The sequence below is a fragment of the Mytilus edulis genome, chromosome 8 (genome assembly GCF_963676685.1).
Source record: "Mytilus edulis chromosome 8, xbMytEdul2.2, whole genome shotgun sequence".
Classification (NCBI taxonomy): Eukaryota; Metazoa; Mollusca; class Bivalvia; order Mytilida; family Mytilidae; genus Mytilus; species Mytilus edulis.
In genome coordinates, this window is record NC_092351.1 from 82,731,484 (window position 1) to 82,861,291 (window position 129,808).

The following is a 129,808-nucleotide window of genomic DNA, read 5'->3' on the forward strand; positions in this document are numbered from 1 at the left end:
TTCAGTAACCGGTGTTGATTTTACAGGAGCTTTGTACACAACAGGAAAACACAACAAATTAAACAAAACATATATGTGTTTATTTACTTTCTCTGCTACACAAGCTATACACTTGGAGATAGTCACAGATTTAACCGAGGAGTCCTTGCATTTAAAAGAATTGTCGCCAGGAGATCTATACCTAGAATTATGTTGTCTGATAATGCAAAAGATTACAAGATCAACCCAAGACAACCAGATACAATAAAAACTTTCCTATCAAGGAACTGAGGGGAAATTCATACCCAACAGACCACCATGGTTTGGAGGCTTCTGGGAACGCCTTATTGGATTCACGAAAAAGTCAATTAAAGTATTTCTAGGAAAGTCATGTGTCACTAAGGAAATGTTGAATAGAATTGTAATAGAAATCGAGGTAACCCTTAACCATCGTCCGACAACATCAGTTTCTACTGATATCAAAGATCCCGAACCGCTGACGCCGATCAGAACAGAATACTGACAGTGTTACATCCGAAGATTTGCGTGAAACTGAATGAACATTTACAGAGACAAATCAAACTAATCAACCACTTTCGATCAAGATGGAATATCTGACGTCACTCCGTGAATTCCACCGTACATCTGGAAGAAATGAACAAACAATACAAATAGGTGACATTGTACAAGAACACAATACTACAAATCGTCTAATGTGGAAAGCAGCTGTACAACATTTAGTTCGTTGAAAAGATGGACTCATTCGATCCGCTGTTATCAAGACCGACACAGGAATTACCAACCGTCCAAATGTGCATCTCTATCCGTTGTAAATACGCAGTACAAATGATGACAGTAAATGCACTTTTCTGCACAGGAGAAATTAGTTTATGTATAGACTGTTCCATAATATACGGTTATTAGATAGACTTGTAAAAGTGTTAAATTATTCAAACGTGAACAGTGACAAAATTGATAACATTAAATTTGAATTAAAGAATTTTTCATATTATATTTCTCATTTGAGTAAATTATCCTTTTTTGCGGCCTGAGAATGTACAGAATTGCGCTAATATTAACTGACCTTTTAGCGGCACGACCGCTATCTTTGTGACGTCGCGTTCTATTTTGATTGAATATAAACTTATAATGGCAGACGTAGTTCTATCTTTAACGCCTTAGTTAAGCTAACGATCAAAATACACAACGCATCGCAATAATCTAAAGACCATATCACGTTTCTCTGGGAATGCTTGTATACCACGAATTTGTCTTAAGAAAATTCAATCAATATGATACATACGTGGTTTTACTCAGACATGTTCATTCAAGCAGATTTAAAAAAAAGATAATAAATGCATCCAGATAAAAAAAAATGAAATGATTAGTTTAAACATATTTTATTTGCTGAATTAAAGCAAAATGGATTAGACACAAGTAAATCACACTTTGAAGTCTTCTCCATAATACAATATAAAGTTACAATAATAATATAATATAATGGACATGCATATAAAACAAACAATTTATGCAATATAATACTAGCTTTGATAGGTGAACAAAGAGGATAGAAAGTAAAAAGAGAAAAAGAAAGTTTGAAAAGTCGTATAATTTTGTGACGATGACTTGTGAATTGATGACAATGATGACGTTCCGTGTCAGTAATAATAACGCTCTATCAAGGCATAAGAAATCTGTTTGACCTTTTTATGAAATTTTGAACATGTTTGAAAATTTGAATATTTTGTTCGTTCGAAAGTTCCAAGTGTCCGCAAATTAATAGTTTTGTATCTAAAACTAAGTTTTCAGATAGCCAGTTAAGGTTATGGAATAAGGTTTTTCTACATAATGTGTATTTTGGGCAAACGAAGAAGTAATGGTAGACATCCTCAATATCGGACCCACAATGGCAAGAAGGCTCATCTATAATATTAGCTCTAAATAGGTCATTGTTTAAGAATGAAGCGGAACATCGCAATTGCGTTAAGATTATATTTAATTTCCTTGGGCCGTACAAATAAAACGTTTCAATTTTACATAATAGACTATCGTTTTTTAATTCTTTCTTAAATTTAGAAATAGAGTCGACACTGCGAATTTTTGGATCAAGTTTATTCCATTCACGTCATTATAGGGAATAAACGATTCAGTAGTAAGGGAAAGTCTACAAAATGGAACAATAATATCATGACCATTTCGCAACGGGTAGTTGGTTGTACTTTGTACACAAGGAGGTACAAGATTATATAAATATTCTGGTGCATGCTTTTGGTTCATGTTATAAAACATCTGTAATTTTCTTCTCCTTCTTCTTTCAAAAAGAGATTCCCAGCCAACCTCAGAATATAAAGTTTCAGTTTTTGTAAATATTGGTAGGCCTGTTACTATTCTTGCGGCCTCTGATTGCAAATTTTCTAATTTATGTGAGTAGCCTATTCCACAATTATCCCACACTTCCGTGGCATATTCAAAAATGGGTCGAATAAAAACTAAGTATAGTTTTTCTAAATTATTTCGAGATAATCGGTATTTAAGTTTACGTAGAACATTTAAGTGTTTCTTTACACTTGTAATTATACTTTCAATATGATTGTTCCATTTTGCGTCACTACTGAAATTAACTCCCAGGTGCTTATGAGATGTACTTAAAGGTATATTTTTACCATTTAAGGAAAAGCTAAAGTCTGGAGTCTCAATATTTGGAAATATCATAATTTCGGTTTTATCTGGGTTAAATGACATAAGCCATTTAGAAGACCAAACATCCAGCTCTTTCAAGTCGCGATCGATAACAGATTTAATCTGTTCTCCGTCGTTATCAGAATAATTGAATGATGTGTCGTCAGCAAATAGCCGACACAGTGAAGTAAGCTTATCAGCAATATCATTAATATATAAGACAAAGAGAAGAGGGCCCAGAACTGATCCCTGGGGAACACCAGCTGAGACATTACAGAAGGAAGAAGACGAGTTATTTAATACTACTCTCTGTTTTCTGTCGTGTAGATAATTCTGAAACCAATTCAATACGTTTCCGTCAACACCATACGCTTTCATTTTACATATAAGACCCCTATGCCAAACTTTGTCGAAAGCTTTAGAGAAGTCACAGAATTCAAAACAGTTTATATCTTTTTTTTTCCAAGGAGTTTAATATGCAATTATATATTTCTAGGAGTTGATGAACAGTTGAATTTTTAGGGAGAAATCCTGATTGATACTCATAAATTAATTTATTAGCTTTTAAATGATTGTATAAGTGCTTAAACACAACTCTTTCCATAACTTTTCCTACACAACTAATTAAGGATATCGGTCTATAATTTGATGGCAGAGATGAGTCTCCCTTTTTGAAAATGGGTATCAGATTTGCTATCTTCCATCTAGTTGGGTATATCCCCTCTCTTAAGGACTTATTAAATATAATATGGAGCGGAACTGCTACCTTTTCAGGACACATCTTTAGCATCTTATGACTGATCACATCAGGACCAGATGCTTTGTTTGGATCTAATATCTGAATAATATCTATTATTTCTTTTATATTTACTTGGATGTCTGAAAACTTACTATTAGTTTTTGTATCAAATTCGGGCAAATCAACATGATCTTCATCTAGCTTTGAAATCATACTAAAATATTTGTTTAACAAATTACATTTCTCCTCATCTTCATATACAGTATCATTCAGTTCATTATCATTTATAATATTTTGGAGAGGGGGTATGGTTTCTGAACCTTTTTTGGATTTAATTAACGTTTTCATTAATTTCCAATACGTTTTTGAGTTTGAGGGTTGTTTCGATATTAGACAGTCCAAATTTGTTTCAAAATTTTCTTTGGCGATTTTTTTCATATTATTTTGCTTTATTTCCCTGTTTTTTGTACTTCATAATATTATTTTCACAATTATATTTAATCGCTTTTTTTCTTAATCTATCTCGAATTCGAATTTCACGTCTTATGTCATTATTGAACCAGTGTTTGTCATTATGTCGTACAGTTACTATTTTAGTAGGAATGCATTTTTTAGCTATTTTCAAAAATTCTATTGTAAAACATTCACACATCTCATTAGTGGTTTTACTTTCGGGAAGCATAGTATTCCAGTCTATTTCGTCTAATTTCTCAGCAAATTTGGATTTATCAGCCCGATCGTATAGCCATATTTCTCTTTTAAAAGATTTAAAGTCGGACATTGGACATTCGAGAAATGAAATAGGTGCATCATGATCACTAATTGCAGATGGAGTTTTTAGAACATCTGAAAAGGAACATGACATAGATTCACTAATAATAATCGGATCTAGCAGAGTGCTACTATGGTCCGTTACTCTAGAAGGTAATTCAATAACGTTGGTTAAATTGAACAAATTTAATGTGTCAATCAGTTTGTTATTATGCGTAGTAAGTAAGTCAGAGTTCAAATCGCCCGTTATTACCATTCTCTCATTGACCTGCAAACCCATCCCAATTGCATGATTTAATCGTGTCCAGTAGTTATTAACTGAATTAGGCGATCGATAAGTGTGACACAATAAGAAGCTTTGACCTTTAACATGGATATTGACAAAAAGGGATTCGTCTTCTTTCGTTTCGAGTGCATTTATTCCGATACCATCTTTGACATAAATGAGTAAACCACCACCAAAGCTGTTTCTATCTTTTCGGACTATATTTGAAGAGAAGGAATCAAGTTTTATATCGTCATCTGCAATGTTGGGATCTAAGTGTGTTTCCGATAACGTAATAATATCAAATTCATCACAAAAATTATTTAGAAATTTTAGTTTATTTCTCACGGATCTTATGTTGAGACTACAAATGGATATAAAATGTTCTTGTGGTTGTGTTTCATTCACCGACGGTGCGTTCGATTCATTACGAAAACTTGGGCCTGGGTTTGTTTCAACATTTCCGATAATAAGGAGAAAATGAAGTACGTACAACAGAAAAATAATGTTTGATCTTGGATTAATTGTTTGTAAAACAGAGAGATTGAAGACGAGGAGACTGCAACGTAAGTTGATTATAAATATGTCTAGATAGGAAGCTATGTGTAAATTAGATGAAGGTCCCCATTGTTTTTTTCTGTTATTAAATATACCTATAGCAGCCCTGTAATCCTGGACGCAGTTATCCATTACATGAATAAACTGTTACAGGAATTAGGAGAGGACTGCTGTAGGAGAACATTACAAAACTGACACACATATCATCATCATCATCATCATCATCATCATTACCTTCATCATCACAGAAAAATAAAAAAAAGTAAGAACAAGAAAAGTTGAAAAATGTAAAAGGCCGAAAAATAAGCCTCGCAAATATGGAAGTCATGAAAAAAATGGGAGAATGAAAATAGGATATTGTAATACTGAAGAAGTTATGTATTATATTTAGAAAAAAAAATTTTGTATAATAAAGAAATAAAGAAAAAATTAAATGGAACTGTATTTGATAGTTACGTAAGAAACTAAAGTATGATTGCCAATGAGTCAACTATTAGCCAGTGACCAATAAACATGGCTGTAAGTAGGTTGGTAGCTTTAAGTTTGTTTTTTTCTATCCTGGTTAAACAAAAGAAATTGTTGTTATTGTTATTTGTGTTATGACTATTATCCCAAAGTTCCAAAAATGCTATTTGCGAATAAAAACTTATATAGACGGGCTATAAACATTTGATAACAAATAATGATATAATACACAATAGGTTAGAACATCAACATACAATTTACAGACAGGCAAAAATCCCGTTTAATTTATAGTTGTTTCAAAAGGCTTATCTAACTATAGAACAATGAATTGTAATGCTTGAAAGACTAATAAGTGAAATATTGGATTACCCCATTTCTCGACATATTTGACTTTAAAGTTCTTGGGGTTTTTTTTGTTTTGTTTTTTTTAAATATTCACAAGCAATGTAACAAATATATACTTATTCTTATCAAATAATTAATATTTTTATATTAGGGTATTACGTTAGCTTAAGAGGTCAACTGTATGGAGTTCGGTTATATTTTGTTTGTGAGTGAACTACATGTAATTCGTGAATCTCAAGGCAATGTATAACGGTTTAAAATGGGAAATTGCTCGAGCTTAACCACAATTATCTATTGTTGACACCTGTGGTCAGCAGACTGGTTAGAGTATGTACTCATAGATAAACATAAAATGTACGGCAAACGGAAATGTTCAATCGATTTGGTTCTTGTACGAATGCTTTATTTTTTTTATTTTTTTTTTAAATGGGCTATAATTATTTTTTTTTAAAGAATCACCGTAAGTCTCTGTCAGGTTAACGCATGCAATACAATTAACAAAATTGTTCAATATTTAGCTGCACCTAATAAACATCATATATACATACACACAAACATAACATACAATTGTTAATATGAAATAGCGTGGTGAAGGTCAAAATAAGTGTAATAAAAGGTAACAAATAGGGCTACGTTTTTAGAGACACTTTTGGTTTTGTTTTTTTGTTCTGTCTAACCAAAGAAAAAAAAATCCAAAAAAAATCCAAAAAAAAAAAACACAAAAAAACAAAACAAAAAACAAACCCAGATTGGAACACAAGCACTGGACTATCGAGAAAAACAGACAACAAATATGTATCGAAAATATACACATGTATATATTAAGTTGGAATGTGTGTTATTAAACTAACAGTACTAGCTACTGTTTTTTTTTGGGGTTTTTTTTTTTTTTTAAATTGAATCTACTTAAGTGTTTTTCAAGTTTAAAAATAAGAATGACTGAAAACGATATGTTCAGTCCAAAAGAAACCATTGCTATTTTTATATTTATATGTAGCAACATTCCAGCAGCGTCTGATTATGGAGTATATATCTCTCCTTTGATACGATAGTCCAGTGCTTGTGATTCAGTGAATGCTGTTTACTAGGATTATATACTACCAATAGTTCCATATGTTGAAGTTGCAATCATTCTTTCTTAAATTTTAAGGGCACCATCCAGATTTGGTTGACCGTTATGGGATATCTGTTTTACAACGGATATGTTCAAACTGTCGTTACTACAATCTCTTCACCTTTCCCCGAATATGACCTACGGAATAAGACTAAGCACTTTCATAAGCAACACAATGGCTGTCACATGTGGATCAGGATATGCTGCCTCTTCGTAAACCCTAGAAACCACCCCTAATTGTGTGGGATTCCTGAACAATCTTAAACGTTTAGGTTGTATTTATGATGTGGTGTCTGTAAGTTGGTCATTTCATTTTTTAGCCATGGCGTTTTCAGTTAATTTTCTACCTATGGGTTTGATATCAGTGGTATCTTTCGCCTCTCATTCAGAGACTAGACGTGTGATAGTTTTCGTCTCGTGTCTTTTATTCTATTGACGTGAGCAGACGGCAACTGTATAGGACCAGATATTCGTTTGATTAACTTGTTGGTTGTTTGCTTACCGTCAAATGACACACATATAATTCATGCTTTTGACTAAAATAAATTAACAATTATACAAAATGTAGGTATTCTAATCGAGTATTAACCGGTATATTAGTTAGATAGAGACAGGAATGTTATCGTGCAATATGCTGCATGCTGACCCATCAAAGAGATGCTAAAAAAACACTGAGATATTGATTATTACAGGAGGCTTTGAAATTTATATTTTAATGTCTTCCTGATTGACTGCGTAGGTATACATCACTAGAGCTCAATCATACACCCAACTTTACCACGAGTTGTAATTACTACCATGACATGATATTTCTATGTAACCATATATCTTTACCACAGTCGAGCTTTTGGAAAAATAGAAGGAGAACCACCCTTAAGCTACGAACTTTCTCTTGACATTGTTTCATTAAAAAAGAGGGACGAAAGATACCATAGTCACGAACGTTAAACAGCATTCTCTAAATAATTGAGTTAAGTAACATCATCATGTGCTTGTCGTGAGATTTAACAAGAACTACTTCAAATTTAAATGACAACTTAATAGTTAAAGTGGATTTCTGATTGTTCGGTTATAATTTTAACCCGTAACATGATTAATTTGATGTAAATCACTTCATAAGTCTAGCTATAACGTCATGAATGATATTTGTTTTCCGTTTACTACGTCGAAATTAAGAGATGTACTCAAACTTTGTAACTGACCTGCTTAATCATAATTGACTACAAGTGATAAAAATATCACATGTTTAAGCAGTTTCAACGTATAAGACCTGTTTCCATCCACAATCAAGATTCATTTTAGCATTATGGCTTTCAAGATGCTGCAAGGATGTGCTATTTTAGTATTTACTATTTCACTGAATGGACACGTGTTTGCAAACACGTGTGAAGATGAAAAATGTACGACTGCGATTGACATACCTTTAATCACAAAATTAAACGCACCGTTGAAAGCGGAGTTAGACATTTCAATTTTAACAGAGCAACTGAAGGAACTGATAACACACGAAGTGAAACAGGCTGTTTCTGTAGCAATGAAGGACCTCGCTGAAGGTATTGTGGATAAGAAAACTCAATCTGCTCTGGAAAACTTACAACTTGTTAATAATCAAACGATATCAACTTTCCTGGAGGAAATGAAAGGTAATTTAAATTAGATAAATTGACGTTTCAGTCTTATTAGTTTTTATTGTTGTTTTGTTTATTCTGTATCTTTTAACTCTTGTTTATAGAGTTTAATTTCAAATACGCTAACAAATATGCAGTCAGTTTGAAAGGTAGTATAGCTTAAATTGCTCGTAAAAATTCATTGTAGAAGATACGAATACCATGTTGATAACTATCCTGTATCAATTTCTCAAATAATAAATGATGGTCTTCAAATGGAGATTCTGGGTAATGATGTTGTTAATCATCTAAATTATTGCATTGACTTTGTTTATTCTAACCTTTACTGATTAGTGTGATTTGAACTAATATGTCTGTATTTGGCTCACACATTATTGTCAATTAATACTTATGCCACACGTACAATAGTAGAGGGGCATTATGTTTTATGGTCTTTGGGTCCGTTCGTCCGTCTGTTCGTTTGTCCGTTCGGTCGTGCGTTCGTCCGTCCGTTCCTTCGTCCCACTTTAAGTCACAGTTTTTGGTCAATGTAGTTTTTGATTAAATTGAAGTCCAATAAACTTAAACCTTATTACACATGTTCCGTATGATATGCCAAAGAAGACTTTTGACCCCAAAAGTGCAAGTGGGGCATCCGTGTACTGAGGACACATTCTTGTTTTCATTTATATTATACCGTTGATTGTCCCGTTTAAATGGTTTGACACTTTGTCTAATATCATTTGGAAGCCCTTTATAGCTTGTTCGGTGAAAGCCAATGCTTCTTGTTAGATACTGTACCTTGACCTATAGTGGTTTAGTTTTAGAAAATGTGGCTTGGATGGGATATTATTATATATATTAGGTAGCAATATATTAATATTAAACCTTCCATTTCTACCAAAGTCAATGTCTATTCCAATTATTGAATATGCTATTTGTTTCCTAAATTGTTTAATTACGATAACACTTGTTTATTATCTTCTGCGATTTATATTTTTTGAATTATTTTTGTTCGTGTACAATGGTTGTACAATGTTGCAATGGTACGTTAAACTTAATTGTGGAACGTTCCATTTGTGTCTTTGTTATACGGTCGTCTTAGACGAGACATATATACAATATTATACAATATTAGGGCAATGTCTGAAAAATATCAACTTTTTTGTATGACGCTGAGAAACTGGGGAAGGGCGAGGTTCTACCGAGACATTCCCCAATTTTCGCCGATTACAAAAAAGTTGATATTTTTCTGACATTAACCTGATATTGTTTTTATACTGTATACTGCAACTTAAATAAATAAATTCATAGCTACAAAATGCATTTCAATTGTAACACAAATTTCAAACTTATTTTCATCCCTTAATGAACCCCTGGCTGTAAAAAAAGTGTTCCATGATGAAATTGACATTGCACAAAATATAGCTGTGTTACTATGTTTCGGAATAAACACAGGTAGTTGCAGTATAAAGCATGCTATACTGTGGTCCGTCCGTCTAAACGTATACACTTCGTGCGTTTACTATAGCAACGATTTACTATAACCTTAGCATGTTTTGATTTTCTGACAATTTACAAAATTGTTCAAATCAGTTAAAACATGAAACATTTATATTTTGAGTAACCTGTTATTTGTCGTGCCAGCGTTATTTTCATAACACCGATACTTGACTCCAGCAAACAGTATGTATTTTGTCAATGTTATCTATACACGACAAAATCATCGAAAAACAGTCATCGGTCATAATTATAAACCAACTGTTTACAAAACTTTGAATTTTTGATATACGAAGGATTTTGTACCTCAAAAACAGATTACCTTAGCTGCATTTGGCAAAACTTTAAGGAATGTTTGGTCCTCAATGCTCTTCAACTTCGTACTTTATTTGGCCCCTGTAACCTCTTTTTATTCGAGTTTCACTTATAAGTCTTTTATAGACAAAAAACGCGTCTGACGTAAATACAAAATTTTAACCTATGAGGTGTTTATTTAATCCCGCTCCCCAATCGGACCTATTGTCAGCCGAATTTAACTTGTTTAGTTGCTGTCACTTGACCTAGTCCTTCCGCAATGTAGGTAAACTATTAAAAAAAGGCAGTGATATGCAAAAACTTATTGTTATGTAACCCACTCAATTTCAGATGTAACTGTCCGAAAAAGGGATTTAAGTACAGTGGTGGAAAAGCTGGAGGGAGATATTAAACAAATGAAGGAACAACAAAAACTCGCAGAATTAAAATTGTCCGGTCTTAAATCCGATGTCACTAGAAGCACTGAAAGAGGTTCGTATTTTTAAAGCTTGAGTCATCCTATACAGAAATGGCGAGTTTTGAAATGGCAAAATGTAATTGACTTAACTTGTTTGAAATATAATATGTTTAGGGAAATAAAAAAATACAATAACAGAGCTTATGTAAACAATGGAAACATTATTAACTTTTAAATAACTTGCTATTAACTAAATATTTTGTTAAATTAAAAGGCTCACATGGCATATTTCAACGAAATATAAATTGATAATTAAACAGACTAGGAACCAACCTTTTAAATTACGACTTAGATAAGGCAGCACAAAGAAAATGATTTCGATACTTAAAAGAATTCTATTGAGCTGATATGTGTTAATTACTTTTTAACACTTGAGATAACAAGTACACTAAGTAAGATTCATTGCACAGGTTAATTATCTAAGTCAACGGCAAAATATTACATTTTGAACAACGTTACCATAACGTAAATATAAAAGCATTAACTAGCACTGTCTAACAAAACTTGACAATCATACATGTAATATCATTATTTTCAAGAAAAGACTGGGAAATATTCGCATCATTTTAAATAAAGTTTAACAGAAATGCCTGGGAAATATTCTTGTCAAGTTCATATTAACATTTTGCGATCTTTTTTTTACAGCACAACATATTTACATTTAAAATTTTGACCAAGTGTAGATATTTGCTTTGAATATACATTTGTTAAGGTAATGGAACGAACTAAGGCATTGAGAACAGTAAAACCATTGAAACATCAAAAACAAATACACTAGATTAATGAAAGCTAACGCATACACCACAAGAACCGACACATAGATGCAATGAGAGGTTGTAGCGGGGGGTCAGTTCCGAGATACATACACGCCATTAAATACGCTGGTGATAAAAAATAAAATAAAATGAGTTCAGAAATAAATTAAATCAAATTATAGAAAAGATAATTATATGAACTGTTCGTAATAGAGACAGAACTTCAACAACAACATGAAGGCCACATTTTGATCTGGAGTAAAAAAAAAATACGTCCGAGCAAAATATATGCATTTTTAAACGGACCATACAACCTTAAAATTCCTACTCTTTCAACAACGAGCAACTAGCATAACGTTAAGAAAGCTATTAAATCTCCCCCTACGTCATAAACACACAACAGCCGGATTAATGTACAAAATCTGAAAGTCTGAATCAGAATCAACATTGTATGTCGGAGTAAAATGACATTTCTTTCTACATGGTAGCACTCTGATTTTTTAAAATATGACATAAAAATTCATATTCAGACTATGTGACAATGTAGTACAAAACAGCACCTAATAAATTCGTATCGAAATTTAAATCTTCAGGTTCTGATTTTCCAAAATGTTTAAATAGGCAATTGTCAATACCAAATAACCATCATGCCTATTTATCTTAATTTTATTTGAAAAGTCCGTAATCATGGTAATCATCTCTACGAACACAATTTTAGCGAAAAAACAGGTTTGTTTGATTTTAACAGTATTTATTTCATTTTTTCAGTTGCCATTACAGCTTTTGTATCAACCTATTTAAGCGTGTCTATTGGAAGTGTTGTGAAGTTTTCGGATGTTAAATTCAGTGAAGGAATGGGTGATTTATCAACCTTTAAAAGCACAGGGAAGTTTAAATGCGAAAGAAGTGGTTTGTACATTTTATCTGTAACACTCGAGTTTGATGTTAATGGAAGTGAATTTTATATTAACGTCAATGGTAAAGTATTCACAAAGAATTATAAAAAACAACAGAGCGGTTGGTGGCATTCCTCTTCAGCAGTTATAGCGATTGAACTAAACACGAATGATACTGTGTGGGTACAGGTTGGTGTTAAGGCTACTCATGTACGTGATGGTTTACATTCACGTTTCACAATTATCAAAATACACTAAACTGGAAAGTTGATATAGAATATCAATGTTTCCTGCTGAAATTGTTTTAAGTAATTGTTTCGTTAATTGGTCTTTCCTTTGAAAATGTAACTAATTTGAATACCATATGCACAAATTTAAAATAGATTTGATAAATAAATTCTGCCAAAAAAATATTTAACAAAATGACAAAGATTATATTAAGTACACAATAGCTTTTGTAAAAACGTGTAACTGAATTTTATATCAGTGTACATGTTGTATATTGTCCAGTTGTAATTATATCTTTCTTAATGACGATAACAGATCATTGATAGTCTTTGTTTGTTTTATTGACATTTGTAATTAGACGTCTTAATGACGATAACATATCATTGATTGTCTTTGTTTGTTTTATTGATATTTGTAATTAGACGTCTTAATGTCGATAACAGATCATTGATTGATTTTGTTTGTTTTATTGATATTTGTAATTAGACGTCTTACTGTCGATAACAGATCATTGATTGTCTTTGTTTGTTTTATTTATATTTGTAATTAGACGTCTTAATAACGATAACAGATCATTGATTGTTTTTGTTTGTTTTATTGATATTTGTAATTAGACGTCTTAATGTCGATAACAGATCATTGATTGATTTTGTTTGTTTTATTGATATTTGTAATAAGACGTCTTAATGTCGATAACAGATCATTGATTGTTTTTGTTTGTTTTATTGATATTTGTAATAAGACGTTTTAATGTCGATAACAGATCATTGATTGTCTTTGTTTGTTTTATTTATATTTGTAATAAGACGTCTCCATGTCGATGACTGATCATTGCTTGTCTTTGTTTGTTTAATTGATATTTGTAATTAGACGCAATTCTAAGCTTATTAAACTTCTTTGAATAAAAAAAAATAAACATTATGTTAAGACAATAATATGTTTTATGTTTTATGTAAATACAGTTATATGTAATTGTTAACTAGTTATACTCTAAAAGTTAAGTCATAATTTTTTTTATTAATCCATATGAATTCGGATATATAAATAAGAAGACTAAGTCTTTCTGTTAGAAAAAAAGGGTTTCAGATTTGAAGTGATTAAATATTACAACAAAAATTTCAGGTTATGTTTTCATCCTCCGAATGTCTACAGAAATGGCATGTAAAGAGAGATTTTTTTTTCTAATATGATACATGTACATGCCATGTTTCCAAATATCGTTAATATACCAGGAAAAATGAGGAAGAGACCCAGTACAAATATTTGAGGTACACCAGCTCTGATACCTGTTTCAGATGAACAAAACTCAGAGCAAATTCCTGTCAACTGTCACCTCGTAGGTAAATGCCTATCAAGTCATTTAAATCATTTTGAATAAAAAAAACCTTTCATCATCAATTTATTAATTGATAAAATATATAGGATTTCAATTCATATTTTATGTGTGTATTTCTATGTTGTTATGTTACTGTTCTTTTTCGGGTAAGGGTAAAGGTTGGTACAAAATAAAACGTTAAAACCCGCTGCATTTGTTTACCAACGGTACAAACCTGATATTCAGTGGTTGCGTTTGTTGGTGTCGTTCACAAGTGTTTTCGTTTCCCGTATTTTTTTATATAGATTAGATTGTTGTTTTTCCTATTTGAGTGCTTTTATACTAGCATTTATTTTTGGCTATTTATAGCTTTCTATTTGGTGTAAGGCAAGGCTCCGTGTTGAATAGATATAAGCAGATGTGCTATGAGTTCCAATGAGACAACTCTCCATACAAGTCACAATTTGTAAAAGTAAACATTTTTTTGGTCAAAGAACGGACAATTGTATGGCTTTTTCAAAAGAAAGCTACAAAAATATAAAAGAATGATTTAGTTAAACCTACATGCTACTTTTGGTATTTTGAACTACTTCACTACTCCAATTTTGGTTGTGAAACCTTGTTAAAGTCCTTTTATATTTTCAGGATGACCTAATTGACAAACACATTCGGTCAGAACGGTTAACCCGCTGCTTCATGTAGCATGTATAGTGAGTGTCACGCTCTCTGCACGTTTAAGATTTCATCCAACATATTTAGAACATATGACTTATATATTACAGGTCAAAATTTCTATCCCTTTCCAACATAGCCCATATCTCAAGTGGGAACCAAAATTAGCTTCCTTCATCCTGGTCGATGTTTGCCACTGGGGCCAAAGCAAACAACAAACAATCCAGAATTTCTATTATGTACACATTATGTATTATGTACACAGCGAATATAAAACACATTGCAGTTTGTGCGTCACGAGTTCGTTCGTACAACAATAGTGTCATCGATCACATAACCTTCTGGATTTACTCATGTTTGGATGTATGAAAGGGAACATAAGTCTGTTACGTTTTCATTAATGCCCTCGTCACACTGTCTCGATTTTTACGCCGATGGCAACACGATTATGGAAATTTTCAAAATTGGGACTGATCGTATCAAGATCGGGCTATTCGTAATGGCATCTTTAACCATCGTAGAATTATCGGCCACTTTTTCTAGCATTCGGGGACAACTTCGGGAAGGGTTCTAAATTTTTAAACATGTTAAAAAATCCCCGAAGGTGCGTCCGATATGGAGTTCGTATCACCATCCTCACCATCGTAAAGTCTCCGGGAATGCATCTTTGAACATCGTATTGCATTCGTGTTTCCATCGTTTCCATAGGGCATTTTTGACATTTCGATGTCTATACGAATGAATCAAGAAGCTATCCGAAGGTCTTACGATGGCAACAAGACTTCGTGAAGAACTCGAAATCCCGTCGTGTTGCCATCGAAAAAAAGTACGAAGGCGACAAGATGGAACTACGACGTCAATAAATCCAGCGAATTTAAAATGTAAGTTAATTTTCGCGCTAAAATACATTTAAAGTGCCATGCGCGAAATGCACTGGTCAGTCTAATACGACAGTTAAGAAAGACTTTCACAAAACATGGAGCTCATATCATATGATTCTATGAGAACAAGAAAGGCGACAGCTTTGTTTCTAGTTTTCATTATAAAATTGAGAATGGAAATGGGGAATGTGTCAAAGAGACAACAACCCGCCCAAATAAAAAAACAACAGCAGAGGGTCACCAACAGGTCTTCAATGTAGCGAGAAATTCCCGCACCCGGAGGCGTCCTTCAGCTGGCCCCTAAACAAATATATACTAGTCCAGTGATAATGAACGCCATACTAATTTCCAAATTGTACACAAGAAACTAAAATTAAAATAATACAAGACTCACAAAGGCCAGAGGCTCCTGACTTGGGACAGGCGCAAAAATGCGGCGGTGTTAAACATGTTTGTGAGATCTCAACCCTCCCCTATACCTCTATTCAATGTAGTAAAGTAAACGCATAACAATACGCACATTAAAATTCAGTTCAAGAGAAATCCGAGTCTGATGTCAGAAGATGTAACCAAAGAAAATAAACAAAATGACAATAATACATAAATAACAACAGACTACTAGCAGTTAACTGACATGCCAGCTCCAGACTTCAACTAAACTGACTGAAAGATTATGATTTCATCATATGAACATCAGGCACAATCCTTCCCGTTAGGGGTTTAGTATCATACCATCATAACATATATGAGAAGAACATAACCCGTGTCATGCCAACAACTGTTTTTAGAATAAATGTGTTTAGTTCCGATGCAAAGACCTTATCAATGACTCAATATTAACGCCAAAATATGCAATCTTTAATGACTTGACAACAGTATCGTAATTATATCCCTTCTTAATAAGTCTATTCAAAGGTTTTATAAGTTTCTGAGGTGAATACTGACACCTTTGTGCTTTATAAAGAATATTACCATAAAAAATTGGATGTGAAATACCTGAACGTATTAAAAGTCTGCATGTTGAGCTATATTTACGAATAATGTCTTTATACCGATGATAAAATTTAGTAAATGTTTTGACTAGTTTGTGATATCGAAAACCCTGGTGTAATAATTTTTCAGTAATACATAAATTTCTCTCGTTAAAATCTAAAACATTGTTACATACACGAGCGAATCGTACAAGTTGAGATATATAAACACCGTAAGATGGTGACAAAGGAACGTCACCATCTAAAAACGGATAATTAACGATAGGAAATGAAAAATCATCCCTTTTATCATAAATTTTAGTATTCAGCTTTCCATTAGTGATATAGATATCAAGATCGAGAAAAGGGCAGTGGTCATTGTTAGTATTAGCTTTATTTAAAGTAAGTTCAACAGGATAAATTTCATTAATATACATACTGAAGTCGTCATTATTGAGAGCCAAAATATCATCCAAATATCTAAAAGTATTATTAAATTTGTTTATCAGATGTTGTTTCGATGGGTCTTTGCTTATTTTTGTCATAAATTGTAACTCATAACAATACAAAAACAGGTCCGCAATAAGTGGTGCACAGTTAGTCCCCATTGGAATTCCGATAATCTGACGATATACGGAATCCCCAAAGCGAACAAAAATGTTATCTAGTAAAAATTCAAGGGCATATATAGTATCAAAGCATGTCCAATTAACATAGTTTTTTTGTTTATTGCTACTAAAAAATGACCTAAAAGAGTTTGAACATATATATTCACATTCTGATTTTTTGAATGCCCATTTAATTAGGTGTGTGAATTTTTTCTTAATGAGAATGTGAGGCAATGTGGTATACAGGGTAGAAAAATCAAAACTTTGAACAGATTCAAAATCACCAATATAAGCATGCAATTTATCAAGTACTTCCAACGAGTTCTTGACACTCCAAACGTAATTTATTCCACTATTTTCGAAGGCCTTATTTGAACAATTTATTATCAGGTTTTTAATTGTACCAAGTGTGCTGGTAAGAAGAATAGACAATTTAGTAGTTGAACAATGGCTTGAAGACGAAATAAATCTATATTTGTAAGGGGTTTTGTGTAGCTTCGGAAGCCAATACATAGTTGGGACTTTCATTGTATTTGGCTCTGCTTGTAAAGCGGTGCCTAAAAGTTTATGTTTGTTACAGATTTCGTTTTCTGAAAATGGAGTCAGTTGGAATGTTGGTGAATTGGTGATTTCCTTTTTCAGAACCTCAATGTAAAATTTACGTCAAACAATAATAATATTATTAGCAGCTTTATCTGCCGGGACAAAAACAAATTCCTTGGCTAGTTCTTTTAGTTTATGTTTGATACGAGAAATAGGTTTATTGTTGTAAGGGTTTATAGTAAAATGTTCTTTAAAATGTTGAATACGTATATCAACTATCTTCATTACTGAATTAAAAAAAGAGTCCAAAGATTTGTTGTCAGCTTTTTCCCGTTTTATCCATTTCATACAGTAAGTATGGAGTGAGTCGTGGATGATATTACGACACTCATTCCAATTAATAATTGACGGGGGACGATATTTAGGTCCTTTACTGCGGAATGATTTTAACTCTCGGTCTTGAACGATGTTAAGATCTCCTGTTATAACATGGGAAATGGGTCCATAAATGTATTCGGAATTACTGCAATTACATGAAGTAGGTGTATTTTCACTGATATTAATATCTTTACACAATTGACTTTAATTAAACACAAATTTCCGGGTAGATTTCTTGTAAATATAACAAATAAGAGGTAGCTCAGTATTGTCAAAATATCCAGGAATTTGTTCTTTAACAGAATGGTCGTTAAATATACCGGCAATATTTACAAAATCAAAGCCTTTATTGACATACTTAATTTTAATAAAATGTTTTTTATGATCTTCAGGGCGATCAATTTTGGGAAATAATTTAGAATAACAATATGCCATAATAATTTGAACAATTTCATACTTAGGACTGCTATATAAATCATTATGTTTGATTATGTTTCTTTTGTCAATGTATTTGCCATAACCAAAATTGGTTTTTGTATGTTTTGCAAATAAAGAATTTATATATTTATTCAAATGGAACAAGAAGAGCAGATATCACAGGCTCAGGATTTAATTTTACAAGTAAAATATTATTTTTTGTCGATTTTTCATATCAGGTAACATAATGAAAAACATAAACGCGCCTCGTACACCAACACTGCAGGTACACGTATATCATGTATATAGGGAAACCAAATTTTTCTTCATTATTCTGATTTTTTATTTATCATCTGAGTTGTTGTCACACGAATGTTTACTCCATAACCATTTTGATTTCTATATGTCATATTTTACCGCATTTGTTGCTTTCCCCACATCCTTCCTTTTGTCTATATTATTATGATATTCTCCTGGAAAGAGCTCTTTTTGAATAAAACTTTAAAGGGATCAACGAACCCATTACCTTACCTTTAAGATAGATCAGTAAACATGGGCATAATTATGGGTGATTATTCAACCTAGTGCATACATTTTACAGTTCAAACAAGGCAATGCCGAGCGTGGCATCCCTCGTATGTAACATATTGGGGACAAATATGGACACTATATTTCTATATGATCCATGCAGAAAATGGTAAATTGAATATTCATATTTGATACATAAACTATGGCTAACCGATTCCGAACTTTCCACTTCTTTATCTATTTTTCTTTTGGTCTTGTACTTTCCTGCTCGACTCATAACCTCCCTTTCCCCCTTCCTCTCCCAACTGCCACCAAAATCAGGGAGGGGGAGACTCTCCCTGATTTTGGTGGCATTATATGCAGAGACTCAGAGTCAAGTTTTACCCTTCAAGCCCACGGTATTCCGTCTTATGATTAAACCAGAAATGAAATGTACAATGATATTCATATTCAATATTGATCAAACAATTTAAAACGCGTGATGCCTTCGGCATATAATTGAAATGCACCGTAAGCTGTACACGACGTCTTTTACTTAATTAGACATCGTATGGCCATCGCGCCATCATCGTAATCCATCGTGTAGCCTTGGTAATCCATCGTGTAGCCTTCGTGATCCATCGTGTAAGCTTCAGCTGAGATATGAAGCTTAAATACCCGTCTTCGGTTAACCTTCGTATGTCCATCTTTTGCTATCGTATACAATCTCGGCACCATCGTATAGACTGCCTTAAACATCGTACTTGCTTCGGTCACTTTTTGGTATTTTAACGAGATCGGGACCAACTTCGTACGAACTTATAATTTTCGCCTTCGGGTGTCCATCGTATATAAAAATCGGGACAGTGTGACGCGAGCATAAAGATGTGTTTATCAGATGATTTTCTTCCTAAATAATGACACAATTTTAATTCTGACGGAATCCGATATTTAATTGTGACAGATATTGCATTAATATTGAATGAAGTAAAATGGGAAGGAGATATAACTCTCATATAAAGCAGAAAAAAAGTTTTTAGAAAACTCATAAAAAGCAGAAAAAAGTTCAAAAGAACAGTTGCAATAATTAAAAATGAAAAGTGTCTCACCAAGGAACAGCAGTTTCTTTAATGATTTGATTTGCACAGAAGAAAGGACAAAACGCTAATAGATCGCACTAGTGGAAGGTAGGTTTTCACTGATGATAAAAAAATTATCATAAGATACCAAACGCATTTGCCTTTTTAATCCATTAGTATTTTTACAAGACATTTAAAAAGCGAGTTGGTGACACCTACTACAAAACACAGTTTTGCACAGATATATCCACGAGCACTTTATAGTATAGGTAATTTTTTTTATTGATATAGAAATCGGATGCAGTTCCAATCCGGCAATATATTTAATGAACAAAAATTGACTTAACTAAATGATCGTCGTCTTCTAGTTAATGTATGCAATGCGTCTTCAATCTTTTCAATATGAACGATCGCATGTGTTTAAAATCTTTTTTGAAAAGTTATAAAATTATCTTTCTCATTAATGCGCTTTTTATGTTTTAATGTAAAGTATCTTCTTTAAATTAATGTTATGAAAACAGTCATTGCTATATTAAGGCTGTTTCTTAATCATATATCAGTGTTTCGGTACTGACATGGTGGTAGTATACTTTTACAAATTATCCAAAAGGTTTAGAAACTAATATCCCGATGGGGGAAAAGACTATTGGTTTTTGAACAAAAAAGAGATAAACCATGTTTTGATACTTTGGACATAATAGGTGTGTTAAGGTGGTATGGGAGTCTAAAATAAAAATGATAGAATTTGTTCATACTTTGCCAAAACGTTGTATCTATTGATACATTTTGAAAAATATAATAAAAATGAAAGGGCACCGCGCATTTTCTCAAGCTACAGGACGGAACAAAATGACACATTTTGTATGGATTATACAGGAAAAAACACCATTTTGTGATTAGAAACTAAACAAAATGATAGAATTGTTAAATACTTCAGGAAAAGATAGCTTTCAGACACTGCTTTGAGAATATCAAAAGAAAAGATAGGGTCACCGTACGTTTTTTCCGGCTAAAATACAAAATAGGAAAATTTCATACAGAATCCTTCAGAAAATGCACTTTTTTAGAGTTACCTCCCCTTAAAATGCCAATTTTAAAAAAAGATAAAAACAACCAAAAATAATTAACATTTGCAAAAAATATCAATATTTAGAAGTTATATTCTTATAAATTGGTTCTTTTAAATGAAAAAGTACATTAAACATCTGCATTCCTGCATCACATTTTGCTAACTTGATGGATAATCTGGACCTTTGATTCTCTGTTTTTTACAATCCAAGATGGAGGAAGACACCCATACCACCTTAAGCAATTTCAAATCGTGATCACCTATTTTACAGAAGTGTGTAAGGCACTTTAGAATTGAAAATTATATTCAAATATCGCACAAGTCACTATAATCGTTCTTATTGCTCAGGCACGAATACGGTTTATTCTACATAAGATATTACTTTCTTTTACAAAAATAATATACATACAAGAGAAAATAACGGAACTGGAAAACGCAGATAAGATAAATTGCCGCTGTAGGAGAACAATCGGATATATATGATTAGATCAATATAGACTTTAATATGTGGAATATAAAAAGCTCTGTAACGTTGAGGTTTAACAGCTGTGGTTTTATTCACAAAATGTTTCCTCTCTTAACAATGTGGTATTCCTCTTTTCCAACACACCACACATGAAACCCAACCGAGATGGGATAATGTTACATTTTTACCTATGCAATATAAGAAAGGAGTACATAAATTATATAAAAAGGATTGGTTAGCAAAGGGGTAGCAGAACCGCCAGTGGCACCCCTAATCAATCAAATATTGAAGTGACCACGTACAATTTACCATATTTTCTTGATTTGTCATTATTAAAATGATTAAGGTGGTATCAAACAACTTGACTAAAATGAGCTCGACTCGTTTAATTTTGGCAAAATATTAACTTTTGACCCTTTGACAAAAATATAGAAAGTAAAAAAACTTAAATCACACACTTTGTCGGGAAAAATTCATAGACCATATAGCAATTTGTCCAACAACAACTTTTATCATTGAGACGCTAACTATTTACCTAACAATAGAACGTAATTAAAACGTTCACCTCATCATTACAGAGTTATGTCACTGTAGTATTATGTACCACCTTAAAATGATAGACATAATGTGATATTCATAAAAACAATCAGATGCAAGATGTCCTTCTTAATGCGAAAGCTATAACATGATCGAAAACTTCAATACTGGCAAGCAATAGAAAGCAGACCACAAGCAACAGCGATGAAATTCCATCGTATTCAAAGAATCTAATTCTCCATTTGCGATCACAAGGTTGCTTTGTAACATACACATAAGTATTCATGCATAAATTAAAACTTGAGTGTGTAGTCATAAAAGATTGCTTTAATTGAAACCTTCAGCAGTTTTAAAACATTACATGTTGTTAGATAACATTTAGGTAAAGTAATAAAAACTCTTGACTTAGAGAACTCTGGGAAAAGTCGTGAATCAATCAATGTGCTTTAGGAAATCGACATGATATTGTTTAAAAATCCGGTAAAAATGTATTTCAATTATAATTAGTTTGAATTAAATAGTTTGCTAATTTTTTTCTTGATTTCTCAATTACAATATAATCAAAATGAAATATTCAAACGAGTTCAATTATTGTTTACACCTACACACTATGAAACACAACCTCAACAAATAATTCATAGGTATACATGTAAATAGTTCGTGTGAAAGTAAGTATAGATACGTTTAAGGGGAAATGCAGTTATCACTTAACTGAGTAAAAAAAAATATCGAAATAACAATATCGAAATCCACAGTAAATTCAAAAAGATGGAAAGTCCATAAAACCTCCAAAAAAAAACCAACGCTAGACTGTTTCAACCAATGGAACGACTGAACATCCCACTGCAATGTTCTTATGAGTGCCAATGAGGGGTCTATCCGTCAAAGTCACAATGTATTAAAAGTGTAAAAACAATTACAGGTCACAGTACGACTCCAAGAGGGAACCTTGGTTCTCACCGAACAGCAAGGTGTAAAAGTCTTACAATGATAATTCAAACAAGAAACTCAACGGTCTAACCTATATCAAAAGAAGAAATAAGAAACATGTATCAAACAGACAACAGGTCCTTTACTTAGGACAGGTGTATGCAAATGCAGCAGGCCTAAGAAATATCTTGTTAAGAGTAAGGAAATATTTTTACAAAATAGATAAATTCATTCTCCAAAATACCAGTGCAGAAGAGAAAAATGTATGTCATACTAACATGACTAAGTACTTCTCAAATGAGGCACTTATAAAAAAAGGTAGTTAGACGGTATTTAACAATTAAAACAGATATATCTTACCTAGAAACAGTCATTTATTGAAGAAAATAATACATTAAACCTAGTTTAACACGCTCAAAAAAGAGTAAGAACTCTGAAAAGTCACAATAGAAACAAGCAATAAAGGCTGAAAAACTTCGAGAAACAAAAACCTTAAACATGTGAAATTATGATAACATTGACGGTACAACCTTTACAAAACTATGACAATGTAAATGAGAAACAAAAAGTAGTTGACACAATCTAAAGGGTCATTCAAACTCATATATCAAAGACATACAGACGATCATTGCATAAAATGAAAATAATGACGATAAGACTGACAATAGCAAAACATCATATTGAAAGCTAAAGACTAAACTTCAGAAACGCTCCGACATCCAAGGGGGAGCTGACGTGGTACGAAATGATGATTATTACCCATTAAACAACAGCTTCATACCCGTCGTGATATTCGTATGGGGAATTGGTTATGAATACGACATTTATATTATATCCGTTGTTATCAGTTACACAAAAAAAATTAATAATGATCAACCACAGTGTGAGGTCTTCTGTATGTAGAGGATTACACTTATCTACACTTATCTACTGGTAGCCCTTTAGAAGGTATTAAGTAAAAACATTTAAAAATAAACATGATGAAAAGGTTAAAACTTTTTAATATTACTTTTATAAATGTTTTATTTCTTAAATGCCTTTACAGCAATCACACTTCACAATAGGTCTTAAATAAGAGCATACGTTGTATACCGCTCTTCAATAGCCATAAATCGATTTAACTTAAACAAATCCGGGTCATAAACTAAAACCGAAGGAAACACATCAACTATAAGAGAAAAACAACAAAACAACAGAAAAACTGAACTGCTACAAAAACAAACGACAACATTCATAGAAACGGACTATATTTGATAACAACTGTCATATTCCTTAAGTCTGTGCGAAAACAATTGTCATTTTTCCCATAAATCATAATGATACTATACTTTTGTGTACGCAGATTTGAAGTACTAAGCAGTAAAGACATAGACTAAACAGAACGTATATGACTGCAAAGATTTTCTGAACAGTTCAAATACACTACTGACTTACATATTGATTGATCAGTCTTTTGAAGGTGGTTCCAACCAAGACGGCTGTTTCAGATCAAAATTGGTTTACGTTATTGATAATGCGTATTTTGAGGTTTTTCTTGTCGTTCACTGAATCTACATGATCTAGGGGCGTCAAGATTAATAAACGAAAGACCGACCGTAATTGATAATATGAGTAAGTATTTTTTCTTGTGGGATATCGATTTTCGTGGTTTTCTTGGATTGTTTTATCGACGAATGTCCAATGAAAAATATAACAACTGTTGTCTAAATCAAGACATACAAGGAAAGATCCCTATATGGGAATACATGAATACGTGTATTGTTGATTTAAGGTAGCACGATACAAATATTTTTTTACATTCAATCTGCAACTTCTAAAATGCTGTTACTTTCCTAAAACTGCATATAAATTAATAAAAGAGGTATATATAGATAGATAAAAGATTACACTTTTGAAGGAATGCAATATTTTTGTTATGCTATCATTATGTAATCAATCATTATGCAATTTATAGCAAAATCATGGTCAGTTCACTTGAATGAATTTAGCTCTTTTATCTTTATAGCTAGGTGTAAATTTGATCTTTACATTCTATTCAAATTCTGAGACATCCTTTTGTAGAAAATGGCTCAAGGGACAACAAATAATGAAATCAACCCTATCGGGGGATCCACAAAGAAGATAATTTCAGTTAAAAGTGGAAATTTATTGTAAATTTCGTTATAAATAATTACTTAATTTTTGTATACTTTTAACATTAACATTCCATAGATACAACTTTTATAAATTTTTAAGCATTATAAAGAAAGTTACAGCATTTTAAAACTGGGGAATTGGAGGTATGGAATCTTAGTAGCGTGCTACCTTAATCTAAAAACTACATCAAATATGAACAAAAACACTACATGACCTTTATTTAAAACTTCAGAGAGGATTTTACCCATTTAATCCGTAAAGAAACCTGAATATTCTGACTTTTGAACCATTTAATTTTAACAAAAATTAGAGTTTCGATGAATGAAAGTCAGATTTCTGGTGTTGATATGCAGGATAATATATTGAAGTGCTAAACTTCTCATAAGAAGAAAAAAATCATTTTGAGCTTGCTGAATTAATTTCTTTGGAATAACATTAATTTATACAATTTGTATTACATGTGTAAGACTTTTTTATGTAACCGTTTTACTTGTGACGTGTTTATGACCCAAAATAACACCTATTAGGATCGTTTATCTGTTGATCTCACTGTTCATTTCACGTTTGCAACATTTTAAATGATTTTGCAATATCCTTCAATCGAGACAATTTATAAGCATAACTTATATCTGAAAGCATTGTTTGTATTATATATTTAATGAATGTTCTCATAAATGAAAGAGGAACAAGTAAATGAGAACGAATACTTTATTTTTCAATGTTCTACAATTCATTATAAAACAAAAGTTTATTATTTCCAAGAACATCGTGTCTGATGACTTCAAAGTCTTTACTCGATTTTTTTCTTTCGAAAATCAAATGCCACGAATTTTAGAACCCACGAACATATAGCTTTTACTCAAAGCAAGTATGCACATATAGCTTTTCCTCAAACCACGCACGAACATATACCATTTTACCTTTTGTTCAAATCACGAATGATAACTTGTGCCCACAAACAAAAGTTGTTTCATAGTTGTACACAAAACACAACAAAGAACACTTAAGACTGAGCAACACAAACTCCACCAAAAAAGGGTGATCTCAGGTGCTCCGGAAGGGTAAGCAGATCCTGCTCCACATGTGACACCCGTCGTGTTACTCGAGTTATTTCAAACCCAGAAATTTTCAAATGACTTGAAGGTTAAATAAACTTGTTTTCATTGTAATGAAGGAAAATATTACCTTGCACACGTAATTTTGTATGCCTTTACATAATTATATTTCAATCAAATTGGATATCGTCTAGGCTGTTTCTTCAAAAGAATGACTTTCGTTCTGAGAGAGAAAAAAACCTCTATTGAGGTGTATAAGATTACAATATGTAACATAAATATCATTGAACAAGCATTAACAGCTAATGAAATTTTAGAAAAAAAAACAAGTACAATATCTGTCATGATATCACTTATTTTAGCAAAATGGCATGACAATGTTATACATTTGTTTGTAATACAAAAATGAGCTTATAATGGAAAGGAATTGAACTAAACCATCACAAGAAAAAGATATGAATAAATAAAGTCAACAGTAGTATACCGCTGTATACATAATTTCATTTTCGTGTACATCCGACTTATGAACAATTACAGTATAGTTGATGACTTCAAAACAATTAAGATATATATGATGAAAAACAAAACGTGTAAAAGGTAATAGACGCCTGAAGCACAAACTGTTGCAATCTTTGAAAACGAAAATCAATTTTCTCCAGATTACTTTACTTTGTCAGCAGTCGACACAAACAAAAACTTGGACAAATATTATTACAAATGTGACCAATCGTATAGATGGACCAGAACAAACAAAAAACAAAAAATACTGCAAAAGTTGGCATAAAAAACAAATGATATGTAAAATAATCCATGATTTGAATCTTGCAAAAGGTATATAATTAAATTGCATTGCAGAATACTGTTTAGCCTAAACAATTCGCCTTCATTGATGACTTATCTATCACATGTATCAATTGACAATGTACACTTGTCATATTAGCAGAGGAAAACACTATTAATCATTTAATGAAAGTGTATTCAGGAATTCAAGATAACAAGCATGTTATGTACCTGTGTAAAATATAAGGCATTTATGATAAAGTAATACAAACAATACGTGTTTCAAACTAATATTATTAATCCGTATATTTTAACTAATTTGATTCGTTCAGGGATAGTCACATGTTAAACTATATTTTCTATGTTTAAAAACCGATATACTTTGAATTTCATGATATTGTTAAAAGGTTTTAAAAACGATATCTATGATCGATTACTTGAAGAAAAAATATCTTCAAATACATAAGATAACACAAACATAAAAGTACATAAAATAACAACTAATATGTTGTTATTGTCTAGGAGACAATATGATATCTATAAAACTCCAAGAAAATCAAATGACGTTTCTGATATAAATATAGTCGGAAATTAATGATATAACAATTATCGCGTATTAATGAGGTCAGTACAGGACATATCGACCCGAAGAAGTATATCCACCTCGGAGTTGTTTTGTTAAATATGTTCTTAAAATACAACATTCTTCCTCAGTCAATATACTTTTTTCAGGTCAATATATCCTTGTATCGACCTCATGCAAAGGCTATAATTGTATAATGTTTGCAGAATCAATCCTAATTTTTTTATGATCAATAACAAACAGAAAGTAAAAAAAAGGTATTAAAGTTATAACAACGCCATCTATTATATTGTTATTTCCTGATAGGTTTAGATAACTAGTTTTTTTTCTGTTTTTATCTTTATCGATGTATCTCTAATTGTATATGCCATGTGGCAGGCTGAAGTAGATAAAACTAGTTTGGCATATATAATGTTGTATTTTTTTTTACATATTTAACAAAACATATGTACTTAACAATAATTCGATACTTGCACGTACATCGTAGTGCCGAAATGTCACTTGACGTCAGTATGGTATAACACAAACATATGGTAAACCGTATATCTATAAAGAATGTATTTGAAGATATAAGTTATATAATATGTTCTCCGATGTTGAAGAAAATGTTTACCTTATTCTTCTAATCTTTACAATCAAATCCTAGACCAAGCATATGTTTTTCTCCTAATTATTATTAGAAGTGTGTTCTTTTGATGTTAATGTTTATGAAGTTCTTTGTCTGGCGTGCAAAAGATTTAGTCTGGTATCTGAGATGTGTTTTTAATGCTTGTTTCATAATTATTACTTCACATAATAGATAAAGTATGCTGTGTTAACTGCAAACATACACAGGTGTTCAAATTGGTTTGAATAATACAGACAAACTGGTGCCATATTTTAGAATAATTGCGTTCTGCTACATCAGTTAATAAACTTCAAGATATAAAACCTAGATATTCTCGCGAAAAAACGTTATTTCAATATGGTATTCAGGATGTTACACCGATGGGCTATTATTCTTTTTACAATTTCACTAAAATATAACGTGCTGGCGGATTCTTGTGGAAACAATAACTGTAAAGCTGCGATTGACATACCATTAATAACAAAGTTAAATGCACCATTGAAAGCAGAACTGGACATTTCCGGTTTGACAACACAACTGAAGGAGCTGATAGGAAAAGAAGTTAAAGAAGCTGTTTCCGTTGCAATGAAGGATTTTGCTGAAAAAATTGTGGATGAAAAAGCTAAGTCTACCCTAGAAAACATACAAACGTTCAACAATCTGACAATTTCAACTTTTCGACAGGAAATGAAAGGTAAGAGGAACACATTAAATTGTTGTCGTCTTCTTATTTTAATCCTTTTGTTGCATCGGTTTTATTGATGTCAGTGGTATTTCTCTGCACTTTATTTATCTATTTGCACTTTATTTTCTGTATATCTCTGTATTTCAGTATGTGTCTGTATCAAGTCAAGTGTGTCATGTTTTTATTGTCTTTTGTTATATCTTAATGTTTTTGTCAGTTGAGTAGTTAGGTGTTGATCGCAGACCTTTGAAAGTGTCTCACAATTTGTGTTGAGTTGAGACCAATGAGAGCTTGACATACTAGACTGATAAATGACTGTGTAATGTAATCTCTAAATTTGTTGTCATTTGATAAGGTCATGCATCATATCTCAGGTTATATATCTATACAATAACGGAACTTTTATTAATTATATTGATAAAAGATATAAATGCTTATATCAATTGCTCTAGTATTTATTTCAATCCCATTGTCTGATTCTTGAAATTATCGAATGTCACTGGAAATTTAAAAGAACATGTACTAGCATATCATACAATTAAAAACTACACACAGTTAAATACTAGATGGAATATAAGGCATTAAATGGGATGTTTTTAAATAGGGCTGGAAGAGGAAAGTGGGAAAAAATTGTCCCAAAAATGGGATTTGAAAAAGATGCATGTATGTGCCAGTCCCTTCATTTAAGTAAACAGAAAACCTCATATTAACTTTAGATATTATTTGTTTTCGAATACGACATCTGTCTATGGTCATGCAGCTATTAAATTTTTAAAAACGAGTCGAATCACAATAACTACATATGCTGACCTCTTCAAAACGAAATGTTCCGGACTTATGTTTATATTTACAGATATTGAATCAATTGTAAAGTTAGTTTTTAAGGTATACGAGTTTATATTAAGTATGTATATGAGAAAGTTGCTGCATAAGCTCCAAATATTACAAACAAATAATTACATCAGATGCATTTTTCATTATAATACGTTATTCTGCACATCACGTGTTATTCCTTAAGCAATTGCATTACCCAATAAAACTTATCATTCATGATAACACGAGGTCCCATAATAAAGTGCCCATCAAATGAACACATTGATAAAATTCGTGTTTTCATGATCCTAGCTTAAAGAAATGTAACTATAAGAATTGAATGCTTCTTTTTGTAACTTCATATAGGTGCTCACATTTTTAGAATGAAACGCTTGTGCGCTGCATACAAAAGGTACTTCGGTCAACCTTTTTACATCCCAAAGAAATTACAAAAAGAAGCATTCAATTCTTAAAAAAAAACGAAAACTAAAATGTACTTGAAGTGAAATTTATTAGATCAGCGATTTTTAATCAGGTACTAAATAATAAAAATAAAAACGGAGGGTTTCATTTAATGATTATTTAGACTGTAATATATGCTGTGCATTGTTGTTTGTCTGCACGTCTTTTTTATGTCTTTGACCGTTTTTGTTTTGCATCTCCTTCATAATATTTTAATTCTAAATTAACCCTATTTATTTCAGATGAATTAACAAAGAAGGCTAAACAACTAACTGAACTCGAATTAAAAGTTGAAAGGAATAATGAATCCCACAATACAAAACATAACATGTCTGCCAACGAGATCCGTTCTGTGACTGTAGTGAGCAATACACTTGATGCAAAGATTGCACAAATGAAGGAAAACCAAATCAAAACAGATTTAAAACTGTCATCTATTGAATCTGAAGTCACTAAAAACAGTGCGAAAGGTTAGTTTGTTTGTTTTTTTCTCTCTGTTTCTATTTATACTTCAATAAACAATAATGGAAAACGCAGACCATTTTGGTGATATGATGTTATTTGAAATTCAGTATCTGATCGTCTGCTAGACGAAGGTTTGCACATCAAATGTTGTAATAAAAAGCAATACAGAAAGAGTCATGGTAAAAAAGGAGTAATCCTACATGTAATTTTCTGAATCCTTCAAGTTATACTCATTTCTTCTTTTCATTTAATACAAACATGAAGGTAGATCACAATTTTCTCTTTATAATTTTTAGATTTTTATACAATTAAAACATCGTCGAAATTTCTTTAATATTGTATTGATTTTTTTTAGTGTTAAAATACTATCTGCAATATGAACAAGACAATTACACAGCTTTTTTTTATTTTATTTTTTGGGTAAATCCGACACAAACAAATAAATGATTTTGTCGATCAGTTAAGGACAGTTTGTTTTAGTCTGATAAAACATAATTAGCGCTAATTATTTGTATCATGTATTACAACAAATATGTAAGTGATGATCTTTGCGTAATTAAAATCTTAACTGTGAGGATTAATTATTTTCAAAAATAATTATGTTCGAAGACAATGAAATAATGATAAAATGGTTTGTATAGTGGTCTTTTTACAGATAAAATATTTATTTAGTAATGTAATTTCTTTGAGACAACTTGATTCTAACATTATGTATGTAATGGACTAACAAGTCATCAGAATCGCGTGATTTCGTTCTTTGCTAGACATGATACTTTGAATATTGAACTTGAGTTTTGAGACATCCTAAATTTTAAAAGACAAAACGTTTCAACAAATTCTTCTCATAATATCTGTATTTGCATATTAACATTGAACTCGGTCGTAAATTTTAATAAGGTGTAAAGATCCGGAGGGATGACAATATCAAATCGATGTTGTCAGTATAAACACTGCAGTACTTAACAAAAATAAGACAGTTGACAAAAAATTTAAATTTCGATTTCGAAAATTGAAATTTGATGAAAAATATAACTTATTTCAAAAGGTTAAGATATGAAAATAAGTAAAAATATAGATTTGGCTTCGTTGTTTTCGGTGATATCGTGACCACATTGTCCCATGAATATGTATCGAACCAACTGCCCGTTCTTATAATTGTTCCATAATTATGCATGATAACTCTGTATAACATTATGATGTTTATTTTCTAATTTGAGTGGTTGTCAGGAATATAACAGTTCTTGTCTATTCGTTTTTGATGCGTTTTGTTTTTTTGATTTTGCCATGTGATTATTGACTTTCCGAATCAATTTTCCTCTAAGTTCAGTATTTTTGTGATTTTACTTTTTGTCATATCTTTTATGTCGGTATAAGTATTGCATCATCTTACTTGTTTGCATCTGATGGACAGTTGCTTCAATTCACTATCATGCAGTATATTATTCTTGTTACATCTCTAAATGTCTTTATTGAGTTGAGGTTAATAAACTAAACCTAACTATTGGTTGTTGTAGTTTAAATTTGCTTTGCTGGAAATTGTCACTTTCTATTTATTTTAAGAAGGAGAACAAAATTAAAAACTTTATACATTTAGTAGGACCTGTAATTGTGATTGACCAAGAAATGACACTGGAAATAAGGGTACATAAAGGCAACAGTAGTATACCGATGTTCAAAACTCATAAATCGATAGACAAAAACAAATCCGGGTCATAAACCAAAACCGAGGGAAACGCATTAAATACAAGAAAATGACGACACAACATTAAAATGTAACACACACAGAAACGAACTAAGCATTAGACAAAGTCCGATGTGAATATCAAATATAACCTCAAAACTAAATACATGAATTTGGGATAGAAAAGTACCGTGACACATATGATATACTGAATCGATATCGAAAGCTGAAACAAACGATTCGAGAAAAACTAATTTTATTTAAAGAAAACTGAAGCCTATAAACAGTTGGATTATAAAGTGTCGATATCAAATCGATGTTGTTTATATAAAGACTGCAGAACTTTAAAAAAAAAATAGCTATTTTCATGTTTCAACCGGACATTAAAGGTAAAACATATTCAGGATCATTCGACAACAAATTAAACACAAAAACAAATATAAAATTATCCAAACGACTTATGTTAATAAGTGATAATATATTTTTCTTGTTCTAAATTCATTTTTTTCTTTCAAGTTTATTTGACATCTATATAATCTCTTCTTTAAAGAGTAACAATATACCAATAGTAGAATGAAAACCAAGAGTCCAAAATAGTCGATAAAGCTAATGCAAACCAAAACGACGAAAGCAGATAACAGTCCCCAAAAAACGCTACACAGAAAAAAAACAGTAGCACCATACATTCAGGTGCTGCAGAAGGATCGAGCTACACACGCTAAACATCTACACGATGTGTTACTTATAAATCTGTTGTTGTTGTAGATTTGTATTTTTTTTTTATGATCGTCATATATCACCTTGTTTATGTTTGGAGAATTATGTGTTAGCTGTAAACCTGCGATCCGTTTTCCCAGACTTTTTTATGTTCAGTCTATATGTTTAATCTTGATAATTTGCCCTCTATTTGTCTCCCACTAAATTTTGTATGTGGTTATATAATTGAGGTTTATGCTGCATTCGGGTTATTTAGTGCACAATTATCATCACATGACTTATACTACGACATAATTGTAATTATTGATATGTATATATTATAATTTCGTTTCATTTGAGTCTTTATCCAGAATGTGTTATTGTGAAACATTTAATTAAAATTACAAAAACTTATTTCCTATTGATTAAATTGTGATGTGTATTTCAGTTGCGATAACAGCTAATTATCCAAGATATGAAAGTGTCAGTAGTGGTTCCGTCTTAAAGTTTGACAATGTAATATTCAGCGTTGGAATCAACAACCTATCCACTTTTAAAAGCACTGGAAAGTTTGTATGCGAACAGAATGGATTATATATAATGTCAGTGTCGATTATGTCAAATACGTATGGTGCAAGGTTTTACATTTACCTAAATGGAAACAGCATATCACAAACATACATATCCGATCAGAATAAAAGTTGGTGGCACACTGGAACAATTGTTATATCTAGACAACTCCAAATCAATGACATGTTGTGGGTACAAACGAATAGCATATTGGTACACAACACCTATTCACAATTAACTATCATGAAAGTGAAATAACAAGAATATTAATATTGTTTTACATTTGATTGACGTTTATATTATACTTGATTATAAGGTGTATGTAGTTATGTACTTAATACCAGTATATTGCATATAAACCTGATTTTAATAAATTAATTATTGATTGGTAACAAATAACAACATTACAATAAACAGGTTTTATAAAATCTGAAATGATCCATTGGTTGATTGCAATGGTAATGTAGAGTGGGCACGGCCCATATTGGCATCAAAACGTTAAATTTTTGTGTCTATTTTTATCCCTTATTGTCGTGAAGTTTACTGTGGATTCATTTATTTTCGTGGGTATCAATTTTCGTGGATTGATGAAAACTTGCTTTTTCGTGGATATTATTACGGACTAAGTCTTATATACTGAGTAAACAAACGTGAATTTTCTTATCAGTTGTTACCTTGATATTGGTTCAATGTCAAGACAACAGAGACGGAGAAGGAAGTTATTCGTTAAAATGAAAGTAAAAAAGTTACTCACTCATAGATGTAGTAGAACTGAAAATATCTTGTTACATTGAAAATTATATAAAGACAATTAAAACATCGTTATTGTCAAAACCTACCATATATAATATACCTGTAATCTTTACCTTGCAATGATTTGTCATAAATCTAATGTAAATTTGCAGAATTTAAAAAAAAGTAAATATCAATTGATAATTTTTTACTTCGGATTTTCTAAATGGAACGTTCAGTGGTGAAGTGAAGAAGTTGCCTCTTGAATATCTCTCGGATATATGAGGATAAAACGAAACGGCTGTAAATATTGACTATGCTATATTTAACTGTTGGTCCATTCTGGTTTTATCAGGCTTTCAACGTTGTTATTTTTTGGATTATCAAATACTTTTATCTCGAGCATCACTGTTTATGTAGACAAATTAGCTGTCGAACGGCTCACTAAGTGCAGTAACGTTTGCACATTTTTTTTTTTGGTCCCAAAACAAGGTAACCGTATTTGATATAACACATTCTAGTAGTAATATGTAAGAAAAAACAAAATCCCAATTATTCGCATACAAAGCGGTATTTACATTATGTGTTCATAGTTCAACGCTAAAATTAGAAGGTGAACTAGCTAGATAATACAACGATACAGAAATGACTTATATATTGTTTTTCATATTGACCAGTCCAAACCCAGATTTTGTATAATCCACTTTCAATAGTGAAGGGACATTAAATTGATGAACTGTGCGTTTTTTGTGTCCGTCTTTTTGACTTTCTCGTATGAGGTTAAGGAAGTGATAGTCTCGAAAATTGATAGAATTGAGAATGGAAATGGGGAATATGTCAAAGAGACAACAACCCGACCAAAAAAAAACAGACAACTGCTGAGGGACACCAATGGGTCACCAACGCAGCGAGAAAATATCGCCCCCAGATGGGGTCCTCAGCTGGTCCCTAAATACAATTGTATAGTAATTCAGTGAAAATGGACACTTAACTCCAAAACATATAAATCATAATTTAAGCTACTAAATGAGTTCGTTATGATGTGAAAATCATATATTTCATGCAAAATTAAGATTTTGACCCCATTTTACTGCAGCTGAACATTAGTATAATAAGGGAAGTAACCAGAACACTCTCAGTTTGAAGTTCTTTTTAAAAGTAAATAACCAAGAAGATATGGCCAAATCAACTTGAAATTTACTATACATTTTCATTGTGATGTAAACATTGTAAATAAATGCCAATTATAGTTTTGATCTGAATTTTATGATTTGTTGAATAAAGAAAATAAGACTGCAAAGGAGCCATAGTGTCGTACGGAACCATATCCTTGTTTTTCTTCTACTGTCAAAGCATGAATAAAATGTTAAATATAATTAACATATCACAAAACTCAGTTCTTACCGGAATCTTTATATGTTCTGCACGAAAACAACGATTTTTTGAAGCCCGTCAGTAGTTATATATGCACAAAATTATCGAATTTTAGTAAAATTCAAAACATGGTGCCGTAAAATGTGATAAAACAAAACGCTAGACAGTAACAAACAACGGAAAGTGAAAAACAAACGTACATTTGCCGGTTTTATCAAGTCATATCTACTTGTTGAAGTGTCAAACATAGGTTGAGCCCACGACGGGTGCTTCATGTGAAGTAGATTTTTCTTACCCTCTTAGAGTACCTGAGATTGACTTCATTTTTTGTGGGGATCGTAGGGATCAGTCTTTATTTTTCTATGTTTTAGTTTGTATACAGTTGTTCGTCTTTTAGTCTTTTTCGTTTGTTGCTATTTCATTGTCAGTTAATGTTCGACTTGTGATATTTTTCAACTCTACAAAATACAACGTGTATGATTCCGTCACATGTTCATTGGCCTCTTTTAAATTTGTGCTTCTCCATCTGATGTTGTTGATTGTTTTTATGTTGAATTTAGGTCTGTATGGTTGCTGTCTCATAAATATTTCCCTCTAGATCTGGTAACTTATGATTATTCTTTTCCCTCCTTTGGTAGACATACTATTAACCCTTGCTTTATTGAGAATTTTCCTTTTTCAATACTCCCATTCAGGCAAGTGAAAATTTTATGTCATTCCAGAATTTTATAGAATTCTGCAGTAAAATCATCTATGCCTGGTGACATTAAATTTTTCATATTTTTTAGGGCAATACTGCATTCCTGTAAGGTAATTTGACCCTCAAAGGAATTTATCTTTTCTATGCCAGGTTTATTTAAGAAGGGATTATTTACATTGATGAATGTGGCATTCTTCTCATCCCTTTTGTTAGAACTTTTGTACAAAGTTTCTTAAAGTTATGTTTGTTCTCTAAGTATAGCGTTTGGATCTTGAATAACTTGATTAACTTCCAAAAGTACTTATTAATTTGAAACAACTGATTTAAAAAAAAATGGCTTGATTAATGTCCCTCAAAAAAGTTCATACATTTAGAAATGGCATCTTATTTCTTACAAAAGGTATGAAAAAAGAATTGTAGAAAAAAATATATAATATAATGTATAACATTATGTCTAGAAAGTTAGTAAAATAGTTATTTTCACTGCATGCATAAAACCAAAGGATTCTGAACATCTAACATAAAGTCAAAAGGAAGAATCGCACTCATTGAATTATCATTGATATAGTTATATTTATAAATTAACTGTTTACAAACTATTGAATTTTTAAAATACTAAGGCTTTTATACCTCAGGCATAGATAACCTTAGCTGTATTTGGCAAAACTTTCAGGAATTTTGGTCTGCAATGCTCTTCAACTTCGTACTTTATTTGACTTTTTAACCTTTTTGGATTCGAGCGTCACTGATGAGTCTTTTGTAGACGAAATGCGCATCTGGCGTATATACAAAATTTAGTCCTGGTATCTATGATGAGTTAATTATATGTATCATTTTCTTTAAATTGCAATTTTTAACTATCAATAAAAAGGACACCCAACATGGGAACTTGACACGTAACATGGGAACACAACAAACGACACATGATCACGTATTTGAAACCGAGATAATGAGTATCATCCGAGATCACAGATTATTATCAGATATCAGGGATGAATTTATTTTCTATGTGTCCCTTTATAGGTTGCATTTCTGTAAATATTGACAATGCAATTTCCCATAGGAACTCCTTTAACGGCTAAAACTGTACCACTTTTACTATGAAGTTTTGAAAAATATCTTATCCTAGAATTGAAAGTTCATATGCACCACAATTTTTTTCAAAGGTCAAAATATAGGGCTGTGCGGCATATTTTCAACGTTTATATGCCCTGAACTTCTCAGAGTTTAAACTTACACTAATTTTCTTAACTACCCCTACCTCGAATGAAAGGTTACCACAGATTTCAATGTAAACAATATGCACGTGTTTATTTACTGGTAACATTCCCAAGTTCTGTCTCTGCGATATGGAACACAGAGAGCATAACTGGGAACCAGTATGTAAACAAAATGAATTTTCTATGAATATTCAATTACTCCCCAAAAGAGGCGTGTTTTGAGAAACAGCTGTATTTACAAAGTGCAACCTATAGCTTCCGTACTAATGTCATTTATTTTGTATATATTATAAAAAGATATCTCTATTTCTTTTAAACAAAAGTACAATAAAAAAAAAAGCCTTTTTAAGAGATTGAGGACTTTGGCAAAACTAAAGTCTATGATAACAAACAAATCATTTTCAATACCATATTATTGGGGTTTTTTTTCCCTTTTTTCAGTATTAACTGAAACGTCGATTCGGTTTATCTTACTATTTTTGGGAATTTTAGAATCTTTGGAAAGAAAATGTCGGCTTATTTATGATAACAATGTAGTATCAATAATTGATATGAAAAAAGAATATATATATACAATGTACATGTCCATTTTTCCATATCTTACTTATTAATATATTGAATTTATTTTGCGGTTGATACTCGGATACATTCTAGAGATAACTACTTTATTTTACTATCTTGATTAAACCCCCCAGGGAATTCAATAACACTTGGACAGAAAACAACATCTTCAAAAGACTATTTACAAAGCAAATGTTTGACAAGTATTATTTCTCCAATTGTCTATGTTTTACTCTGCTTTAAGTGAACAACTGTCATACAAGTGGGATTTATATCTAGCTATTAAATTAGGTAAAACTAATCATTTCATGGGAAAATACCTTTACCAATTTAATAATTGTTTTTCATTCGTACGTTTGATTTAGTCTATTTTTTAATTGAATTCTCCTTTTTTAATTTACAGTTTTCCTTAACTTTATTGGCTATATCTTATAGCTTAAACTCATAATGATAAAGCATCACTTTTACAAACTTATTTATGAGAAATTTATAGTTTTTCAACCTTCTGATCATACCCGACTATACCCGATGTTTGAATGATGTTTATCTATCTTTTAGCCAGTACAGTGTTATACTGTCTTAATCATAATTTTTATCTATATTTGAAAGCAAAAGATAACCTATTGAAATGATTTACATGTGATGTTTACACACGATTTATCGTCATATGAAACAAAACTCGGTTAGAGCAACAATGTTTTTCCTTATTGTTATATTAGCATGATTAGGGCCTTGCATTAATGGGTTTCTCTTCGATAATCAGCAATCTGGAAACGGTCAACATATCGCAAATGCTCAGTTCTTGACAACTTCGGAGTTTAATGAGGAAATCAAATTGCGAGATCAAGCTACAGAGCGTCTTCGACAAGACACATCATTTTGGCAACATGAGATCAATAAAAATCTTGTCTTACTTACATCACAGCTGCAGCAGAAATTTGATACCCTTGAACAGATCCTTACACCAGACCAATCGCTTCACGAGATTAAAAACGACTTAAATCTTTGAAAGAAAGGTATAGCTCGCTTGAGCAGAATTACAATAAGCTTCAACAGGAAAATAATGCGCTTCAACAAAACTACGTTATAGTGGTAAATGATTTAACGTCGATTAGAAATAGAACAAAACACCATTTGAACACGTTGAAGAAAAATATATAAAGCAAGAAGCTGTAAACAGTATGACTCGCGTTCAATTATGCGTTCAGGGCGAAGAATTAATAGCAATTAAAAATAAAAGTCGAAACTTGGAGAGGGAAATGACTGTTATGACACAGCTTGAAAATATAAAACCAACTCAAGAAATTAGCGCTTTACAACATACCGTACAATCTTTAACTTCAGAAACAAATTCACTTAAGATGAAAGAACACGCACGCAGTCAAGATGTTCTGGCTTTGATTAACATGGCTGTTGATACCAAGAGATCTTTGAGTGAAGTTGGAAGTGTTATTGACCGTCGTATTTATGAACTTGAACACAATCAGAGTGTTGTTATTACCAAAATGTTGGATAATATTGAAAGCTACCAGATCCGTCAAAACAATACACTGGGTGATATAAAAAATAGCATATTAGAAACTAGAAAGATTGCAAATGAGACATATCGTAATTTGCAGAACAGAATAAACACAAATGAAGAGGAGAAAGGTAATAAGTTTATGTTGTACTTTTTTCTAGGGGTTTATATTTTAAGAAACGGAAATTTCGTTAACAAATCATGTGAATTGCAACGTTTTCCACATGATCAAGATGGAATAAAACACATGATAAATGCTTTACTGCATTTGTATATCAAATAATCATTAGTCTTCCCCTATCAAGGGATACAATTTTTAATAATATGGCTAATGATCATCATATTTCAAATTATATTTATTTCAGTTGCCATGACAGCATTCCTTCCTTCAGATGTACGTTTAATTGCTGGAAGCCTGGTACTATTTAGCAATCTAAAGTTCAGTGTCGGAATGGGTAACATGACCGACTTTGAGAGGAATCGGAAGTTCATATGTCAAAAGGAGGGTTTATACATAATTTCCGTTACGATCTTGACGGTAACCAATGCTGGAGAATTTTACTTGTATGTGAACGGAAGTATTTTCGCAACGTCATATCAATATCAATCCAACGCATGGTGGAGTTCCTCATCAATAATCATTTCATTAGAACTTCAAGTAAATTATAGCGTGTGGATACAAACGACTGGCATCCAAGTCCGCGGTGGACCCTATTCACATTTGACTATCGTAAAAATAAAATAATTTTGAATTTAAAAGAGCGACGAAAGATACCAAAGGGACAGTCAAACTCATAAATCTAAAACAAACTGACAACGCCATGGCTAAAAATGAAAAAGACAAACAGAAAAACAATAGTACACATGACACAACATAGAAAACTAAAGAATAAACAACACGAACCCCACCAAAAACTAGGGGTGATCTCAGGTGCTCCGGAAGGGTAAGCAGATCCTGCTCCACATGCGGCACCCGTCGTGTTGCTTATGTGATAACAAATCCGGTAAATAGTCTAATTCGGTAGGTCACATTCAGGAAAGGGAAGGTGATTGTAGTTACGACGTAAGGAACATATCCGATATCATTTGTGATACGGTTATTCCATAACGGCCAACCAACTCGTGATGGCGTCCGTAAAATTTACGAAGGGATGATTTCAACTTCACCATTTGGAACTCTTGGTTTAATAGCTTCCTTGTGAGCAGCAACCCTCTATCATATAGTGTATAGATTTTATACATTTTCAATAGAAAATTTTGAAAATATTAGAGCCAAGTTAGAGTTTTTACATGTAAATAGAAATGAGATGAGATGGTATCATTGCCAATTAGATAACTATCCATCAGATTTGGAATAAGTTCAAAGAAGCAGTTATAAGTAAACAGGAAGAACGGACAATACATTATTTTTCTAAAATGCATTAAGGAAACTTGAATACTCTCACACTTGTATTGAAATAAACTGTTTAGTCAGTTTTTGGATATCTTACAATACTGTATGGATTTTGTAGCTTTTAGGAATACGTGATAATTTTCAAATAAATGTCCTTTGGTACACAAACAAACACCGATAAGGATTAAGTATAAACGCTTGTCTGTTTTGTAGTTCTGCTTAAGCGGGTCAATGATTGCCCAAAAAGTGGCGACTGATACCAGAGGGACATTCAGGCTCATAGATGAAAAACAAACTGAAAACGCCATGGCTAAAAAAGAAAATGACAAACAGACAAATAATAGTACACATGACACTACATAGAAAACTAAAAGACTAAGCAACACGAACCCAACCAAAAACTACGGTGATCTCAGGTGCTCCGAAAGGGTAGTCAGAACCTGGTCCACATGTTGCATCCGTCGTGTTGCTCATATTATTACAAACCCGGAAAATAGTCTTATTTGGTTAGTCGTGTTCGTGAAAAGGAAACGGAATTATAGTTTCGTCATAAGGAACATATCCGATATCATCTGTGACCCCCTCTTCTGTGAAACGTATGTTCCATAACGTTAAACGAACTCGTTATGGCGTCCGCAAAATTTCAGAAGGGATAATTTCAACTTCACCATTTAGAACCCTTAGTTTAAAGCTTTTTTTGTGAACTGCAACCGTCTATCAGGGAAATCATGATAGGAAATACTAGCCCGGGAATATCGTATCACTTTGGAGATATATACTTCGGATGCAGGCGCTGCTGGAATTTTGCTACATAGAAATGGATATTTAACAATTTGAAAGCTTAAATCATCTTTCTGGTCGTAAAGTTATGTTTTCAACCGACCTTCATTGTCAATTTCTAGATGTAATCAAGATATGAGACAGACTTAACTGTATCAGTTGTGTCCTTTTTATCTCAAGTTCAATTGGATTGATGCGTTAAATACAAGTCTGGCGCATATACTAAATGTGATTCTTGGTATCCATGACGAGTTAAATCTACATCATTAACATAGTCCCCTATTTTATTTAATAAGTCTCCCAAACAAAGTTTGGAGACTTATTGTTTTTGCTCAGTTCTTATTATTTTTGTTATTCTTTTTTTTTTTTTTTTTTTTTTTTCTTCCGCCACTTTCCAAAAATGAACTTGTCCGCAGCGTTTCTCCAAAACCACTTGTCAGATTTACTAAGGGTTTCATAAACTGTTAGACTAATATGTCTAGGTGAGCCATCAATCGTTCGTTTGTGCATAGGGGTCAATTAAGGGGTATTTTGGTGGGGGCAAAAGAAGGGAGTGGTTTACTATAGAACCCTATGGGATTTTATTTTCGAAAATGTTCAAATGAATATAACTTGAAAACTTTAAGTGATACACACACACAGATGTCAGAAATGATCATAGGACAATAAAACAAATCACATAAGATAAAGGGGGAATCCCTGGGGGGTCATCCCTACCCCCTTAAATTTGAGAATATGCTATTATCTTGTAAACGGTCCTATTCCCAACCCCTAAACCATATATATTCTTGAATGGGGCGATAAAACAAATTTTAATGATATAAAAGGGAAGTCCCTTGGGGTCACCCCACCCCGTTCAATTTGAGAATGTTCTATTATCTTGTAAACGCTCCAGATCCCTACCCCTAAACCAAATATATTCTCGTAGGGGACAATAAAACAAATCGAATGAAATGTAAGGGGAGTCCCTTGGGGTCACCCCACCCCATTCAATATGAAAATGTGCTATTATCTTGTAAACGGTTCAGATCCCAACCCCTAAACTATATATACTCTTGTATGGGACAATTAAACAAATCAAAGGGAAGTCCCTAGGGGGTCATCCCATCCCTCTTGTTTGAAAACTTGTAAACGGTCCATATCCTCACCCCTAAACCATATATATTCTTGTATGGGACAATTTAACAAATCAAATGAATATGGGACCATAGGAATGTGAGTTATGGAAGCTTTGTATGGGAGACTTCGTAACAGCAGCCTGTTACAATTACTTCTTGTTATTATTTAGTTAGAGAACGTTATCCATATAGCGTAAAGTAAAGTTAAGGATATTGCTTACTTCGTGTCTTTCTTCCTAAGAAGTCTTTGTTTGAATCAGAGCGATTCGTTACAAAGTATGATTTATCCCGCTCTAAGACAATATACTTGTATCTACATTCGCCATTATTTTTGATGAAACAAAGCAATATCATCTCTTTTAGTTTTTCTGTAAGTTTGGAATAGGGTATAATTGTGTAAAGTGTAGGAAAGTCAGATGTTTTAAAACTATTGCAAGACGAAATAGTCTTACAATGTATGTACTCTCAAGATCATTGGAATTTTCAAGCATTCAGAGGGCTTAGCACAGGCTGTTTCTTAAGATTGTGTGTTAACAGTACCGTTATCTCATTGATAAATTGGGAAAATAGGAGACCATATTTGCACATGTATAAAACTGGCAAAAAAGGTGAATAACTATGATTTGTACAATGGTTGACTGATTGTAGTTGGCACAATTTTATCTTTCTTTACTGGTAAACTCAACTCATCATAGGCATCATTCAACGTAGACATAAATTTAACAGGTGAATATCTTATATTCAAGAATTCATAATAAATTTCTAAACTAATACAATCCCTTAATATATCCATCAATGAAAGTTTCGGATTGTCTAATGCCATGATGTTTAAAAGTGTGTTTGACACAACAATCTTTGCCGCGATAGTAGCCCAACAAGTTTGTACACTCTGTACTCCGTTCGAGTTTTTATAGGGAAAACAGAAAATGGCATCATTAAATTTCGCATAAGTGGTTTAACTACAATGCTGTGTAGTATGCGAACATAAGTATCAAAAATACGCGTTCAAATTTGAAGATATATAATATATTGTCTCGTGTAGAAAGAGTGCAACGCATTCTACAGTTAAAAACCCTTGCAACCTCTCTTTGAAGGTATTAGTAGCTTTTCGCAAGGATTTATGTCTGACTCTCCACCAACTTACTATTATTTTTAAGTGACATTAAAAATTTCCTTTCTTGGTCAACAACTTTAGATGGCTTCCTAGTTCAAAATCAGCCAAATTGAATGAAGCAATACAACAACCGAAATACCATTAAAACTTCTGAGTGAGCACAATCAATTAGAAGGTACCAGTCTTGTATAACTACTCCAGTTTCCGTTGAATGTCAAAACATGGAGGGAAACAAAATAGTGCATTTTTTCTGATTTTTTTTCTGAAGTCATTTTTTTCTGTTTGATTATAGGTTTATGCTGAATTGAAACATATATACACATTGAAAAAAGTATTGCAACACCAAATTGAAATTGAAATTAAAAAAAACACTCTTTATTTTTTGGGGATATAATTTGTTAAAATAGAACAAGTTAAACATTATTTAAATATCACCTGAGTTTAATCAATAAATATCGACTCGATAAGTTCTTATCTACACATGCAGCTACTGTACCCGTAAACTGCAAAACAAATGTTTTCATTTTCATTGTTTCCAACACTTTAAACAACCAAGTTTATAACGTTATGTGATTGACACCTTGTAATGGGTCCTCCACAATTCTTAACTGAAGCAAAATGGCAGATTATCAGCATGAGAGAAGCAGGAGTGTCGCTGTGACAACCGTACGTATTGTTGGTCATCACCATTCCACTATTAGTCGTTTTGAGAATAAAAATCAGGCAATAAACGATGTTAAAGACCTTCCGAGATCAAGAAGACCCCTATACCATCTGCTAGGTAAAATCAAGTATAATGAAGGTTGGTCAGAAGGAAACCCTTTGCATACAATACAATCCTAAAACGAAAGTGGTGAGCATACAGGAGACTTTTAACAAGAACTGTTCGAGATCAACCCATCACTACTGGTTATCGTGTGATAAGACCATTTCACGGACCTTTGCTTACGAACAGACACACAATTGTCTGTATCCAATTTAGTGCAGAGCTTGCTAAAATTGAAAATAAGCATCGTGGAGGAAGATCCATTGTTCCAATGGAATTCGGCTCATCTTTCTTGGCCCAATCATAGCCCGACTTTGAACCATATCGAGCATATATGGGACACTATTGAACGTAAAGTTCGCGAAATGACACCCCAGTTCAAATACGTCATGAAATAAACAATGTCCTTCATCAGAAATGGTTGCTGCTACCTTAGCAACAAATTAGTCGATTTATGGCAGGAATCAGAAGACGTTAAAAGGCGGTTATCCGTTTGAATGGAGGCTGCGCACAAAGTACTAATTCTTTGGCGTATAATGATCAACCATGATGTCAACAATCATCTTAAGATTAATTTTGAAATGTCTGACATTGTAAAGTTCCACTATAGTAAAAGTTGTAAAATGCATTTTTTTTTGTACAAAAAAAACTTCATTTTGTTATTAAAATTGTGGTTAGATAAATATTATTTTTTCAAACATTTTTTGTTCGTTTTAAGGCCAATGTTAGCATAAACTATGTTTTTATATTATTTTACAAATATTTTATCATATTCCATCCAAAATAATAGGCTGATTTTTCAAGTTTTAAAAAATCAAGGGGTTGCAATACTATTTTCCATTTGTATATATACAGTCCGCCAAAAGTTAAGCACCACCGAAATATAACTGACAATATTTTTTTAACTATTGCAAAAAAAATATTAATGTTTGGTGTTATGAATTACCTTTAACATACACTAAAAAAATTCATTACGACCAAAAAGATTGCACTCCGATAAAGCAGTCAACCAACCTTTTATCAAAGGTAATATGTGCGTTTATAAATACACTGTTTCTCCAGGTGGTCGTGTAAGTGTTCGTACATTGGTCCGTCGACTTTATAGAGGCAAACGAAGAGCACGTCGTGGTGTATAGAGACCTGTACCTTCAAGCAGGCACTCTACCGTCAGGTTTAAATGGGATAATGAACATCTATGCTTGAACATAAGAACCTGACAAAACACTCATTGGTCAGATGGGAGTCAGTTTCCTTTACTGCCAGAAGACGCCATAATACGAATTTCGCAGGGGAAAAAAACCAAAAACAACACTTGCACAAGGACTGCATGCATTGCTGGTTGTGTTCCAGTACGGGGTTCCTTCTTATACCGTTATAAGCTGGGTATGCATATTCTGCAGGGTAACATAAACGGACAGACATACAGAGATTCGGTGCCTTAACATATTGTAGTCCGTCATTTTAGTAATCCTCCACTTGGGTCAACATTGTCAAGACACTTGTACCTGAATGACAACGCTATACCACGCAGGGCAAGAATTTTAACCGAGTCCAAAGAGCAACCAGCCATTTACACTAATGTTTGGCCTTCCTTGACTCCATGCATGAACCCTATCAAACATGTCTGAGATGCCATTGTCGGAAATCTCAATCGCAGAGATTCACCTTTACAAAAGTTTGTCGATTTAAAAGTGGCATTTGTTGTTTAATGCAACAGATTTCCTCAACTAAAGTTTTGAAGGCTTGTACCGAGAAAGATAGGTCGTGTTATGAAACTGTACCGGAAATGAGGTTGTTACACATGCTATTGGCTCAAATATTGACATTAAATTTGCCAAACATACCAAAGATTATGTGTAGAAAATTTTAATGGTATTGGGTGATTAATTGTTGTAAAAAAATAAAATCACAGTGAAACTTAAATTCCATTTCTTAATTGTGTAATTTACACTATTTCTATGAACAAAAAACCTATATGCATAGAACCTTCATAAGTGACCAAAATTATATTTGTGGTTTGTTTATGGTATACATTAGCAAAATTGCTATATGATTGTTTTCTATTTTTCGAGGAACAATTGATTTTTTAAATTTGAAAAAAAATCGATGCAATAAAAGTAGGTAGTGCTTAACTTTTGGCGGACTGTATATATAGACTTTTAAAAAAGTCTTGCATCTGTTGGGGTGTATCAATCCAGGAAAGTGGAAGGATATCATATTTACTGGAAGTGGTGCGGCCTAGTAAAAATAGCAAACAGAAAGTAGAAAAAAACATTTTTTGGCTTCAGGTTTACGTAACTTTTTATTCTTCGTGGCATGACCCACTTTTTTTTCGATTAAATCAAAATTTCACTTTAGTACATATATGATAGGAACATGAAATTTCTCTATGTAGCATTTTTCAAAAATTAGCTGTTTTGCATGTAAGCCTATGGAGCAGTCAATTACAAGACTGCAACCTAGAAAAAACAATTTGAAGGAATATTTTGAACTTTGGATAGATGAATTGAAATATAACTGAATTACCGATATTACCATCGTTATTTGTCAATTGGTGTTTTTTCCATAAATATTCATAATTTAATTCACTCTCTGATATCTAGTTTTATGAACACAAGGTAACTTGGAATATCACTATGTGTAATCGAAAACTTATTGAAACAGCATTTACACATAGTATTTAAAGTTGGCAAAAGTGGTTCGACACTATGGTAACGTACCCTTAAACTTAAAAAATAATAAAAACATAATAAAGAGAAACATAATGTAATACAAATCATAATAAAAGATACACATTTTTTATATAGTATACAGTTATATGAATAAAAAAATGAAAAACTCTTGTCTGAATTCAGAAATTTACTTGTAAGTTCTGAATGTTTGTGTAAATTACGTTATAAAATTGTGGAGATTTACAAATTTCTTAATTTTGCCCAAATAGAAAGTAATCTCCACCAGCCGATAGAAGCTCAATTGATACAGGATAATAATCTTTCTAAATTCTTTTTTTTTGCTCCTTTAAACGGGAACGTAGATGAGTTATTTTTGTGTTGATGCCACAAACACCCCACTAGCTCGATGTGAATATGGCCTAATGCAGTGATTAATGTAAAGTGATAACGTACTCGTTCTAATTCTATTTTTGAAACAAGTCACAACTTTTAGGAATTATGGTCCTCAATGCTCTTCAACTTCGTACTTTATTTAGCCTTTTAAATTTTTGGGGATTCGAGCGTCACTGATGAGTCTTTTGTAGACGAAACGCGCGTCTGGCGTATATACTAAATTTTGTCCTGGTATCTATGATGAGTTTATTCACAAAAGTATGATACACAGAATCTTGAAAATAAGACGACTTTATATGGTCTTTATAAATTAAACTAACAACATTTTAATAGTATATTTAAGCCTTCGGTTATTGTCTACTCTTTGTTGGGTTGTTGTCTCTTTGAAACATTCCCCATTTCCATTGTTAATTTTATTAAGTCATTTAATTTAAAAGTTTACAGTTGTAAGTTCCTTTTAAGTAAATCTTTGATGTTCACATTTTTGTTAATGGTAAATGATAAGGTTTTGAATAAAACAAATACAGTGGATGAGACATTTTTGTTTGGCAGGAACCAAGTGAACATGGCCTGTATAAATCAACAAAGTGGTATAAGATTTAACAATGAATATGAATACAATTATACATATAATGGTACAATAAGGGTCTGACTATTATCTTTTTAATCTCACCGAATAAACTTAATATTTATATTATAATCACTGCCATATATGATTATCTAAATATAGACATTGACATTTTACTGATTAACGTATAGTCACAAGTTGAGACAGTTATATCAGTGCAACATAGAAAGATACATGAAACATACCAAAAACATACAATCCTATATTGTGTTTTAAGACAGAACATTGGTTAGGAAGAAGGTTAGTCTTTGTAAACATCTAACCACGCCACATTTTTCATGTGCCTATCCCAAAACTGAACCGTGTAATTTATTTGTTTTCACTCGTTCCTTCTGCTATACTTGTATTTCGTGTATTGTGTTGACTTAAATCAGGGTGATTCTCTTATGAGAAATGTTCCCTATGTTCACATTTATACCAATAACTTGATCAGTATGATGTTTGCTTAATCATTTGGAACTCACGCTCTCATTTTTAACGGGGTGCAAGTTGCTCAGTCTTTGGTTTTCTTTGTTGTGGGTTTTACCTTTTGTTCGTCTTTTGATCTCTCTAGTTTTCAGTCATTGCGTTGTCGTCGAATTATGAGTTTTGCATTTCTATTTGGTATCGTCCGCCTATCTTTGACATATTAAATCTTCTAATGCGATATATATTGCAAATTGTTAAAGGTCACATGTTGATTTTTTGGATGCTAACTTGTTTTCCCTCGGTGTAAGGATTATAACTATGTTATTGTTTATAAACTATTTTAGGGTGTACAAATTGATGTAAATATATTATAGAAATTTAAAATAGTCGAAGAAAAACTCAGAGAGCCTCGCAATTCAGTTTTTTATTAAGGTAATATAAATACATGTTATATAATTTCCGACAATGAACTAGCAATCCATTTGTTTACAGTATGTGTTGATTTTGTCATCGATAATTCACATTGGACTATGGTATCTCTGTATGATATTACTTATATATCGATATGTTTATTTAATATAAATAGACCTTTGTACAGTTGATAAGCAGATGATTTATTTAGTTGTTCATTAACCAGTAAAGATGTGGTTGTTACTGTTACTAGCTGTTTCCGTTGTTCATGGATTTCTGCTTGATTCACCAAAGCCCGGAACTGGACAAACTGGAACAGCCAAGCAGTACCTGACAGTGTCAGAATTTTACGATGAAAAAAAGTTGCTTCAACAAGAAACGGAACAGAACTTACAAAAATATGTACAGCTTCGTCATGATATGGACAAAAGCCTTGCTCTTTTAACATCACAATTACAACTAAGATTCGAAGCTCTTGAACGTAGTCTACGAGAAGACGGACAATTAAATGAAACAAAACAGGATCTTATTCTCTTGGAACAAAAGTATACAGCACTCGAGCAGAATAACATTGCATTACTGACCAGTTTCGAACAATTAAAGCGTGAAAAAAGTTTGCTTCAAGACAAATATAACTCAGTCGATAAGGAGTTAATTGTTTTAAAAAACAAAACACGAGCATACGAAGGACTAGCTAAAAACATTGATTCGCACTGTCACATGAACACTGCAAAGTTAGAAATATTGAAGAATACTACTGACCAATGAAGTAAAAATATGACTGACTTGAAACATCTACAAAACATTAGGCCGTTGCTTGACATGTCATCTCTACAAAAGTCTGTGCAATCATTAGCCACTACAACCCATTTTCTAAGCATGAAAGAGCAAGCTCGGAGTCAGGATTTTCTTGCCTTGTATAATATGACAGTGGATTTAAAAGGCAAATCGACTGACCTTGAAAACAATATGAATAGAAGATTTATTGAACTTATGAATAATCAATCGAATATATTATCCTCTTTTGAAAGCAATATACTCTCTCAATTGAATACCATTCAGACCACGGTTTACATGAAATTTTCTAGTATTGGAACAATGATTGGTGACATCAAAATGCAGGGAAACGAGTCTTTTCATTTGCTACAGCAACAGATCGAAAGTAATGCTGAACAAGGTGAGTTGATTAAAAGTCACTACTTTGAATAATGGTATTTCTCGGCACGTGACATTACATTATACATTATAATTATTTGTTTGCATGTTTTGATTATCCTCACGTTCGTATGTGAAGTTTTCATTCAGAGAAATAAGGGGAATATACATGATATACTTATGAAAATTAGAATATGTACGGAATCTTTGTTACATGAGCAACACGACGGATGCCACATGTGGAGCGCGATCTGCTTATCTTTCCTGAGCACACGTAGTGTTTGGTAGGGATCGTGTTGTTAAGTCTTAAGTTTTCTTTGTTGTGTCTTGTTTACTGCAATTGTCTTTTTTTCTTTTTTCGCCATGGCGTTGTCAGTTTATTTTCGATCTACGAGTTCGAATGTCCCTCTAGTATCTTTTGCTCTTTTTTGTAAATGTTATCACAGTTAGATAAAACCAGCAATCTTTCAATTCTATGTTATCTGTAAACCAAAATGATTTATATCATTATTTGTCAAAATAACAGCAACAAATGTTGAAACTTTATATGTAATCTACAATCCGGTTGTTCACCTTTATACCTTTTGAAGAATGTAATTCCTTATTTTCACATGACAGGGATCACTGCGCTACGGCGTAGAAATCCATATTTTACCCATATTTTGAAGCTTGTAAAATCAAAAGTTGGTAATTATTAATATGTGGCCGGGTTAATACAATTTTTGCATGTTGTGTCACTTTACGTTATATTCATGACTGAAAAAGTGTGTTATTTCTATGTTGTAACTTCAGTTTACAAACTTTAATAATAAACTATCGGTACTAGACATAAAATACATATTCCTTGTTATTTTCATAAAAGGCAAGAGCATTTTCAAATTATTTCAAAAATGCCTTTTGCAAAAAATAAATACGGTCTGTTTAGGTTTCTATAATTACTGAGTATTTATTTCTTCAACATGTTCAAGATGAAGTCAAAGTTTAGTCACTGTCATATTCACAACAACACAAAATGTGGAAATTTTTTTAAAGATTTTTACCGCTGGACAAAAATTCAAGATAAGTGACAGTCAAATGGGAAATGGAATGCGGAAAGGGATGTTTCTGAGATGAAACTTGAATGACTGGCGATCCACATTACGTCCAACTGCTTTGTTAGATCTTTTATTCATAATGTTTCACACTGAAAGATACAGCATAATTTTGGTCCACCCGTCTTTTTTTTTGGACTATCGGCTATATTATATGTTGTTCATATCTCAGACATGGTATATACAGTGACATTCCCGGCTTAGAGTTTATATCTCCTGAGCCAAAGGCGAACGGAATATAACCCTTTAACCGTGAATGTCACAGTATTGCCATGTCTAAGACCTGCATTTCGCATATATTACGGATTACCCATGTCTTACTTGTTTTTACAGTGCAGATAGACCTATTTGCATTACACAATGCAGCATATATATTCATTACATGTTTATTGTTTCTTAATATTTTTAGAAATCCATTTAAATGCACCTTTGTTATCTTGAGATTTTTTTCCGTTAAGAAAATGTTTTCAATAAAGTTTATAAATTTCATGTTTTTGTTTGTATGACCGGTGAGTGTATTTTACAACACATATATTGAAAACCCCAACCTGTTGAAACATGAAGTTGATGTGAAACTAATTTTTCGTGTATGTAATAATTTGTAACAACACTTTTAACATTGGGTTTAAGAATTTAAAGTATAATTTGCGTTATTTTTTATTAAAAATGTATTATTGAATGCACGTCATTATTTTTCCTCATTCATCCTCTGACATTTCTTAGTTTTCTATACAGCTTTAGCTTTAGTATGTCAAATACTAATCAGTGTTGTGATGAAGTTTTTGAGGTTCCAACAATTAGGGATAAAACGTCATAAATACCCTGGCATGGCAGTTTCCTGAATTTATACTGTTATCTCTGCGTTGGTATCCAATCACAAGTTATGTACGCATATGATAAATCATTAAATATATTTCAGTTGTGATGACAGCCTCTTATCCAAGAAGTGAAGTAGTAAGCAGTGGTTCTGTCTTGAAGTTTGTTGTTGATCAATCCAGCGTTGGAATAAGCAACTTGTCGACCTTAAAAAACACTGGAAAGTTTGTATGCGAGAAAAGTGGAATATATATGGTTTCAGTGTCGATTATGTCCTATACTAGTGGTGCTAGGTTCTACATATATCTTAATGGAAAGGTCATATCATCAACGTACATTGGCGCTCACAGCGCGGGTTGGTGGCACACTGGCACCGTTGTTATAGCTAGACAACTCCAAATCGATGACAGCTTGTGGGTACAAACGAGTGTTTTACAGATCAACAATGGACTTGACTCAAGTTTTACAATTGTAAAAGTAAAATGACATAGTTTAAACATGATTTTGTATTTGTTTGACGTTTACACTACATGTTAAAGTGATGATTTAATAACTGCAAAACCAATATAATTCATCACAAATTGCCTGTATAAAAAGAATTAATATAAGTCAAGTGACATCGGAATAAACAGTATATATCTATATGTATATATGTAATTGTTTTAGATATCTGTATTACATTTAAGGTCTGGACATTGGAAAAGGTATATTTGTATGTCCCAAATATAAACAGATAATTGGCAGAGAGAAATCAAGTTTAACGAAGGCCAAGTTTCAAATTCAAGACAGTTATCTCCATTCTAATCACACTTTTCAAGATTAGAACGGCCCACTCCCTGTTGACGAGACGTCATATGATCGTAGAAAAATTAACTATTTCATTCTGAATATGATTGTTAGCAAATCATACATTAAATTTGAACTTTGATTATTTGATTTGGAATAAAAAAGATATCAGATGTGTAATGTACATTGTATATTAATGTTATGTAAATGATACTTTACATAGTTATTAATAAGATTGATAAGATAACAACTCGGATAATGATATATATAGTTTTGATCCCTAACATCACTGAAGAGACATTTATTGTCGAAATCCGGATCTTGTGTACAAACAAAATAATGACACCTCGTGTTTGTGGCATAACATCTTGGCCACAAATTTATTGTTTTCTGTTTAGTATTAAATTCATATTAAGATCCATTTTGTTACATCTTGTGATCAATTTTATTCGGCAATCGCCAATGGTAATCAACAGGGTTAATGAACATCAGTTGTTCGACCTGTAAGTCAAATGCGTTTTGTTTAAATATACTTTTTCACTATTTTGTTCTTTTGGAAAATGTTGTTTGGGCTGTATTTAGACACTTCTACAACGAAATTTGATTTACATGCACACGTATAAAAATTGCAGTTTTTATCCAACGCAATCATAGGTTTGAACGTAGTTTTCAATTTAGATTTGTATATATATATATATACAACTCGTCTAAACATCAACCCAACAATGTTAGATCTGTAAATTTGCTTTCGCAAATTTTTTTGTTCTTCCCTCGCCGGGATTCGAACCCCTGCCACTGAGATATCGTGACACCAAATCGCCTGCACTATAGCCGTCCCGCTAGACCACACGACCACCTGGGCTTCACAAAAATAAAGCTTTCGGTGGTCGTGTGTTACCTTTCCTCGTCAGTTTTAATCTAGCGTCGTACTACAGTACATGGTATATAAGGCATGGAGATTTTATTGTTACAGATTAGCTCAATTATCTATAGTAAAGGATCCTACAAATAAATGCAAGATACTGTCACAGAAAATAATTATATTTATAAGTACGTCTGAGTCAGTGACAACTCTACAACAGATTTATTCATCGGATCACCAGCAATGATGGTGATACATGGCTGTGTACATTATGTATATACAACTCGTCTAAACATCAACCCAACAATGATGGATCTGTAAATTTGCTTTCGCAAATTTTTTTTGTTCTTCCCTCGCCGGTATTCGAACCCATGCTACTGAGATATCGTGACACCAAATCGACCACACGACCACCTGGGCTTCAGAAAAATAAAGCTTTCGGTGGCCGTGTTTTACCTTTCCTCGTCAGTTTTAATCTAGCGTCGTACTACAGTACATGCTATATAAGGCATGGAGATTTTATTGTTACAGATCAGCTCAATTATCTATAGTAAAGGATCCTAAAAATAAATACAAGATACAGTCACAGAAAATAATTATATTTATAAGTACGTCTGAGTCAGTGACAACTCTACAACAGATTTATCCATCGGATCACCAGCAATGATGGTGATACATGGCTGTGTACATTATGTATATACAACTCGTCTAAACATCAACCCATCAATGTTGACATGAATATAAATAATGTGGTCATTTTGTTTTATAAATTTCCTGTTTACAAAAGTTTAATTTTTTCGAAAAACTAAGGATTTTCTTATTCCAGGCATAGATTTCCTTAGCCGTATTTGGCACAACTTTTTGGAATTTTGGATCCTCAATGCTCTTCAACTTTGTAATTGTTTAGCATATAAATATTTTGATATGAGCGTCGCTGATGAGTCTTATGTAGACGAAACGCGCGTCTGGCGTACTAAATTATAATCCTGGTACATTTGATAACTAATTAGATCTGTTTTTAGTGTGGATAAAAAGACAACAAAATAATTAAGTCAGGAAATGAATTAAGAAATGCATGAAAGATGAATTGTAGCTGTAAGTATTTGCTATTTTTATTTTCAGTAGGAGACTATAATATTAAAACTTGCAAAACTAATTCATTCACAACAATCGAAAGAACCTTGAACATGTATGTTTGTACATACATTGGACAGGGGCAGTGGGGTCATCATTTGAAAGTGGTGAGTCTGTTGTTGAAGGTATTAGACATGATATCTTCTTCAGATCTTTATTGAATTGAGAACAAACTTTAAAAATTTTCATAATAAAAAAAAACCAACTAGTACATGTACAACAAAATTATAAGCAAAAGTAATTATTAAAGATAAGTAATTTGAAACTCCAACTCTTCTTGAACCCCCCTATAAAGCCCCTCAAAATTAAAAAATAAGTGCTGATCTGTCAGAACCCTCGTTACACTTTGTGTTTCATTAAAATATTCTCATCCCAATAAGCATGATATATTTGCTGCTGAAGTAAAACACTATGCACAAGTTTATCAGCAGCATAATATCATTAAATATAAAATATTCTGTATAATCATAATAAAATCACTGCGATATAGCATTTTTGAACTTAAATGCAGCATAAAGCAAATAACAATTAATCAATACATATTCTAATGCAACAACGTTTGTAACGTTCATTTTGATTGGATAACGTCACTTTCTTACATGGCATCAATTGACAATTGATGCTATGGGACGTACGCGCAAGCGCAGACGGCATATGACAGATTTTAAATACATGTTTTAACGTTATTTTCTGTCAGTTTCATTAGAATGGAGATAACAATATTGTATTTTAAGCTCCGACGGCATCAATTACTAACGCGTCGCCAGTAAACTTGATTTGCGACCATCAAATCCCCAATTGATGCCGTCGGAGCTTAAAATACAATACAGTTATCTCCTAAATAAAAAGTTTGAAAATATATTAAAACCACTTATGTATTTAATTTATATAGATTGTATTTTAAGTCAAACATCATGCACATATTTATGTCAATTATAACATTTATTTATTTTTTAATTCATTACATTTGCACTCTTACATTTTCTACCCTTGTTGTAAAATCTTTGGTTTTTTTTAAATTGCAAAATATTTATTTTTCCTTTTCAGATTTTCGCCACAGATGCATTGTACCATGAATGTTGATTTTGCTATAATGTTTACAGAACACCTATATATATATATGTCTGATGTTGAACAGTATATAAACAAATTAATGCATATCTCACAGTAAGTATTTGTTAAATGTTTTTTACTAGAAAATTCAGAATTCGGATAATAAATATTTGAAGTTGTCGTATGAGTGCCAATGAAACAACCAGTGGCTGATCCAGAAATTTTCATAAGTGGGGGCCCACTAACTGACCAAAGAGGGGCCCGCTCCAGTCATGCTTCAGTGATTCCCTATATAAGCAACCAATTTTTTTCCCAAAAAGGGCATCCCCCCTAAATCCACCTCGAACAACTCTTCATCCAAGTAACAATTTATGAAAGTAAACCATTATAGGTCAAGGTACAGCCTTTACCACGGCACCTTGGCTCATATCAAATAGCAAGCTGTAAAGGGCCCCAAAAATTACTAGAGTAAAACCATTAAATGGGAAAACCAACTGTCTTATCTATATAAAACCAGAAACACATATATGCACTACATAAACAGACCACAGATTAACCTTGTATAACACAACAAATAAATAAATTGGTTTTAAATAGATATATCTCTGTGATGCTTGATCAGATTATTGAATATAAGATCTGTTCTAATCTTTATGCAACCGCAAAAATTTATTGCAGTCAAATATTGGTATCACGTTGTTGTCATTCTTGTTGGAAGACTCTTTGTTTTCAGATAATAACCATAGTTTTAGTAAATGAATCTCTATGAATTTTAAACTCAAGATTGTGGGGTTATGGACCCAACAGTTTAGGAATTAAGTGCCTATAAAGGTGTCCAAGTAAGCATTTTCTAGTTCCCAGACAATAACTTGTATGTAAGTGTATGGATCTTTCTGAAATTATAACACAAGGTTCCATACCAAAATAAATGGGCAGGATTAATTTCAGGGGTTATGTGACTTATGTCCATAACTGTAAAGGAATTAAGAACTAAAAGGTAGAAACATAAGGGTTCTTGGTTAAATGTCAATTTTGACAATTTAAAAGCAGCTTAAGGGAGGTAATCCAAATATATTGGGGAAATTCAAACATAATATATAGGGGCCAAAATGTGTATAGATTGCTTATTTCTTTGCCAATTTCAATGATGTCTTATTCTTGAATTCTTTGCATTCTTAATTATGCTGAATGTAACTGTGAACAAAAGTTTTTGGATTTAGAGCCCCCTTTTAAAATTGGTCCACATGAGGTCTGAAGGATAAAAAAAATAAACTTTGTTTAATCTAAACAAAAATTGAATTATCCAGGTTCTTTGATATGTCTATTCTTACCATGTATTTAGATTTTTAATTTTGGGTCCCATTTTCAAATTGGTCTACATTAAGGTCCAAAGGGTCCCAAATATAACTTAGTTTGATTTTAACCAACAATTAATTCTTAGGATTAATTGATAAGCTGAATCTAAACAGGAATTTAGTTTTTTTTTTTTTGCCCAGTTTTCAAGTCGGTCCAAATGGAGCAAAATCAAACTTTGTTTGATTTCAACAAAAGTTGAACATATGGGGATCTTTGATATGCTTAATCTAACCATGTATTTTATAGATTTTAGATTTTTTGGGCCTATTATCAAGTTGGACCGCAGTGAGGTGAAAAGGATCCCAAATAAAACTGTGTTTGATTTCATCAAAAATAGAATTATTGGGGTTCTTCGATATGCTATCTGTGCTAGATTTTGAGTTTCTGGTCCCATTTTCTAATTAGTCTACATTACTAAAGTTCCAAAGGGTCTAAAATTAAATCTTGGTGTTTTTTGATATGCTGAATCTTAACATCTATTTAGATTTTTGATTATGGGCCCAGTTTTCAAGTTTTCCAAATTGGGGTCCAAAATTTAACTTGGGTTGATTTCAACAAAATTTGAATATTAGGGGTTCTTTGGTATACTTAATCTTACCATGTATTTAGATTTTTGATTTTTTTTTGCCCAGTTAAATATCAAACAGGTCCACATTGAGGTCAAAAGGGTCCAATATTAAACTTTGTTTGATTTCATCAAAAATGTTATTCTTGTTATTCTTTAATATTCTGAATCAATCCATGGCCATGTATTTAGATTTTGGATGATGGACCATAATATGTAAAACAAATATTTTGTAGTTCATCAGACCACATTATCAGACTATATTTATTCTGTGTCAGAAACCTTTACTGTGTCAACTGTTTGATCACAATCCATATTCAGAGCTGTATCAAGCTTGAATGTTGTGTTCATACTTGCCCAAACTGTTCAGAATTTGACCTCTGCTGTCGTATAAAGCTGTGCCCTTTGAAGCATCTGGTTTAATTAGTTTGTTATTTTTTTCAAATTGTTGTACATTAAGATTCAAAGGCTCCAAAATAACACTAAGCTTGATTTTTTGGTTCTTTTTTAAATTGGTCTACATTAAGGTCCAAAGGGTCCAAAATTTCACTATAGTTTGATTTTTGTTCTTTAGGTCCAATTTCACAGTGTTAATTTTTTTTTTTTTTTTTCATTCCAGTATTTTTACAAGATGACAAAGTCTATCAATTGCTGTCTTTGTAAGAAAAGATGCCAGCTAAATAACAGAAGACGCTGCTTCAGTGGTGTATTGAAGACATTCCTTACAGAAAAATTGCAGAGATGTGTCAAAGATACAGACAGGTTATGTGCATCTTGTACCGCAAAACTTTATAAACAAGTAAAAAACTGCAATAAAACAATTAGATCTCGCTCCATTGAGACAAACAATTCTTTGGAAAACAATGTGGAACATATTCTTGGAGCATGTGCAGCTAATGTTTTCACATCACCAAAGTCAATAAGGCTAGAAATTAAATCTGCACCAAAAACACACAGGTACTGCATTGTATGTAAGAAAGAAGGAAACACTAGGCATCGTCTGGTAACAATAACATCAGAAGCCAGAACTCAATCATTTATTGAAAAAGGAATTTTCATTAACCAAAAAAGTCGATGTTGTAAAATACATATGGAAAGCAGGTTTTTTAAAATACAAGCATTAGATGTTCTACAGTCATCAAAACAACATGAGTACTTCTCTCGTACTGACATAACAGGTCTCTTAAATGATTTAAGAACAATAATGAAAATGACATCTTCACGTTTAAATTTTGATATACCTGCACTTATGACGGAAGAAAATTATAATGACTTAACAGGACTGAGTAAGGAGCAGTTTTGTGATTTACTCGGATACATGTCAACTGTTAGGAGTTCTGGAGTAAGGTCAGTAAGGACTTGTCTGGGAGTATTTCTTACCAAACTCCGTGTCGGGTTGTCAAACAAAATTCTGGGAACAGTTTTTGGGTTGAAAACATCTCAGGTACAGAGAATTATACATGCAGCAAGAAGAACATTAATGGAAACCTTTGTTCCACATACACTAGGCTTTCAACATATAAGTCACGAAGATTTTGTAAAAAAGCATACAACACCAGTAGCTAAGCAACTATTCACGACAGATCCAAGACAAGCTGTGATCGTCCTGGACGGCACATACATTTTCATTCAAAAAAGTAGCGATTACCATTTTCAAAGAATGTCTTACAGTATGCACAAACACCGCCCATTGGTCAAACCCATGATTGTTGTAGGGACAGATGGCTATATTCTGTCAATCTTGGGGCCTTACTTTGCAGATGGTCACAATAACGATGCGTCCATAACTAAACATGCAATAACAAACAACTTAGAGAACATAACAGCATGGTTAAAAGATGATGATATCTGCATTGTAGATAGGGGTTTCAGGGATGCAGTTCAATACTTAGAGGATCAGGGGTATATGGTTAAGATGCCTGTTTGTATAGTAAAAGGAAAAAAACAGTTGACCACGAATGAAGCTAATCTAACGCGCTTGGTAACCAAATGTCGCTGGGTTGTTGAAAGCACGAATGCCAGATTAAAACAATTTCATTTTTTTGAAAAGGTGGTTCCAAATACAATGATATCCAGTATTGGTGATTTAGTAAAAATTACTGGTGGTATACTAAATAAATACAAACGACCCCTTGTCTCCAACCCTGAAAATGAAGAGGTAGCAAAGAAGATGCTTGACCGCTCAGTCTTAGAGAACAGTCTGCAAACTTATGTAGAAGAGAACAACCTGATAAGACGGAGAACAGTATACCTACCAATTAATGCTTCTGGCACAGTACTTGAAAATTTCCCAAAGCTGACAGAGGAAATGTTAAGGGATATCACATTAGGTATCTACCAGCTAAAACAGGCACCAGGATACACAAGGGAACATCTCTCTGAATCCGGAAATTATGAACTTTTACTTTGCAAAGATTCTGAAACTCTTCTGCAAGTAAAAATACAATCAAGACATTCCAAATCCACAATCCATACATTATGGATTGACTATAATGATCGATCAAGTGAGGTCACACAGAAGCCTGTAAATGGATGGTACTGCACATGCAAAGTTGGGGCTCGGATGGTGGGATGCTGTGCACATGTGGCAAGTGTGCTGTGGTATTTGGGACTAGAGCGGCACATGAAAAGTCTCAAGCCATCACGTTTATCAGGAAATACCTCCATTTCATATGCACATACTGGTACACTGTCAGATAATCACTCAACATCAGCTGCTGGTATTGAAGAGTAGACAATAGTTTCCTTATCAGTATAACCTCATGAACATTAATTAGTAAATAGATGAATTTTATTTGTTTTTATATATTTAATTGCTTGAAGTTCATATTGTCTGATAATTATCTGTTTATATATATTTATGATTTAGGACATCATAAAATCAATTAATTGCCTTTAAATTGTGAAATCCTAATATATAACAATCTAGTTAATATTACAAATGGTGAACAATTTAACCTGAATAATTAAATAGTAAATGCTATTTCTTATAAAATCAATTTGTAACAGGCAATTTGAATAGTAGATACAGGCAGCTAATGTTTTTTATTTAGTATATTTTCTTGAAAAACCAAAATACTTTTTTTAAATATGTCAAATGTAGGATTTATAAGAGCTTTAATATGGTTCAAAATTTTGAACTCATTCAGAATAGACATTTTTTTTCATCTAATAACTGCATCTATTCATTGCCTAGTATATTTTTCCATAAATCGTCCTGAGACAAATAGTTATAATATTTTTCTTTGGATTTGCACATATTTAGACAATATCTCTAGTCGCTACAAAAATTCAAAAAAAATCATTGGCTGGATTTATGACATTCCATTCAAAACAAAGTCTTTGTCACATAAGATTAAGTTTGATTTTGCTTGTTTACCATTAAGTAATTTTAATAATTTTGTTTGTTTATATTTGTGTGTAAGTGTGTATGTGTGTATGTTAATGATGTTCATTTACTTAGGAGAGGTAGTATTTTTTAATGCTTGAGTATGATTCAGTTGATCTTGTTTATTTTTTCATTCTGCAATGAAATACTATATATACAAAAAAAATCGACTTGAAATACATATTTTACATTGATGAAATTCTATTTGAAAGAGAGAAGGAAACAGAGAGAGTGAGAGCAAAAGATAAAAAGAGAGAAAATGTGTGTGTGTGTGTGAGCATGTTTATCTGCACTTATTTGATTAAATACATCTTTTTCAATGGTAATATTGGAAATAGAGATATTTACAAAAAAAGAAAGCAAAAAGAGATGTGTCATGTGTGTGTTTGTGCATGTAGTTCAAATCCCTTTAACTTACTAGTGAGATGTATAGACAGGAAGACAGACAGACAAACTCATTTCCCTGGTATTATAATATTTTATTTTATTGCATTTCAATAATAGTATGTATGAATAAAAGGATATTTGTTTTTTTAAAGATTTGGTTGTTTTCTTTAGTACCAAATTATAACTGCATGGTAAACAGATTTCATAGGATGACACAAAAAAATCTTCTTCTAAAAAAAATGTGTAATGGAAGAGAGGTAAAATACTACATTTTTAAATCAACAGAGTACGTGTTGTCAACTGGATACACAGAAAATGTGACCTTTTATTTATTCTAAAGAATTTGTGTATAAACAAAAATGATCCCTTGAAGAATGAACAGAAAAAAAATCTTATTGACATTCAGCAAAAACAGTTGACTGAAGGTTTGAAGTTTCATATTGTGAGTTTGATTAACAAAGTAGAAACAATGAACACCTGTCAATTTTCAAACAAAAATAATGCAGAAATGTAAAAAAGACAGCCACGTTACCCAACTCATCTGAAAAGAAACCCATAACACACAGAAGAAATGCAATTATGGAACTATGCATACAATTAAGCTCCATTTGCAACCAATGCACTTAATGTTTAACCTGTTGTGATTGTTAAAAAAGAGTATATACTGAAGAAATCATAAGATACACATATTGTTATGCAGCTACATTAAGAAAAATACTGCAGCTTATATATATATATATGAAAAAAACATTGATTTGTCAAAATCAATCATATAATTTTTATACACAAATGTAACATTTTTTCAAAAAAAATGGTTACCATGCAAAATTGACATTGCAAGGTAGTTTTAGGTCAAAGAACTTAAATAATATTTAAAACTGATGCATAGGAAACCGAAGCTTGAAAGAAGAAACATTTTGTTGTTGTCATGCCATGAAAAGTGTATGTGCAAATACATATCTTATTTATTGAAATAGTATGGTTGCTATGTAAAATACATGTTGCTAGGTAGTTTTTGAGCAAAATACCAGTCTGAAACTTATGAAAGGAACAAACTAGCTTGTCTGTATGAATAATATGTTGTCAAGCACCAAATGAATGTTATGTATACAACAACATACGTTAAATGCCTGAAATAGTATGGTTGCTATGGAAAATACACGTTGCTAGGTAGATTTTTTTGGAAATACCTTTGTTAATACAAATGCATTTGAAAATCTAGCCAGTAGGTATTAACTATTTATTTGTGGTTTTGTGGTATGTGCAACTACATACGTGAAATGCCAAAAATAGTTCGGTTGCTATGCAAAATCCTTGTTGCTAGGTAGTTTCTAAGCAAATTTCAAGTCTGAAAGTGATGCATGGAACAAACTAGCTTGTTTGTATTAGTACTATGCTGTTGTCATACACCTAATGTAGCTTGTTTGTGCAAATACAGACATTACATGCCCGTAATAGTGTGGTTGCTAAGCAAAATTATCTGTGTTCTGTAGTTGCTATGCATAATACATTCATTTTCTTTGTTGAAAGAATAAAAAAACTTTAAACAGATTATCAATATAATATAGTTTAACTTAATAAACCATCAAAAATCATTAAAAAAGAGATTTTTTGACGAAAAACAGACAATGCAAGTTTTAATTCAGAAATTGGTTGCTAGGCAACCAATCAGTCACAGGAACAACTAAAAGTTAGTATTTTTTTCATTACCTGCCCAAGGGCTATTGATGGTATAAATATGAACAGGTTCTGAGAGGGGGCCAAAAATGACTCTTATCATACATCGTCCTTTGCTTTCGCAAATTTTTTTTGTTCTTCCCTCACCGGAATTCGAACCCATGCTACTGAGATATCGTGACACTAAATCGCCTGCACTATAGCCGTCCCGCTAGATGGCAGGGTCACACCACACATTTTTAAAACTAGATACCCAAATGATGATTGTGGCCAAGTTTGGTTAAATTTGGCCCAGTAGTTTCAGAGGAGATTTTTTAAAAGTATACTACAATTCTAGAAAAATGGTTAAAAATTTACTATAAAGGGCAATAACTCCTTAATGGGTCAATTGACAATTTTTGTCATGCTGACTTATTTGTAGATCTTACTTTGCTGAACATTATTGCTGTTTACAGTTAATCTCTATCTATAATAATATTCAAGATAATATAAATAAGCAAAAACTGAAAAATTTCCTTAAAATTACCAATTCAGGGACAGCAACCCAACAACAGGTTGTCCGATTCATCCGAAAATTTCAGGACAGATACATCTTGACCTGATACACAATTTTATCCTGTCAGATTTGCTCTAAATGCTTTGGTTTTTGAGTTATAAGCCAAAAACTGCATTTTACCCCTATGTTCTATTTTTAGCCATGGCGGCCATCTTGGTTGGTCGGCCAGGTCACCGGACACATTTTTTAAACTAGATACCCCAATGATGTTTGTGGCCAAGTTTGGTTCAATTTGGCCCTGTAGTTTCAGAGGAGAAGATTTTTGTAAAAGTTAACGACGCAGGACGACGACGGACGCCGGACGCAAAGTGATGGGAAAAGCTCACTTGACCTTTTCGGCCAGGTTAGCTAATAATAACCAAAAACTGCAAAATTTCCTTAAAATTACTAATTTAGGGGCAGCAACCCGACAACGCGTCGTACGATTTGTCTGAAAATTTCAGACAGATAGATCTGGACCTAATAGACAATTTTACCCAATGTCAGATATGCTCTAAATGCTTTGGTTTCAGAGTTAAAAGCCAAAATCTACATTTGACCCTTATGTTCTATTTTTAGCCATGGCGGCCATCTTGGTTCGATGGCCGAGTCACCGGACAAATTTTTTAATTTAGATACCCCAATGATGATTGTGGCCAAGTTTGGTTCAATTTGGCCAATTAGTTTCAGAGGAGAAGATTTTTGTAAAAGATAAGTAAGATTTACGAAAAATGGTTAAAAATTGACTATAAAGGGCAATAACGCCTAAAGGGGTCAACTGACCATTTCGGTCATGTTGACTTATTTGTAGATCTTACTTTGCTGAACATTATTGATGTTTATAGTTTATCTCTATCTATAATAATATTCAAGATAACCAAAATCAGCAAAATTTCCTTAAAATTACCAATTCAGGGACAGCAACCCAACAACAGGTTGTCCGATTCATCTGAAAATTTCAGGACAGATAGATCTTGACCTGATAAACAATTTAATCCCTGTCAGATTTGCTCTAAATGCTTTGGTTTTTGAGTTAAAAGCCAAAAACTGCATTTTACCCCTATGTTCTATTTTTAGCCATGGCGGCCATCTTGGTTGGTCGGCCAGGTCACCGGACACATTTTTTAAACTACATACCCCAATGATGTTTGTGGCCAAGTTGGGTTCAATTTGGCCCAGTAGTTTCAGAGGAGAAGATTTTTGTAAAAGTTAACGACGCAGGACGACGACGGACGCCGGACGCAAAGTGATGGGAAAAGCTCACTTGACCTTTTAGGCCAGGTGAGCTAATAATAACCAAAAACTGCAAAATTTCCTTAAAATTACTAATTTAGGGGCAGCAACCCGACAACGCGTCGTACGATTTGTCTGAAAATTTCAGGGCAAATAGATCTGGACCTGACAATTTTACCCAATGTCAGATATGCTCTAAATGCTTTGGTTTCAGAGTTAAAAGCCAAAATCTACATTTGACCCCTATGTTCTATTTTTAGCCATGGCGGCCATCTTGGTTCGATGGCCGAGTCACCGGAGAGATTTTTTAATTTAGATACCCCAATGATGATTGTGGCCAAGTTTGGTTCAATTTGGCCAATTAGTTTCAGAGGAGAAGATTTTTGTAAAAGATAAGTAAGATTTACGAAAAATGGTTAAAAATTGACTATAAAGGGCAATAACGCCTAAAGGGGTCAACTGACCATTTCGGTCATGTTGACTTATTTGTAGATCTTACTTTGCTGAACATTATTGATGTTTATAGTTTATCTCTATCTATAATAATATTCAAGATAACCAAAATCAGCAAAATTTCCTTAAAATTACCAATTCAGGGACAGCAACCCAACAACAGGTTGTCCGATTCATCTGAAAATTTCAGGACAGATAGATCTTGACCTGATAAACAATTTAATCCCTGTCAGATTTGCTCTAAATGCTTTGGTTTTTGAGTTATAAGCCAAAAACTGCATTTTACCCCTATGTTCTATTTTTAGCCATGGCGGCCATCTTGGTTGGTCGGCCAGGTCACCGGACACATTTTTTAAACTACATACCCCAATGATGTTTGTGGCCAAGTTGGGTTCAATTTGGCCCAGTAGTTTCAGAGGAGAAGATTTTTGTAAAAGTTAACGACGCAGGACGACGACGGACGCCGGACGCAAAGTGATGGGAAAAGCTCACTTGACCTTTTAGGCCAGGTGAGCTAATAATAACCAAAAACTGCAAAATTTCCTTAAAATTACAAATTTAGGGGCAGCAACCCGACAACGCGTCGTACGATTTGTCTGAAAATTTCAGGGCAGATAGATCTGGACCTGACAATTTTACCCAATGTCAGATATGCTCTAAATGCTTTGGTTTCAGAGTTAAAAGCCAAAATCTACATTTGACCCCTATGTTCTATTTTTAGCCATGGCGGCCATCTTGGTTCAATGGCCGAGTCACCGGACACATTTTTTAATTTAGATACCCCAATGATCATTGTGGCCAAGTTTGGTTCAATTTGGCCAATTAGTTTCAGAGGAGAAGATTTTTGTAAAAGATAAGTAAGATTTACGAAAAATGGTTAAAAATTGACTATAAAGGGCAATAACGCCTAAAGGGGTCAACTGACCATTTCGGTCATGTTGACTTATTTGTAGATCTTACTTTGCTGAACATTATTGATGTTTATAGTTTATCTCTATCTATAATAATATTCAAGATAACCAAAATCAGCAAAATTTCCTTAAAATTACCAATTCAGGGACAGCAACCCAACAACAGGTTGTCCGATTCATTTGAAAATTTCAGGACAGATAGATCTTGACCTGATAAACAATTTAATCCCTGTCAGATTTGCTCTAAATGCTTTGGTTTTTGAGTTATAAGCCAAAAACTGCATTTTACCCCTATGTTCTATTTTTAGCCATGGTGGCCATCTTGGTTGGTCGGCCAGGTCACCGGACACATTTTTTAAACTAGATATCCCAATGATGTCTGTGGCAAAGTTTGGTTCAATTTGGCCCAGTAGTTTCAGAGGAGAAGATTTTTGTAAAAGTTAACGACGCAGGACGACGACGGACGCCGGACGCAAAGTGATGGGAAAAGCTCACTTGACCTTTTAGGCCAGGTGAGCTAATAATAACCAAAAACTGCAAAATTTCCTTAAAATTACTAATTTAGGGGCAGCAACCCGACAACGCGTCGTACGATTTGTCTGAAAATTTCAGGGCAGATAGATCTGGACCTGACAATTTTACCCAATGTCAGATATGCTCTAAATGCTTTGGTTTCAGAGTTAAAAGCCAAAATCTACATTTGACCCCTATGTTCTATTTTTAGCCATGGCGGCCATCTTGGTTGGTACAACTTACAATCATCCCATACACTAGATATAGTAGACATATTGCTTATTGTATCTGAGAAATTGACTTGACCGTGAACACTTAACCTTATTAACCGATCCATGAAATGAGGTCGAGATCAGGCCTTGAAGTCATAAAACTTTGCTCAGTGCTCTAAGCACAAAAATCATGCTCCAAACATGAAATCCCGCAATTTGATTGGTTGATTTTGAAGTATGAATACAAAAAATTGACTCGAAAGTTTTATGACTTCAAGACCAGATGTAAGACCAAGACTGTGTGCACCTGAGTCGACAGGGTAAATTTCATACATAGGCTAGACGTATTATGTGAGGCTTAAGATCTATCCTGGTTCCCGGTTCTACATTCCAGGGATTAGCTGATAGCCATACGCTGTCAGGTATACTTATTTTGGTTCATTAACATGTTTTGTAGTTAAGTGTGACGTCCATATTCACTGAACTAATCTACATTTTGAAGGGGCAACTTGAACCCACCTCCGGGGTTCTTCATTTTCTCGCTATGTTGAAATCCTGTTGGCAGTTAAGGCATGTTTCTGCTCTTTGGTGAGGTTGTTGTCTCTCTTTCACATTCCTGTAGAAGTACCGGAAGAGAAGGGAAGTATTTTTTCGAAAGTTGTGAAAATAAAGGACCAAACCTCTTTTATTATATTTATATGTATATTCCTTATATGGCCATTGGAGGTTTTCTGAGGTCAACTTGATAGTTAATTTTATGGCAACTAGACTAAAATACACACTAAATGAAGCTACATAATGTCAAACACATGCCCTATAAATTGATTATTTTAGACTTTTTATAATTTGGATAAATTTTTTACATTGTTATAAATCTATTGTGAGAATTTGAGTCAAGTTGTTGAACATTAATTTGACAGCTAGTGGCCTTTTAATGATATAAAAATATCCTAACCTTTATATATATATATCTTCCCAAAAATTTGTCTTCTTTTGAAATTGATAGTTTATTGAGTTGGCATGGCAAATTAAGAAAATTATGTCATAAACATTACAAGATAATAACAATGATAACAATGTGTGTATGTTGAAATTCAAATCAATAGGTATTTCACAATATAATAAAAGATAACAATAGAAGATCATAATATTAAACAAAGCCATCAAAAATTGTTTGACTGGTCTAACAACATAGAAAATGATAAAAACAGAAATGTATTGTGCAAATAATTATTTTCTTCTCTTACCATTTCAAACAAAAAAAACTTTAATTACTAATCTTTCAAAGAAACTAGAGGCTCTTTAGAGCCTGTGTCGCTCACCTTGGTCTATGTGACTATTAAACAAAGGAAGCAGATGGATTCATGACAAAATTGTATTTTGGTGATGGTGATGTGTTTGTACATCTTACTTTACTGAACATCCTTGCTGCTTACAATTATCTCTATCTATAATGAACTTGGCCCAGTAGTTTCAGTGGAAAATGTTAGTAAAAATTTACAAATTTTATAAAAATTGTTGAAAATTGACTATAAAGAACAATAACTCCTTAGGGGGTCAATTGACCATTTCGGTCATGTTGACTTATTTGTAAATCTTACTTTGCTGAACATTATTGCTGTTTACAGTTTATCTCTATCTATAATAATATTCAAGACAATAACCAAAAACAGCAAAATTTTCTTAAAATTACCAATTCAGGGGCAGCAACCCAACATCGGGTTGTCTGATTCATCTGAAAATTTCGGGGCAGATAGATCTTGACCTGATAAACAATTTAACCCCTGTCCGATTTGCTCTAAATGCTTTAGTTTTTGAGTTATAAGCCAAAATCTGCATTTTACCCCTATGTTCTATTTTTAGCCATGGCTGCCATCTTGGTTGGATGGCCGGGTCATCGGACACTTTTTTTAAACTAGATACCCCAAAGATGATTGTGGATAAGTTTGGATTATTTTGGCCCAGTAGTTTCAGAGGAGAAGATTTTTGTAAAAGATTACTAAGATTTACGACAAAATGGTTAAAATTTGACGATAAAGGGCAATAACTCCTAAAGAGGTCAACTGACCATTTTGGTCCTGTTGACTTATTTGTAAATCTAACTTTGCTGAACATTACTGCTGTTTACAGTTTATCTCTATCTATAATAATATTCAAGATAATAACCAAAAACAGCAAAAAATCCCTAAAATTACCAATTCAGGGGCAGCAACCCAACAACGGGTTGTCGGATTCATCTGAAAATTTGAGGGCAGAAAGATCTTCACCTGATAAACAATTTTACACCTGTCAGATTTCCTCTAAATGCTTTGGTTTTTGAGTTATAAGCCAAAAACTGCATTTTACCCCTATGTTCTATTTTTAGCCATGGCGGCCATCTTGGTTGGTTGGCCGGGTCACGCCACACATTTTTTAAACTAGATACCCCAATGATGATTGTGGCCAAGTTTGGTTTAATTTGGCCCAGTAGTTTCAGAGGAGAAGATTTTTGTAAAAGTTATCGACGACGGACGACGACGACGACGACGGACGACGACGACGGACGACGGACAACGGACGCCAAGTGATGGGAAAAGCTCACTTGGCTCTTCGGGCCAGGTGAGCTAAAAAAAAGTTTGTTTTTTTTTAAGTATAGATACTTTAGAAATAGGTAAGATATCTGTCTATACAATAAACTTTGAATCAAAAGGATGAAATGTGTTTGATTAAGGGACGACATCAAAAGTTCAATGAAGGATAAAAAACTTAATTCACATAGTTTTTTCACTGATCCCCCCACCCCCTTCTTAACTTAATTTGGGAAAAATTGATTGACCCATATAGATATATGTAAAAATCAATGTCGGATAACCAAATCTTGCAGCCGTTCAATCCCTCCACCCCCAAACTATTTGAATTAAGTTTTTTATCTTACATTGATCTTTTGATGTCGTTCCTAAATCTTAAGATAATTCTTACTTAAATATAAGAGTATGATGCTATACATTTCTATTGTCCTTGGTTTAATAACATTAACGGTACCAATTTTCATGCACCAGATGCGCATTGCGACAATACATGTCTCTTCAGTGATGCTCGTGGCCAAAATATTTGAAATCCAAAGCTTATATAAAAAATGAAGAGCTATAATTCAAAATTTAAAATGTTTCAATTTCCAAACAAATTAGTACTAAATTTCCCAATATTAAAATCAGTCTAGCAGAAACAGACATATATTTTTCAATTTAGTTCTGAGCTGTTAAAAACAAAATATAACCAATAGTCTAATACCAAAACTTCTCCTCGACTCCCAACAAAAAATACATTTAACATAGAAGTATCTCTCTAGATTCATACATTCCAACTACATATACCATAGCAACAATTATACTTTTATAGATATAAATATTAACATGATTAAATATATTATGCTTCATAAAAATGACTTATAACTCTCTATTTGATAATATAACTACATTGGTCAGGCATGTACAATATACCTTACCTGGTAAAAATTTATATAAATACTTGGTGATTTTATTTGTATTTTTTTTGTTAAGGTAGTACCTTACACTACAGGGAGATAACTCTGTAAAATCAGCTAAACATTTAAATCATGTTGTCCTGTTAAGGAAATGTTAAGGTTCCCATTGATCAAAAATTAGTGTTTGTCAAACTGCTGTTATGAAACTTTTCTGATGAAATGGTTGGTTCAAAAATTTCTAATTTTTTTTTCAAAGGGTCAAAGAAAATATTTTGTAAAATATTTTTGAAAATTAAACGAGCAAAATTAATTTAAGTCAAGGTGATTGGTACTACCTTGATCCAATTTAAACAAAAATCATAGTGGTTATTCAGATTGCTTTCAACTATTAACACCACAATCATTCCATTTCAAAATTCCATAATGAAGAACATCATGTTTACTTATTCAAATGGTGTATACTGTATCATATTGTAAAAAATACATCCCATGATGAAGGCTGTATCAGACTGTTTATACTTGTAACACACTATTTTATAAAATGAAAAATATCGATATTTCATTTGAAATAAATTCTGACCTAATTTCAATGTAGGTATCTAAAGCTGTTATTTTCAAAAGAAGAAAACTTTATCTTTGTGAATGTTACTTATTAATTAATTTATCTTCTCTTCTGTGAGAGCTTTATGTAAATATCTATAAGGGTTGGACAGGGTTACATATTAGAAATAATGGACAAGTGGATGGAGAAAAAGGGCAAAAAATAAAAAGACAAGAAGAGAGAGTAAAGAGAAAAAAGAGAATATTGAGTTGCTAAAATATTAAGATAAAGAGTATAATAGGGTACAAAAATATATAGAATAGAAAATATTGGGCCAAAAAAATTTTAAAAAAAATAGAAAAACATGGTATAAAACATTAAAAGAATGATGAAATGAGGGATCCCCCATCCAGACCCTCTTTTATCTAAGAAATTTATAGATAATGAGAGAATACAGTAACATATCTGATAATTAATACTATACTGCCACTATTATGCAAAAATAAATTAATTTGATAGGCAAAAGTTACAAAGATCTAATTGCATAAAATAAATTTACAAAGAGAAGCAATTACAGGAATCCATATAATTATCTTTTTTTTAATATCTTTATATTGCAATTGCACAACAAATATATAATATCTCAAGAGAAACCAGGTCACAGATGACGTTAATTATTTGTTCTCACTTTCGATCTACCGAAAAACATAAACTGTATTTTTGTGGATACTTTCATGTTTAACCCTTACTAACTCATTGCTCATCAAATTAATAACGTAATTCTAAAATTTGCTTGATGAAGTTAAATAAGGAAAGATTCATATACAATTACGTACATTGTTTAAAAATATAAAATTTATTTGTACGAGCTTTAGAAACAGAACAAAAAGTGAGGCTCGCCAAGCTTTTAACCTGTTTCAAAGTGAGTACAAATAAATATTATATAATTTATAAAATAACACTTGAAAGTTTAGTTATTAAAATCTAAATGATTGACATTGTCAGTAATTTCTGAGAGATGCCAACATTGTTTAAATGCAGACCGCAAAGAGGAGCTCAAAATGAACTGGTATTGAAACAAAATATCCATATTACCACTTGCTCAACATGGAATCAGGGTATCAGGAGACTTTATTTGTACAAGTACAAATGAAGTAAAAAATTATTTGTATATCTGTTATTTGTACAACAGTTGGCTAATTGCAGGATACAATTTTGTTTACACATTCACAAATATTTAAATTCAAGTTACATTTCTACTTTATTCGCTAAAAAATAAATTAGTTTACAGTATATTCCTTTATAGTCACACAGTGTATGGTAAGCACTCTAAAACTATCTCTCTTTATATTCCATCTAAGTTATTATATGATGGTCCTAATCCAGAGAGTGATCTGACACCTTAATACACCATATGTTTCACATTAAATCCCAACACCTGGTCCCTGAAAACAGTTAAGGTCCTTTTATTCCTTTTTTGTCTACAAAAATGAAGTCTTTATGCAGATATTTTAACTTGAAAATTGTTCTACACCTTTCAAATTTTTATCTTAATGCATTTGATGCCTAAAATAGCAAAAATAACAAAATCTGGTTTATGAATTTTAAAAATTTTAAAAGGTAAAATAATATTTCTAACGTTGTCTAACTGAATTAATGACCTGCTTAACATACAATTAGAATTATCTTTATCTATATTTCTAATAAGAGCTGGTCGACTTTTCTATAATTTTGATATAATATGTCTAACAATGTAGTTCACTACACTAAGAAAAAAACACTATAAAACATAACTGTTTTTTCAGGCCAAAAGTCCTCAATAGCAAATAAGAATTACTTAATTAAAATAAACTAATTGAATATATTTTGTTATTGTGTACATTTGTCTATGATCTAAGATATTTCAACAACAACAAAAAAGTATCAACAATTTTATAGTAACTACATATCGGAAAAAAAAATTTGAGAATATGTAACAAGTTAATAAATAAGGGCTATTCCAGAAAAACTTGTATGGGGGGGTTGGAAGGCACTTTTTGTCAGCACCCGCCACCCAGACAATTGTTATTGAGACTTATAGTGCATTATAGTGTGAAAAGTTGCTCTGATACCCATCACCCATGTATTATTAATATAATGTGCCTTCCAACCCCCCATACATTTTTTTCTGGAATAGCCCTAAATAAATAAATAGAAATATATATTATAATGAAGTATATCAACCATTTATATACAAAAAAACATATAAAAAATATGATACAAAACACTCAAAAGAACCAGAATAATCAGAGTTAGGCCAAACACTTAACAGACTCAGATTGATCATACTCAGTCAGATGTAAAAGCTGCAAAGCATCCAATGACACAGACAAATAAGCAGATCACACCAATAAGAATGTAGGTTGATGTGATTACCCAGAAGGCAAACCAATAAACAGTCGGATGACAAAAGTCTGTGTGTGTTGGAACAGTAGAAAAGTGACCATGAGTTCTGTAGACCCAAACATTACCTGGAAAAAAAGTAATTTATACAATTTATAAGGACATATATATATTATCAAAAGTGGGAATCTTAAAAAGATTAATTTTATTTTACTAAAAAAAATGCATAGCATGTTTACATATTGTTATAAAAATTCATAATATCTAATAAAATTAGTAGATTTAGCTAACAAAGTCCTTACATAGTGAAATATATTTGTTTGAAAATTTTGCAACCTACTCTGAAAAATGCATGAACTACTTTATTTTCATAGCTCATAATTTATGTGTTTACACATAGAAATAATATGGTTGTTTAAGAAATAATTCATATGTGTAAATTTCCAACAATCTATGGCTTCCATGAATTATTTCGATTCTAATAGGACAAATACGGTCATTAAAAAACTGAAGCGAGGGTGGGTATGCTGTGTGTGTGGCTGTTCTTTTTTTACTCCCTGTTAGATAAAGATCAAATATCTTTATAAATATGTAACTTGCGTAGGTTATTTCGAGAATAACTGCTAGAAAAAAACTTTTTAATTCTTTAAGTTCTCAAACCCAACATTTGCCATTTTTAATTTACATGTTTTTCTCGTAAGCTTCCGTCAAATCAAAAGTTGACATTTTGTAACTAAGGAGCCGCCATGTTGACTTGTTGCAATGGGTAAATATGCAAATAATGCAATAGAATAGAAAATAAAACAAAACAAAACCTACCTCAAAAAATCAGTTTTAATACAATATCATACGAATTCCGATGGTTCATGTAACAGAAAACTTTCAAGTTTAGTGGTTTCATTTGTATGACGTCATGTTTTGAAATGACTTAAATGCGCCAAAAAGATTAATAGACTTTCGCGGAATTTTATTTAATTTTTATTTTGTTGATTTCTCCGAGCTCTTGTGCATTACTTCTTTTTATTATGCATATGAATAAGAATAAAAGTTATTTTGTCTTTTTTAATTGAACTTTTAAAAACAATAAAATCGGCAAAGGATCTGCAAATAGGTTCCAATACATGTAGATTTACGTGGGAAGTATATTGTAACAGCCATTATTATGCATATCTCTGAGTCTGCGCTAAGTATATTTTATCGAGAATTTTATCACAGTGTTGTTTACAAAGCTAAAGAAGCACGTCATATTAGAATAAACATTATAAACCTCTAACAGTATAAGAGAACATAAACCTCAAATGCTTGGATCTACAATCTGTCGATTCCTGTATCTTGGCATTGCACAAGATCATGTTTTTCTCTGACTTCATCTTGGTCTCTTCTGGAGAGCTGTCTCATTGGCAATCATACCACATTTTCTTTTAATTTAATTCTTTATCTATTTAAAGAGTATTGACAACAGCCAGAGGCTACTTTTGGGTCTCCTCATTTTTCTGTTTTATATTTAAAACCAAATAAACATTCAGTGTTCTCCCCAGGTACCCCAACGCTATATTTTCTTCCTGTGACGCTATAATAGTTTCTGCGATGCTAATTTCTTTTCAGGATGTTATTTTTATAGTTTCTACAGGGAAAAAAATTAACGGTCGTCCAGTCGCCATTGGCGACCAGAAATTGACCTGGGCGATCTTTTTACTCAGTTGTGGTAGCCACAGGCACTTGTTTCTGTCAATGTGGGGTTTACTATCCATACCAGTACAAAAAAACACAAGGTAGCTAACGGAAATTTTCAATGAGTTAGCTTCAACCAATATTTTTTTAATTTCCCTCGATTTTTTTCACAAATAAAAGTACACCAGTCAGTCTGTAATTGATTTATCTTTACAATGAAACAACTTTCACGTACCTTGAGAATACCCCTCAAACAGAATAACACACTTTAGATGAGAATTATTGACCCTTTTCCAGACCATTGAATTTGTAAGGACTTAACTTCCGGTAAACTTAGGAAGTTAATATAACTGTGCAATCCCATTGGTTTAATTCATCTGGTTACCTGTTTATTTATACTAGTTACCAGTAACCAGAAAAATGTGACCAATTGGATTACACAGCTGGATAATCAGTGTTCTCCCCAGAAATTTTGGATAGCATCACATTTGGCGTAAAAAAATAAATTGCATTTTCTTTTCAATGTAATTTATCGTGTCGTGGCAACGCTTTATTTCCTTTATGGTATATACATTATTGTTTATTACAAAATGTATTATATTGTTTGTATGCTACAGGCCCTTATTTGGTAAATAAAATATTCTATTCCACCCTATTCTTTGTTTTTATATTGTTGAATTCATAACTGAGAATACAAGTAAACTATAACCATGATAACAGTATTTTCAGTTTATTTTTTCTATATTCATTTATAGTTCCAGAATTATTTTTTTCCTCTTAGTCTAAATAAAAATATATGTGTGGTTCCAGTTACCCTACCTAAACCCAGCTAAATGAATGAATGGTTTATTATAGTGCAACCTGTATAGATACAATTGCACTAAATATGTAGGAAAAAACATGGGTTCTTAATAAAAAACTTGAATAGAAAAAATTCTTTATCATGTCTTTGAAACATATTGGTTCATGGTCCCAGTTGTTTCTTTTTACAAAATGATATATTTTTAACAAAGTTATCTACAAGTAGTCTGTTAATGCTTAGTTTTCTCTTTATGTATCATTGTTTTCTGTCTACTGTGCCATTTGTGCATATGTAGTTATTATTGTAAAATGCGGATTTTTGTCATATCTGGTCCGGTTCCGATCAGTAGTTTACACTATTAATATTAAATGGCCGCCGAAAGCAATGAAAAATACGAAAATAAACAATGTTTGACAAGAGATTGGAAATGAATATGGCATTTTTAATGCATTAAATGGATGAAACATTTGCACAAGCCAATTTTGATCACTTTCTAAAGAAAGTACAAAACTAATTTTGCCCAAAATCAAAATTTTCACTCTTGATTTAATAGGAAGAGAAAGAAAGTAATACTAATATATCAAAAGTCGTAAAAAGCTCAGACTCAACCTCATTTTAAGAGAGAAAAATTGTTTGTTTCTTTGAAATTTCATTTAGCAAACATATATTTCGATTTTTTTATGATTTTCTGATTACGTTTTCTCCCTGTCGAAATTTGCCGATTGCAAACCACGTGGTATTAATCATGTCAAAGTGACAGCTTGGGGTATTCGTATCCAAACAGTTATCACCCAAAGGGAAATTAACACCTATTTAACCACTCTAAATTGCCTCTATTGTCCGACTTGAAGGGATTACAATTAAAAGTGATATATTTTTTTTTATGATCATAAGTGGTAATTAGATGAAAGTTCAAAATTTAGGAACAAGAAAAATAACATCCTGAAAATAATAATAGCGTCGCGGTAATAATTATAGCGTCGCGGTAATTATTATAGCATCACGGGAAGAAATATAGCGTTGCGGTACCGCGACGCTAAAACGGCCTGGGGAGAACACTGTAATGAGAAAGACATCTCATACAATTTTTTTTTTCTTTTTTTGATTTCATGTTGTTTTGGTCCCAAGTAGTTCCACCTAAAGTCATTCCGGCCCATATTTAAAGTTGATTTAACTTGGTAAAAATCACTTACTAGAGATAAAACATCCAATGGCAAATATTTTAAACATATTCAGTACAGTGAAACCTGTATAACTTGTATTAAGCAGTCACTCTTGGGAATTATCAAATGTGACTGCTCAAGAAAGATGACCTTTTAAACGAGTTTATCTTATAGACTGAACTACCTAACCTATTGGATTTTTTTTCTCCCAAAAAAAAAATTGACATATTTTGTGGTTTAGAAATAAACCTGCAGAGCAAAACAGAAGCAATTTGTTCGGAACGAGCAGTTCCCTTGTGAGGCACCTTTAGTTCCCAATAAATGTTGCCCACCTAAGTGATAATGTTGATGTGAATAAAAACTAGGATATAATACAAACCAGCAATGAACCAGGCCAGCAGGAAACAGTTGATGATGTAGTCCAATGGGTTGCCTTTAACATTTTCCTGCTGTTCTTCCTCTGGTTCATTCCTGTTCTTTGCCTTCTTGCCCAACCCCATTAAATTGGCAATAATACCAACACTTCCAGCAACAATCAGGTAAATAGGAATATACCTCTCTGCTGGACAGTCATGGATGTACATTGATCCTGCAATTATAAATTATTTCATTAATTATGATTCTAATGCAATTTGTATGTAACAATTTTTTTCATTGCCAATCTGTTATGTTCTGGTTAAGATAATCCCTCCTTCAAAGGAGCACTTCACACAATGAAGAATAAAATGTTTATAAATGTACCTACAGTAAAAAGACATACTAGATACACCTCTTAACATGAGTTTTGGTTACTGGCAAAGACCTTTACGCTTGCTAGGCAGCCATCTTTGATTAATTAAATTGTTTTTGTTTCTTACTATTTTGATGTTCTCTTTGCAGTATGGACTCCACATCTACTGCTTTCAGGGCTAGGGTAATCAGCTGGGCAGCCCACTAACCATTAAAACTGATTCTAGCAATCAATTTAAAATGAGTCAGTGATTAAAGTTAGTGTGGCTTAAAATAATTGTTAATCATGTCATTATGGTTATACATGTTTTTACTGTAAACAAAATTTGAATTTCATTTGCTTGTTTTACATTTGCATTCTGAAAAACATTTAAATTTGTATTTTGATATTTGCTTGCTTACATTTTTATAGTACTTCTACACCATACATGTGAATTGTTCATTTGTACAGTATAAATTAATTGTCCATCTGTATTCTATACATTTCTATACATCTGTACTAAACTTGTTTACTTTAAATATTTACTATATATATATATAATATCTAACATATTGTTCGTTTTATTGTGTTTTTGGTGATGTTGTACCCTTTTAGACTTGTTATATATTATATTTTGTAGTGTACTGAATCATAATTATATGATCCATCGCCCCGTAAGATTTATCGTTGACTATTTATTCAGTCATTTAATATATATCACCGTATGTTTGTGGCATAACATTGTGGCCACAAGTTAATTTTTTTCTGTTTAGTATTAAATTTATATTAAGATCCATTTTGTTACATCTTGTGATCAATTTTATTTGGCAATCGCCTATGGCAGTCAGCAGGGTTAAAGAACATCAGTTGTTCGACCTGTTAGTCAAATGCATTTTGTTTAAATATACTTTTTCACTTTTTTGGTCTTTTGGAAAATGTTGTTTGTGCTGTTTTTAGACCCTTCTACAAAGAAATTTGTTTTACATGCACACGTATAAAAATTGCGGTTTTTAACCAACGCAATCATAGGTTTGAACGTAGTTTTCAAATATATAAACGAGTCTAAATTGAAAACTACATTCAAACCTTTGCATTGGATAAAAACCGCAATTTATTCGTAACTTCCTCCCAGACGCCGGGGCTGGAACCTGTACTTTATTTTCTAACTTCTACGACAACACCGCCTAGCAATGCGCAGAGACCTTATCCCCTCCTCTAACTCTAGCTTATAAAAATAAGCTTTTGTTTCGGGAGGTGTTACCTTCTGATGGACAAGGTATAATTTGCAGTTGTCACTACACACAGGCAGACATATATATATCTGTACTGTACATATTTACTGTTCATCATATATCAGTACGGTACATATTTATTGTTCATCAGTACTGTGTATATATCCTGTTCATGTGTGTTCTATACATATAGGAAGATGTGGTATGAGTGCCAATGAGACAACTCTCCATGCAAATAACAATTTATAAAAGTAAACCATTATAGGTCAATGTACGGCCTTCAACATGGAGCCTTGGCTCACACCGAACAGCAAGCTATAAGCAAGCTGTACATATGTACTGAACTTATTTATTATACATATGTTTTTAATGCTCTTTACTCACCAATAACTATCATGGCAATGGGTAAAGCCAGCAGTAATCCAAGACATACTGTACAGCCCACTGAAAAAAAAGGGTAAATAATATAAATCATTAATTTTCTCTAACTAGATATGGCTCAAAATGATATACCAGTGCAAAGTAAAGTCAAGAATTACTTCAGTAATATTTCCTGACTTTGTATGGTTTGATATGTTGAACAACTGAAACAAAAAGTAAATAAATACTTTAGTAAATTTACCTAATAGAACATGGCTGAAACTGTTGAACCACATAAAGGAAAGTAAAAAATTACTTCAGTAATGTTACCTGATTAGATATGACTCAAAATGATGAACCACTTACAGAAAAGTCGAGAATAACTTCAGTTATCAGAGGCAGATTAGGGAGGGGGGGCAGAGGGGGCTCCCCCCCCCCCCTTTTGAGAAAAAATTTGGTTGATTATATAGGGAATCACTGAAGGGTGACGGGAGTGGGATACCTCTTAGGCAGCCAGTGGGCCCCCCAAATTTCTAGATCCGCCACTGGTTATTTTACCTGATTAATTAGCCATGGCTCAAAATGATGAACCACTGTATAACTGAGGAGTGCTTGGTTCTGATCTTATATCAAGTTGTACACATGTAATTATAAACACTTTGATTGTGATTGGCATTGCCAATTGCTATCCTCTTTTCTTTCATTGTTATAACACAAAATGTGACTAATTCCCAATTCTACTTTCCAAGATCAACACGGTTACCATAGCATGCATAGCTGTAGTATATGAAGAGCAACTGAAATCACAAATAGTTTTTGGTTGGGTTCATTTTGCTTGGCCTATAGTTTTCTATGTAGTGCTTAGGAAACTGTAGTTGGTCTTTTTGCTTTTCATTGTTTGTCGATGGTCTTTAATCTTTACTGGGTGTTATTTTTCTTTTCACCTTTTGATCTTTTTGACCACATTCATTGCTTGAGAAATAATTCATTGGGGCTTGAATATACATGATATATCGTGATTTTACCACGGGTTGGCCCTTTATGACAAATATTTTACCCTGAGCGATAGCGAGGGGTAAAATATCGGCATAAATGGACAACCCGTGGTAAAATCTAGATATATTCAAGCCCCCATGAATTATTTCTATTCTACATGTAATAGGACAAATACGGCTATTCTTTTGGATCAAAGCGCACTATTCAATTGGCGTAAAAGAAGGGAACAAACTGAATTAGTGACGTGTTGAACTATTTACAATAATGTATTTAGATAGTTTTTGATGAATTTAATGATAATTTACTTACATGTCTTAGACCTATATATATGTTTAAAAAAAAAAATGCTTATATCACATTTTAGCATCGATTTTTGGTTTCACAAGCGTGTATTTTCCTGTAAAATGCTTATATTCTGACGTGGTTGTTCTATGATGTCGGGTAGCTCATTCATTAAAATACATATGACGTGGGAGTCAGTAGGCACAGCCCTAACAATATATTCATATTTTACCACGGGTGTGTACTCAAAGCATTTGAAGGACGTCATGTTAGAATGTCTGTTTTTCTTCGACTTTTAAGTTTGTATTGTCCCATTGGTACTGTGTGCCTTCTTTTTTGAGTGGCCAATTGGATAAATGAATCAAATAATTAAAATATGAAAAACAAATAATATGTGATTTTTAAAGTATTTTTTTCTATCCATTTTATGAGTCTGACTTTTAATTTATACATTTTTATGTACTTACATGTCCCAAACAATATTCCTAGGAATGAAACAAAGAATCCAGCTTTTGATGTTGATTTTTGTTTGGCTGCCTTAACTCTACCATACAAAGATTCATATGATGGAGGAGGAGTTTGATCTGTAATGGTAGAAAAATATATAATTAGACTTATTGTGGATTCATTATTATTCGTTGGATACCAATTTTCGTGGATTTCATGGGATTCAGTGAACCACGAAATTAAATGTTCAAAGTATACCAAATTTTCAAAAGGCTTGTATGCAGATATCACCTTATCCACAAAATTAAATATCCATTAACATGTTAGTTTTCCTTAATCCACAAAAATTGGTATCCACAAAAATAAATGAATCCACAGTATATTAAAACACAAACCTTTTTATTACCTATTCAAATTTTATGCATGAATTCTGTCATCTACTTTTCTATTCACATCAAAAATCTGTAAATCAACAAATAACAAGAATGTGTACCCAGTACACAGATCCCCCACTCGCACTATCATTTTTTTTATGTTCAATGGACGATGAAATTGGGGTCAAAAAACTAATTTGGCAATGAAATTAGTGAGATCAAATTGTAGGGAACATATGTACTAAGTTCCAAGTTGATTGGACTTCAACTTCATTAAAAACTACCTTGACCAAAAACTTAAACCTGAAGCGGGACAGACGAACAGACAAACAGACGCACAGACCAAAAAACATAATGCCCCTCTACTCTCATAGGTGGGGCATAAAAAAAATGTAGCCTCATCTATCATGTCATACAATAATTCAAGTCAATGTTATAGGTTTTAAATACTTTTAAAAAGTCTGCAGTTGTTATAAGAATCAATGTTTATCATTATTTAAAGTAAAATATATGAAAATCTAGAGAGAATTATATCCCACCAAACTTTAAATGGTTCATATCTTAAAAACAAGAACACAGACTATTGTTTTTTCTGCTTTTTTTAGTAAGGTTAACTTATTCATATATTATTGATATATAGCAGTCTTTTAAAAAGCTTGTCATTTTGAAACAGAGCAGAAAGCACCCTTAAATAAATTAAGTGTTGCTGATACATGTATACATGTATTCTATATTATTAAACTTTTTGTTCATTCAGATATTGTTGAAGACCATGAAATATGTGTTGACCCAGGTTATAAGCTTTTGTTTTTTGTGTTTTGAATAGGCCACATCCAATGTCTGTTTCCCCTGTTCTAACCTTTATAAACAGACCAGGCGGTCCGAGACCACAATTAATTCGTAGTGCATTTCTTTTATAACATAAACATGATAAATGGAAATTTAAAAAATCCCACCTGCGCTTTCTCAATGAAATTTTTACAGTGTGTTGTACTACTTTTGGGACAAATTATATGAAATTATAGAAAACTTCATTGGCTATAACTCAAAATATGGACAATTTTATGTTTAGGGTGTCTTGAAATCTTTTGACAGCTTCCGAAGTGCTAATTTTTAACCTTTTTCAGCTGGACCAAATCACTACTATCCTTTGAAATTCTGGACCCAAATTTTTTTACACTGTAATTCCCCCCCCCCCCCCCCCCCCTACTTCCAATTTGAGGCATAAAACATGGAGAAATAAATTTGGAAGGGGTATGAAAAATATTGGCAAGTAACCCACTGTCATCACTAGGGACTATATTCGTGAACAACGAAAATCAAGGGACGACAATTGTGGTCTCGAACCTCAGTGAGGTCTTTTTTCTTTTTTTTAACAGGATGTTATAGCATTTTTTCTTTTTTTTAACAGGATGTTATAGCATTTTTTCTTTTTTTTAACAGGATGTTATAGCATGTTCACATGGATGGTTTGACTTGTTCAGTGGAGGCCAATAATCAGTTGTTGTGCTCAATCCGGGTGCATTCATTTAGCATGTTTAGATTATCAATGCTTTTGCTTTCAAGCACTTTTCAAAAAATTAATGAGGAATAAAAAATATGATTCTTTCAATCTTTTGTGGAATAAAATTTTTTGGTCAGGGGCTTATTTTTTACTCTGGTGGGGAAACAAACATATTTTTAATTTTGGCCTTAATTTCCTGTATGTACTCCACATCTAACTTTCATTTTTAAAATTAGGGAAAGTTTATATGAAACATCAATAGTGTACTTATTTCTAAAAAGAATTTTGCTCAAGCCAGTGCTGAGGGCAATTTTAAACTTAAACTTTTGTTTTAGTGTGGTAACTTTTCTACACATGAACTGAATGATTATGTGTAATGCATAGGAACCACATATCCTTTGTTTTTCTACTAATCTGTCATGTGATTCATTTATTTTAGTGGGTACCAATTTTCGTGGATTAAAAAAAATAAACATGTTAGCAGATATATTAGATTTCATAATTTTACCTAAATCTGTTAACAAGACTATAGAAATTTTGTTTTTCATTGAACATTTAATTTTGTGGTTGGTTCACCTGTCATGCCTGTACCCACAAAATCCACAAAAAATTGGTATCAAACTAATTTTAATGAATCTGCAGCATGCACAGTATCCTAACATTTAAATATATACAATGTAAATATGCTAAAGCACTGCAATAAATAATGAGTTGACAACAAACCTTGTGTATAAGATGGTGGAGACTGTGTGTTTGATATATATTGGCTCTCATTATATTCTGGAGGTGGACCCTAAAAATGAAAAAAAAGAGGATTAATTCATCTAAAATAAACATTCCCCTAGACCTCCCTGTCATTGCAAAGGGCAGGATTGAGGACACATTTACCCTTCAACAAAACTTCTTTAACATGTACATTATATAAATCAGTTTAAAATATATATCGCTGATGGATGATACAAATACATAAAAATAAAATGTTAAATAATTTGATATCATTGTATCAATAAACCAATTTTTGAGACGTTTCAGTCATTGGCCTTTTTAAGTTCTTTATTTTTCTCACAACTACATGGCTGACATTATTTTTGTATTTTCTTTTTTAATCATTTAAAAGACCATAGAACAGACAGTGCTCAGCAAAAGGACACCAACAGGTCTTCAATGTTATCAGACATGTACAAATGTATGTATCAGACATTCAGAGTTTCATAGTGTTCATTTTCTGCATTTTTACCCTCAGTGGTTACTGTTGACATCTATAGTTAATTATTTAAAGTTTTTCACCACATTCTACATTTGTACATGTTCTATGACTGATGTTTTGATAAGTTTTCTTTACAATTAATTAATAACTTTTACCATGTTTACCAAGAAAAAGAATATATATCATACAGATAACAGGAGGCTCTCAAGAGCCTGAATCGCTCACCTTAATTCTTTTGGTTAAATCTCTCATCAATGATTATTTTGGCTTTTCAATTTATTTAAATGTTTTTTGGATCGTCCAATTTTCTTCAAAAGCCAAAAAAAATAATCATTTTCTCCTATGTTCTATTTTAGCCATAGGAGCTATGTTTCTTGACATACAAGGAAATAAAATATAAAATTTATACTAGATACTCTAAAACTCATTTAGCCTAAGTTTGGCTGAAATTGATACAGCAGTTTCAAAGGAGAAGATTTTTTAAAGAAAGTCAACATGATGAACAAATTGTGAAAAAAGTCTTTAAAGGGCAATAACTCCTTAAGGGGTCAATTGACAATTTTATCTTACTTTGCTGAACATTATTGCTGTTTACAGTTTATTTCTATCTATAATTATATTCAAGATAATAAACAAAAACAGCAAAATTTCCTTAAAATTATCAATTCAGGGGCAGCAACCCAACAACAGGTTGTCTGATTCATCTGAAAATTTCAGGGCAGATAGATCTTGACCTGATAAACAATATTACCCCATGTCAGATTTGCTCTAAATGCTTTGGTTTTTGAGTTATAAGCCAAAATCTGCATTTGACCCCTATGTTCTATTTTTAGCAATGGCGACCATGTTTGTTGATAGATCATAACTTCGGATACAATTTACAAACTAGATACCCTAAGAAACATTCAATTAAAGTTTGGAAGTATTTGGCCCAGTAGTTTCAGAGGAGAAGATTTTTGTAAAAGATTACTAAGATTTACGAAAAATGGTTAAAAATTGACTATAAAGGGCAATAACTCCTAAAGGGGTCAACTGACCATTTCCGTCATGTTGACTTATTTGTAAATCTTACTTTGCTGAACATTAATGCTGTTTACAGTTTATCTCTATCTATAATAATATTCAAGATAATAACCAAAAACAGCAAAATTTCCTTAAAATTACAAATTCAGGGGCAGCAACCCAACAACGGGTTGTCTGATTCATCTGAAAATTTCAGGGCAGATAGATCTTGACCTGATAAACATTATTACCCCATGTCAGATTTGCTCTAAATGCTTTGGTTTTTGAGTTATAAGCCAAAAACTGCATTTGACCCCTATGTTATATTTTTAGCAATGGCGACCATGTTTGTTGATAGATCAAAACTTCGGATACAATTTAAAAATTAGATACCCTAAGGAACATTCAGTTAAAGTTTGAAAGTATTTGGCCCAGAAGTTTCAGAGGAGAAGATTCTTGAAATAGTTTACGACGACAGACGACGACGACAGACGACGGACGACGACGGACGCCAAGTGATGGCATAAGCTCACTTGTCCCTTCGGGCCAGGTGAGCTAAAAAATGGTTGCCATTACAATCTGTCCTGGGTCATTTGAATATGTTATAACTGGTACGAAAATTATAGTTATATTTTGTTGTATGTCTTGCTATTTAGAGTTGTCATATAATAATAATAATATCTTTAAGACCATACCTAAAACTATGCATGTTTGTTATCCTGCTTGGTTGTTTTCTGTCTTTATGTAAAAAAAACTAGAGGCTCTAAAGAGCCTGTGTCGCTCACCTTGGTCTATGTGAATATTAAACAAAGGACACAGATCTATGGATTCATGACAAAATTGTGTTTTGGTGATGGTGATGTGTTTGTTCATCTTAATAACTGAACATTCTTGCTGCTTACAATTATCTCTATCTATAATTAACTTGGCCCAGTAGTTTCAGAGGAGAAGATTTTTGTAAAAGATAAACTAAGGTTTACGAAAAAATGGTTAAAAATTGACTATAAAGGGCAATAACTCCTAAAGGGGTCAGCTGACAATTTCGGTCATGCTGACTTATTTGTATATCTTACTTTGCTGAACATTATTGCTGTTTACAGTTTATCTCTATCTATAATAATATTCAAGATAATAACCAAAAACAGTCAAATTTCCTTAAAATTACCAATTTAGGGGCAGCAACGCAACAACAGAATGTCAGATTCGTCTGAAAATTTCAGGGCAGATAGATCTTTTCCTGATCAACAATTTTATCCTCTGTGAGATCTGATCTAAATGCTTTGGTTTTTGAGTTATAAGCTAAAAACTGCATTTTACCCCTATGTTCTTTTTTAGCCATGGCGGCCATCTTGGTTGGTTGGCCGGGTCACCGGACACATTTTTTAAACTAGATACCCCAATGATGATAATGGCCAAGTTTGGTTCAATTTGGCCCAGTAGTTTCAGAGGAGAAGATTTTTGTAAAAGTTAACGACGACGGACGACAGACGCAGGACGCAAAGTGATGGGAAAAGCTCACTTGGCCCTTCAGCAGGGCCGTAACTACATTGAGGCAAATGAGGCAAATGCCTCATGTTTTAAATTTCAAAAAAAAAAAAACTAAAACAAAAGATTGTTTTCATATCAAATTGTTTCCACGGAAAATGACTTGCAAGAAGCAAGTTATCTTCAGTCTCTGGTGTCGCCCCTGCATGTTTTTCGTAATCCTTATTCTATTTTACTTTTGGTTTTTAGAGTTGATGGTCTATTGTTTTTACTTCTGTGTCCCGAGTTTGTCTTTTGTTCATTTATTGTCCTACATAATGACTAGTCTGATTGTTGATTTTCATTTTTAAACGTGTCACACTGTGTAATACGGCATGTCCAACGATGTCCAGGCATTATGCGAGAACATATTTTAATATACGATGCTACTGGACACAGAAAAAAATGGTCGTTTCTACATGGAGAATTGAACTTGATATAAAAGAATACAAAACTGCCTTTTTTGTATATGAAACCACAGGCGCTTGGGTATATGATACAGATAATTTTTTTTATTTCTTGTTGCTGATTAAAATATTAAATTTTCTATATTTATAATACATATCTATCACTTCTGTGCATGTCTCACCTAGTTCCGAGTCGTTAAAATCACTCGAAACTTGGTGGAATATGCACAGAAGTGATAGATATGTATTATAAATATAGAAAATTGAATATCTTAATCAACACAAAAAAACAAAAAAAAATATCTGTATCATATACCCGAGCGCCTGTGGATAAAACTAGATAGCTGACATGGTTTAAATTAAAAAAAAAAAAACAACATCAAAGTATTGCCATATAACCTTTTACATTCAAGGGTTAAATTTGCATTAAGTCGTGTTTAAACCTTTCAACAGACAATAAAGGAATATGAAGTACACGTGCACGGGAGCTAATCGCATACAATGTCAATGTATAGAGAAAAAAATGAGCAATGGTAAAAGTTTTTATTCCTCTTCTTCATCTTGATAGTTGCTGGACGGACTTCAATAATGAAAAAATCATAAATACCGTAAAACAAAGTCAATATGGTCCCTATAGGGTAGACTTAGGCAGTACTAGTACTTAAAGTATATTACTCAGAATGCACTGTCACTATATCTAAGTCTAGTCATAAATAAAATCACGTCAGCACAATACAAGACAAGAACAGATAGACAGATCCGGTATTTTAATGATTATGAAAATTACTTTTTTTTTGCTTTATCCTACAAATTGGTCTTTTAATGTTCTCCCCAAAACCTTAAAGTCTTGAATAACAATGAATCTATGTTTTTGCTTTGAGATCAGAATATTGTCGAAAAAATAGCTAAAAATTGTTTGCGTTTCTATGTAAGAATGAGTCCAGGAAACGCTCAGAATGCTCGATTTTGCGTTATTTTTCTCAGAGCTTCTGGGGGCCTTGAGCGGTCCCCAGACTCCTCCCCAAATATTTTTTTCGGGGATATAATATTTTGCCTCACTATTAAAAGAGGCTAGTTACGGCCCTGTTCAGGCCAGGTGCGCTAACAAACAAATTACAAAAAAACTTCTACTAAGTACGGTACATACATGTAGTTAATATGTTTGTTTTTTTAACTCAACAGTAGTCAGCAACAGCATAAAGGTGAACAAAGAAGCCCTTACCCAAGATGTTGATAAACAATGAGACAATTAGAACAATAAAACGGAAAACTATGAGTCCAAGTCAATAATTCAAACTTTCATGCAAAATAATTAGCAATTTTAAGGACTGGTGTTTTTTTCAGGAAAGTTTAAACAGCATTAAACCAACAATCTTGCCAAATGCTCAACTCACTGGTTAAAAAATGCATAAAAAATATCCAATACCTCATACATGTCATATATAAGTATATAATTAACATTATTAAATATACACATTAAGTTGAGAAAAAAATATTATACATACACCCCAAAAAATGTGATTGAAATTTAGTGAATATTTCTGGACAATCCCTTCCTAATTTCATGTATTTAACTCTTTTTTTCTTTTAAAAATATTGAGAAAAAAAATTCTGGCAACCCATTTCTTATTTTTACTCTTTTGGCAATCTGAAAAAATTATAGAAATGCAACTGTCTAAAAACATACTTAATATATGAACTAAAATTCATTATTGGCTTAGCATGTTTGGCATAAAATACTGTTAAAAATATATATTTAACATATTTAAGGGACGACATCAAAAGTTCAATGAAGGAAAAAAAACTTAATTCACATAGTTTTTTCACTGACCCCCCCCCCCCCTCTTAACTTAATTTGGGAAAAAATTTATTGACCAATATGGATATATGTAAAATCGATTTTAGAATAACAAAACTTGCAGCAATGTTGACCCCCCACCCCTCACTATTTGATTTAAGTTTTTTTTCCTACATCAATCTTTTGATGTCGTACCTAACAGGGGTGACGAATTGACTATGTGCAATGTCAGGTGCCGATTTAACCAGGTGCCAATTTGACAACATTTAGTCATGTACATGATGTAGGTGCTGATTTGACTAGAGGTACCCTACACCCCGAAAACAATGTAAAATTTCAAAATTTCAAAAAAAAATTTAGCTAATGAAAAAAAATTTGTTGTTTTCACGTTACACCTTGTACCCGAATTTCCATAAAAATTGCCAGATTCGGACTTAGACCGGGGATAAATTTGTTATCTACGTTCCTATTTGTAGATAAGGGTATTTTAACACCCTTCAGTACCCTGTACACCCTTAGGCTACGCCTCATGGTGTACTCAGGTACATGTACTTCGGGGTGTAAAAATACCCATATCTCACTGGTGTAGCACACCGTACGGTTGGTACGGTTCCGACCATACCAATTTTTACTGCAGGTATGGAAAACCGTACAAAAAAAAATCAAAATATAAAAAAAATATGTAAGGCTTTTATACAAACTTCTATACAATAAACATTTTACACTTAATACTTCTGCAAGTTTTCCAGAACAAAAAACTTTCTCTCAACGTTAAAAGTACAGAGCAACGTCAACGTACGTAACAGCAGTACCGAAATCGGTTAAGAATTGATTTACAATTAATTATTAATTAATCGCAATTGTTTTGGATGCTGTTGCAAATAATGTTGGGTGTTGTTATTGGTTCATGCTCTAATCTGACAAAGACTTCATAGAAAGAAATGTCATGATGGATAGTCTGACAAATGCTACAGCTAGCCACAATCTCCAGCTAATTCGGCATACTTCCATAAATGTTGCTAAGCTTCAGCTTGGAAACATTTCCACGGTCGATGAAGCCAGCAGTTTTCTTCTAATGATTTGTCGCAAGTTTTAATTCCAGATGATGTAGATAAAAGCCTAGGTCTCAGCAATCAAAACAACTGGAAATGGTTATTGTTCATACATAGTCCGAGTTTACTCTAACGTCAAATGGCTGTTTTGCCAGACAACCTGAGGCTGTGCTTGTCTGGCAAAAAAGCTGTTGGACGTCAGAGTAATCTCTCAAGTGCTAGTTTATACAATGTCATATCATAGGTTTAACAGATGACTGATTTATGTGATTACCTCATTCCTTTTTAAAATAAAACCAAGGCAAGTCAAGTTCAAAATCAGTTGATTGATTGATTGCTGTTATTTTCTTAATGTCCAGTTACAAATATTTCAAGCATAATGTCAATTGAAATCAGAGGTGAGGTTTTGTTTAGATATCGTATTGTAAAAGGGGGATATAACTTTTATCATGTTTATTAAGACTCTGGAATTGTGATTAAAAGTAGAGATTGATAATGTTTGGGACTTCGTAATTAAGACCCATTTCTTTAACAATGTTTAAGTGCCCTTCCGTAACATGAATCCTGAGCATACATTTGTAAATCACATGTCCATACTTCACCAGACAGTGGTGTTCATGAGACTGTCGATTTACGCTTTCCATTGCTCATTATATGAATTTACAAAAACTGTAGGAATGGTGTAGAATTTCTGTAGTAGAACGTGCATAGAAATTATAAAAAAGAAATAACAATCAATGGACAAAAGACAAACCAAGGAACAACTAAGACACTTATAGACAAACAACAACATTTTATGGTTCAATAAATTCAAAATAAATAATTGCCATTCATTATAAATAAATTGCTATCAAAAATAAAGCTCAAAGAACTTTTAATATTATTTATATTAACAATAACAACGTACACACATGTTGGCGTATGAATACACAATGTCTGAGTGGACGTGTCGCCATAAAAATTGACAACATTGAAAATAGGCCATTGAAAATAAAACTTATAATTTTAACCAAACAGAAGACAATCAATACACCAAATTTATTTATTCAACATTGAAAACTTGAAACAAATTAGAAACACGGACTCCAAAAAAACTGGTGCGACATCAAAGTGCTCCAGAAGGGTATTTGTAAAACCCTGCCACATTATTTATGTATGTGACTGTCCCAAGTCAAGAGCCTGTAATTCATTGGTTGTCGTTTGTTTATGTGATACATATTTGTTTTTCGTTCATTTTTTAAATAAATAAGGCCATTAGTTTTCTTGTCAGGGGTGTGGAAATGCTATGCCCGACTCGCCCGACTCGTACATTTGAACAACCGGACAAGTAATTATTTTTGTCTTGGTTGCCCGTGGACAAGTAAAAAAATACACAAGACAAAGTTCAAATCCAACAAAAACATAAAATTAATTTCAAAACGTATAGAGATGTTTAATTTATGTAAGAGAAACCAATGTTCAGCAAGTAAAAACATCAATGTTCATGACGATAAATATTACATGATACCAGAAATAGATCGATTACCAAAATAAATAAAAATAAGTATGCGAAACCCGAGTCGCGTAACATTGCATTGGCTTTGTCCATTGACCTGGGATCGTCGATTAGGTTTTGTCCGTCATTTGCCGGAAGTGTCATTTCTTTTAATTTTGTATCGAGATTCAGATTGATAAATACTAAATAAAAAGCTGGGCAAGCAAGACAAAAAGAGTGATGAGTCGAGTAGAAAACCTTAAATGCAAATGGAGGACACAGAGTATTTAAAAAATAAAAACAGAAGCGAGAATTTCAGACATCGTGGATATCAGATTGCCCCGTGCTATCAATGGAAATTCGGAAAATAAATTAGGTTTTTGTCTTATTTTATAAACATGATAAAAGTTTGAAAGGTCAACATTATTTGTTGTCAAACATTTTCAAAGTGGTAAAAAGAATGGATGCTTTAATTGCCAATCAAGACAATAATGAATAATCAAGAAAAAACAAGTGTGTCAGTTGAGAGAAACACCACAAAATCAATAGTTTTATCTATTATTTACAGTTTACATTTCTTCAAATTATCAGTCACTCTCCTCAAAATTAGTATATGTACCTACTGGCTACAATTTTTATCAAAACTGCTGCAAAATTGACCTTTACATGTCATTTCATTGGTTGGTTTGCTGTTAGGTTTCTGTCCCATTGATGTTAACCCATTTCCTACTTTCCTATTTTTTTTACACATATAAACAAATGGATGATGCACAACAGTGCGAAGTAAGAATCATATATTAGCTAACAAGAAATACTTCAATATTTATTGAGATCATCAGGGCAAGTAAATATTTTTCCGGACAAGTAAAATGTTAGGTTTCACTTGCCCGGGGACAAGTGCTCACAACAAATATTTCCACACCCCTGCTTGTTTGAATTGTTTTATCGGGGCCTTTTTATAGCTGACTATGTGGTATGGCCTTTGCTCATTGTTGAAGGCCGTATGGTTACCTATAGTTGTTAATGTTTGTGTCATTTTGGTCTTTTGTGGATAGATGTTTCAATGGCATACCACATCTCCTTTTCTTTTTTATATGAGTAGGTCCTACTCGCAAGACAACTGTTGTCCAAAAAAATTACTGTAATTGCGTCAGCTCTCAAGGTTATTGTGCAAATGAAAAATCATACACAACATTCATATAGACAAGATACAAATTATCAAGAACACAGTGATTTATTTTAGTTCTTTTAATTTGAAGTCTTGACAGTTACTGCTTGAATTTCCAAAAAATATATTCTACAGTCTCAACTTTAACATGTTTAAAATGGTTGTCTTAAAAGTTCAAATCAAAACATGTTAACCCCGCCACAATTTTGCGCCTGTTCCAAGTTAGGAACCTCTAGCCTTTGTTTTTCTTGTATTGTTTTAAATCTTAGTTCTTTTGTGTGTTATGGAGTCTAGAAGGGTTTGCATTCCTCTGACCCAGTTTACATTGTTGTTTCTGATCCGGCCTGCAACTCGTGGAGCAGCCTACCACATTGTGTCAGGATTCCGGTATTCTTTGGACACATTCCTGATTTCCATTCATTTTTCTATTAACTATAGTTCAATCATGTCAATAGTTGCTAACTGATCTTTAATTGTTTTATTTAAAAAAAAATAAAAGATTTAATAACAAAAAAACTGACAGAAATCTCTTATAAATCATGAATTATGCGCAACGATTTGTGGCAAGGTATGATATGACAGTGTTGTTTTCATGCTCTGATCTTGCGAAATGACACAAAAAAGAAAACAGACTACATTGTACCAAACAAGCAAAAACAGACAATCATATTTGATTTTTTTCCATATCATTGCATATTGTCGAGTTAGAAATGTTACTTTTCAAAAACAATTTTTAGTTCCAGGAAACACCTAGAATTAAGGATTTTAACTCTATAAACCGGAAAGCTTCTGGGGGCCTTGAGCGGCCCCCATACCCCCTGCCGTAATGCAGCCTTGCATGTCAAAGTGAACGAAACCGTACTATTATTTAAGAAATAATTCATGGGGGCTTGAATATATCTTGATTTTACCACGGGTTGGCCCTTTATGACAAATATTTTACCACTGAGCAATAGCGAGGGGTAAAATATCGGCATAAAGGGACAACCCGTGGTAAAATCTAGATATATTCAAGCCCCCATGAATTATTTCGATTCTGATAGGACACATATGGTAATTCTTTTGGATCGAAGCACTCTAGGTGTAGGCAAATATTTGCCGTTCCCATAAATAAACGCACTAATAAACTAGCGTAAAAGAACGGAGCAAACTGCATTAGTGACAGTGCTTAAACTATTTAAAATAATGTATTTAGACAGTTTTGGATGAATGTGAATGATAATTTATTTATATGTCTTATATGATGTACAATAAAGGGCTTTTGCCACATTTTAGCATCATTTGTGTAAGTTTCCTTGTGATGATATTCGGATTCACAAGCGTGTATTTTCCCGTAAAATGCTCACATTCTAACGTCATTGTTCTATGACGTCGGGTATCTCATTCATAAAAAAGCATATGACGTGGGAGTACAATCGGAACAGCACTGGCAATATATTCATATTTTACCACGGGTGTGTACTCAAAGCGTTTGAAGGACATCATGTTAGAATTTGGGTCATGCTACGCCTATGTATCTATGGATATGAACGTAGATAACTTATAAATAGCCTTAGGAGAATGATTTATCAACACACCTGGATGCTAACCTTAAGGATGTTTGCTCCTCAATTTTTGATTTTTTGCCAGATTTTCGGAATCCTCTGGTTTTATCCATGTATTGTAATTTTGCCCACTAACCCCTACTTTTCTTTTCATAATTTTATTACATAAAGTTTAAAAAGCCATATTTCAAAATTTTATAAAATTCTTGTTATTTTTTCGTAGTTTTTGAAACAAATAAGGTGCCAATGTTAAATATATGAAAAATCTAGAGAGAATTATTTCCCGCCAAATTTTCAATGGCTTATATCTCGAAAATTAGCACACGGACCCTCCATTTTTTTCTACTTTTTGAGTTTCTTTATTAATATACTATCAATTCATAATAGTCTTTTAAAAAGCTTGTTATTTTTTAACAGAGTAGCGAACATCCTTAATAATTGATAATTATTAATATATCATGCCCAATATATCTTTCATCCCAATTGAATTGTTTTTAAATAAGTATTTATATACATTTTATATAAGTAAAGCATTTAAAATTAATATAATAATGCCTATTTAAATGGAATGTTCTTAAACAAGTTTGAACGAACTGACCAGTTTTTGAAAAAGTTGAAACGAACTGACCAAGCAACTTGGGATGAATTTTTTGGTACGAATCGGAGTTGGAACGAATCATCCAGAACCTAAGCTGCTATGTGAGAACTGAAAAAGTCAAGCAAAAGGTATCTGATAGAAATTTTGACATGTTTCGTGTGTATTGTCTTGTAAACTTTTTGTCGTCATTAAGATAACAATAATTGATACCTCTGCCTCTTCTGCTTTAAAAGTCCCGTTTGAGGTCATGTTTTCTACAATGTTTCACAAAAATTTCAGGGGAATCTGACAGAACGTATGTCAATTTTTGTTCAGTTTCCTTTCAGAGTTATCTCTCCTGAATTATGGTACGTCAATGGTTAGAGGAAAGCATAAAAAAAATGTAATACCGCAAAGTACCAAATACAAAATAGTGAAAACATTTTACACAGAGCCTGAGGGAACACACTCAACATGGTTTGAGTAGTCATGCGGATAAGCCGACCAACTGAAATATATCACTATGTTAAGCTTCGTAAAACATGACAAGATTGCTGTGTTAATCGGTTGTAAAAAAAACACACTTAAAATACCACTATGATCGCATTTTTCATGTAATGTTATTCTCTTTTGACAAGAGCGACGTCTAAATAAAAACAGGTGTATTTTATTTTTCTGTACAATACGCAGTCATCGGCAAAGAGTCTAATTGATGATTTGTTGACTGTGTAATCTGGAAGGTCGTTAATGTAAAGTAGAAAAAGGATGGGTCCAAGGACACTGCCCTGAGGTCTCCTGATTGGACAGGTGCAGAATTGGATTTACCGTTTTCGAGAACGACATGTTGTGTTCTTTCGTTTAGAAAGTCTTCAATCCAGCTATGGAGACTGCCCTGTATTCCGTGGTGATGTAGTTTATGCATAAGTCGCTTATGAGGAACTTTGTCGAAAGCCTTGGAGAAGTCCAGGAGGATGACATCTGTTTGTCCGGTGTTATCGACTGTTTTGGCTAGATCCTGGATAGTGACTATGAGTTGCGATTCACAGGATCTGTGTTTACGGAAGCCATGCTGTGCGTCTGTTAGTATGGTGTGTTTCTCCAGGTGTTTTATTATGCTGCTCGTGATTATATGCTCCAGCATTTTACAGGTGATGGATGTGAGCGAGACAGGTCTGTAGTTTTCAGGGCAGTTCTTAGCACCTTTCTTAAATATAGGAACTACGTCTGCCTTCTTACATTCCTTTGGGATCGCTCCTTGGTTAATGGATGCCTGGAAAAAGACTGTGAAGACTGGTGCTATTTCAGAGCCTATGAATTTCAACAGTCTAGCTGACAATCCATCTGGCCTACGGTAGCTTTATGGATTTAAGGCCTTGGGGTAGTTTTAATACACCAGGTTCTGTGATGTTAATGTTAAACATATTCGGGAACTTCTGTTTACCCATTGATTTGATGTTGTCTTCTGGTTCGTTGGAGTTAAATACCGATGAAAATTGTTTGTTCAAGATGTTCGCTTTTGCCGTTGGTTCTGAGAATGAAAGGCCATCTGTTGCTTTAAGGGGTGCCACTCCACTGCTGTCCTTGCTTTTATTGTTATTAAAATCCAGAAGCGTTTTGGATATGTCTTTTATGTTTTGAGATGCGCAAGATCGAGTTTCATTTTGATTATTCGATCGATAGTTGATTATGTATAGAAGCTATAGCTTGTTATATGCCATTAATTTCTGTAATTGTTTTGTTGGGAGTAACAATACAGTATGATTTAAGAATGTAAGAAGGCTTGCTGGTATAAGATTTTCAGAAAAAAATATTAACATTGATTTTTCATTACAAACTTTATCTGTTACCTTAAATAGTTGCTACTTTATCATATGGTACAAAAATCATTCCAAAAAATCAATTCGTGTTGGCCCCAGTTGACTTTTAAAATGTAGATATCATTGAAAAGGCTCCAAATTATCTCCTTTTGGTACAAAAATGCCATTTTTTGGCATTAAAGTTGAAATATCTTTTTTAACTCCTCGGTGTTCTATATTTTTCATTGTTGTTTTCGAATAAGCTGTACACAAGCTAAATAATTGTAAAATTAAGGCGATTTCTGTAATTTAGTTCTTTTTTTATTTCGATATTACCGCTGACTATTTCTCCTATTAGTTCAACAGAAAAAAGGACATTAACAAAAATGTATGCTTCTTTTGAAGGCAGATTGTGAACGTAAATGAAAGGTGACCCCATTTTTTTATTTCATTTTTAGCTCACCTGGCCCAAAGGGCCAAGTGAGCTTTTCTCATCACTTGGCGTCCGGCGTCCGTCGTCGTCCGTCGTCGTCCTGCGTCCGGCGTTAACTTTTACAAAAATCTTCTCCTCTGAAACTACTAGGCCAAATTTAACCAAACTTGGCCACAATCATCATTGGGGTATCTAGTTTAAAAATTGTGTCCGGTGACCCCACCAACTAACCAAGATGGCCGCCATGGCTATAAATAGAACATAGGGGTAAAATGCAGTTTTTGGCTTATAACTCAAAAACCAAAGCATTTAGGGCAAATCTGACATGGGGTAATATTGTTAATCAGGTTAAGATCTATCTGCTCTGAAATTTTCAGATGAATCTGACATTCCGTTGTTTGGTTGCTGCCCCTGAATTGGTAATTTTAAGGAAATTTTGTTGTTTTTGGTTATTATCTTGAATATTATTTTAGATAGAGATAAACTGTAAAAAGCAATAATGTTCAGCAAAGTAAGATCTACAAATAAGTCAACATGACCAAAATGATCAGTTGACCACTTTAGGAGTTATTGCCCTTTATAGTCAATTTTTAACCATTTTTCGTAAATCTTAGTAATCTTTTAGAAAAATCTTCTCCTCTGAAACTGCTTGGCCAAATTATTTGAAACTTGGCCACAATCATCATTGGGGTATCTAGTTTAAAAATTGTGTCCGGTGACCCCGCCAACTAACCAAGATGACCGCCATGGCTATAAATAGAACATAGGGGTAAAATGCAGTTTTTGGCTTATAACTCAAAAACCAAAGCATTTAGAGCAAATCTGACATTGGGTAAAATTGTTAATCAGGTGAAGATCTATCTGCCCTGAAATTTTCAGATGAATTGGACAACCTATTTTTGGGTTGCAGCCCCTGAATTGGTAATTTTAAGGAAATTTTGCTGTTTTTGGTTATTATATTGAATATTATTATAGATATAGGTAAACTGTAAACAGCAATAATGTTCAGCAAGGTCAGATTTACAAATAAGTCAACATGACCAAAATGGTCAGTTGACCTCTTTAGGAGTTATTGCCCTTTAAAGTCAATTTTTAACCATTTTTCGTAAATTTTATATATCTTTTACTAAAATCTTCTTCTCTGAAACTGCTGTGCCAAATTGATCCAAACTTGGCCACAATCATCTTTGGGGTTTTTTGTTTAAAAAATGTGTCCGGTGACCTGGCCATCAAACCAAGATGGCCGCCACGGCTAAAAATAGAACATAGGGGTAAAATGCAGTTTTTGGCTTATAACTCAAATTGAGAGAAAATCTGACATGAAGTAAAATTGTTAATCAGGTCAAGATCTATCTGCCCTGAAATTTTCAGATGAATTGGACAACCTGTTTTTGGGTTGCGGCCCCTGAATTGGTAATTTTAAGGACATTTTGCTGTTTTTGGTTATTATATTGAATATTATTATAGATATAGGTAAACTATAAACAGCAATAATTTTCAGCAAAGTAAGATCTACAAATATGTCAACATGAACGAAATGGTCAATTGACCCCTGTAGGAGTTATTGACCTTTGTAGTCAATTTTCAATCTGCTTCCTTTGTTTAATATTCACATAGACCAAGGTGAGCGACACAGGCTCTTTAGAGCCTCTAGTTCTTTTAAATATAAGATAAAGTTCATTTTTAGAAAAAAAACAAGTATGGACACAGACGCAAATTGTCAGTGGGGTTAAAGGTCGTTACAAATGTATTGAAAGCTAGACTGGAAATGTGTATTAACAAATTGAGTTGATGTGTACATGTCTTCATTCAAATGCATTGACTGATAAAAAAGGGGGCTTCAACTTCCACCCCTCTCTATGATTTAGTTGTTTGAGTGTTTGAATATGGAGTTTGTTAATAAATAGCTGCACTGTAAGCGCATGATATGTCTTGATTCCTTTTAAGCTTGCTTAAAGGTTGAACTATTTTGTTTTGTACAATTATTAGTCTATTTGTTTTCTCATTTCATTTGTTTTATATTTGTCATTTTAAGGTCTTTTATAGCTGACTGTGCTGTATGAGCTTTTGTCATTGTTGAAGGCTATTTGGGGACCTGTAGTTGTTAATCTTGTTTTAAATTTTGGAATGTAGCTGAAGTCAGCAGACATAGACAATTCACCCAAGTTTTATAAAATGATGTGGAAGTGTTTATGTGAATAATTGAGATGGGAAATGAGGAAAGTGTCAAAGTGACAACAACCCAACCATAGAGTAGACAACAGCTGAAGGCCTCCAACTTTTTTTCAATGTAGCCAGAAACTCCTGCACTTATAGGTGTCCAAAAACTATAAAATCACTTCTTTTTTTTAGCATACATAAAAATTCATAACACAGAAATGTATAATCTGAAATTTATTACAATCAAAAGGGACCTTAGGTCAATAGTGTAAACAATTCACCAAAGTTTAATTAAAGGTGATGGATGCATTTTTGTGTTATTGTTCAAAATTGGAAAATTCTATCTTTTTTAAGGATAAAATCTCTCTTCATAACATGGAAATGAAAATTCTAAAATTTATAAAATCGATGTGGAGCTAATGTCAATAGATATAAACATTTCAACAAAGTTTCTTGATGTAGGGGGAAGTGTTTTCTAGTTATTGTCTGAAGTGTGGATGATGGACTGATAGACAACAGTATACTATAATATGTTGTGTGTGAGACATTGGTATAATAAAATGGTTTTGAATGAATAATGATTAGAAACTGTTTAATGCAGTTATTGAGGAAACGACAGTGAAGAAATTGCTGAGACCAATGCGTTTGAATCCTAAGAATTCAATTTTTGACCCTTAATGTAGACCAATTTGAAAACGGGACAATCCTGTGCAATTGAATATTTCTGGCTGTTGGTAATATTGTGCAATTGAAAATTTCTTGCTATTGCGCAATATTGTGCAATTAGATATTTCTTGCTATTGTGCAATACTGTGCAATTAAAAATTTCTTGCTATTGCACAACTGTGCAATTGGAGATTTCTTGCTATTGTGCAATACTGTGCAATTTAACATTTCTTTCTATTGAACAATACTGTGCAATTGAAGATTTCTTGCTATTGCAAAATACTGCGCAATTGAAAATTTCTTGCTATTGCACAATACTTAGTATAATAATTTTTGACCCCGATTTGGACCAACTTGAAAACTGGGCCCATAATCAAAAATCTAAGTACATGTTAAGACTCACCATATTAAAGAACCCCAAGAATTCAATTTTTATTAAAATCAAGCTTATTTTAATTTTGGACCCTTTGGACTTTAATGTAGACCAATTATTAGAAAAAAAAATGAGAAATCCTATATTAAATTAAAAATAAAATGATTTAGACCCGCGAGCCCCCTTAAAATGAATGAACATTGAATAAATAATCGTCTCTCATAATTCTATATGAATGGCTTTTAATTTGTTTTAATCAATGTGTTATGTATTGCTTTGTAAAAGGTTAGACGTTAATAAAATATTGTATTGTATTGAATATTGAGACAACTTGAATTTAACATGTTTAATACATCGTAGTTTTGTTTTTTTCTCACATTTTTTTTCTAGTTGTTTCCCTTTGGCCAATCATCAAAATGAATGTATATATTCACATGATTTTTTCATTATAATCCATAGTTTTGGTTGGCTGACAACAATAGCGAGATGTGGTTTCATCTGTACTGTATATGTGGCAATGTACAACAGAAAGCATTGAAAGCCAATCGGAATGCTTGATATAACTTTTAATTTCATGGGTGTAGCATAAAAATGCAAATAAATGCAATTATAAGAATTTAATGTCTCTTTTTATAATTTTATAGGATTATCAAACATTTGAGCATGTGTACATTGTTTTACATGGAGGTGCGAATTGAAGTGATTCATACAGGATGAGCTTTGGTCAACTCTTTCACAACCAATTACACTTTGTTCCTGACCTGTCGTAATATAAGATAATATACTAATATATATTGCTTTATAGTACTCCTTCACCATGTTCTTTTTATATATCAGAACAGTCATTTTAACACATTTATTTAACTTAATATTCTGTCTAATATAATATATTTTAATCGGGATCTTCACATGGCTGTCAGGCGAAGGAAATGTTAGATTAAGAAGAATTAGGATACCATCATACTTTGCTATTTATAAAAAACACAGTTTTGTACAATAATTATTTACCATATTATCATTGAATATTATGAATGTAGAATGCGAAATATGTCTGCGGTATGATTGGTTTTAATCATTCCAAGTAATTATTTATAAGATTTAAGAAACAATATTTAAAAATATTTTAAAAAAACCACACACACATTTAAATTGTTTTATATCAACATACCTACATATTACATATATATGTGTCTGAACGTTGCTTTACTATAAAATCTTGAAATCTTGAAAATCTTGCATTGTTAATACATTAGATTTTATAGCCATATTTGTATTTGTTAAATTATTTATATATTAATTTAACCTAATTTTCGATTGCTTACATGCCTAACTTTTATTCGTGGTGTAACAATTAAGTGTAAAGTGAAACAACTGTATATTATATAAAGAGAACTTTAATATGGCGTGCTTCTTTCGCTTTGTCAATTAAAAACATGCTCTAAATCCAATAACATTCGTTTGCACATGCGTATATTGACTACTTCAGAATAATGAATTTTATAAAATTTTCATACACTTAATATCTTTCCTTAACTTTAAAAGACTTTTAATGTTGCACGTGCACATGATGTTTCTAATTCATTTATTATGACTGTAATGTGTTGCACTTCGAAATTGACATATTCAACCTGATACGACAACCGTTAATGGTGACTTTTCAAACTCCTCCCTCTGAAAAATCACAGTGCCAGTCGTTTGCTTCTTTACGATTAAAAAGGGGGGTTCATTTAAGAGCCTACACAAACGCTTTTACACTTATACTCATCGGACATGCGAGAATATATTGATCAATTTCAAGAGAGTATTCACATGTCAAGAATTTGTAAAGAAATTTTAAGACCATACTCAAAATGTCGAGAATATGTCGAGTAAATCATACAAATTTAATATAAATGAGAATTTGTCGAGAAAAATTAAAACACAAGTCATACTGTTGGATAATGTCGAGTAAAACATCATGCAAATTAAGACAAAAATTAGTCTTTTCAGACTTTTTGTAATGAATGGGATAAATGTAATTGTTTATTTAAGGAATCACTGAATCATGACTGGCACGAGCCTCCTCTTAGGCAGCTAATGGGCAGCCATCATGAACATTTCTGGATCCGCCAATTTATAAATTATGAAAAACAAAATCCTGTCCAAAATTTTGTTGAAGAATGCACTGAAAGGAGGGTACTCATGTTTGGATAGGAATTAGAAAAATCAAAGTCTTAATCTGATGATCTTTCAATAAAGATGTTTATAAATGTTTCATTTTATAAATAAACTATGTGTTGTTGTATGATAATGATGTTCAAGGTCTCACATTTGTTTTACACTCATTATCTATCTTGTATAAATATTGGGCAAATTTACTATATAAAATACGTAATTTTTGTTCTTGTTGATCGATTTAAAACATGATAATTCATGTAATTAGGTCGTATAAATAGTTATATCAATAAATAAATAAATAAATGATATAAAAGATATAAGCAATCGTATTGATCTTCAACCAGTCATACAAAAGCGCATATTTGAATCACCTGACACAGCGTGTGACAAATCACACTTTCACTTGACCTTAAGATTAGTTCAATGCAAACATAACCGAAATCGAGTGGCACATAAACGACTTATGATATATATTTATCAAAGTAGTACAAAAGTCGAGCATGCAAGAGTGTTGATTTTGTTTAAATTGAACACGTGTTTAGTAATTTATAAGGCCTGTTTTTTATACTCATACCATAAATAAAGGCAACAGTGGTATACCGCTGTTCAAAACTCGTAAATATATGGACAAAAAACAAAATTGGGGTATCAAACTAAAACTAAGGGAAACGGATTAAATATAAAAGGAGAACAACGACACAACATTAAAATGTAACACACACAGAAACTGACTAAGCATTAGACAAAATCCGATGAGAATAACAAATATAACATCAAAACCGAATACATGAATTTGGGATCGACAAGTACCGTGACACGTCTTAAAGTAATGTGTATTCACACTCAAATATAAAAGAAAACAAACGACACAACGGAAACACAACGTTAACATGTTACACACACAGAACCGAACTATGATATTACAATGGTCATTTTCCTGACTTGGTACAGGACATTTTGAAAGATAAAATGGTGGGTTGAATCAGTTTTGTGGCATGCAAATCTAGCACTTTAATGTCAAGGTTAAATATAACATTGAAATGACAACGTAATATTACAGGACTACAATACAAATAAACATGTTAATAGTCCAGCAGCTACAAGCATATTTCAGACGAATTGTGCACATCCTGCTACAAGCATGAAATTTTGCATAGACCTTCCTCAACTATTACTCTTTTATTTCAGATAGGGAGGCATTTGAACAAAATGTCTCACTTCCGGTAAAATCCAAAATGACGGACATTATACTTAAATCAGCCCGATACCAGAGGCTAGTGTGTGAAAAGGTGTTTTTATCATGCTACGATAATAACATTGGGTACAAACCTTTGTTATGTAAACATTTTGGATATATTATATAGAATTGATGTCTTTAAAACCCTACTTCCGGTAAAATCCAACATGGCGGACATTGTACTACAATTATCTTTTTTTTTAGGGAGATTTATTGAAAAGTGTTTTAAAAGAGGGACGAAAGATACCAAAGGGACAGTCAAACTCGTAAATCTAAAACAAACTGACAACGCCATGGCTAAAAATGAAAAAGACTAACAGAAAAAAAATACACATGACACAACATAGAAAACTAAAGAATAAACAACACGAACCCCACCAAAAACTAGGGGTGCTCTCAGGTGCTCCGGAAGGGTATATTACTATTATCATTGTGCAGGAACCTTACTTTGATGCCTCTAAGGGATACAATGTATAAGACATATGTCTTAAAAACCCTTACTTCCGGTAATATTAAAAATGGCGGACATGGAAATATCACTTTTTTATTTTGATATTCAACTTGTTTTCAAAATGTGAAAAAAATGGGTTTTTTTTGGTGCTGGTCATTAAACTTTTGGCTTTATCCTAAACCACTAAGCATATTCTGTAGTTGATATTTAAATACAAAGTTAACACATCAGGTTAAAAAAAAACGATATGGCGTAGATGTCAAAGATGAATACCCAATCCATATCTTCGATGTAGAGTTTTGGATAGATTGGATTAAAACAAAATAAAATCACTTCAGTACTAAAACATTTTAAAAGTGATCCTCTTTGTCCCTTTGTCATCTATTAGCGTCTAATTGCTACCTCAGTTTAATATTGATAAGCATTGCAATGATCATTGTTATTAAATGTAATATCAATGTTTAGTACAAATATAATTTTAAATCAATCCTTATTCGATCTTATTATAGTTTTCAGGTCTTGACTAATTCGGGTGTGCCTATTTCTTGTGTTGGATTTTTTAGATTTATGTAATGTATCCGGTTGTTTTCTGTAATTAGTTAATACTTCAGTTTTATCATGTTTATCTTTTATATAGTCATTTTATAAGATTTATGGTTTGCATAATATGAATTATTCTAAATAATAGGGATGTTCTGGTCCCTAACAGATTATATTTATTATACTCATCGGATTTTGTCTAATGCTAAGTCCGTTTCTGTGTGTGTTACATTTAAATGTTGTGTCGTTATTCTTTTTGTATTCAATTCTTTCCCATAGGTTTTGGTTTGTGTCCCGGATTAGTTTTTTCTATCGATTTATGATTTTTGAACATCGGTATACTACTGTTGCCTTTATTTGCAATTAAACTTTAAATTAAAACCAAATATTTATATCTTTGAAATAATTTAGTAAAGGTTTTAAATAATTTATGGTAACAAATCCATGGCTCAATAATTTACCAGTAATAAATAGATTACGTTCGTTAAAATAAAAAAAAACCGTTAACTATCTTATAGGCGTATAAACCATGCTCGACCAAGTCTGAACTATACTCGACCAATTCTTAACCATCCTATACTTTTTTGGTATTAATCTATTGCATTTTTCTACTTTAGGAACAATTTTAACAATTCTATCAATAAATTGAAACATCAATATGAAAAAAAAAAAATTCAACATAACATTAAAACCAAAATTATACCATTAACATAATACAACTTCCACACATGTTCATAACTATTTACATTTATATATCACCTTTAAAATAAAAATAAAAGTAGATCAAATAATCTCAAAACTTATTTTTGACTATAATAGATCTGTGAAACATTCGAATTAATTATATTTTATTGTTACTGAACAATTTTCACCAATGATAAAATTAGTATAGATTTGTGGTTGAGTTTAGTTAATAGTGAACATTTCTTTTTGTTAAAATAAAATTTAGAATAGAATAAAAAGCATAAAAAAATACACCTTTGTTTTGTTAAACCAAATCAACAGAATATACACAGCCATGAATCACCATCACTGATGGTGATCCGATGGATAAATCTATTGTAGAGTTGTCACTGTTTCAGACATACTCATAAATATAAGTATTTCTGTGACTGTATCTTTCATTAATTTGTAGAATCCTTTACTATACATATATTTTAGCTGATCTGTAAATATTCTTTCTTCCTGCCTTATATATCATTTACTATCGTACGACGTTAGAATAAAACTTTAGAGGAAAGGTAACACATGGCCACCGAAAGCATTTTTTGTGAAGCCAAGGTAGTCGAGTGGTCTAGCGCACCGGATTGAGCGCAAGGTCAGTAGTTCGAATCCCGGCGGGGGAAGAACAAAAAAATTGCGACAGCAAATTTACAGATCTTTCATTGTTAGGTTGATGTTAAGACGAGTTGTATCTATGTATATACATATTTATGTTTTATTGTTGTTGTTTTCAACAGTAAATAATAAAACAGGAAGAGTTTTTCTTGGTAAAAAACAGTTTCAAATCTTTGGTTAAGTATGGTTTCGACTGAAAAAATAGGTCCAGTACAGGTTGAGAATGGGTTACGACTGTTTCAGACTGGTCTAGTAATAACTCAGACTTTTTTGTATGGCAAAGATAAGTGCAAAGTACAAATCAGTACAGTCGTGTATGATTAAGACTGGATTTGAGTAATGTCGAGTAAATTTCAAACCGATTCAGTCTGGTTGGGAATAAAACCCAGTTCTGCCGAATACAGATATTTGCCATTTCCGACTTTTACTTGTTTGTAGTGTTAAGTTTCCGAAAAATGATTGAAGCCAAGTTTTGTTTAATTTGACCCCCACTAATAGCAGGTCATCTAAAAAAAATGTTTTTTAGTCCGGACCATTGAATTTTTTTTTACAATTTTCACTGAAACTTCTAAAGTAAACCCCATATGTTCTTTTAAGCAGTAACTTCCATATTGGTTGGATGACAGATTTGTTGATTATATGTTTCAATTAAGGATGTTTGCTCCTCTATTTTTTGAATTTTTGCCAGATTTTCGGAATCCTCTGGTTTTATCCATGTATTAACATAAAAAAAAATCGCCCACTAACCCATTCTTTTCTTTTCATTTTTTTATTACATATTGATTAAAAAGCCATATTTCAAATTCTTATGAAATCCTTGTTATTTTTTCATAGTTTTTTAAACAAGAAAGTGCCAATGTTAAGTGAAAGAAAAATCTAGAGAGAATTCTTTCCCGCCAAATTTTCAATGACTTATATCTCGAAAACAAGCACACGGACCCTCCATTTTTTTCTGCTTATTTAGTTTCTCTATTTATATACTATCAATTTATAACAGTCTTTAAAAAAGCTTGTTATTTCAAAACCGAGTAGCGAACATCCTTAAGACAACCTATAGACTATAAGGTCCATAAGCTGAAGCGGAGAAGATTTTAAAAAATGATGACAAAATTAAATTACAAAAATTCTGTAAAGGACAATAACTCCTTAATTGGTCAATTGACAATTTTGTGATGTTGACTATTTTGGAGATCTTACTTTGCTGAATAATTTTGCTTTATACAAATGTTTAATCTCGATCTATTATATTATTCAAGATAAAAAAATGCAAAATTATTAAAAACAACCCATTCAGGTGCAACAACCTTAACAGTTAAACTTTCTAGGCTGATAGACATTGAAATAACGAAGTTTTATTCACTGTCAGATTTTCTCTTTATACTATAGTTTCAAAGATAAAAGTCAAAACTGCATTTGACTCCATGACCTTTTGTTATCCTTGCTGTTGTTGTTTATGGTTGGATAATTTATGTTGAACCAGTAATCATAAGGATGATGACCAAATAGTTTCAGACAAGAAAATATTTGTAAAAGATTAAAAAAAAGGGCAATTACTCCGTATGAGGTCAAATAATAATTTTGATCTTGTGAACTTATTTCTAGATCTTATTTTATTGAACAATTTTACTGTTAAAAGTTATCTCTATCCAATTTAATATCCAAGATCATAACAAAAAAATTGCATGATTTTACAAACATACCAATTGGGGGATAGCAATCAAACAATGATTGTCTACAGATGCGTCTGAAAGTTTCAGGGCAGATAGATGTTCACCTGCTAAAATTTGAACTACATCAAAAGTTTCATCAGCAACGCTCGAACAAAATTTAGAAACAAATAAGACTAAATAGTGCCATACATATAAGTCAAAATCTGCATGCTATTGCCATGTTCTATTTCTAGCCAATGCAGTAATGGGTAATGGCGGGTGTCATCGGATACATTTAATAAAGATGTCAAAAGCCAACTTTGGTTGTATTTTGCTTAGTAGTTTCAATGGAGAAAAATTTTGTAAACGTTTACGGAAGATTACAATGTCTATGACGGCGGATGACTACGACAATGACGAGAAGAACAACGACGGACGACAATGACGAGAAGAACAACGACGGACGACAATACGACGACAGACGTCAACTGATAAAAGAAGCTGCTCATTTGGCCCTGTGAATCAGGTGTGCTTGAATACATGTAAATTTGAGTCCCTTTTCACAGACCTAGTTTATTCACCTTATCGCTCTTTTGAAATATGTACCGCTTGACACGAGAGTCTGTGCAGGTTGAACTTTTCCATGGTGGCGTCAGGTTTTTTACTATTAAAACTTCAAAATTTTACCGGAACCTTTGCGATGTCCAGTAAATGCGGATAAATAGCGATATTGTGTATAAATGTAACATTACTTGCTTACAGACACATAATAGCATCAAATAGATAAATATAAGATTGATTGAACCTAGCAAGGATTATAGACTACTTTCGAGTTTGTCCTCCACTGGAAAAAATTGCCAACCATACTTGCGCGTCTTTATGAAATCATTTACCAGACAGAGGGTATCGCATGTATTCCTGTATTATTCACGTTTATTAAGCTTCTAAGTGATCGTCATTGTGCAGGATAAACTAAAAATAATGTTTGTTCCTTATGTACTTTATCGCAACTCTCGAATGACAGCAGTGCTGATCTTCATTTATGAGAATTACATTTGCCGAATAATTCGTACAATATAGCATCATGGTTTTCCAACCACTTGCTCAACATGGAAATGACGACTCCCCATTATACACGAATGATGTTCACTAATACCAAAGTGTTTGACGAAAATGCGTATTGAACTCGAAACATTTCTATTTTGACACATATTTCATCGGGAGCTTGTTTGCATTTGTTTACAAACCATAATCTCACGTGATCACGCACTGACGTCGGAATCTTTTATTGTACCATAATATTACACAATAAGACATTTATCATGCAAAACAGTTATCAAGACATGCAAAGGAGATATGTGAACGGTTAATAAAAATAAAAACAATATTGCATGTCTGGTTAATAAAAAAATCAAATCGATCAGATTTCCACCAGGAACTCAAATCGACTGGGTTGACATTTCTGTTATCGGGGATAAGTGATCAGTAAAATAGGATTTTACTTAACCGTTCACAAGGTCTACAGAACCTTTACAATAATGAGTAATACTGACCAAAATTGCTTATATTAAATGCTATATTCTTTATTGTACACTGTCGAAATGATGATGATTTAACTATGCAGCTTTTTATTGGCGCGAACGATTCTCACTCCTATTGATTGGCGTAAAAAATGTGTATAAAATCAGATATAACTTAATCTCAGCGTAGATAAAAGTAAATATGCAAAACAATGACAATACAATAAAGACGAACTTTGTTTATATTCCTGTAAGAAAAAAGAATATTATTTTACCAATATACTCCACTTAGAATCACATTTGAGTGCAAGATAATCTCTCTTTGTGAATCGGTTGAAAACAGGGGTCGAAGTTCAACAAATTATCGAAATATACATCTATTTTTACTGAAGAGTTTGGCATATTTTAATCATAATGTTAGAAAAAATTATTGCTGTTAGAAGATACAAAACAGAAAATGATTATTTTACCAAATACATATTAGTTTCAAATGTGCTATGACATATGTTGTGAGAAAAAAACCTAACAAAAGATACAACAATCAATATTTTATAGGCAAGACGCGCGTTTATTCTTCATCAAAAGTTTCATCAGCGACGCTCGAATTAAATATAAAAAAAATAAAAAAAATAAGGCCAAATTAAGAACGAAGCAAAAAATCGTTGAGGTCCAAAATGCCGAAATAATCGGATCCTTTAGTACTTTTTTTCAAGTTTCAGAAATAATGGTATCACCATGTTCCTTTGATCGCAATAATATAACATATTGTGATTTTCTAAATAACTATGCGTCGCGCCAAAGCCAGCGCCCGACAACATTAATTGAAAAAAGTCTTTTTTAGGATAATTGTAGGAATTTATAGATTATATACGCGTCAAAAAAATATGTCACTGTTTGTGGTGTCTTGTGCCGTTGTTAAAGAATGCCGTCCGTTATTATTCTGTGGATTACATGTTACAATTAGATTATTCATTTATGCGTTTTTCTATGCTGAGTATTTTTCCATATTGTTTTCATTTAGCGATATTTTTAGCATTGTAATGAAATAGAGGATTGGTTAGCCATTAAACCAGGTTTAATCCATCATTTTTTTAAATGTCCTGTACCAAGTCAGGAATATGGCTGTTGTAATCAAATAGTCCGTTTCTATGTATGTTGGCGTTTGTTTGGGTTGCAATTCAGTTTTTTTTTCTATTGATTGCCTCTTATGGGGTGTGTTTTCATTGGTTTAATTTTGTTACCAGGATTTGTTTTCTCTCAATCGATTCGACTTTTATACAGCTGTATACTACTGTTACTTTTATTTGCTATAATCGGCTCCGGAAATAATAAAACAAGAAAGACTTAAAATATTTGGTCTGAAGCTTGAGGCAAGCTCAACAGTAATGATAGCAAGTAGAGTTTGTGATTTTCGCACCTATTAGATACCAAAAATTCCTGTTTTCTTTTTTTATGGTAAGTGATATTTAAAAGGTATACGTAAGATCACAAAAATACTGAAATCCGAGGAATATTCAATTGTAAAGTCCCTACTCAAATGGAAAAATCAAATGACAAAACACATCAAACGAATGAACAACAACTGTCATATTATTTTTCCTGACTTGGTACAGGCATATCAAATGTAGAAAATGGTGGATTGATCCTGGTTTTATAGCGCTAAACATGTTACGTATATATGCCAGTCGCATCAAATTCCTTTATATTTACAACGATGCGTGAACTTTATTTCACTTTATATTATTTTTTAACTTCTCTGTAACCTTTGTACTTGCATGGTTTTACGAGAATAAACTATCTATCTATCTAACAAAACAGACATAATAAATACAGGTAAAAAAATGGGTATAGCAGTCATCACTGAGTTATGTACAATCTCAAAAACAAACAATCTTTTACAAAAAAGCACAAAAGTATCTAAAACCAATTATAAAGCGATCATTATAAACTCCGTAGCATAGCTTAAGGCATACGTGTAACTTCATTGTGAATATTTCAGGATGAAAAGTGTTTCAACTAATAGTGTTCATTTTTAGAATTAGTAAATGATTTAAGTTAGTTCGTAAAGTTACACCAAGGTACTTACATGGAGTTTCGGCACGTACCGGCATGTAAAGTAGTAAATGCATCAATACTTTTACCTTTATTAAATATAGCTATGTTTTGACATTTTAACATTTTCATCTGTATATATTTCTAAGATTTAGTGTTTGTGCATAATAAAATGGACTTATCATGCCAGAAATCCCACTTCCGTGTCATCTTTAGTGAGCAGGGGACTAAGACTAAGGGAATGAGTACTTATACTTTTATTAATTGAACAAATTAAAGATATATAAGAAGTATTACCTGTCTTTACCTGAGTTTACCTGTAAAGAAAAGGCGCGCAATTGTAATCAAAAACTGCGCGCAAAAGTAATAATTGTTTAGCCCAAATGTAACGGTAATGCGCGCAAACGTAATGCATGTTTAAGATATTTTTTAAATGGTGTATAGCTTAAACATTTTCTTAAACCGTGGTATTTTTTATCTTCTTTCTATAGTATGGCAGCTTTGTGCACATCCTGCTGCAAGCATGAAATTTAGCAAAGACCTTCCTCAACTGTTACTCTTTTATTTCAGATAGGGAGGCATTTGAAAAATGTCTCACTTCCGGTAAAATCCAAAATGGCGGACATCATACTTAAATCAGCCCAATATCAGAGGCTAGTGTATGAAAAGGTGTTCATATCATGCTGCTATAATAATATTTAGTACAAACCTTTGTTATGTATAACTTTTTGATATATTATATAAAAACCATATTTCCGGTAAAAATCCAACTTGGCGGATTTTGTACTAAAATAAGCTTTTTTTTAGGGAGGGTGAATATAATGTGTTTTAACGTATTGTAACTATCATTAAATTGTGCAGGAACCTTTATTTGATGCTGCTAATGGATATCATGTATAACATGTATAAGACATATGCCTTTAAAACCCTTACTTCCGGTTATATTTAAAATGGCGGACATAAAAATATCATTATTTATTTTGATATTCAACTTTTTTTCAAAATGTAAAGAAAATGTTTTTTTTATGTGCTGGTCATAAAACTTTTGTCCGTAAGTTATCCTCTTAACCACTTATTCTATTTTTTAGTTAATGTTTAGATACAAAGTTAACACTTCAAGTAAATAAAACCAATATGTGGTTAATTTCAAAGATGAGTCCTCAGTCCATATCTTCGATGTAGAGTTTTGGATAGATTGATTTCCACTTCCCAAAACATGTTTTGTGCTTCGTAAACCTCATATGATAAGTTTGTTCGATCTTACTTCAAAACCACGTATCGTTTTATCAATGACATTATCAAATCCATATCTGGTGATGTTGGCTGATCAATAATCATTCTATATCAAAGTCACATCTTCAAACGCCATCCATGTCAACGACGAAGTTCCCTTTAAAGTGATCGGCATTTAAAAATTCATGGATAGATATATATCTAAAGATTTTCCCACTTCCAAATGCAAGCCACAGTTCGTCTGCCCGTATGTCACGAATAACGAAACAGCAATGACAGCCATATTAGTATCGACTGTTTGAGTCATGACTCAGTTTATTATGTGTATCACTGCATCAGACACATGTATATTGATTCTGGTATAAGCCTCTTCATGTTTACATGGGGCTAAACTTGAAACACCATCATGTGGTGGATAAGACAGAACATCCTGCGCATTTTTTGCATAGATACCTTTTCATCAAAATCTATCGAGCAAGCTCCTGTGAATAAAAGTAAAAACATGTTTCTTAATGTCGTCATCTCTCAGAAAATTTGACCAATTTTGAGAAATTTGTTTTGAGCCTGGATTCGTCTATGTATTTCCTTTCTCCTAAATGTAGCTCTTGTTTCTTTTTGTTATATGATATCGGACAGTTTATACGCTTTTGAAACTAACTCTGGTTTACCAAATTCTAAACGTTGTAGGAGTTATCTCCCCAATTACTGTTTTTCTTGTGGGCACTTCTCCTTCACAACCCTAAAAGATTACGACAAAGGAGTAGGTCCGGTAAGGACCGATTTTTGCCTCAAATTTAAGTTTCATCTGACGAAAGATTTTGACCACTTTTTAAACACTTAAGTGTCTATTTCATATGATTCAATTAATTTATGTGCAAGATTCTAACTTATTTAGTCATTAAAAACGATCCGATTCAAGCTCAAATATGAAAAATCTACCAAATATGCGAAAAAACGTCACTTTTCAGATGGTTTTTGTCAAAAACGAAAGTGGCCGCATCCGTGTTCATCCTCAATCTGTACATATGTTATGTATTATCATTAAATACAACTTCCATTTCAATATTTTGGATGAACACGAATGCGGCCACTTTCGTTTTACCCGGAAACCGTCTAAAATTTAACTAAAATGCTGGAATGGTGAAGATTTCCGTAATGTAGCACGACTTCATGGTGCTAGTACCCAATATATGTGCATTGTATTGTCAAAAACAGCCCATATTTATGTAGCACAACCACTCTACTATCCAATAATTAAAAAAAAGTTTAAATTTTAACAATTTTGTAAAACTGCTATATTTTGGGGCCAAAAAGAGGTCTTACTGAACCTACTCCTTTATTTTACCAAATTGCTCCTTACGTCTTCAGGATTATAACGGCATTTTTACCGAAGCTATCCATATGAGAGTTATTTCTCTTATGCATTTTATATAAGTGATAGGTATTTGTAACAAGTAAACCATAAGTGATAGAGACCTAGGGTGTTTGGATTTGAGGTCCTTGGAACATAAATGAAAATTAGCTTACGGTCATATTCTAAATTTTGATTTTGACGTATTTTCACTTATTTTCAAAAACTTATTTTCACAAAGTAAGGGTGTGTTGGCCTTGAAGGGGAGTTTTCTTCCTTTTTATATATAAAGTTACATGTTTGGTGGTATAACAGATTTACAATAAAGTATAATAAAGATCAAGGATAATTTGATTAAAGGTACTAGGTTTATGACCTTGAAATTGAGCTCTTGGTCAAAGTTGATTTTGACTATCAAGATTTTGACCTTTGCTTAAATTACTTATTTAAAAACGATAAAGCCATTTGACTTTTTGCATTTAGCTGCAATCTACATGACCTTAATAGTCCAATTGGAAATTACCTTATTTATACCGGAAGTATCATTTTGTAAAAAAATATATATGTAAAAGTATATAGAATCAAATATGTTTGACATCAAATAAATTATTAAATACTACCGAAAGTGACATTTTTCAGACCGCAAATATAAAAATATCTCCCTTTAGTTCAAAGACAAATGTATAAAAACCATACGTTTTGGAATCAGCAAAACAATATCTATCATTTGACACTAGAAACGAAATTTTAAACCTTTTTTGATATTTTAGCACATTTTCCGTTACCAGGATAAGGGTTTTTATTTGGACCGAAGCTATTCGGGGACTCGATATGAGAGTTATTCCCCTTATGTATTTTATATAAATGCTATGCTATTCCGACTGTTCAACAATAAGTGATAAATGCCAAGGGTGCTTGGTTCAAAAAAAGAAAATTAGTTAAAAATCAAAGGTTAGGTCATATTCTTAAATTTGAATTTGGCTTATTCTTACTCCTTTTTTATTAACCGTATTAGAAATCAACTGCATATGTTTTATCAAATGTTTTTTTTGCGACATGTCGTTACTACAAAATTTTGGTTGAAAGGGTGCGTAAATAATAAATTGAAATTTTCGCCCATCTTATCCATAGAATTTGCGTAATTTGCTAAAACTCATTAACCATACATATTAAAGTTCTAAGGCCTTCTGATTTGAGATCCTTGGTTCATGATTCTGAAGTTAGCTCCAGACTAAAGATTAATTTGACGTTCTAGATTTTTATCTTTGCTTTAAATACATATTTATACATCATAAAGCCATAGTAACTGACATTTTAAACTGAATTTTCATTTTTTCATTTCAAAATAAATTGTAAGAGATGTTCTTTAAACAATTGATTTTAAACTCTCATTATTTTGGGGTTTTTTTTTTTCTTTCGGCTAATTTTTTTCTTTTGTAGTGTTGTTGTTTTATAAGATGTCGCTTATATATTCGGACATTGTTATCGTAGAGTTTATACGTTTTGGAAACTAACACTGCTCAACCGGATATTGTAAGAGTAATCTCCCCAAACACGGTTTTTCTTGTGGTCACTACTCCTTCACAACCGTAAAAGAAAAAACAAATTTATTGTTGTTGTTGTTATTGGTTTTGGAAGGCGGCTTACTTATGTAGTAATTGCGCCTTAAATTCATATAACATGATTTAAAATATTATGTATATATACTTTCAGTCTTTAATTTTATTATTACGTTTTGGCGAGTAATATTATGAAACTTTGACGAACATGGTTGCTGAATTACTAGGAAATATATATATATGTTGAGAGACAAAAAAAACGCATATCAGAAGGTACATGTACTATTCTGTACTATGAAAACGAAAAAAAAATAAGAACAAATGATAGTCCATTATTAATTGATAGGTGTCATAAAATTGTTTAGAAAATTTATATGGTTGTTCACCTTTGTGCCGTCTGTGATATACTTATATACATGTATATAAAAAAGTATATTTAAAAACCGGTAACAAGACATGTGCTAGTTATATGCTACCAATGTAAGGACGTCTCCCTAGATTGGTGTAGCAAATAAAGAATCCTTAAGAAAGGATTGATTGTAGTTTTTCCTTTTCCATAATGATAAGTTGCATCAATTTTTTCCAAATAAATTACCAAAGACATACTGGTATGTAGTGATTCCTCATTCCCTGACTAGAAAAAACACTTGTGTCATTGAACGAGAAATCATTCCTACCTATGCCGTTAATCGCCTATTTTGATTTATATATATATATAATATAAATGGAGCAAAAATAGAAAAATATGAAACAATTTAATACCAGTATATTATTTAAACAATGACATTGTTGAATTTTATTTTTAGTACAGAGAATATCAGCGAAACAGATGTGCTAGGATGTGCATATATATAATTATACAGTAATCTGTGTGTATTTGTCTAACTGACATCCTCTAGTACAAATTTTAGAATTTACCATTTTATTATCATAGAAAAGGATTCAACTGTAAGAAATTTATTGTATCAAGTTGATCGTTATATCTTCAGTATTAGGATGGTCATTTGACCGATGCTATATGGAGACTCCATATGAGAGTTTTTCCCCCTTATGCAATTTTATATAAGCGATATGCATTTCTTACAGGTAAACTATAAGTGATAGACCTCGGGTCTTTTGATTTGTGGTCCTTGCTCAAAAAAAGAAAGAAGGCAAGGTCGAAGGTCAAGGTCATATTCTAAATTAGAAATTCGGATTATTTTCACTTCTTTATTCTGTGCTTTAAGCTACAAGCCACATGACTTTAAAACCCAAACCAGAAGTGACCTTATGTAAACTGCAAGTAGCTTCTTTTTTAATTTATTCTATACAGTAGTGTGTACAAACCCTATATTCTTGAAATCAACTAAGAATTACCTATCATTTGACACTGGAAATGACATTTTAGAGCGATTTTTGATATTTTGATATAAAATATTCAAATACATCGTTAGAAGTAGAACGATGTTCAATTGTTTTCTGAACAATGGCCTTTAATTGTACTCTATAATTTGTCTATACAAATATTGTAGCAACCGAATTTGTACTTTTTGAGTTGTTGTTGACTTCGAGACTATTATTTGTTACTAAATGAAATTAAAAATTAAATAAAACTGTCATGTACAAAGTTGATACATTGATAGTTCGATAAACATGTTTATTTTTATTGAAATTAAACTTAAGGTTTAATATTTTGAGAATTAGTTGTAACCGTTTAACAATTTTCACTGTAGATAAAGGGACTTTTTATTGATAGACGGACACCAATTTATTTCAACAAAGCCTTTAAAAATGCTATTGCGGTATAGATATATTGATTTCTATAAATTTAATTGATTTTAACGCTAGACGTCAGGAAGATATGATACACCACAGTGACAGTGAAACAGGAGTCAAACTCTACTTACGGATTGATAATTTACTTTGTTGATTTAAACGATTGATAATATAGATGAATGTTATTCACCTTGCGAAATTTAATTTTACCTTCCGATATATTGATGATGTCATATCATTGGATAACCCATATTTCAGCAAATACTGACATCTCATATATCCCAGTAATTTTGAAATTAAGGATACTTCTGATACTAGAAGGACTGTTTCATACCTTAATCTTTTCCTCAACATTGGTACATATGGACAACTTCACACGAAAATCTATGATAAACGGGACGATTTCAACTTCCCAATTATCAATTATCAAATTCTTATATCTTAGCATGAACATATCCTCTACCCCTTCGTATTGTGTTATGCTCGTGCATGTTCACACTATAAGGACTTCATATACAGGAGTGTACTCCTAAAACAGAAACTGCTCGAACAAAGTTATGAGGAGGACAGATTGAAAATGACACTTCATAAATTTTACGGCCACCATCACGAATTGATTGATCCAATCGATGTGTCTTTGTCCAAACTAACTACGGATATTTTTCCCATGTGTAAGATTGTGGTTTGTCATTACGTCGTCTGATATTAAAATTACCAAACGTGACTTATTCCCGATTGTGACTGTTTTGCTGAGTGTTAAATCGCATTGCAATAAGACGTGTTACGGTACTTTTCTATCTAACTTTCATTTATCTAGTTTTGATGTTATATTTGTTATTCTAATCGGATTTTGTCAAATGTCTTATCATTTGTAGTTGTAAATCTTATTTTGTTTCTGTTGTATTCGTGTGTAATGGTAAAGATAATTAATTACCAGTTCATTTATAAGATTTTCTTTACATATTTAATCTTGAATTCTATCCTATTTTTTTGGAAAATATTAAGAAATTCAAATATGACGTCATTTTTTGCATTTATCGCTTTGGCTAATTCGACTGTAAATTTTCATGTGCTGGTTTTTGCTGTTATGTATCCATTTTTATTCTGTAGTTAACCACCACTTCGGTTTTATCATGTATATCTATTATGTAGTCATTTTATAAAAAATTACTGTTTGCAAAAGTATGAATTATTCTTAATAATAAGGATGTTCTTATCCAAGGCATAACTCCCTAGCCGTATTGGGCACAACTGTTTGGAACTTTTAATCCTCAATTCCCCTCAACTTTGTACTTGTTTTGGCTTTTGATTTTTTTTCATCTGAGCGTCACTGGTTAGTCTTCTGTGGACGAAACGCGCGTCTGGTGTATCAAATTTTTGAACCTGGTATCTTTTGATAGGTATTATTCGTGTGTTTCTCTTTCCTATTGGTTCTCTGATTTATTTGTATTGTAGTCCTGTCATGTTGTCATTTTAATGCTATATTTAACATTCCCATAAAAGTGGGAGGTTAAGCATTCCACAAAACCATGTTCAACCCACCTTTTTTTCATAAAATGTCCTGTAACAAGTCAGGAAATTGGCCATTATTATATTATAGTTCGTTTATGTATGTGTTACATTTTAATTTTGTGATTCTCTTGTGTCGTCGTTCTCTTATATTTGATGTGTTTCCTCAGTTTTAGTTTGTTACTTGGATTTGTTGGGTTTTTTTCTCAATCGATTTATGAATTTCGAACAGCGATATACAACTGTTGCCTTTATTTATATAGGTGCAACATTTATTATTATGTAATAAACTGATAAAACTGATGAAATAAAAGTTCCTATCATTTGTACATCCAATTTAACTCCCGGGTTTTTTTTTATATAAAGGCATGCCGGATTCTAAATGTTCTAAGAAGATAGTTGTACAGAAAAACTGTATTCCAATGTCAAATCGAAGACCCTGACCTTATTTCATCCTACAATATAAAGAGGTTATTTAAATACTTATAACTTGTTTTATTAGCCTGTACAAAATTCTAACTTTAATAACATTAAATGAATGAGATAAAATGAAACGATCTTTAAGACGAGTTCCCGTGTATAATAGCTGTTGAAGAAATTTGCAAATTAAAGATTTTCCCTCAAAATTCGGATTTGTGACCGTATTTTTGCTATCGACAGAAAAACATAACTTTTTTGTTTAAAAAAAAGCAATAGCTGTTTTTTGTTAAAATATCTATAACTTCTGTATATTATATAATGTTCTATAAGTTTGTACACTTTATTTCTACAAATAACTTATATTTATCAAAAAATCATGAATGTAGAACAAAAAAATAATTTTTTGCTAAATATTTATCAAATTAAAATAAAATGCACTATTGACCTATTCATGAAATTGGTACACATAATATTCATACCTAATTGAACCACCTGTCATTTTAAAAAAGAAGGGTTCATGAACTTGTTTTTAAGTTAGACCAATTTGAATGACAAAAATCAGTGGAAAACTGCATCTTTTCCCGATAAGTCACTTTTTGACGTCGCGAAAATAACAATTTACGTTAGCACCGTCGTTACCTTCCCTGTACCTGTATTGTATGCCCTTCACAAAGATGAAAGGCCACAAAATCAGTAGGATAAACACGTTTTGAGAGATTTCCACATTCCGTCTAGAACTTTAGCCAATGTACAATAAACAAACACACATATATACGCAAAGTTGACCTAATGTTGATAGAATCTCGAGTCCGATGTCACAAAAGTAAAAGGTACAAATAAAAACTAAGCAGAATAACAACGATACACAAATCAACAAAGGACTACTAGAAGATACTGACATGTCAGTCCAAGCCCTCAATTAAACTAAATAAAGATTATGTCTTCACTATATGAAAATCAAGCACAATCCCTCCCGTTACACAACATTACGTTCAAGTCATTTACAAAGATGAGTAACGAATAGAGACGAAGCTTAGGGTTGCACTTGTAAATTCACTTTTGTCTACAACGGTGTTACAGACCCAGAATTCGGTGCATTTGTGTTGACATACAGTATCATTAATTTGACAATTTACTACAAAAGTTACTGCCTATAAAATGTTGAATTATTCGAAACATTTAAGTTGTTATTCCCAAATGTTAAGATTGTCTAAGCGTTCAGTGCATAGCGTTTCTGATTTCTTTTCTCTTTTATGTTCCTCAAATTTGAATTCATTGTTAACTGATATAATTTGCCCATAGCTGATGCGTTTTATGAAAACGAAACAAGCGTCTGATGTCTATATCAAAACGCTATTATATGATTTGTTACGGCCTTCCAAAGTACCTTATTTTGATCAATTTTTACCGATTTGGGGTTATTATTGTGAAGAAAATAATCGTAGTTCCACAACTTTTTTTTATACTTTCAATAAAGATGAAATGGACCAATCTGAATATATTTAACTTAAAAATAAAAGTATAGATTGGTGATGATATAAAAATAGTGAAAGTTTAATAATATGTTGATGCTTTTTCATGTCAAATTTACCATGCTGTAAATTTTGTGAAGGAGTTAGGTAAGGACCGATTTTGGCCTCAAATTTCAGGTTCATCTGACGAAAGATTTTGAACACTTTTTAAATACTAAAGTGTCTATTTCAGTTGATTCAATTTCTTTCTGTGAAAGATTTTAACTGATTTAGTCATTAAAAACGCTCCGATTCAAGCTTAAATATGAAAAATTTATCAAAAATTTTAAAAAAATGTGACTTTTCGGCCGCATTCGTGTTCATCCTCAACCTTTATATATGTTATGTATTATTATCAAATATAACTTATATTGCAATATCAAGAATGGACACAAATGCGGCCACCTTCATTTAAGACGAAAATTAAGATGCTAAAGTTGTGAAGATTGCAGTAAGTTAGTATGACTTAATGGTGATTATACCCGATTTATGTGCAGTGTATTGTCAAATACAGTTTATATTTATGTAGGAGGAGCATACTACTTACCAACATATAGCTAATAGTTATCAAAAGTATCAGGATTATAATTTTATACGCCAGACGCGCGTTTCGTCTACATAAGACTCATCAGTGACGCTCAGATCAAAATAGTTAAAAAGCCAAACAAATACAAAGTTGAAGAGCATTGAGGACCCAAAATTCCAAAAAGTTGTGCCAAATACGGCTAAGGTAATCTACTCCTGGGGTAAGAAAATCAAAGTTTACATTTTAACGATTTTGTAAACCTGCTATATTTTGGGGCCAAAAGGGGGTCTTACTGAACCTACTCCTTTGTGATTTTCTCTGTTTTATGTACAAAACGCATATCATTTCAACTGAAACGTGCTATGCGATACACATGTTTCTGGTAAAATCATTACGTGTACCCCTCAACAATTTTCTAAATATTTTGGCTACAAAGACCGACTTGATGGTTGATAAATTTGGAAAATGTATTTCTCAAAAACTACTTATTGTAAATACACAAAGCAAAGCTTCTGCGCTTCATGCAAAATGTACTTCGGTAAACGCTTTTACACTCCTATGATGTTACAAAAAGAAGCATTCAATTCTTAAATAAACTGATAAAACTGCTAACAGATAAAAATTATTATCACGTACATTCAATCCAACTTTTTTTATATATTTTTATATACTGTTTTTTTAAGGCATATCGTTTCTGAGCAAATAGTTATACAGAAAAACTGCATTCAAATGTGTAATCAAAGATCCTGACCTTATTTCATTATACAATATAAAGAGGTTATCAAAATACTGATAACTTGTTAATTGATCTGTACAATATTTTAACTTTAATATAGCTGAAATATTAAAAGGATAAGATAAAATGAAATGATCTCTGGACCGAGTTCGTGTGTTATAGAACAGACGTGAATGGACAAATAAGAATCAAGTAATTCAAATAATGATACATTAAATAAAAAAACCATTTCAAACCAACCCGGTGAAAAGACTTTTTTTGCGTGATTTTTACTACCTAAAATGAATAAAGATTTGCTGTGTTAGGAAAATTGCATTATGCATGTCTAAGAACATTCCAGTAAACAAAAATAGCAAACTATTACATTATTATGGTTTTTTTTTATATGCATTCTTTTTCGAATTAGACAATTAAAGTCAACGCAATGATCTTAATAATTAGATACATTTATATTCCAGGACTAGAATTGTTTTATTTGGAAGTACTGGTGCCGGAAAAAGTTCTGTAGGAAACACATTGTTAGGCACAAACCATTTCTTCGCGAAAACATCGGCACTTTCTGTAACACAAGAGTGCAAAACAGCAGAAGACACGTTAGAATCTGGACGACATGTAAAAATTGTAGACACGCCAGGAATATTTGATACAAAAAAAAGGAATATGCTGTCAGAAGTTCAAAATTTCTTTAAGTTTCTTAAACCTGGCCCCCATGCAATCTCAGTAGTTCTAAATCCAACTAGATATAACGATCAGGATGAAAACGTACTGATTGAGCTTCGAAATTTTTTTGGTAACGATTTTTTTCTTGACTACACCATTCTGATAATGATTAGAAAGACGGAATTCATTGACGTTTCAAACCCAACTGTTCATGAATATATTGAGCAATGTGCTTCCAATGAGGTGAAAAAACTGTATGAACAGTGTGGGAAACGGATTAATTGTTGCTGTGGAAAATCAAGCAGAGTGGGAACAAAGAAAAATCTATGCAGAAGAAATTTTGACGGAAATTGAAAAATTAGATGGGAATTACAGACACCCTTATTTTGACATGGTTCATGAAAATATAAAATTAAAAACAAAACAACTTAAAGACCAAGAAGAAATTCAAGCGTTGAAAAGAGAAAACAAAAGATTGAATGATAAGAATGAAAATTGCAACATGCTATAAGCTGACAACAGAGATCATCTGAGAAAGTAAAGAGATTTAAACACAGCACAAATCGTATACCGTTTTAGAACTGTTTAGACTTCAATATCATATGATGACTTTTGATGATTATCCACACCTACATTAACTAAATAGATTTTTAACTCCAACGGTTTTTACAACCTTAAAATTATAACAAACAACGAAAACGGTGTTCAGTATTTCAGTCAATATTCAGATTTATTTACAGCGGTGAATAAAGTACTACCCAGATCATCAAGACACTTCGCTTGCAGTCAATCCCAACTGTCTGCCAGTACTTTGTTTTTATCTACAGACAATAACGATACTCAGAATGGTCTGAAACGTGATGAACAGAACTGAATTGACCGCAATTCAAAATCACCGAACAATACGTACTAACACCTAAATACATGTACTTGTGGTCGCTATTCTACTTTTAATTCCACAGGACTGGTTTTATGTGTAAAAGTTATACGTCAGTAACGATCTCGAAGTAATAAAAAAGGCTTTTGTTTTGTTTGGGGTTTTTTTATTGCGTTTTAGATACATTTAAGGCAGATAGATAATTGTTGTTGCGCAGAAATAATATCTATTACTCTGAAATATTCAGATGTGAGCTCTTAAACTTTTTTATTTGTGTGTACTTTGATTGTGAATACAATGTTTCATTAATTTATTTTGATTCAAAAAAGATATTCATTGATTATTCATGATTTTTCTTTAAGGATCCATTTTTTGCAGAAACTGTGTTTTTATCTGTGTTATTATTGAAGCCACACTGATAATGAATAGAAATCATAAACCAGCTGGGTTAAAGTAATTACTTGATATTATTTTATTCTTTTTTTTTTACATTTAAAATATCATGTTGGTGTTTATTGTGTTTAGCATGTTGCGTTGATTCACATTATGTGATGACTAAAATTGAAACAGAATTTAGAATCGTTTGTTCATCTCTAAATATTGCTTTGATCGTGTTGTTTCTTAATTAATATCTTAGTGACATTGAGTATGTTGTGTATGTAAAGTAAGCAGCCAGTTCGTTATTCGATATTCGATATTCAATATCCAACCGGTTGCTTGGTTGGATATTGAATATCGAATATCGAATAATAAGGGCTGTAGAAAGTTTGGCCTTCAAAAGTCAACATAATCATTAACTTTATAAAGAAAGTTCACCTTTTTAAAACATTGAATGTTTCACAAATAATACGCGCACTGCAAAAATATTAATTCTGATTGATACAGTGGAATTGTCATAAATTGCACTGGAGTGAACAGTGGTACATCAAACGTCGAATTCCCTCACACAATGTTATCACACACTATAGTTAAACATCGTATAAATTATACACTTGATAATCTTCTATCTATATTTAAAAACATTGGTAGGCATCAATTATTATGTAAACTGGGTCAAATACCCATTAGTAAACTACACGAAATTTTGAAAGAGTGTGACACCATCTCTTTCTTCAGTATTCTCGTATAATTACAGCTTTTTGCCAACATAGGATATTCCCGTGTATCGACAAACCTGAAGATCATAAACGGCATTTTCTGAAAATTAAATATATTAGCAGAGGTATTGATTTTTTCAACTTATCTAGTATATTTAATGACTCTACCGTTCAAAACTTTATACCTTCCTATTTTGATAACATAAAACCACATAAAATTTCATATACATACAAAAAAAACAGCAAAAGTTTAATTTTTAATTATACGTCGGTTACACCAGACGTTAATATAGATAATAATACTACCTTAACTTGAAACTGTAAATCGTCGAAGTTAAGATAAGTTCCCTATGGTCATGTTATTACAGGGAACCTAAATATCGTCCAGGACAGAGAGGTTAAACCAATTTGAAAAAAGGACCAAAATATCGTCCTTCATCTTAAATTGATTGGAATAAGTATCGTCAAGTCACCAAAGATCCTTTTTCATCTTTTTATATAAAGTGGTGTAAACGGGAAAAATCTGATAAAAAATCTCTTGATGCCTATCTTAATAAATGTATGAATGTGATAGATAAAAGAACATCACATTTTGAAAATAATTTAGAAGTAAATAATAGAGTACATAATACACCTATTTCCAGAATAAGAAATTAACTTCAATACTTTCAAAGTGGTTCGTGTATGTACCAGCCGACAAAGCAGTGGTGGTATGCTGTAAATACTACACGGACGTTCTTAAGGATGACATTTTAAATGCATCTACATTCAAGTCCATCCGCTCCACAGAGATTCATATAGTAAACAAGCATATCACTTCCACATCAAAGCTTCTTCTGAACACTTGAAGGTCCCTACTATGTATTCGCTACCTGAACTACACAAAAAAAACATTAAAATATAGTTTCAAGTCGGCCTCTAGTAAGTGTTCTACAACTAATCTTTCAGTGCTCTTAACAAGTTCATTAACTACTATTTAAAAGCTTATCATAAACTAATGTAATGAAATATATGAACATAATGGTATAAAAAATTCTTTGGATGTTTTAGATAAATTACGTACTTTTGATGGTTTTGATTTTCCTACTCTCTTCACTACACTTCCACACTATCTTAGTAAACAATAGTTTTCCTATTTAATAAAATGGTCGTTTGGTAAAGCTAAATGCAAATATATTTGCTGCAACTCATTTAAAGCCTTATTCTCTAATGAAAAGGTAAATATGCTAGATATACTTTCTAATGAGATAATTGAAGCTGTTAATTTTCTCCTTGATAATTTTTATGAACGTTCCGGCAACAAAGTTTATCGACCGGTTATAGGTATCCCCATGGGCACTATGTGTGCCCCTTTAATAGCATACTTGTTTTTGTACTGTTACGAATCACAGTTTATGACTAAACTCGGTAAAGACCCGTCGAAATTGCATTTAATTGATATATTCAACAACACTTACCGTTATCATGATGATATTTTTTCGTTAAATAAGAATTTTTCAATATACTGCTGAAATGTAACCCAATGAACTAACTTTAAATAAATCAAATTTATTCGATAATAATTGTCCTTTCCTGGATTTAGATATTTCTGTTTTAAACGGAAAACTCCACACTAAAATTTACGACAAAAAGGTCGATTTGTCATTCCCTATTGTTAATTTTCCACTTCTAGATGGTAACGTTCCTTTGGCACATCGTACTGTGTGTATATATGTCTGTTGTGACGTTTTTGAATTTAACGAACGTAATCTATGTATTACTGGTAAATTATCAGGGCATTGCACAAGATCATGTTTTTCTCTGGCTGTTTATGATGTCTTTACACTAAAACCATTGGATGTTGGATGTGTACGGATTGATAATTTAGTCTAAGATGCATGATTTTTTTATTAGTTGTAAGTGGCTTTGAACTAGCAATCAGATAACTGCGAGTACTCTCAGATATGTTATAAGTGTCTTTTTTTTTGTCTGGATGTACAAGTACCCGGCCACGTCCACTTGTATTTTTTGTCCATCTGATGAGTTAAGCCTTTTTTAACTGATTTGTATAGTTCGTGCTTATTTTGTACTGTTATACCACTGTCCCAGGTTATGGGGAGGATTGGTATCCCGCTTACATGTTTAACCCCGTCACATTATTTAGGTATGTGGCTGTTCCAAGTCAGGAGCCTGTTATTCAGTTGTTATCGTTTGTTTATGTGTTGCATATGTACTTTTCGTTCATTTTTTTATATGAATAAGAAAAGGCCGTTAGTTTTCTCGTTTGGATTGTTACACATTGTCTTATCGGGGCCATTTATAGCTGACTACGTGATATGGGTTTTGCTCATTGTTGAAGGCCGTATGGTGACCTATAGTTGTTAATGAATGTGTCATGCTGGTCTCTTGTGGACAGCTGTCCCATTGGCAATCATACCACACCTTTCTTATAACACACAAACAAACGACAACCACTGAATCACAAGCTCCTAACATTATGTGGCGGGGTTAAACTTGTTAGCGGGTTTCTTCCTCCAAACCTCCTAACCTGAGACAGTGGTATAACAGTACAACATAAGAACTAACTATAAAAAAATCAGTTAAAAAAGGCTTAACTCATCAGATGGACGAAAATACAAGTGGACGTGGCAGGGTCATTGTATATCCAAACAACAAGAAGACTCAAGGAGCAGATCTGAGAGAACTCGCAATTATCTAACAGCTAGTGCAAAGCCACTAACAAGTAATAAAAAAAATTATGCATCTTAGACTAAATTATCAATCCGTACACATCCAACATCCAATGGATTTAGTGTAAGGACATTATAAACAGTCAGAGAAAAATATGATCTTGTGCAATGCAAAATACAGGTATCGACAGATTGTAGATCCATTAATGGGTATATGTATATAACATATTCGTAATATTTAGTTTGCTTTTAATTTGCTGATAACAAAATCAATATTTATACCAATTAAACAATATTCAATAACCTTAATACAGGGTTGAATTGGACACCTTTAAGAATAAATTTGTTCAAAGGAGCGATAAGTTTACAAGGATGATTTCTAAATTTCCGGGCATGGTGAACAACATTTCCGTAAAAATGATAATGTGCTATCTAGTTTGAAATAAGTTTTCCACAGGTACAACCAAACTTTTAGTAAAGGTTTTAATATTTATGGAATGATATCCCTGGTTAAATAATTTACCAGGAATACATAGATTACGTTCGTTAAAATCAAAAACGTCACAACAGACAAGAGCATAGCGAACGAGCTGAGAAATATAAACACCGTGAGATGGTGCAAAAGGAACGTCACTATCTAATTATGGAAAATAAATAATAGGGAACGATAAATCGTCCCTTTTGGCGTAAATTCTAGTGTGAAGTTTCCCGTTTAACACTGAAATATATAAATCTAGGAAAGGACAGTTATTAACGTTTAAATTTGATTTATTTAAAGTGAGTTCCATGGGATAAATTTCAGCAGTATATTGAGAAAATTCTTGATAACTTAACGAAAAATATTATCAGGATAACGGTACGTTTTGCTGAATTATGAATTAAATGCGATTTCGACGGGTCTTTAGTGTGTTTAGTCATACACTGTGATTCGTAACAGTACAAACACAAGTCTGCTATTAAAGGGGCACACTTAGTGCCTATAGGGATACCAACAACCTGTCGATATACTTTGTTTCCGAAACGTACATAAATATTATCAAGGAGAAAATTAACAGCTCCAATCATCTTATCACAATTCCAGTAAGTATATCTAGCATATTTACCGTTCTCATTAGAGAAGAAGGATATAAATGAGTTGTAGCAATATATTTGCATTCAGCTTTACCAAACGACCATTTAACTAAATAGGAAACTTCCGTTTGATAAGATAGTGTGGAAGTGTAGTGTATAGAGTAGAAAAATCAAAACTGTCAACAGAATCAAGAGGACAAAGCACGTAATTATCTAAAACATCCAAAGAATTGTTTGATACATTGCTCCTCGATCATGCAAACAACACAATCAGTGTTCGTATTTCGATTGTGAGGATTACTTAATTTTTTGTATACTTGTATATCATTTTCCAAGGAATAAATCATCGAATTCTAGATTTTTCAGTTGCAGTCATTTTAATATTTGTTTGACATAGAACATTGATCTGAATACACGTACCTACGCCTTTCTAAAGTGGCATGATGTCACTGAAACAGACGTTGTACACAACTAATCAATCAATCAATCAATCAAATAATTACCCACGTGCGTACTTAAATAGATGCGAAAGACAGAAAAGGACATTGTCTGTATATAAATTAACTCATCATAGATACCAGGACTAAATTTAATATATATGCCAGACGCGCGTTTCGTCTACAAAAGACCCATCAGCGACGCTCGAATCCAAAAAAAAGTCAAAAAGGCCAAAAAAAGCACGAAACCAAAGAGCACCGAGAACCAAAACTCCCAAAAGTCCTGCCAAACACAGCTAAGGTAATCCATGCCCGAGGCAGAAAAGCCTTAGTATTTCAAAAAATTAAAAAACTTGTAAACAGTAAATTTATAAATATAATCATATCAATGACAATTTCGGCACAAAAAGTACTGCCTACTGGGCTTGTGATACCCTCGGGGAAATAAATCTCCACCAGCAGTGGCATCGACCCAGTGGTTGTAAATAAACTCATCATAGATACCAGGACTAAATTTAGTACATACGCCAGACGCGCGTTTCGTCTACAAAAGACCCATCAGCGAAAGAAGTTAAGAAGCACTAGTTGTTTTGCAATATGCAGAATGTCAACTTTCCTATCTCTTTGGGTAAACACCTAGTAGGCAATTAGTTTTTAACATTAACTATTAACAATGTTGGAAAGAAGACGATATAATTTTTCCGAATGGATTAAGGCTTTAAGGTCGTTGATACAAATCCGCATTAAGAAACTATCTATCAATACCTACACTACGTCATTTTTTAAAGACCAAAATGTTTCAGAACACTTGCACTACCTCCATGACAAGTATGTTGTTGTCCTTGCAGATA

The 129,808-nt window shown here is 32.4% G+C and overlaps 5 protein-coding genes across 5 annotated transcripts; 4 read left to right on the plus strand and 1 right to left on the minus strand.

The window, feature by feature from the left end:
• The first annotated feature begins 8,155 nt into the window (after positions 1 to 8,155).
• On the plus strand, positions 8,156 to 13,594 carry LOC139486440 (uncharacterized). Its single transcript, XM_071271318.1, has 3 exons — positions 8,156 to 8,558; positions 10,668 to 10,808; positions 12,318 to 13,594. The coding sequence occupies exons 1-3, from the start codon at positions 8,222 to 8,224 to the stop codon at positions 12,701 to 12,703; spliced, it is 864 nt and encodes a 287-aa protein (XP_071127419.1). The 5' UTR covers positions 8,156 to 8,221; the 3' UTR covers positions 12,704 to 13,594.
• Positions 13,595 to 28,351: 14,757 nt separating this feature from the next.
• On the plus strand, positions 28,352 to 33,979 carry LOC139486417 (uncharacterized). Its single transcript, XM_071271288.1, has 3 exons — positions 28,352 to 28,901; positions 30,410 to 30,637; positions 33,458 to 33,979. The coding sequence occupies exons 1-3, from the start codon at positions 28,565 to 28,567 to the stop codon at positions 33,835 to 33,837; spliced, it is 945 nt and encodes a 314-aa protein (XP_071127389.1). The 5' UTR covers positions 28,352 to 28,564; the 3' UTR covers positions 33,838 to 33,979.
• A 16,487-nt stretch (positions 33,980 to 50,466) lies between these two features.
• Positions 50,467 to 52,916, plus strand: LOC139484439 (uncharacterized). The gene is made up of 2 exons (XM_071268172.1): positions 50,467 to 50,545; positions 52,534 to 52,916. The coding sequence occupies exons 1-2, from the start codon at positions 50,467 to 50,469 to the stop codon at positions 52,914 to 52,916; spliced, it is 462 nt and encodes a 153-aa protein (XP_071124273.1).
• Positions 52,917 to 55,092: 2,176 nt separating this feature from the next.
• Positions 55,093 to 62,112, plus strand: LOC139486441 (uncharacterized). Its single transcript, XM_071271319.1, has 3 exons — positions 55,093 to 55,173; positions 56,260 to 56,379; positions 58,806 to 62,112. Exon 3 carries the CDS (start codon positions 58,818 to 58,820, stop codon positions 60,918 to 60,920), a length of 2,103 nt encoding a protein of 700 aa, XP_071127420.1. The 5' UTR covers positions 55,093 to 55,173; positions 56,260 to 56,379; positions 58,806 to 58,817; the 3' UTR covers positions 60,921 to 62,112.
• An 11,377-nt stretch (positions 62,113 to 73,489) lies between these two features.
• On the minus strand, positions 73,490 to 95,507 carry LOC139486442 (transmembrane protein 272-like). The gene is made up of 6 exons (XM_071271320.1): positions 95,406 to 95,507; positions 84,145 to 84,214; positions 81,564 to 81,680; positions 79,843 to 79,902; positions 77,897 to 78,106; positions 73,490 to 74,009 (listed from the first exon to the last, which is right to left on the minus strand). The coding sequence occupies exons 1-6, from the start codon at positions 95,442 to 95,444 to the stop codon at positions 73,828 to 73,830; spliced, it is 678 nt and encodes a 225-aa protein (XP_071127421.1). The 5' UTR covers positions 95,445 to 95,507; the 3' UTR covers positions 73,490 to 73,827.
• Positions 95,508 to 129,808: the final 34,301 nt, after the last annotated feature.

Bases quoted from the DNA above. Each gene is read 5' to 3' on its own strand.
- LOC139486440 (XM_071271318.1), top strand. From the start codon at position 8,222: ATGGCTTTCAAGATGCTGCAAGGATGTGCTATTTTAGTATTTACTATT. The intron at 8,559-10,667 runs GTAATTTAAATT...ACTCAATTTCAG, and splicing joins TTTCCTGGAGGAAATGAAAG to ATGTAACTGTCCGAAAAAGG. The intron at 10,809-12,317 runs GTTCGTATTTTT...TCATTTTTTCAG, and splicing joins CACTAGAAGCACTGAAAGAG to TTGCCATTACAGCTTTTGTA.
- LOC139486417 (XM_071271288.1), top strand. From the start codon at position 28,565: ATGGTATTCAGGATGTTACACCGATGGGCTATTATTCTTTTTACAATT. The intron at 28,902-30,409 runs GTAAGAGGAACA...TATTTATTTCAG, and splicing joins TTTTCGACAGGAAATGAAAG to ATGAATTAACAAAGAAGGCT. The intron at 30,638-33,457 runs GTTAGTTTGTTT...TGTGTATTTCAG, and splicing joins CACTAAAAACAGTGCGAAAG to TTGCGATAACAGCTAATTAT.
- LOC139484439 (XM_071268172.1), top strand. From the start codon at position 50,467: ATGATTGGTGACATCAAAATGCAGGGAAACGAGTCTTTTCATTTGCTA. The intron at 50,546-52,533 runs GTGAGTTGATTA...AATATATTTCAG, and splicing joins CGAAAGTAATGCTGAACAAG to TTGTGATGACAGCCTCTTAT.
- LOC139486441 (XM_071271319.1), top strand. From the start codon at position 58,818: ATGACAAAGTCTATCAATTGCTGTCTTTGTAAGAAAAGATGCCAGCTA.
- LOC139486442 (XM_071271320.1), bottom strand. From the start codon at position 95,444: ATGACCTCAAACGGGACTTTTAAAGCAGAAGAGGCAGAG. The intron at 84,215-95,405 runs GTATCAATTATT...TTTCATTTTTAG, and splicing joins TTAAAGCAGAAGAGGCAGAG to GGTCCACCTCCAGAATATAA. The intron at 74,010-77,896 runs GTTTGTATTATA...CTTTTTTTCCAG, and splicing joins GCTGGCCTGGTTCATTGCTG to GTAATGTTTGGGTCTACAGA.